General features: G+C 38.9%; 1 protein-coding gene across 2 annotated transcripts; it reads left to right on the forward strand.

The window, feature by feature from the left end:
* The first annotated feature begins 19,855 nt into the window (after nucleotides 1-19,855).
* Nucleotides 19,856-118,785, forward strand: VWA3B (von Willebrand factor A domain containing 3B). Of its 2 annotated transcripts, none has more exons than XM_087726636.1 (29): nucleotides 19,856-19,979; nucleotides 30,366-30,439; nucleotides 32,098-32,322; nucleotides 32,545-32,639; nucleotides 34,533-34,783; nucleotides 35,285-35,444; nucleotides 38,897-39,066; nucleotides 41,262-41,374; nucleotides 61,844-61,960; nucleotides 63,768-63,961; nucleotides 65,464-65,618; nucleotides 66,748-66,886; nucleotides 67,992-68,123; nucleotides 69,156-69,254; nucleotides 72,178-72,360; nucleotides 74,608-74,735; nucleotides 80,092-80,264; nucleotides 81,025-81,102; nucleotides 81,777-81,816; nucleotides 81,921-82,077; nucleotides 83,222-83,340; nucleotides 87,242-87,292; nucleotides 95,420-95,639; nucleotides 99,990-100,077; nucleotides 102,658-102,782; nucleotides 106,832-106,969; nucleotides 109,791-109,888; nucleotides 112,207-112,454; nucleotides 118,393-118,785. In XM_087726636.1, exons 2-29 carry the CDS (start codon nucleotides 30,370-30,372, stop codon nucleotides 118,686-118,688), a joined length of 4,062 nt encoding a protein of 1,353 aa, XP_087582762.1. In that variant the 5' UTR covers nucleotides 19,856-19,979; nucleotides 30,366-30,369; the 3' UTR covers nucleotides 118,689-118,785. The 2 variants fall into 2 exon arrangements, with proteins under 2 accessions (XP_087582762.1, XP_087582763.1); XM_087726637.1 differs by having other exon boundaries at nucleotides 19,862-19,979; nucleotides 63,765-63,961.
* The last annotated feature ends 17,857 nt before the right edge of the window (nucleotides 118,786-136,642 follow it).

Genomic DNA, 136,642 nt, shown 5'->3' on the forward strand with positions numbered 1-136,642 from the left:
TTGTTATGACAAATTATAAAAAGATGGAGCTTGCATTAAGAGTTAGGGGACTGCGTGAAAATGAACAGGAGAACTTGAAACAGATTTTTTCAGAGGCCTTCAGTCGTTTGGTGGGAAGTCCGGGACTCAACTTTGATTGGCAGATCCAAAAAATTTATCGCCATAATTCGTGGATGGCAAAACAGAGACAGCTTCTGAGAAATATAATTATATGTTTTGCTACAAGAGAATCCAGAAATGCGATACTACAAGAGTTTTATAATACCAGGCTGCGAATTGACGGACAGGACTTGATAGTCTTCAAAGAAATACCACCCCAAATGTTAAGAGCCAGGAGAGACTATGCTTTTCTAACCAAAGAACTTAGAAATCGTCAGATACAGTATAGATGGGATGTCCCATTTGGTATTATAGTTACATTTGATGACCAAAAATATCGTCTCAACTCTGTTTGGGAAGCCCGAGACTTTTATTATAAGATCCTAAAGGCGGGACATCCTGAATCACCTGGACTTGGAGAAAGACAAAGAGAAGGACAAGAGAAACAACAAAACACACAATTACAAGACAGGAAGTATCGCTTTCCCCTTCCGGAAGAGCAGAAGACCAGAGAACAAGGACCTAGCCGCGCTCCCAGACGAACGGAAAATAAAGTGGATCGTAGCAACATCTATGATCATCAGCCATTGATTAAGGAGATATCTATGAAACCATTATAAAAGAGAAAGCAAACATCTTGCTATATTAAACAGCCTAAAAACGAAATAATTTCTCTGCAAGAAAATTATATTAAATTAACCGATCTAAAATATTTGTTTAATTTTCAACTTGATCAATATTCTGTGACTTTTGTTTTGCATAAAATGGTATAGTTGTATACTGATGAAGAGACATTAAGGCTGAAAGAACTGATGCTGATCTCCTTGGAAGATATATTGTATGGGACTTAAAAAAGACTTGATGGATAATGCTGAATTTTTATATAAATTACTGATGACTTATTTTCCAGGGTGAGGAGGGCGGAGATCATGGTGATTTTCCTGGATCGTGGTTCAGGTTGGATGGAGTTGGGAGGTGTGGTGTAGATGGGAGGGTAGTGGAGGTCGAATTAGAGCTTATTTTGAGATAGAAAGTAAATTGATTTTTGTAAAAATTGTTATTTGAATATACTGCCTGGAAGGATACATCCAGGGAGTTTGCAGGAAGGCGGAGCACATATGAGAGGAGTACGGATGAAAATAAAATATATGTATGTGTATGTATATGTGTGTATATATACATATATATGTGTATATATATGTATATGGACACGGACAGAGGCAGGACAAGAAGAGTTGGAACAGGAAACCGAGAGAAGAATTTGAGATGTGTTTAAATTGCGTTATAGAGGAAGGAGGTATAAAAGGGACAAATCAAAGGTTTGGAAACAGACAGATATTTAGATAAAGAGATAAGGCCCCTAGCTAGAGAAGAATTCTACTTGATTAACTTACTTGGTTTTAATATAGTTTGAAATCCTGCAAGTAATTAATTAATCGAGATCAGGAATGATGTACATTGTTTAAGCTTTAATAATGATAAGAAGAGGAGCTCAATGTAGAGCGTTTATTGATTTCCCCCCCCCCCCCATTTTTTTTCTTTTTCTTTTTTCTTTTAACTTTTAATTTACTTGGTTTTAATATACTCCAGACTGTGTTTGATAAAAAGCTATGCCGGGTATGGGATCTGGGAAGTCAGAAGGGGGGTAGGGAGGGGGGATCATAGGGGGAGGGGGGAGGGGGAAACATAGTTTCAATTTTCAAAACAATAAGAAAGCACCTGTATACTGTTGCTTCCTTTTTTTTAATTTATTTTCTTTTTTTTCTTTTCTTTTAATTTTAGTATAAAATAACAAACTCAATATATTAATGAATAGTAGAAATACACCGAAGCGAGGAGTAGAGGGAAAGAAGAGGGAGGAGTAGAGAGGGAGTGAGAGGGGAATGGAAGGAGGGGGAGATGGAGGGAGGGGGAGAAAGGAACGTTAGAGGGGGAGGGGAAGTAGTAGAGGGGAATGCTGAAGGGGAGAAATGAAAGTTGGAGGGGGAGAAAGAAAGGGTGTATGGAGGGTTGAAGTGTCATGTTGGTTTTGTATTTTGGAATATAAGAAGAGTTGTGTTTATTGTTCCCTTAATCGCACAGTATATAAGTGATTGTATAAAATGAAAATGAAAATGAAATAAAACATTAAATACAAAAAAAAAAAAAAACGAAAAAAATAATAATATGAGGACTGGAAGCTACAGTGGACTATGGGGAAAACATCCCAGGTGAAGACAATGGCAATCATACTTGTAATATAGTTGTGAACATGCGTTCAGATTATTGCTACATAGACAGGTAGTCAATGGGAGTTTTTATGTGAATAAAGGATTGGGCTTTTGATCAAGTTATTTTTAATAACTTCTTGAAAGTCTCCAATATTCCTTTTCTGGAGATTTTTGCGGAAGGCAGTGAGATGTCAACCACAGTAAACTCTAGATACAGTAGTTCTTTTTAACCTTCTCAATTTATCACCTCTTCTATTCACACATTCCTTCCTTTCTATTTTTCTTCTTTCTGTAATTTCAAAAATCTTTTTCCCCCTTCTGTTCTTCTCTTTCTTTTCTTGTCTCCTTTCCAAATAAGGGAGCAACAGAAAGATGTCAAATATCTCTTGAGACTTGCAAACTAAAAAAATTAGGGGAAACCCCTTTAATGACAATTATAATTAGACTTTCAAAGAAACAACACTGTGTAGCAATATACAGGCACTGAAAAAAGCAACAGGTATCAGGAATTCTCAGATTCACTAATCTGGAAATTCATGTTAGACACTTTGTGACTGGTGATTCAATAGGAAATGCCAAAACTACATGTGCTTGAGATAGTTTCCTCATTCTTTCTTTTCATGGGTCACAAAAAAGGTGTTCAGATATTATTTGTGTCATAAAGATAATTGACAGCTGAATCCAAAAAGGATGTGTCACTGAGAGAAACACACTTGTTCCTATTTGCAACTGGATTCCCACATTATTCTAATCCATCAATCATACTTAAGTTTCCACAAGGCTCTAAGCCTCAATCAAGTCTTACAGACTACATGAATATTTATGCTGGGTTTTTTTTTTTAAAGTAACGGTACAAAACTGGTTTCTCTCCAGATTGGGCTTTTTCCCCCCAATCTAACCTATAGCTCTGGGATATTTTAATTGTCCTCCATCTAACTAGGAACTTAGTTTTTTGGAGATCAGCAAGTCCACCTGATGCCAATATCTGTTACTTCTTTACCTTTACAATGAAGGCAACATCATTTCTACTTTTAGCACTGGTCAATAATGCCTCCTACTCATACAGTGAAATTCTCAGTTTTTTTCAGCATGACAATTCAAGCAGTATCTTATCCTTTCGGAAAGCAAAGTGTGTGTGTGTGTGGGGGGGACCTCTCTGTTTCTAGAAACTGTTGAAAGATTTATGTAGTGCTCTACCCAGAGAAATGATGGTATATTTTCAAATACAAAGTAATCTTGTAGTAGTCACTTCCAACAATATACAAAGAACAAATACTTCTTTAGAGTTAAATGAATAATGATCATTATTACATTTTGATCAAGTGAGTGCCAGCTGAGTATGAGTGTTGTCAGACAATTTAGTCAAATAAGTTGTCTCGGTTAGAGGGCAACAAAATACTTTGCACCATTTTGAACTAACACATTTATTCTGCCCTTAAGCATGCACAAAGAGAAATGATGAGAGATCAAATGATAATGAAATACAAGAAGCTTCAAATCTATACAAAGATATACAAAATAGAATAACCTGTGAAAATCACCTACAGCATGAAATAGCTTAATTAGAATGATAACAATGCTTGATTCTATTTCTTTGGGCTTGAACAGCAGCATTAAATTTGATTAGTTAGGACTCTAAAATCAAAGAATCTGCATCTATGCTACTTTGTACCAATTTTACTCTTATAGTGTTAATCGAATTGGCCCTGGAAAACAAATGCATTACTATATATTCAGATACCTACTAAGAGAAATATATAAGAGAGTGGATGACTTATTTCTATGCACCTGCTTAAATGTTATTTAAATGGTTTGGTTTCTAAAGGATCCCCTTACCCAGTTTAAATTTATTGGCTGCATTAAGGTCAATCTCTTCTCCAAAAAGATCATGCCTGGCAATAAAAAATTGCTGTTATTTCACAGCACACCATCTTGGTAACTCATTCTCTAGGAAGTTGCTCTAACCTACTTTTGATTATAGGGCTGTTGATTTCAGACAACTATCCTATTATTTATATAGAAGTGTCTGAACCAAGAAGCTAAGCAAGGACAAGCGTAGAAACCTGTGGGCTGTAGGTAAGCCTGGAAAGTCAAAAAATAATTTTGGGAGAAGCCTTTAGGAATCTACTCCATGGTACAATGAAGCAAATTATAGACTGTAGACATACTGTATGTCCATGAAGTCACCAGATGATTGAAAGATGTAATCCTTTTCTTTGTGTTTGTAATAAATTATGTCTACATTCTTACATCATTCTCTTATTGCTTTAGGGTCGTCTGTACGCATTGTGCCATTTTCTATTTGCATTTTAATTCTACATAACACATTCATAATATCTTAGTGATTAAACAGCAACAGACTCACACACGATGAACACATGCCAATAAATAATGGATTGTGAAAAGGAGGAGGAGTTATATATATTTTCATAGATTTTCACGGGTGTAGGTATGCTGGTCTTTTCCCATGTAAGATTTATTTATTTATTTATTTATTTATATATATATATATATATATATATATATATATATATATATATATATATGCTCTATTTATATATATATATATTTATATATATATATGCTCTATTGTAGCTCAATGGTTAACACATCTGCCTGAGAGGCAATAGAGCACAGGTTTGATTCCCAACATAGGGTATGGCTAGCTGATGAGAGCTAAATAGCTTGAAATAGATCTATACTAGTCTCCCTTTATTTATTTATCAGCATAAATATAACATATATATATATATATATATATATATATATATATATATATATATATATATATATATATATATATATATATATATATATATATATATATATATATATATATATATATATATATATATATATATATATATATATATATATATATATATATATTCATTCTCAGATCCCAGCCTTGTGAATTCAGAGCCAGGTTGAAGCAACAATAATTTGACATCATATATAGTTTGATCTTTGCCCTCAGCAATGATAATTTCCTTGGTGATGAGAAAAGCTTTTATATTTGTTATTCCAATTTAAAAGAGAGGGGGGAAATCCTTTTCTAGTTTAAGGCTGGTAAAAGATTCAGGTGAGACCTCAGTCTTAACATGATACTTCTGCTGATAGTAGTAAATTCATGAAACAGCATTCTCCCCCAGTAACTTTTGCAATGGCCAAATAGTGTAAATTTCAGGGGGGAAATGCTGGAATGATGATCTATGTTAAGTTTCCACCAATGCAACTGGATAAAAAATTGGTTGAAGACCAATGCGACATACTCTAAATGTTATGGAACATGCTCATTCTTCCATTAGTTTTCAGTACTAGAATTTTGTTTTGCTGGGCCCTATGCAACAAAATAAAATTTAATGTAGAAAAAAACTAAGGTTTTATACTTAGGCAGGAAAAAACAAATGGGTAAGTACAGTGTAGGTGAACCTTGGCTCAAAAGCAGTAACTGGAGACGGATCTTTGAATCCTAGTGGACAATCACTTAAATATTAGCCAGCAGTGTACACTAAACAAAGGGATAGAGTCAAGATCATGTGAAGTATTAGTACTGCTATATAAAACTTTAGTAAGACCACATCTGGAATATTTCATCCAGTTTTGATCATCACATTATAAAAAAGGTGTTGAGACTGTGGAAAGAGTGCAGAGAATAACAACTAAGATAAACAAGGGCCTGGAGACTAAAACATATGAAGGTTTGAGGAATTAAGTATGGTTAGTCTGGAGAAAAGAAGGACTGGGGGTGACATGATAGCAATGTTCCAATATTTGAGGACTGCCACAAAGAAGGGGGGGGGTGTCAACCTATTTTCCAAAGCACCTGAAGGCAAGACAAGAAAAAAATGGAAACTAATCAAGGAGAGAAGCAACCTAGAACTAAGGAGAAGTCTCCTAATAGAACAATTGAGCAGCAGAATGGCTTGCCTTCAGAAATTGTGGGTGCTTCATCCCTGAAGGCTTTAAAAAAGAGACTGGATAGCCACTTCTTTGAAATGGTATAAGGACTAAGCAGGGGGTTGGGCTAGAACAGTGGTCTCCAACCTTGGCAACTTTAAGACCTGTGGACTTCAACTCCCAGAGTTGAAGTCCACAGGTCTTAAAGTTGCCAAGGTTGGAGACCACTGGGCTAGAAGACCTCCAAGGACTCTGCCAACCCTATTATTCTGTATTCTATATTTTTGTCAATCACACAAAAATGCACCTGCATTTCTTTTCTCCAGTTTAGAAGGAAGAACGAATATTCTTGTTAAACCACTGGAAGTCTGATAATCTTGATAGTTGACTGTAATGCTAAGTGGATCAACCCCCTTCCCGCCATATAATATGGACAATTAGTATATGGAAATGTCATAGGTTTGTGTAGGTGCTTTGTCACTCTGTGAGTTGAAAGATTTATTGCATTCTCCCCATGACAGATTTTGCTCTAGTCCTAATGGGAGAATGATTCAAAGGCAGGATTCCCATAGCACAGTAAAACCACAACAGAACACAATCTAGCTTACCTTGCTATAGAATCCACACCACTGTGGTTTGGATTTGACGGTGTAGGGAGGAGTAATTTATAGCCCCAAGGATTGAATTATCTTTTTGATCTTTGATCATAATGACTAATGACCCATCTTCTTGATGAGTGAGCAGATGAAAATTAGAGGATAAATAAATCTACTTCCAAACTGAGTTTCACCCACAGGTATCATGCAGTCCAGTGGTGGGTTTCAATTTTTTTAGAACCTCTTCTGTGGGTGTGGCCTGCTTTGTGGGAGTGGCTTGCTGGCCATGTGACTGAGTGGAAATAGCTTGTGGTCATGTGACCGGGTGGGAGTGGCTTGCCAGTCATATGACTGGGTGGGCATGGCCAACTTGTAAAATGTGGTGAAACTCACTTAACAACGCTCTTGCTTAGCAACCAAAATGTTGGTTCAGAAACTCTGGCATTTGAAGCACGCAAGTCTTAAAGCTGTCAAGTTACAAGACCCTTGCACCCCTAACCCTTTAGAAAAAAAAACCCAGGGGTGTTCAAACTTGACAGCTTTAAGTCTTGTGGACTTCAACTCCCAGAATTCCTCCTCTCGCTCTTCATCTTGATGATGTGCGGACGGGCAGGGGGAGGAAGCTGGAACCTGTTCTAAACGGCACTGTAGATTTGTGGAACCTCTTCTATAGAAGAGGTTAGAACTGGCAGGAACCCACCCCTGATGCAGTCCCATCTACTTTGCAGACCATGGCCTCCTTACCAAAATGTTATGTGCAGTCCTTGGTCACCAAACCATTGCCCATACTAAGTGCATTTCCTTTTTTTTAATGTAGTAACTTACAAGTTACTTGTGGAGGAGTAAGAACAGATGCTTTAAGCCCTCTCCCGCAAAATAGGAGATTTCTACTGATTAGGCTGAACCTTAGTCAGCTCTAGCCTGGCTAATTAGGAAGTTCTGTACCTTCCCAGCAAAGACCTTGCTTTGGGACAGTTTTAGGAAAAATCAAATGAAAAGAGCTTGGATCTTCATGTAGGTTCCTACTTAACTCCATTTGCTCTTCTTTTCTACATAAATACTACAATACTATTTACAAGATTAGGGATGTGGTGGCTCAGTGGTTAAGATGCTGAACTTGTTGATCAGAAAAATTGACATAACGGAGTGAGCTCCCATTACTTGTCCCAGCTTCTGCCAACTTAGCAGTTTAAAAGCAGGTAAAAATGCAAGTAGAAAAATAGGGACCATCTTTGGTGGGAAAGAAACAGCGTTCCGTGTGCCTTCAGCATTTAGTCATGCCGGCCACATGACCATGGGGACGTTTTGGGACAATGTTGGCTCTTTGGCTTTGAAATGGAGATGAGTACCACCCCCTAGAGTTGGGAACAACTAGCACATATGTGCGAGGTAGTGGTGGGTTGCAAATCCCGTTCCAACCGGTATGATTGCAATAGAGCCGGGGCATCCTCATGGACGCGTGTAGTGTGCGCATGGGTCTTAGCGCCTCCACGATGCTCCAGCTGCTCCATGGAGCATCATGCAGGCACTGTACGCACCATGCACTTGCGCGGAAGCGCAGAATCCTTTATAAACCGGTAAGGAGTGTGGGCAGAGCACCATACCGGAACGGTATCTTGTGCTCCGGGCTGGCTCCGGTATGCCTGTACCAGGGCGTACCGCCTGCAATCCACCACTGGTGCGAGGGGAACCTTTACCTTAATTACAAGACTAATACTGTGCTGCCCAGTGGAATAAAGTCTGTTATTGTTGTGTCTTGTCAATAAAGGAGAACAAAGCAAACTTCTGTGCTAGAATGACAAAATTATGAGCTAGTTTCCCCCACTTCTGCCATTATATATAAAAAATATTATATAAGGAAAGTTTTTTTGGGGGGAGCCATCTTTCCAGGCTTCTCAATATGAAGTCGGTTTACCAGGTGTTTTAATGGGCATTGTTGGTGTTATCTCCCAAAAGAGAAAGTTGTGATGAAGTATATGAAGTCAATCACCGCTCAATCCAATGAATGAACTTTAAGTTAAAATGTACTAATTCAAAAAGGCCTGAATTTTTCAAAAAACTATGTAAACTAGCATAACAGGAATGAAATGCTGGTACTCCAAAACAGTAAATAAACAAGAAGATGGTAGGCTATAACTTTACTTCTTTTCCAGATTGAAATTATTAATGCATAACATAACATAATATGGACCAGCATTTCTCAACTCCAACAGAAGTCACTAAGGGTTCTGTGCTTCCAGCATTGGAACCATGTGTCAGCTTTAGGTCTGCTACCCAATGCTAGCTGAAGATATAATCACTTTTATGCAGACTCCCTGAGTCATGAAAATTATTTTAAGGGTTCTTCCAGGATAAAAAGGTTGAGAAACCGACTTTTAGTGATCCTCAATTCAGGTTCATTCTATGCTGTACCATAGTTGTGTGTGCTACTAGAAAATCAGCATCATGGGGACATTCCAGAAGTCAGATCTGAAATAACATCCCTGATTACCAATGCCTGTACTTGCCTTAAAGAAAGGATCACAACAACTTCTTCTTTTATATACTTGATCTTTGAGTAAGGAGCCTATATTTTCTTCAGTAAAAAATGTCTCAAACACTGATGAAATACTACACTGGATGCTACGAAAAATAGAGAAGATTCCCTGAATGTACTGTTGTTTTGCTTATTACAATAAGCAATTTAGTCATTTTCAAGATTCATAGTTAAAGGAACAATATTATTACAGCTGAAATTGAGTTTTTTTTCTGTTAGGCAATGCACTTTCTCTAACTAGAGCATTTCATATATCTTGAAATTCAAACTCCCATAATCCCCAGCTATCAAAACTAAGTATTTCATGAAAGGCTACTACGTTGAGACTGCAATCCTATACACACTTGCCTATAATTAAAACTAATTAAATTTAATTAGATTTACTTCTAATTGGGCATGTATAAGCTTGTGCTGCAGATCAAAGTGTATAAAGCAAGGTTACCAATTCTCTTGGCACAGTTCTTTTGCCTCTAAAATCTGTGCGACAGACAAAGGCTCCACTAAATTTCCTGGGTGCAGAAGTTACCTTTCAAGTGGCAAGTCACCTTCTTTGAAGAGGAATAATTCTATTTGAACACTATGGAACATATTTGTTCTCTCTTTACCTCAAGCAATGTGAAAAAAACTCCAATCGTTACATTATTTAAAGCATCGCAAGCACAAATATTGAGGATGTCTGGCCAGAGCTTCATTAAAACAATCACAACCAATACATTTACACATTTTAAAAAGCAGATGGCATACGTCTTTGGTCTTCACAGAGGTCCCGAGAAGGTTAAACTGGAGGAAATGGCTAGTTCATTGAGGATGATAATCCTGATTAATCATAGTATTATTTTATCAGATATTAATTAGATTTGCATTATGGATTTTGACCAGGAATCCCAATGCAGTTTTCCTATACCTGGGCTAGTTAGCAAGTCCCATTTGGCCAATTCTACCATACAGTTTGTTTATTAAAATAAACAACAGAACTTTTTTGTTTCCTTTAATGTTCAACATTTATTACATGGAATAACAATTACAAATAGTCTTCAATTTTTCTAAAAAGGCTTTAATATAAACACAGTAGAATGCAATGTGAGGAATCTCCAAAACAAATGCCTTGTTTTGCATACCATGATGTGCCTAATTTTATATCATCAAGTTATAGAACATTCTGTTCTTGTTTTTAAAATGATACGTTGGGTAAATATTTCATACACCTTTCCTTCCTCTGTGCGGGATCCATCAATCTAAACTTTAATCATGTTGAGGCTAGTCTTTGAATACTTCAGTCTGTAAATATATGAGGAAAGAGAACATATTGTAGTTGCTAAGCATGAAACAAACACCACGTTGCACACATTTGAACTCTACAAGAGTATTTGTTTCCTCAGTTATTTGTTGAACTAGTACAATAGCAGAAAATATTCATTTCTTCCCCTTTGGAAAGCATCCAACTAGTTTGATGTACTTTATATAACACATGCCCTGTGGAACTGTCTACCACCAGAGCTGAGAACTGCTCTCCACACCCTTAATACCCTTCCAAGAAAGGTATTAAAATTAAATTTTGATTTTGCTGATTGACTTGAGGCCCTGAAGGGGTTGGCTTGGGGCCCTGGATGTAGGTTGATGGGTAACAAGACCTCATCCCTGTATGGTTTATCTCTTGGTTCCTGGTTTATTGCATTTAATTTTTTTTGTATAGTTTTAAATTTTAAACCACTTTTCTATTTATCTTTTTATGATTGGTAAGCTGCCCAGAGTCACCTTATGGGTGACATATCAATTTAATAATTAAATTAATATCATGCTTGGAAAAAGCATCCCACAACTGGATGTATCTATTATGAACTGCAGGCAGGAGAAATAATTTTCTAATCTCTGGACAGGCAGGCAGAATTAGTGAGCCATTTTGTAATAGAAAAAAAGCCCAAATGTGCTCATCACCCTAGAAACTGGAGATGCTATCCCAATCTGTATCATTTTATTTCCTCTGAAATACATCTACTGTTATATTTATCCATTAACCCATTTTGGGGGGCTCCTGCTGGAGGTTTCACCACCTGCTAGTGGATTTACCATTATGAAAAAAATGGTAGTGGTTGTTTGCAGATGTAATGTAATGTGATGTAACTCATCTGATGCCATATCAACTCTAAAATAATCCAAATCCTAGCAGGGGTGAAAACCCCCCAACAAGAGCCCCTCCTCCAAACTGGATTAACAGCAGGGCAGCAGGGCAGAAATATAATGGATCTATGGCATTGCAGTGCTAGAATATGCAGTACATTCTTTTCCAAAGTTTCCATCAAATCTCCTTTGCTCCTGGTGATTTGTGGAAAACATATATATTGTTTTCTTGGCAACAAAATGGAAGTATGGTAATTTTACTTTTGCCTTCTTAGCTTCCCAGTCTAGTTTACAGCAATGGTGTTTTTTAAAATTAGCACAGAAAGCCAGTCTGCATTGTGAATGTTTACTGAAAAGTCAACCAATGCATTCCTGCATAACAGTAAACTAGGATTATTTAAACGATGGCTTGGTGAACAAGTCAGAGAAGTCTAGTTCACATAGCATGCTAAGCCAAAACAAATGTGTTCAGACATAACAAACAAACGGTATTAGATTAGACATAAACAATGTTAATAATTGAATCCAGATTTATCCAAGATTTAGTTACTGAAATAAACTGGGCTAATCAGTGGCTAAGATGCTGAGCTTGTCGATCAGATAGGTCAGTAGTTCGAATCCCTAGGTCCACGTAACGGAGTGAGCTCCCGTTACTTCTCCCAGCTTCTGTTAACCTAGCAGTTCGAAAGCATGTAAAAATGCAAGTAGAAAAATAGGGACCACCTTTGGAGGAAAGGTAACATCGTTCTGTGCTCCTTCGGCATTTAGTCATGCTGGCCACATGATCAGGGAGACGTCTTCTGACAGCGCTGGCTCTTTGGCTTTGAAACGGAGATGAGCACTGCCCCCTGGAGTCAGAAACGACTAGCACATATGTGTGAGGGAAACCTTTATCTTTACCTTTAATATATCCTATTTATTTCCATATATTTACCAGAAATATGAGTAAGTCTGGATCATTTCATTGTTTTCAGCTGAGCATCCTGCTACACTAAATAATTGGGCTAGATTTCAATCTAGCTTCAGTTTTTACACTGATTAAATAAAGGAAGTATGACTTTGTAAAACTTAAAATGAGAGGAGTGAATCAGGATTCAAGTCATTCATGTGGCTTCCATCTGTGTTGTACAACACATCACCCAACTTATAAAAAGATAAAGCCAGCCTGGCTCTGCCCAATGACCCATCTAGTTTATTATTGTCTTCTCATAAATGGCCAAACAGATGTACTTGAAAAACTCACAATGTGGTTGTGTTGCCTATAATTCTAAGGTAAGAAAACAACCACAAAGGCTAATAACCATTGATTCTTCCATAATATTGTCCCTTTCCCCTTAAAGCGTTTAAATTGGTAGTCATTACCAGACTTAATGACTGCATCTGCTACATTGAACTATATAGAAACAAGTATTTTCTTTAATACAGTTCCACCCTAAGGATTTATAGCGTCAGCCAGATATTGTTGAAGCAATAAAAAGTCTGTCTTTATTAGTGACAGACATTAATGCCTTTGGTAGACTGCCCCAATTGTGAGATTCTGGCAGCGTAGAATGAAGTAGAAAAGAACATAGGAGCACATGAAAATATATTAATACATGAGTACCGTGATTAATGACTTTAGTCAATTAGTTAAGGCAAAAATATTGTATATTTTTGAGCAATCCTTCTATTTATGTGTTACACGAGCATGCCTCCTCAACTCCAAACGTTGCAATATTCTGTCATGGAAACACTCTATTCTTCTAGTCAGGTTTTGCACCTTTTCCATCTTTATAATCTTTTTCAGGCAGGATGATCAAAAATTATACAGTGAAATCTTATTATAGATTTATAATAAATCTAAGATTTATAATTGGCTTTCCTCCCAATTTCTTTCCTACTGAAGCTTTACATTGTGTTGACATTTTTAATGAACTGTCTACCAATAAATACATTCTCTGGATTAATGTTTTTCAAACTTTTCAAACCTAAGATGTGTACACAACTTCCATACTATTTTGACCAATTATTCCATGAATTTTTCAGAATACATTTACTATGACATTACACTAGTTATTTCAGTTACAATATTTTGCTAAAAAGTTCTATTATGTGATAAAGAATACAAATGCTTTGTATTTAGGCAATTTAGGAAAGAAACCAAAACAAAATAAAGCCCAAAACCAAAAAAACCCCAATGCTTCTTTATTTACTGTTGTTAATAATACAGAAATAATAGAAATATTAATAGAAATAATATCCCCAAATATTCCAGCCAGCATCTTAATGTTGCCATTAAAAATACTGTTCTAGAAGATTTCTAGAGGGAAGGAATGTGGTTGGTAGGATGGAAGGATTTATATTCCTTGCAGACAGCTGGTAATCTGCATCCTTTTAGAAGGTCCTTGAAGCACTTGGAGGTTTATCTATGTTTTCAGAGTCATAAGTGCTTCAAGGACCTTCTAAAACAGGGGTGTCAAACTGCATCTTCATGGGCCATCATGCTGTGGTTTAGGGAAGGGGAAAAGGGGGAACTTTTTTCCCCTTCCGTAAACTGGGGATGTGATACAACTGGCCCACAAGCTGCAGGTTTGACACTCCTGCTCTAAAAGGGTGCAGATTACTGGCTCTCTGCAAGGAATATACCGCAAATCCTTCCATTCCACACTATCCTGTCAGAGCTGAAGAAGCTTCTTGGATGAGAAGAAAAACATCTTCAAAGGAAAAAAACAAAGTCCAATCATCTCCAGAAAAAGCACCTTTGGGAAAACCATGACGTGGATGACTGAGAATCTCTGTAGACTTCTGGTAGGATGTGATTACCCATTCAGCAAAACGTCCTTCTGCAGACTGAATAATTAGAAATCTTTTTCCATTCCAGGAGAAAGTAGCAATTATTTCCTTAATTTTGCTATCAGTTAAACTAAATTTTTATCTGTTGGACAACTTTTGCAGCACTTTCTCTGCACCCGAAAAGATCTAATTTTCACCTCATCATATTACTGTCCTCTGTCTTATTTCCATTTTTACTGTCATCTCATGTCCATGAATATTAAGTCATTATTAGGTGCACCTATTTTAAAGTAAGATTTTTCACCTTCATCTAGTACTATCCTGCTTTAAGTTGAATAAATGTACAGTGCTTTGTCACCCATTATCTTTGAGGTGAGATTAGATTATCTGTTGTGGCAGTGATTACAGGGCTGGAGTATTGTGAGGCCAGTTCCCCTCTAATCACTTGCCAGCTTCAATTGCAGTATTTTCCTCCCAGTACAGGATCTCTTCATAAGCAATTGGTTTCCTGCTCCCACCCCCACCCCCACACATCAATCAACTTCTCTACTTCCTTATTTTTGATGACATCTCTTCATGCCGTCAACAAAGCTGAAGGGAGCTCACCAGGTTTCCACTATATTATTTGGGGAAGGGTATGAATGTTCTGCTTTAACAATATTCTGTAATAAAGGAAGAATATAAACAAGTATTTTCCCCCTTTTAGGTAATATTGTAAAATTCATTTTTACTGTTAGATGCAGCAATCATATTTTTAAAAAACCATGATAGCTTGCAGAAAACAAGCGTTTTTGAACTGGTTATTCTAACTTATTTGTCAGATTTCCTATATTTGTCCGTTTCAGTCATTTTCCTCTTCCTGAAGTAAGAACTGGCTTGCTAGTTACAGTAATTTCAGTTTTCACACTCTACAGAACTGAATACAGTTCATGGCAAATTCAGCCTCTCAACTCTCTAGAATAACTTTGGCCTTGTCATTTTTCTCTCTTTTTTTTAAAAAAATATGGTTTTAAATTGGAGGATGCCCAGCTGGTACATAAAAAGAGGGACAGATAAACTAATCTAAAGGAAGATTAAGAGCCCTGAATCAAACCGACCACATTTCTACTGCCCTGCTCTATTGGCAGGTGTTTGCTCACTGGCTGTTGACATGGTGAAAAGGAATGTCAATAAAGCCAGCGGGAAAAGAAAAACACTTTGCTTGTAATAGTTGGCACACTCAGAAATCAGGACAGTGCCATTCTGCAGTGGCTTGGAACAGATGCAAGACAAGCAGGTTTTGAAACAGAGACGGCAAATTTCATGACAGCATTATTTTATGCCAGCTAAAGTTTAGGTGGTTAGCCTTTACCTAATAATGGGAGCAAGCCCTAAGATCAACAAAGGCAAGGTTCATGTGCAAGACTCCCTTTTTCCTCCTAAGCTTCCTTATCTCTTTTACCATCTTGCCTGGTGAAAAGTTAATGAAATGCAAAAGCTAGCACACACTTTGTGTAAATCTGGCATGGCAATGTTGTTCAAATACGGATTTTTTTGGGGGGAGGGTTCCTCATGAGAAGATTCTAGCGTTTTTAATGGGATTAAGCTGTATTTTCCACTGCCATTTCTACTATACAATAATTAACTGCCAAGCTGGCAAGATTTAATTTATTTCTGTGTAATTTCCCATGGTTTCTGTAATTATTTAGAGTCACCCTTTTGTCTCCAGGGTTGTTACTTACGTAGCAGAACATTGACATAGTTTAATATGAATAACTTCTTAGCAAGTAAGTTTTAGTATATAAAGTTGCTCCTACAGGAAAAAGGCTCCTTCGAAAATAATTATGAAACAAAGATAGGATAGCTACTTTATACAAATACAGTATAAATATTAAGAATGGAATTTCTAGGTAGTTCCATTATTTTTCTTGGTAGTAGCAAGAAAATCACTGTCACTTTGCTCCAACCAGAATTGAAATCAGTGACTATCGTGTTTTTGTGTGTGTATGTGTGTGTGTATGTATGTATGTATACATACACATACAAACACACACACACACATACATACACACACACACATACGCACACACACACACACACACTTACACGGGAATCTCAATCTTAACAGAAAAATATCCGAATACAACAAGACGAGCATTTGCTGATTTTATCTGTGGTGTCTTTAAATCAGCAAAATTCTCCACAAACACAATATCAAGACAGCCTTCAACACTGACCAAAAAATAGCCAACATCTTAAGAAACCCCAAAGACAAAATCTAGCTAGAAAACCAAGGAGCCTACGAAATACCATGCAAAATCTGCCCTGCAACATACATAGGACAAATGAACAGGAGAATAAATGCACGCATCGCAGAACACACAGGAGAATAAATGCACGCATCGCAGAACACAAGAATGCAGTAAGAAAAAAAGAAAAAACTTCCTCCCTTTTCCAGCACCTTAAAGCTACAGGACATGAAATTAATTTTGAAGGAACCAGGTTAATCTCCAAAACTGAACACTTCAACAAGAGAATAATTATGGAAGCTATCGAAATAGAGAAACACCCCCACAATATGAATAAACGTGATGATACCTCCCACCTACCAGACATCTGGAAACCAGCCCTAATCAACAAACCCACCCACTACTCAGGCCGTTACAACATGAAACAACAATGGACACACAGCCAGCACCAATCAGCACCAATCTACCAATCATGATACAACCACACAACCAATCATTCCACTTACTGAAACAACGCCAGCATTCCACATCTCCCCACCAAGATTTATAGAAAGACAGCAGCTCCGACAACACTTTAAGCCCAAAACCCATCCTGAAGATGGTGAGTGAGACCTCGCCGAAACGTTGCCAAGACAATCTCAATCTTACATGGGAAAAGACCCAAATACAACAAGATCAGCATACATACATACATACATACGGAAGGAGGGAGGGAGGGAGGGAGGGAGGGAGAGAGAGAGACAGAGACAGAGACAGAGACAGACTATGTAGAAAAGTCAATGACTAATACTCGAGTGAACAATAGATACAAACTCAAGGTTAATCGCTCCAAACTTGATTGCAGAAAATACGATTTCAGCAACAGAGAGGTGTTTAACTTTAACCTTAAACTGTCTACTGTGGACCTCACCTCATTCCTAAGAGGTCTATAAGGGGCGTGCATAAGCACACCAGCATGCCTACCGTCACTGTCCTACTGTCCCTATTTATTTATACCCATTTCCTGTGTTCATATCCATCTTTATATTGTACATGTTATCTTGTACATATTTGACAAACTAAGTAAATAAACAAACAAACAAATAAAATCTACTTATATCTTTCCACTTTTGTGAAGTAAGTGTCCTTGGGTACGGGGACACTGTCTGTAGAAGCACCTGGGAGGATCAGATTGGCCTTCTTCCTGCCAAAGACTGAGCTTTTCCAGACAATATTGTAGTTCCCCTTGTACATCTTTTATTTTGCTGCTGTTGAAGATAATTTGGATCATCTCCTCACAATCTACATTACAAACTTGCAGGATAAAGTAAGCTGAGAAATTGGCAGTGACGTGCAGTGAAGCTTCTGCCTGGTGAGGCGAAAAGAAAGAAAGCGGCTCCCCCCCCCCCGCAGCAGGCTGGAGCGAGAGCTGCGGTCTCCCAGCCAGCAGCCCCAGGAGGAAACGGCGAAGAGGGGTGGGGTGGGTGTTCCAAGAAGCCCCCTCCCCTTTTTGGCACTCCAAGGCCTGCCGGAGCTCTGGGAGAAAGCAGCGGGAGCGGAATGCTGTCATCTATTGCCGGAAAGTCCGGCGAGGGAAGCAGGGCTTGTGGAGACTCGCTAGCAGCCAGTTTCTCTGGAGCGGAGGGGGGGGGGCGATAGAAGTGGAGTGGATCGCAGCGGCAAGAGGATCCGCTCCACTTCTATCGCCCCCCCCTCCGCTCCAGAGAAGCCGACTGCTAGCGAGTCTCCACGAGCCCCGCTTCCCTCGCCGGACTTTCCGGCAATAGATGACAGCATTCCGCTCCCACCGCTTTCTCCCAGAGCTCCGGCAGGCCTTGCGGAGTGCCAAAAAGGGGAGGGGGCTTCTTGGAACACCCCCCACCCCTCTTCGCCCTTTCCTCCTGGGGCTGCTGGCTGGGAGACGGAACCAGGGCTGCAAACACCCTCCCCACCCGTCTTCGCCTTTCGCCTCCGTGGTTCCTCCTCGCCCCCCACCTCCTCCATCCCCAAGTCTGTGTCTGCCAGGCGTCTCGCGTTTATGCCCGCCATAAACGTGAGACGCCTGGCGGACACAGTGGGGGGGACGGAGGAGGCGGAGGGGGCGAGGTGGCAGCCGGCGAAGAAAGGGGAGAGGAGGAGGAGGAAAGAAAGAGGGGAGCAGGATGGGGGGGAGAGGGCTGCCCCTCTCTTCTCAAACAAACAAGGCTCCCCTCCCTGCATCTGCTCCTTCTCTCTCTTCTCAAGCAAACTCTCTCTCAAATTGAGAGTTTGTTTGAGTGAAGTTAAGAAACACACACACACACACACACACACAGACAATAAAAACAAATGACAATTACTTAAATTACAAATAAATTGAATTCCTCCCCCCTGCCCCCTCCCTCTGACCAACATACCTTCCAGCTACGCCAAAATTCCAGATTCGGTCTAGCTAGGCTCCAGGGCCAGGCAGGCTAGGATAGTGGCTCCTAGAGCCACCACGTGCCCTCTGCAGGAAGAGGCCCGAGAATTATGGGCCTCATTTGCATAATAATTTTTTTGCTTTTAACCCTTGGTTAACCCTTAAAAGGCAAAAAAATCCTTATGCAAAGGAGGCCCCGAGTTCTCTGGCCTCCTCCTATACTTAAACACTATGTACACTTCAAATCACTGTGAGTTGAAGTCTGGTAGCAACTAGCTTGGCCTTAATTATTTTAGAAAAAAATCTTTAAAATTCCTTCCTTTTCCTGAGGAGATGGTGAGGCCCCGCCTCCCCTGCCTCTAGTGAGTGCAGTCCCTGGAAATTGGGACTAGCTCAAAATACCTTGGTAAGGTGGGGTCTGAGCAAACCACACAGTCATTAATTGATCTTAATTGCAATGCTATTAAATATTCAGAAATTGTTTATAAAAAGTAGCCCTTCCCTATACCTGTTGAACATTTTCTTTAATTCCAGCCCGTTTTCTTGTAACAAGAGCATCTCTAAATAGCTCACTCCATCATTGCAGCCAAGGACAAGGACTTCTGAGGCCTGCGTGGGAAACTACCATATGCGATTAATTCTGATTATTGCAGGCAATGTCCTTGGCACCGTCATCCTGACTCTCTGAGCCCCAGACTCTCTTTCCCAAATAAAGCAGATGGTTAACAAGAAGAGACTTGTGACTAAACTATATAGAAAAACAAAAATGTTTGTTCGGTTTTTCAGTTTTGTTTTTTTTACAATTCTTTTACAACCAGAGTCCAGGGAGTCGAAGCATAATTAATGAGTTTCCTCTTTAGGAGGAAAAACATTATATAAATAGCAGTGAGGTGCCTGGGATTAAGCCCCGCGGCGGGGAAAAAAAGGCAAACTGTAAGAGCTTAAATCCTCGCACCTTTATCCTTCGGAACGAGGCTCCGACCGCCTCTGCCAGCTGGCTCTGCCTTAGCAACCGCGCCGTCTCCACCATCAACGAAAACGGGGCGGCTGCTTTAAGCAGGACGACTCGCCGCAGCGCCCTGGAATTCGCCGCGTTTGCTCGTCACAATGGGATAGAAGCGGCCTGAGAGCCCGAACCAGGTGAGGCTACCCCCCCTCACCCTTGAGAGCCGCGCAGGGATGTTAGCAGCTTCCCTGTTGCCTTGCGCGGAGGATTCCCAGGATGGGTGGAAAGCTGGAGACCTGGCTGGCCGGGTAATGCCACCATTCGTTTCCAGTTAATGCATCTCAGGGACTGAGTTCCCCTCCTTTCATGACCAAGGAGCTTCGGGGTACGAATGTCAAGCAGCGTCTTGATATATAGATAGTAAAAAATTAATTAGAATATCTGCTTTTCTTAATTAGTTTTCATAGGGTCCACACGTTTTGATTGTGGGATCCTTTGATTTATAGGGAAAAAATGATTCGTGGGGTGGGGGGAATGCAAACATTCTGCATTGGAAGTTATGGCAATACAAGAAATGTAGCTAAGGAATTTTAGAGGTAAGAAAATAGATGGTTTTGCCCTCTCTCTCCATTGCCTTCTCACCAATCCATCCAGCATGCCACAAAGAACAAGCGTGCTAAAGGTATGACTTACAGGCACACTTTCCCTCCTGGCTGGTTTCTGACTGTAGGTAAACAAGACAATTTCTGCAAAATATACCTTTTCTCAGCCTAGTTCTACAGCTACCGGACCTTTTCTTCTAGGGGAAACTTTTTTTCACAGCAGTCTGGGTCTTTGCATCTAAATGTGAAACTTTTGCTAGGCTTTTTCCCCATGTTAATTTGCATAGACTTTCTTCGGAAAGATATTGCAATTTGGACAGGATTTTAATGTGCTGATAACAGCAGCAACAACAGCCTTCTGAGAATCTTTTCTCTCTGTCTATCCATTTATTTATAAAATTTATTGGCTGCCCAGCTTATCATAAAGTAACTCTGGGTGACTTACAGCCATTAAAATATATATCTACATTAAAACATCAATAAATTAAAACCAAAGACAAAAAACTAAGGACACATGGAGACGGCGGGGCAAAATGGGCAGGTGTGATTTGTTGTTACTTCATCAACCACCTCCACTGTGCTGTTCTGCCATTGGGGCCACAGGCCAATTGGTAGGGCCAGGTTTTTAGGCCCATATGAAAGGATAGGAGGGTTGGGGCCAACCTCACATGGGAGTGGGGGCAAGATGTTCCAGAAGGCAGGCCCAACAGCAGAGAAGGCCCACCTTCTAGACCTCAACAGCCGGAATAATTGGGCTGATGGGACCTGCAGCATGCCTCCTCTTCTGGCATAAGTGGGACAGGCCAACCCCAATGGGGTGAGACGGTCCCACAAATAACCTGGGCCCATGCCATGAAGGGCTTTAAAGATGACCACCAACACCTTGAATTGCACGGGAAGCAGACAGATAACCAAAGCAGCTTGTGGTCTTATAGGGGCCATTCTTGAGGCTCCCAAAGCTGCCCGTGCCACCACACACTGCACCAGCTGCAGCCTCCGAATGTAGCCTTAACTGTCACAGACTCAACCAGATGTATAGACGAAGTTCAGCAGCATGGTAAAAAGTAGGCGGCCCTTTTCCATTGCCCCTTTAGCTCAGCCTCCATATAGGAAGTTATGGGTTGTTTGTGAGAAGAGCTGGCTTTCAGTTTGCCCCCCCCCCCCCGCTCCCCCTGCCAGATTAGGAAAGTCTAGTAAATGCTGTTTTGTCACATCTTTTTGCCGGTCCTGTTCTAATCTCTCCAGATTGTTGGAGATGGGGGAGTTAGTTTTACTTACAGATCTCTTGCCAACAAAGAGCTCCTCAATTCTTGGCTGTTTTGCTGTCTTCACTGGAGGGAGAGACCCTGGTCTGGTGCCATGGCGTTTCTTTTTCCCATGCTTTTTTAATTCTCGGCAGCAGCAAAAGTTTTTGTTTGTATTATGTTCTATGCTGTTATCTCCACCAAAAAATGTTAATTAAATAAAAAATGATCCAATGGGAGCACTAAAAATTGATAAAATAAAATAAAACTGGGAGGCACTACTGCAAACACTCTCCAACTGCACTGGCTGCAGCTCCGCCCCCCCTCCCATTGCCCCTATTCATCACATATGAAGAAGATAGAGCAAGAATTGCACCCAGGACTACTTCAAGACATCTTAATATCTGAGCCAGAAATTGATATTCCAGAAAATAAAAATAAAAGGAAAAACCTGAAATGGAAGCAAATCTGAAAGAAGCTCCAAAGGATAAACAAGTTTAATAGTTTATGTTTATAACTTTGCTTCACAACAGAAAAATTGAGCAAAACTAAGAAAAAAATTTACAGAAGCATTTTTAAAAATAAAATTATCTAAAATCAATTAGAATACGCAAAATTACTCTTTAAAAGATCATTCGGAATTTCCATATTTTTCACATGAATATGAAAGTATGCATTAGGTGGTACCATTAAAAGTTAAAATGATCAAAATAAAGGACCACAGTGAACTTTTGAAACAAAAATCTAAAGGACAGCTTTCTTAAACAAAGGATTGTCCTTTATAATGAAAAATACATGGCCACTATACTTCTATACATGAAGGGAAGTACACACAAACATTGTATTCTTTGTTATAGTTCAATATCAGGGGCTTTTAGTCTGTTAAATGTAACAAAGGATTGATCCTGGTTCAAACTTCCTGTTCAAATTCATTCAGAATCTTTTTGCAAGAGAGAAAAAAGAAAGTTCCAATGTTTCTCTCACTTTTTGCCATTTGTACAATGCATTGCTTTAGTGTGGAGACCAGGGAATGTGATGTGCTAAACAACTTCTATCTTCGTTTCTGTTTATTCTCAAATAAGTTTTCCATGTTTAGATTTGTGCTTGCCCGCAAGAATTATAGGTAGTTCTCAAGTTACGACCACAAATGAGCCCAACATTTCTGTTGCGAAGTGAGACAATTGTTAAGTGAATTTTACCCCATTTCATGACCTTTCTAGTCACAGTTGCTAAGTGAATCACTGTGGTTGTTAAGTTAGTAGCACAGTTAAGTGAATCTTGCTTCCCCATTGACTTTGCTTGTCAGAAAGTCTCATTTTCTGTGCCATTGTAACTTTGAACGGTCACTAAATGAACTATTGTAAATCGAGGACTACCTGTAGTCATAAATTCTATGTTTTAAGCATACTGATTTTGAAATATTGCATTAAACCATGATTTGTTTAACAGGTGTGGGGAAAAGTATCCATCTGGTTCAGTGGTGGGTTACAACCGGTATGCCCCAGTACGGGCGTACTGGTGCCTGCCAGGAGCACCAGGTACCGTTCTGGTCCGGTGCTCTGAAGGGCCACCTGCCCGCCCATGCTGCTTACTGATATTTGAGATTTTTTGGGCTTCCATGCATGGTGTGTATGGCACCTGTGCGACACTTCGCCGAGCAGCTGGAGCATCGCGGAGGTGTTGCGGAGCATCACAGGTGGTAAGTACATATGCGCATGCTGTGTGTGCGCATGTGATGTGTGCGTTCATGTAGTGAACGCCCGGTGCCATTGCACTGTACTGGTTGCACTGGGATCTGGAACCCGCCACTGATCTGGTTCAGTTCCAAGCCAAGAGAAAGACACTGGAAACATGGAGTCTGATTGGAAAGAGGGTTTAATGATGAACAGAACCACCAAGCACATGGTTCTGGTGCAGATGACTAAATGGAGTTGAGAGTGAAAGGTTTTTATACCTTCTTTAAGCTTTGCACTTGAGCTTCCTGTTCCTGTGCAAGAACATGTGTTCTATTGGCTGTTGTAGGGCTTATATAGGGGTTATAGCTATAGGTTGAGCTCCCAGGTTTGGGTGAAATTTGCTGAGGGTGATACAGTGAAGGGGCTTGTGCTCTGAAAGAGTGTTGGGTAATTCCTATTTTGGCTTAATGGCATTTGCCTTTTTTGGCTTTTGGATGAGTATTTGCTTATGAATAGAGGTATCTAGATACTTGTCTTCTTTCAATAAAATATCGCTTAAGTGCTGACATCTGCTGTGGGCTATTAAGAAAGGTGGGGGTTGCTTTCTGCCTCTAAAAACATGTTTCTCCACTTCTCATTTAGGGAAGTATAATATTTTGCCTTTTTAAATACTCCTCAAAGTTTTCATTCTTCTAGGAGGGGGGCTTCCCACACAGGTTTCATGGATTAACCACAATTGGCTAGATTCCCAGAAAATTATTAAATGCAATATATTTTAACTTATAATCACATGATTATGGCTGCATGTAAGACCAATGGAAAACTCAGTTCCTCAGAATCCTGTAATATTCTAAATTATACTGAGGTCATCCATAGATAAGGAGACTCTCAACTGCAGACAGTCATGCTCTGCCCAATATTTACATGGCATGACAATAAAGGTTATCCTTATCGATATACAGCCAAATCTGTTTTAATTCATTGCTTAAATCTGTTTCGTAATACAAGTTTTCCTCAATCTATGACCATTTGTTTAATTACTTTCAAAGTTATGATGGCGCTAAAATGATTTATAACTGATCCTTTACTTGTGCTAATTGTTGTTTGTCCAGCATCAACTCAACATGTTGAATGACTCTAGTCAATTATGATTAGTTCTGTCTGTTCACGTACAACAATAGCTTAGCTAGCATTGACTACTGATAAGAGATTAATTCTTGGGCTAGTGCACGGCAGACTAGCAACTCAACCCCACATTGTGGCAGTGACTTGTTAACACAACTCTTCTGGGGATTTTGCCAGAAGCAAATTATTTGGTACTACAGCCTAAGAGTAAATGTTTGCACATGCTCTTTATTGTACACATATATCAATGTATTGACTAGTCAATCCATCAACAGCTATATTTTAAAAGGTTGTCTAGGTGACTGTTGGTGCTAGTGTTGACTATTGCGCTGTTGTGATTTGGGTCTCTGACAGAAGCCATATAATTGAAAAAGTAGAATTGAAATAAAAAGGTTGACAGGCAGAGTGATTTAGGAATTAAAAATAGGAAGTAGAAAGCCAACAAGAGTTTCTGAATTCCAATCAAAATTAATGTTCCCATTTAGGCTATTAAAATGCTGAATTTAGATATGGCATTGGAAACAAATTTCTAGGTTTGGAACGATCTGGGATACATTTCTTCTCACCCGCCTTTTAAAAACAGTATTACTTTATATCTGTCTGTGGTAGGCATTGGGTTTCTGGTGAAGCCATAATCCATGGCTGAAGTCTGCCGTCTCTGATATGGAGCAGATAAGAACAAAAGAGCAAGTAGTAGAGGGTAATCATTTCTTCTGACTAAGGCATCCTAATCCATGCCTGCAGACCTACCTTCTGATTTTCTGTGGTTGGATTTTCAAAACATACAGTAGTCCTAAAATGTGGTTTACTAATTAATGTTATGAAAATTCAGGGCCTTGGATTTAGTAAACTATAGCTCAGTCAACCACGACAATTAAATGATTAGGAAATGGTTTAGTTTACAAGAAGTTGGAATTTTGTTTGAATACAGTTGTCTGAATGTTGAATCTGAAAGAATTCTGGACTGGGTGCTGTGTGTGTGTGTGTGTGTGTGTGTGTGTGTGTATACTGTATATATCCATATCGGGTCAGCAACCCATAGCTCTGAAACCGCATGTGGTTCTTTGAGTGTTTAAGGTTGCTGACCCCTGATCTATATCTATATCCTTAGTATTTTACACATTTCAAAATCTAATAAGATTGTAAAAATCTTTTAGGAAATAATATCAACAAGATGCACTAAATCATACACACACACACACACACACACACACACACACATGCTGACCTTGTTGTATTCGGGTCTTTTCCCATGTAAGATTGAGATTGTCTTGGCAATGTTTCGGTGAGGTCTCACTCAACATCTTCAGGCTGGGTTTGGGGCTTAAAGCGTGGTTGGAAATGCCATCTTGGTGTGTGTGTGTGGGGAGTGCGGGCTTTGTTTCAGTAAGTGGAATGATTGGTTGTGTGGTTGTATTATGATTGGTAGATTGGTGCTGATTGGTGCTGGCTGTGTGTCTGTTGTTTCATGTTGTAATGGCCTGGGTGGTGGGTGGGGCTTGTTTGTTGACTAGGGCTGGTTTCCAAATGTCTGGAAAGACCAGCATACCTACACCTGTGAAAATCTATGAATATATATATTTCTGTGTGTGTGCGTGTGTGTTGACTAGGGCTGGTTTCCAGATGTCTGGTAGGTGGGAGGTACCTCCCACCTACCAGACATCTGGAAACCAGCCCAAGTCAACAAACGAGCCCCACCCACCACCCAGGCTGTTACAACACGAAACAACAATGGATACACAGCCAGCACCAATCAGCACCAATCTACCAATCATGATACAACCACACAACCAATCATTCCACTTACTGAAACAAAGCCAGCACTCCACACACACCCACCAAGATTTATAGAAAGACGGCAGCTCCGATCACACTTTAAGCCCAAAACATAGCCTGAAGATGGCGAGTGACACCTCGCTGAAACGTTGCCAAGACAATTTCAATCTTACATGGGAAAAGACCCAAATACAACATATATATATATATACCTAATTGGGGCATACCAGGGGTTGTGACCCAGTAAGGGTATGGCTAGCTGATGAGAGCTAAATAGCTTGAAATAGATCTATACTAGTCTCCCTTTATTTATTTATCAGCACAAATACTACACAAATGTAACAAAGGCAATAGTAAAATATTGGGCTTTCTGTCTGGATCGTCTCTTGTGACGAGCCGATGGACAGAGAATGGAAGCAGTTAGCTTCCTCCCATAATTGGGGCATACTAGGGGTTGTGACTTTAAATATATACCTTTCTCCCTGGCGCAGCTGATAACGGATCAGAGCCTGTGGCTTAGTGGTTAACACATCTGCCTAATATAGAGCTAAATAGCTTGAAATAGATCTATACTAGTCTCCCTTTATTTATTTATCAGCACAAATACTATATATATATATATATATATGTGTGTGTGTGTGTGTGTGTGTGTGTGTGTGTGTGTGTGTATAATATATATAAATTTTATATATGTATGTATATATGTGTATGTATGTGTGTGTGTGTATGTATGTCAGGGACGTGCAGTCACTAGAGGCAAGGGAGGCGGAGCCTCACCAGTCTCCTCAGGAAAAAGAAAGAAATTTAAATATATTTTTTAAAATAATTAAAGCCAAGATAGTTGCTACCAGATTCCAGGTCACAGTGGCTTGGTGTCTGCTTAGTGTTAACCAAAGCAGGAGGCGAGAGAACTCAGGGCCTCTTTTCCATAAGGAATTTTTCGCCTTCTAAAAGTTAAGAAAGAGTTAAAAGGCAAAGAAGTTCAGATGGAAAAGAGGCTCCGCCGCTGGAAGTCTCGGATTGCCTCTGTGGGAAGGCTGAGTGAGAAGCGGAGCGAAGCTTCTCTGCGGCCTTCCGGCGCTGCGCAGAGGCTCTGCGCAGCGCCAGGAGGCCACGGAGAAGCTTCGCTCCGCTTCTCACTCAGCTTTCCCCCAGAGGCAATCCGAGACTTCCAGCGGCAGAGTTTGGAGAAGCAGGCCGGGTCAGCGGGTGGGCGGCGGGGCACTTTGCATTGTGGGAGCCACCAAGCGCCTTTGCTGCAGACCCGGGCGCTTGGCGGCTCCCGCGATACAAAATCCCCCCCGCCTCGGCCGCAAATTCCCCCCCACCGCCGAGGCTTCGCAAAAGGATGCCCAGCTGAGCCTCACCAGGCATAAACCTCAGCGCACGTCACTGATATATATATAGTCTCCCTTTATTTATTTATCAGCATAAATATAACATATATATATATATATATATATATATATATATATATATATATATGTGTGTGTGTGTGTGTGTGTGTGTGTGTGTGTGTGTGTGTGTGTGTGTATGTATGTATGTATGTATGTATATATATATGTATATGTATATATATATATTTCAACTTGTTGATATCGTTTCCTAAACATTTTTTTTACAACCTTATTAGATTTCAAAAAAGTGTAAAATACAAAAGATTAAAAGGGAAAAAAGGGAGGGAAGCAGAGTAAAAGCAAAATTAGGGAGTGTGGAAAAAGGGAAAAGTCGCTATAAACTGTTAAAGGAAAACAATATTTGTGCAGCTAATAAATGGGTGTAAAGAATAAAGCAGATGACCTTGACAGAAATATGTGAACTCTGTTATCAAAGCAATAACATCAAAGGAAAAACATATCTCACATTCACAACAACAGAAAATATGTAGAAGAGGCTCAGGCCAACTCCCTAATTCAGATGAGTATAAGAAGGAGAAAGATATACCCACAAACAAACTGCCAATATTTTGTTGTTACAAACAAACTTAGTGAAAGTATTTTTAGCCTTTCTGTAAAATTGACGGGCGAAGGCAATCAGGAATCCAGATTCACTTAACGACTGTGGCACGTTACTATTTTAACAAGTGCAGTGATTCACTTAACTGTGGCAAGAAAGGGGTAAAACTCACTTAACAAACTCAAAGGGGTAAAACTCACTTAACAAATGTCTCACTTAGCAACAAATTTGCGGCTCAGTTGTGGTCATAAATAGAAGTCTACCTCTATTAACTTATATTAACTATTCGTTACTTCATTAGGGCAGAATGTGTACTTGGCATGCAAAAGGCACACAACTAACTTTCTGCATGCAAATTTGCACCTGAGATACTTAAAATCACTGCCATCTACAGTGAAGTAACTTAGTCATCAATCGGAGCTAACATCTCAAATTGTATATGTTATGTATTAAGTATTTTTAAAGTGTCTCCCTAAACATTTACTGCCTCTGTGGGTAGTATGATATTTTATTATTATTTTTATACCTTTCAAATCTACAAACTATATAAGGGATTACTTATTACGATTGATTTGATCGTTCCTTTTCAAGCATATATATAGCTAGATAAGCCTTTCCTAATTTAGTGCTTTTCAAATATAATGGATTTCAATTCCTAACATTCTCAAACAGGAAATACTGATTAAGATATTTATGCTATATGTAGGAGATAACCATTTGCTGCATTTGGTAGGGTGGGCATGTGTCTAGTCCAGAGGTCTTCAAATTTGGCAACTTTAAGACTTGCGGGACTTCAACTCCCAGAATTCTTCAGCCAGCTGTGCTGTGCCGGCTGGAGAATTCTGCGAGTTGAAGTCCCCAAGTCTTAAAGTTGCCAAGTTTCGGGACCCCTGGTCTAGTCCTTTCTTTTGAAGATTATCAGCTGATGGGAACTAGGAAATGAGCCTTTTCTGTGGCAGTCCCTGCCCTACAGAAAATATTTTCCCTGAACTTCTACAGATCTCTACCCTCCCAACCTTCCATAAGCCCTGACCCCCCCCCCACCCCAAGCACTGGGATAAGATGAAGTGACTACACGTTGGAAGCTTGACCTGGTGACTTAATAGTTTTAATATGGTTTTTTTGACATTTTAATTTTTGATTGGAAACTGCCCAGAGATTGTAATAAGAAAGAAGGTAAAATAATAATAAATAATTAAAATAAAATAATAATTAAATTAAAATTAAATTAAGTTGATGAAAGTTGACTTTCCAGAATTGTGAGCCCATGATAGGATAATCCTTATTTTATTTTATTTTATTTGTTATTTTTTTATTTTTTTAAACAGACGTATACAAAAAAGACATAAACCATAAAACCATCTTTCATTATATACAATGTGTTGATTGGTTACAAGGTTTTTGTGCATCCTTTCCATAGTCATTGCAATTTATATAAAGTCACGTGTTATTCCTTTATTTTCAACGAGCTATACTTAATATTGGGATCATTTATATTATAACAATTCATTGCATCATCTTCAATCTATCCAATAATAATATATATTTATATTATATTCAATGTCATTCTATTATTCTTGAATTGATAACATTCTCTAGTATCTTTCATTTCCATGTTTTTTTTATCTAACCATTGATAAAATAAATCCCGTGTCTTATAAAATTGTTTATTTTCTTGTTCTCTAATTTCAAATGTGAATTTACTCATTTCAGCACATTCCATTATAAGGATAATCCTTATTTTAGAAAACTGGCCTAAGATGTGGACTTTAAATTTAAGCAATTCAATATTGGTGCTATAGGCAGCCGAAACCATTTAACCTTCACAAGAAATGGACCTAAATCTACCTCCTTAAAATAAGGCCAAAAAGGCAGGCAATGTGATTAGCACAGAACAGAATTCAAGTGTTTACTTTCTACTTAAACAATCTTGTGGCATTTTAAAGACTATTAAAAATTCATTACAGCATAAGCTTTGATGGTCTGCAAAAGCAGATTATAATTTGTGAAAGATGAGGGCATCATAAATTTGTTAGATTTGAGGGAATCTTTCCATTTAATGTTGAAAAAGTCTCTCAACTTATTGTTATAGAAATAATTAAATATATAAATATTTTTTATATTTAAGTTTAAGTTTGCTGAGGCAGCCTTGAATGAATATAACCAATATAATTTATATTTGTTTTTATTGCTGATTTAAGAGGAATGGAAGCACAAACAAACGGTGTCCTTGGGATGACTGGCAACATGAGTAATCAGCCTGCTTGGAGTAAACGTGAGTATCTATTAAATGCTTACTTCTGAAATTCCTACTAGACATGTCTAGTATCTCTTGACAAGCTACAAAACAGCATTATATTGTCTTATGGCAATGGTGTAGCAAAGAATTTTTTTTTCAGGATGCATGTTTGGATATCCATGTAAATAAGTAATATTAATAACAGTACAGTAGGACTATTTCTCTTCCTACTATTGCTGGATTATATCCTTGGCAGAATTACTCATTCCATTCACTCTAACAGGAGGACCAAAGAATTATCTTTGGCAGCCCTTCAGGGATAATAAAGATTAAGCTTCTCACTAGTTCTTCCATCCTCCCTGCTCTGATAAGCGGGCCACTTGCAGGAATTCCCAGTTGATCTTGCTTTTTCTTTTTCTCTTTTTTTCTTTTTCTTTTCCTTCTCCTTTTTCTTTCTCTGATAGAGTGCCTTGGCCTCTGAAGACTCAGGGAGCCCTTTGCTATTTCTCAACATTGGAAGAACTTTTAGTTGTTTAGGAGCATTGTTCTGAAGGCTTGGCTTTTTGAACAAATGGCTTTACCAGAAGGAAAGCAACCAGTCATGCGGTCTACTCACCCCAAGGACTATCCTCAATGACTAGTTAGTTGATTTGTGGCAGACATTTCTTATTCTGCTTTGCTAAAGTTGGTGAGATTTTCCTTAGTTTATCTCAGGAGGTAAGGGACCAAGAGCTCAGAACAATACAGAAGGAAACTGTATTTTCCTCCTCCTTCTTAATCAAGGCAATCATTCTCCATCTGGATTTTTACCATAGGTAAGAGATGTAGTGCTTGTCAAGCCCTCCCTAAGATCACTTGCCTACATAGTATCCCAGAAAGGTCCTCCCTCTAAAGAACCTAGAGATATCAGTAGAAGTCTTCCTTGGAATTTGTACTCTTTTACCTGTGAAGGTCTAAATGTAAAAGGAGCACCAACACTTGCAGTCCGTTGAAATAGAGGATAACGTTATTTGTTCTTGCACTGTTTTTGCAGGTTGACTGCAGGTTCAAATTTGCGTGAAAATTTCAGCACTTTGCAATACTTATGTTGGAGAAATGAAGCAATCATAGTGATTGGATGTTCTAGGACCATGATGGTGAACCTATGGCATGCATGCCACATGTGGCATGCAGAGGCTTGTCTGTGGGCACGCCAGCTGTCACCCCAGCTCAGTTTCACCTGCGCATGCACACAGACCTGCTGATTTTCAGGTCTCTGCCATGCAAGCACGGGGGCAGGTGGGATACACATGGGGGGAGATGTGCTCACATGCACAGGGTGGCGAGTTGCACATGGGGGAGTCACATGAGCAGATGTGGGGTTCGTGTGCGCATGCGAGGGGGAAAGGGTGTATACAAGGATAGTGCATGCATGTGGGAGGGAAGTGCACATGTAAGGGGGGGTCACATGCACATGCACAGAGGGTTGCGGAGGGGGCACGCATTGCATTTTGGGGGCGCGCGTGCACGTTTTTGGCACTGTGGTCAAAAAGATTAGCCATCACTGTTCTCGGATCTATAGTGTGTTACAGGAATATTATTATTTTTAGTAGTGAGCAATTTATTTATTGGTAGCTTTTAAAAAAGGAAAGACAATCAGGAAGAAAGGGGACATCTAAATAATTTTGCTTTAATAAGTGTATTTCCCTTTACAGAGGTTGCTGTTAATGGAAAGACTAAAAAGGAGCACAAAACATCTCAGTCACTTGTTGCTTTTAAGAATGCCCTGGAAGCAAAAGAAAGGACAAACGATGTCCAGTTGGACTTGGATGCACAAACTCTCATTTCCTCTGCTAAATGGCTTCAACTTTATGGACTCAAGAAGAACAAGATGACTTTTTCTCAGATTTTTTCCCAAATTGGATTCCAGCACAAAGAAGGTATTCCTAAAATCTAACCGTGCAAAGAGATCTCTATTGTGTTTTAATCTGTTGCTTCTTTTGTTGTTTGGATGTCCCTTTTGTTAATAAACAGTCACATGTGTGTATGAGTTTGTAGCCTTGTCTTAGTAGGAGTTACTACTTCATGAACACGCGAGAGACAGCAATGAAGAAAGAATGCACACAATGAAAGTTATACATGAACAACACTTTCTGTTGCAGACTATGTCTCCGTCTTGGGGAAAATTGTGGCTTCACGATATGCAGATGGTCTGTATCACCAATATAGGGCTGTATCTGATGGCAAGCTCTATAATGTAAGTGTGATATATTTATATTTTATTGGAGTAACTAATTTCTTTCTTTTTTGAAGGAGAATGTGCAGCGGATAAAATGGCCTTGTGTCTAGCATGTTTGCTGCTTGTACACATCTGAGGAATCTTTAAATAATGGAGTTGGAAAAGGCCTCTCTTAAAGCAGGGAGTCAATTCTAAGGCATCGGAGTAAGGTGCAGCTTTCCAAATTTTCCCCAAAATTCTTGGTTCCCTCCAAAAGCTGTCCAGTTTTTGAATAAGAGATGTCAGATGTTTATTTATCAAACATATTTCTATGCTAGCACAGTTCAGATAAATCTTATCTGTACTGTGTTGATGATACTATCTTGATAGCCAAAAGTGCAAAAGATCTGCAAGCTCTAATAATAAAAGTTCAGGACTAAAGTGAAAAAAAATGGAGCTAAAATTATAAGGAAGATGACACTAATGACACGGGTTCAACAACCAGCCTTAGCATTGATAATGAAGATATCAAAGTGATGAATAGCTTCTGCTTTTTAGGATCAACCAGCAGTAGCAAAGAGACAAGCAGTCAAGAAATACACTACAGACCAGCAATTGGTAAAGCAGCCATGAAGGCCTTAGAATAGATATTCAAATGGCTTGACTTACAAAGATCAGAATTGTGCAAGCCATGGTATTTCTTGTGACACTCTATGGAACTGAAAGTTGCACTTTGATGAAGCCGGCTAGGAAGAATACTGACACCTCTACATTTTGGTGTGGAAGATTTTGAGAATACTACAAACAGCCAAGAAAACAAACCAGTGGATCACTGAACAAATCAACTCAGAGATCTCCCTTGAAGCACACATGAGCAGTCTTAAATTATCTTGCATCTGACATATTATGTGAAGACCTAACTGTTTGGACAAGGCTGTAATTCTGGGAAAGGTGGGAGGAAAGATAAAGAAAGGCTGACCAGCAGCAATGTGGATGGACTCAGTTATAATGGTGATGAGTACACTGTGAGAAGACCGGGAAGATGAAATTAGGAACAGATCACCATAGAGAAAATCTATTTAGAGGATTGCTAGGAACCAAAATGATGGTTGCAATCAATCAATCAATCAATGTATCAAATATAAATAAATAATAAAAATGCTTCAGAAATACTAAGAAAATAAAAATAAGGCTATATCGGATCAAATTGGGGAAAGTTCTCCAAAATAGTTTGGCCTTAGCCTCCCCTTGCCCCCAAATTCCTGAAACTGGGATTGGTAACATTTTCTTCCTGTTAGATTTAATTTGGTTGGGCTGGAACTGGACCATGAAGGTGATCCTGAAAGCATCTGGATGTCAAATACTTTGTAAGTCAAAAGCAGCATTTTTAATAGGACCTGGAGACCAATTCGAAGCTAATGCAGGATTCACAAAAGTGATGTTATATGTTCCCAGTGCCAAGAGCCCAAAAGTATTCCATATATTATTTATTGACAGTCCCATGTACAAATACATTACATTAATCTAGATCGGTGGTGCTAAGGGCATGAATTGCCAATTCCTCTTTGGCAACATCCTGGCCAACATTAGTTAGGGTTAGTGTACAATTGTGTACAATTATTCAGCAGATAATAGTGTTCCAGTACTCTTTTCTAAATGAGCTGTTCTCCTTTCAATTAAATAAATTCAAGAGATGACTGGGCTTGAAAAAAATGTCTTCAGCAAACACAGAATACATTAAGTCCATATTGAACTGTTGGGCGGGAAGTAAAATTGTAAGTAAGGAAGGAAGGGAGGGAGGGAGGGAGAAAGGAAGGAAGGAAAGAAAGAAAGAAAAAGAAAGAAAAAGGAAGGAAGGAAGGTTTCTACATTTATCAGGGTTTTTTTGGTTACTATCTTGAAATGTAGTATTCTCTTTTTATTTAAATACAGCTGACAGCCAAAAAGAGCCGCCTTCTTAATTTTGCAAATTGTCTAACTGGAATGATTGAACTGTACAAAAAAAGAATGGACTGGTTAACTTCTGAAAGTCGTCAGATTTTTGGAGTCATACAGGAACAGAATATCACCATAGTTCTGGATTTTGGAACTGCTTCTTTAAGTGAGTTCAATCTCTGCCGAGAAGCACTTTCTATGGTCTTAAAGCAGCAAGTGACCCAAATTGAGAAATTTAACTTAATCCGGTAAGTTATCTATATTTTATTACTGAGTTATGCTATTTTTTTTTTTTACCATTGCACTTCAAATGGCAACAAGCTATTTGGAAAGACATATGAAGTATAAATAACTAAGGAGAAGTATTGACATTTTTGCATGTCTTTTAAATTATTTGTGAGATGAGAAGAATTTCTTGTCTGTTAGGTGTAACAGAGGTGAGCTTTACTTGTGATAAGAAAGTGGTCGAGAAAACAAGTTGGAGTGTGTGACAGCCCCCCAAAGTTAGCCTCCTTCATTTTTACAGTGCTTTCTCAAAGACAGGTGTCAGAGCATGTGAATGAGCAGAACTTCGTCATTAATGTGCAACTCTGAGCTACTTGTGATATGTCCTGGACATTTGTCACCCCGATCATATATCTGTCTAGACATCAGAGAATATCCCTCTGCCTTCTGGTCTTAGGAATTCCTAGGCTTGTAAGAGGATAACGTAGCATTTCCTCCAAATATTTTAGTTACTTCCTTTGCAGGGTGGCTCAGGATCCTGTGAGGTGGCAAGAGAAATCTGTTTTTGTTACAAAGGACTCTATAGAAGATGCCATTGAGTGGCTCTGGAGGCTGGAAAACCTACCAGCTGTTTGTCACACTGGAGCTACAGAAGCAATCTTGGAGGCACTGTTTGCTCATACGGTAATCTATTTCCAGAAGTGTTCAGTTAGGACTAAGGATACCCCACTGAGATTTAACTGACAGTACTGCGGGAATGGATTATGAAGGGCCCAAGTACTAATAAAAGAACATGGGGTTTATTTAGAAGGAATTTCTTTCAAGTTGTTCTGCAGGCTGAAGTTTACCAATAACAGATGTACATGACAGTGTCCTGTTCTGAAGGCAGAAGTTTTCTTTCTAATTCCCCTTGGAAAGAGGGGCAGAGAAATATTTCCATGACACCAAAGAGCTTTGAAATATATAACCTTGGTTGGAATGATCCATTTTGGTATATTAGGTGGAAATATACATGAACATTTTCCTGTGCATGCAGCCTTTCATGGAAACATCATTTTTTCCAGAAAGTCTAATTAAATATAGGGTGATACTCAGAAGCTGGTGAAATCACCTAAATGTTCCATATTTAATTAGGTTCTCTTTAGGTTGTTTTAGGAATTGTGGGGAGAACAGATCACATTTTAGAATTTAGATCATATTTATGCCGAAATATTGAAAGTGCAATAGGGTTCACAAACTTTTTTGTTTCCTCTTTTAGCTTGCCAAATGGAGGCACAATAGTTGTCTTCTTCTTCTTTTTTTTTAAAGCCACACTGTACTGGCTTGTTCAGAAACAATTAGAAATTTCCTGACTAATTGTTCATAATGTACAGAGAAGTGTGAGTAGGCCACACAGTATATCCATTCAAAATATTGAATGTTGATCATGCCTTAGTAAATGAAGATATGATCATTTGAAGGTAGTCATGTACATCTGAAGCAGACATCTCTGAACTGGTAAAACAGAAATCTTTTATAATGTATATCCTAGTAAACTGTAGCAGCCCTCTTTCCTGTTAAGCATAGAGGCTACAGATTCAGCACTGGTAGGTGTTCTGACCCCCCCTCGTCCCATACCAACACACATTCCGAACCAAAGATAAGTTACGGCATTTAATTAACAGACAGGCAGGTCCTTGGCAGCAAACCGGCACAGACGAGCTTGGGGAGCAATCCAGCACAGATAAGCCATGGCAGCAATCCAGCCTTGCCAAGCTCACAATAATGTTCTCCAACATTCGTTCCTGCGTTGACTTCTGCAAAAGGGGCATGTGCACAAGCATTCCTTTTATAGTGCCTGGCATCTAGAAACAACTCCCTTGGCTCCTCCCCACTGCTGACGTCTGGATCACACTCCCTTGTCTCCACCCCACTGGTCCAAGGCTCAGGCGCCTCCTGGTGGCCAACCAGCCTCTTTGCGCCCTGCTCGGAGTCGGAACCCTGTCCAGGGTCCTCCACATCCTCCAAAGCCGACTCATAGGGTCCCTCGCTTTCAGAGTCTGGTGGCAGCTCCAATGGCTCCTGCTGGGCCACAACAGTAGGGTTAATGAATTTTAATTCATTGAACACTGGCATCATTCCTAAGCATAATGAAGCCAAAATCAGAAAGCATGCATTGTAATGTCATGATGCAAGTATATGTTTGAGTCATAACATTGCATACAAGTACGCAAGGGCTGGTTTTGCATCACAGCATTGTGACACATGTTTTCTTACTTACCCTACTTTGCCCTTCCGTGGATGTGTAGATCATAAATTGCTGACACAAAAAAATCAGGACTTACATTAAAGCTGAGGATCACACAAAACTGTATTACAGACAGAGAGATGTATTTGTGGAGACTATTTCCAACCTCAAAAAGGAAATAGCTTTCTGTACTTCTGCTACAAAAATATAAACACAGCAAGTCCAGATATTGTAAGTCATTCTGGTAACCCAGAATAAGGGAGAAATTTAAACAGTTCCCCTTTCTATAAAATGGAAGTTTTCTTTATTTATTAAATTCATCAGGTCATCCAACTTCATTGTGACCTTGATGACACGCAATATGAAAACAATTAAAAACAAACAAACCACAAAACAGACATCTGGGGGAAAAACATACTTTAAAAAGAGCCATATAATATGATTCCTCTGATATAGGCAGTGGACTCCACATCAATGAAAATGGTTTCTGAGATAGAACATGGATAAATTATCGCTATGTCTAAAGCTTAGATCCCAGCCACTCTTGCAAAACGTGTTGTTATGAATGTGCAACTTTATAGGCATAGCATTCAATTCCTGCATTGTCTGTGGTGATAGAATTTGTCACCAAACTCTTCTAGAGAGCACCAAATTGAGGAAATTGATAAAAAGACAATCCATTTTATGGAATAAGAAATAACTATTTTTATTTTTATTTGTTTTAACAAAAACTACTACTTTTATTTAAAAACAGATGATAAAACATCAGTAGTGGTGCTTTGTAAAGTGACTAAAGTCACCTTCTGAAGTTGCCGCTTGAACAGTGAAACAGATGCAGGCCCCCAAAACCCAGAAAAACCACTTCAAGATCCTTTGCAGACCTCCATAGATGCCCATAAACACTTTCACTAGGACTTCCGCTGAGGGCTTGGAAAACTGTCTGCCTTGATGCTTCAAACAGTGGCTTCAAGGGAAATATTTCAGTTGCTTGGTTAAATTTATCTTCAAATGATTTGTGCAGTTCTTGTGTGTAATATAGATGTCGTGCAGGTATCGGAGGCTCTTAATTTGTGCAATTGAATCTAGCCACTCCTAGGTTAATCCTAATTCTTTCAGGTGATCAAATTTTCAAACTGTTCACATCAGAGGTAACATGGCCATAGAATAAGTCATTCTTCATCCTTTCATTAAAGGATGAAACTTTGTCCTTGTAAAACTGATCTTAGCTATCAAAAAAGCCTGTTTCTTCCTGAGAATAGGTGTCCTGGGAATGTATAGTTTCAGGACACAATTCACTAGTTATCTGAATTCAGAATACTGGAACCCATTTTTAAAATTTTTATTACATAGTTTTAACATGTAGTAATTCAGTCCAGTGAGCCCTTACCTGCACATTGCTGTATAGTATGCCCAGCCCTCCCAATAATAATCCCTTCAAGAAAATGTATTCTAGAACTGTATATGGAGTTCTGCCACAAGACAATCCAGATATTTCAGTTAGAACTAAACACTACATCAAATAATGATGCACTAGAATCCCATTCCTTAGCTCTATACACTTTCTTTTTTTTCATTTTTAAAGGAAAATTGTGATAAATTTATCAGGGCACCCAACTTAATTGTGACCTTGATGACACACAAGGATGACATTTGACACTATTTAAAACATGTACTGTACAAGTCCACATATGAATTGAGCATGAAGGTCCATATTGTTAATGTGAAGACCTCTGTATATCTTATCTTTTGCTGATTATTCTGCATGCCATTGGCCCTTCTATCATTTTAGCAATTTTGTCAATCAAGAATAGAATGGAGGTATAGCTCTGCTATTCATATAGAGCATGTTGTGCAGAGTTTTGACCTAAGGGTCTGTAACTGTTTTTGTTGAATGACTTGTGCACTTCAGGCAGAAGCTGTATACTATTTTGTCGTGGGTGATATACCAGAATGCGCAAAGCACTTGCTCATACAGAAGATCTCAAGAAGTCTATGTCCAATCCATACCATATCTTTCAACGCTAGAGAAGAAGAAACAGTTGATTTCTTAAAGGATCTGAGTCAGCTAACCACTGGCAGGTATGAAGTAAATGGGATATCTAACATTGTCAGCTCCATAAATCCCAATTATAAGATGTACCTCTGTAGTTGCTTACACTGATGCTTTCTGGGTAGATTAAAGCACATTCTTCATGTTATTTTGGGATGATGTGAGCTATAGTCCAACATATCTCCATGGTGGAAAAAGCTGGAATGTAGAAATCCTGTAGCACTCATTTCTCCTATCTTAGTTGACTAATTGTCTAAGTCCAGCTATAAACCAGCTATAGTGTGATGACCCAGGGCGTGGCAAGAAAGCAACAGAGCCATAGAACAGGTCTAACTACGCTTTATTGCTCCAACTTTGCCTCAAGCATCCCCATGTTTACTACAAGTTCTGGAGCAAAGCTCTCATATGCACCTTCAACAGCCTCTGGCTGCGAGTAGTCCAGTAATCAAAGTGAGCAAAGCAGTAACCAGGGCCAGCAGTCCAGTAAACAAGGTTAGCAAAATAGTAACTAGAGCAAGAGGTTCAGTAAAGCAGGCTAACCAGGCAAGCCCCACAAGAATGAGCACATTAATCTCCAGGCATCAGCAAGTGCACACGAGGCTCCACAGATTCAATGCTTGTTCCCAACAAATTCCCCTCCCACTGGCATCTCCTTACATCTCAGTCCCCATTTTCCTCCTTAGCCAACAAAGCTGCCCCCTCAATTTCTGTCGGCTCAGCTTCCAGCTCGTCTTCCCCCACAGATTCAGGATCCGATAGGGGCATGACACTTAGATAAAAAATAATTATGGCAAGGAATGGCTTGGTAGTCATTTCCAAAAGTCAACAATGGTGAAGGCTGAACCTTTAGTTAGCTTTTTACTGAAGCAATAACTAAATATTTTTGAATAATCAAAAGGTTTATATAGGCCTGGTGTTCTAAGGGCATATGAATATAACTCTGGAAACTGTACTATAAAAAAACTAGAAAGACATATTTTTAAATAATTATTAACAATAAATACATACTGTATTTTTCAGAGAATAAGATGCACTCCCCCCCCAAAAAAAAGAATGAAAATCTGGGTGCGTCTTATACACTGAATATAGCATTTTTGGCCTCCCAGAACCCCACCCTGCACATCCTGTTTTTTTTTTGTTTTGTTTTTTTACAAAAATTGACATGCAGAGGATTTGGGAGGCCTGCAGAGTGCTCCTGGGGGCTGGGGAGAGTAAAAATGAGCAAAAAACGGGCCTGTTTTTCACAAAAACAGGTGTTTTGCCCTCCCCAGCCCCCAGGAGCAGTCTACAGGTCTCCCAAACCCTCTGCACACCCCATTTTTCCAAAAAACAAGCCCATTTTTCACCTCCCCAACCCCCCATGCATCGCAGTTTTCCCCTCCCCTGCCCCCAGGAGCACTTTGCAGGCTTCCCAAACTCTCTGCATGCCCCATTTTTCACAACAAATGGGGCATGCAGAGGGTTTGGGAGGCCTGCACAGTGCTCCTGGGGGCCAGGGAGGGGAAAAACATTTTTTTAAATTTACCTCTTCAAAATCTTGGTGTGTCTTATACTCTTTTATAATCCAAAAAATATGGTATATAAGGGTTTAAAAACTCATACCTTATAAAGCTGTTTTGCAGGCTCCCTGTCAAGGGATCCCCAGGCCTGGCTTTAAACTCACTTCTTAAAAGATCTCTGGAAGGACAGTAGTGTTGGTGCTAATTAAAAAAAATGCTTGTAGCAGCTGACTGAATGTGTAGTTCTACAGATGGAAAGTTTATGTCAATGAACAAGCCATAGTCCTTTTAAAAAAATCAGAAATTGTATGTTAAATACTGTGACAAATGCCCTGATTAAAGTGCACATAATAAAAAAATGAATATTGCAGAAAATATTGAGTGATGTAACTTGATTTCTTGAAAGATGTTTCAGAACAGATTTTTTTAAACTAGCTGATAAAGTCACAAGGGTATCATATTGCCCATGTCTGTTTACCAGCTGCTTTGGAATTCAAATTACGTTTTTATCTTCCCAAGGAGCTTAAATTGGCGTAGATTGCTCTCCATCCCCTCAATTATAAAAACTATGTGAGGTAGGCAATACGGGAGAAAGAAAAATCCAAGGTCATCCAGAATGACTACAGCAGCAACAGTATTGTTTCATTTATAATACTTTTCCTCCTAAAGGAGGTTACACTATGATTACAGATATATATTACAAATTAATATTGTTTACACTTCAGGTTCCATGCATTTGCTGAGAGGACAGATGAAGTGCTTGTGATGGGCCCTTCACTCAGTAAGAATCAGAAAGCTACCCTAAATTCAAGAAGGCTGAAAGGAAGACTCCCTTTAGGTAAAAGTAAACAAAATCAATGCTACCCATTGACCTTAAAATCTTCAAATGCACATTTTTATCCAAGATTGCATATCAAATGTAGAAGAATAACACAACAAACCACTACAGAAAGAAAATGCCAGGGTCATAGTTGTTTAACAAGAGAAGCTTATCATGCTAGATTAGATACGAGAGTGTTTGCACATTTGAACATGAAAAAACATACCAATGGCCTCTCATCTGTGGAATTCAACCTGTGCCATAACCATTAGGTGATCAAAGCAATTTAAAACTGATGTTGAAAAGTATGTGAAATAAAAGGCAAGGCTTAATATTAAGTAAGAGTCTCCTAGAATTATCACCAGGAGCTATGAAAACATAATTTGTCCCTCTTACAGCTTGCTCAAACTAATGCTAAAGCCGGTTCCACCACAAAACCACGAAGCCCTTATCCGCGCTGACATAAGTGCGGAGGCAAATCCGCGGCATCTGAAGCGCTAAGAAAAACACGACCCTACTGCCGTGACAACAGCGCGGCGACAGAAGGGCATTCTACATGCTTTGTTCTTTGCCTCTGTACCTCCAAAGGTAGCCCTCCTCCTCCAGCTGACAGCGGCAGCGGGCATGGGGCAAAGCAGGCTGCCCAGCAGCAGCAGCCCGCGGGAAGGGTCCAGCTCAGCCGCCCGCCCTGCCTCTTCCTTTGGGGGAGGCGCAGGCGGCGGCGGAGGATGTGGCAGTGGCGGCGACTGAGGCTGTCCCGGGGCCGGCGAAGCGGGCTTGCCCGGTGGAGGCAGGCCGCCCTCTTCTTCTTCAACAACATCTCCTTGGATGGGTGGCCGCCGCCGCCAGGCAAGCCCGCTTCGCCGGCCCCGGGAGAGCCTCAGCCACCGCCGCTGCCGCATCCTCTTCCGCCGCCGGCGCCTCCCCCGGAGGAAGAGGCAGGGCAGGCAGCGGCGGCGGCCCTGCTCGGGCCCCCCACGGGCTTCCTGCTGCCCCCCACGGCTGAGCTGCTACTGGGCAGCCCACTTTGCCCTGTGCCCGCTGTCGCTGTCAGCTGGAGGAGGAGGGCTACCTTTGGAGGTACAGAGGCAAAGAACGAAGCATGTAGAACGCCCTTCTTTTTTTTATTTTATTTTATTTTATATATATATATTTTATTATGTTTTCATTCTATACAATCACATATTCACTGTGCTTAATCAGGGCATATAACATTGAATATAGAAAATGCCCTCTACAATACAAACCCAGTATACCACCTTGACCCGCCATACACCCTCTTTCAACCCCCTCCAACTTTCATTCTTCCTTCTCACACACCCCTCTACGCCTACTTCCCCTCCCCTTCTTTTAACCTTGACCCTATCACACCCTCTCCATTCCCTCCCTCCCTTCTCCTCCTCCTCTCTCTCACCCTCTCCACCCTCCTTCTTCTTTCACTCGACTCTTTCCTTCGGTATCTATTACCTTCCAGTATATTCGGTTTGTTCTATTTTCGCACTAACATTGAAAAGCCACAGTATACAAATACAATCATGGAATTTAACACATATTGTATTTCCCCCCTCCCCCCTCCCCCTAAATCCCCACCTCCCTTCCCTCCCCCCGACTTCCCAAAGACCATACGTGGTATAACTTTTGAACAATCACAGTCTAAGATATCTCTACATTGAACTCAGCTTCTTACTGTTACCCAAATTTTAAACAATTTAAATTATTACTGATACTAAGCATAAGCTATCTGGAGTTTCTTAGTCCCATATTTACTTTTTATGTAATCAATCCATTTTTTCCAGTCTCGTTTATATCTCTCGTTTGAATGTTCTTTGAGATATGCAGAGATTTTGGCCATTTCGGCTAAGTTCATAACTTTCAAAGTCCATTCTTGAATTGTAGGTAAATCTTTCTTCTTCCAATACTGCGCCACCAAGAGTCTTGCTGCCGTTATTAAATACAGAACCAAGTTAGTCTCTGCTGCTGTAAAGTCAATACATATACCCAGTAAAAACAACTGGGGGGTAAATTTTATCCTTCTTTTAAAGATGTTTTGCAGGATCCACCATATTTTTATCCAAAATGCCTTGACATTACGACATGTCCACCATATATGAAAATATGTAGCATCACAAGAACCACATCTCCAACATTTAGGTTGAACATTTGGATACATAGAGGCAAGCTTTTTAGGATCTAGGTGCCATCTATAAAACATCTTATAAAAATTTTCTCTCAAGTTTTGTGCTTGTGTAAATTTCACATTTCTTACCCAGATTCTTTCCCATGTTTCAAGCATTATTGGTTCCTCGATATTCTGAGCCCATTTTATCATACAATCCTTAATCAGTTCCGTTTCAGAATCCATCTGTACTAATACATTATATATCCTCTTTATATGCATTGAGCTTTGATCTCTTATTTGTTTAAACAAGTTATCCTCAACTTTTACAAAGCCAATTTTTTGATCTATTTTCCACCTAGCCTGTAATTGACCATACTGAAACCACGTTTGAACTACCTTCTCTTCTTTAAGTACCTCTAAAGATTTTAGTTCCATCACCCCTCTTTCTGAGATAAGAAGTTGTCTATAGGTGGTTCTATCGTGTTTTTGTTCTACATTCATATTTTCAATTGCATGTCTAGGAATTGCCCACATGGGCACTTTATCATTTAATTTATGTTGATATTTTTTCCAAACCCTCAATAAAGCATTTCTTAAGATGTGATTTTTAAATTTCTTATCCGTTTTTTTGTTAAATAACAAGTAAGCATGCCAACCATATAACAAGTCATATCCCTCGATATTCAAAATTCTGTCATTAGTTAGATGAATCCAATCACTAATTGCAGATAATGCCACTGCGTCATAGTATAATTTTAAGTTAGGTAATTTCAATCCTCCTCTTTCACGTGCATCTTGCATTATTTTCATCTTTACCCTCGGCTTCTTTCCTGCCCACACAAATTTATTGATACCCTTCTGCCATTCTAAAAGATTCGCATCTCTTTTAAGTATTGGTAACATTTGAAAAAGAAATAAAAATTTTGGTAAAATGTTCATTTTTACTGCCGCTATTCTACCCAGCAAGGACAAATGCAGTTTTTCCCACCTTTTCAACTCCAACTGTGTACTATGCCAAAGTGATTCATAATTATACTTGTATAATTTCCCATTTGAGATTAAAATATTAACTCCAAGATATTTAACTTTTTTAACTACCTCACATCTTAGCGTCGCCCCCCGTTCTTCCTTCTGTTTGATAGTCATATTTATAGCTATTGTTTTGGTTTTTCCTAGATTTATTTTAAATCCCGAGACTTGACCATATTGATTGATCGTATTCAATAATACCCTACTAGTTTCCTGCGGTTGTTCCAATATTATAACCAGATCATCCGCAAATGCACGGACTCTATATTCTTGCTGTCTAATTTTAATCCCTTTTAGACCGCCTAGGCCCCGTATCTTATTCAACAGTATTTCCAAAGTTATAATAAACAATAATGGGGACAGAGGACAGCCTTGTCTTGTGCCTTTTTCAATTTGAAAGGAGTCTGTCAGACTTCCATTGACAATGATCTGGGCTGTTTGCTGCTGATATATTGCACCAATTGACCGTAAAAAACCATCTCCTATCTGCATTTTTTGCAATGTCTTCAGCAGGAATTGCCAATTAACTCGATCAAAGGCTTTCTCCGCATCCAGAAATATGAATGCGGCCGGAATTTGATTGTTCTTTCCTCGGTATGTATCAGTTGTTGAATTACCCCCATTAGCCTATTTGCTAATATTTTAGTAAAAATTTTATAATCTACATTGAGTAATGAAATAGGTCTGTAATTTTTTGGTTGGGTAAGGTCTTGGTCTTCTTTGGGTATCAACGATATGAACGCAGTCTTCCACGAAGGAGGCACTTTCCCTCCCGATTGAATTTTATTGAATAGTTCTCTGAGGGGTTCTACCATTTCTAACTGTAGATTTTTATAATAAACAGCTGTTAAACCATCTGTGCCTGGTGCTTTCCCTAACTTTAATTGTTTAATTGCCTGCAAAATTTCCCCAGAGGTTATAGGTTGATTCAGCTTATGCCTATGTTCTTCTCTAACTAGGGGGATTTTCTCTTTATCTAGGTATTTGTCTATATCTCCGTCCTTAATTTTATCCCCTTTATACAACTCTGTAAAAAATTCCCGAAATACCTTTTGAATCTCTTCCTGTTGAAACACTTCCTTCCCTCTGTAACACAATTTGGATACATTTCGAGCTTTCCTTTTTTTCCTAATCTGATAAGCCAACCACCTACCGGGTTTATTTGCATTGCAGAAAGTATTATGTTTAGCATATAATAAACTAGTAGCTACCTGGTCAGAGATCAGCATATCAAACTGAGATTTTAATATAGCAATTGTTTCCCTAATCTTTGTATCTCCTGGATTCAATGTTAATTCTGACTCTTTCCCTTTAATTTCCTCTTCCAATTCTTTTCGTTTTTGCCCTTGTTTGTGTCTATGTATTTTGTTTATATTCATTAATACTCCTCTCATATACGCTTTGCTTGCATCCCATACATATTCCAAAGATGTACCCTTGTTCATATTGAGAACAAAATATTCCGATAGCAATTTTTTACAATCATTAACATACTTTTCATATCTAAATAAGTTTTCATTCAACCTCCAGGACCTTCTTGGCTGGGCTACCCTTCCCAATTCCATCCAGACTGGATTATGGTCTGAAAGAACTCTCGCCATAATCTTTGTCTTCTTCACCCTGCAAAGTAAATCATTTGTAATTAGTATAAAATCAATCCTTGAAAGAGATTGATGTCTATTGGAAAAAAAGGTAAAGTCATGTTCTTCTGCATGCCTCTCGCGCCAAGCGTCTCGCAATTCAAAGTCGTCCAGCATGTCAAAAAAGGCTTTGGGTAACTTAGCTCGAAATTTGGTGTTCGGGCGAGCTGTCTTCTTATCTCTTTTGGTGTCGATCACGCCATTCCAGTCACCCAACAATATACAAGACTCAAAGTCCCACTGTACTAATTTAGCGTGAAGATTTCTATAAAATCCATCTTGTTGTTGATTAGGAGCATAAATTCCCAAAAGTAACGTCTTTTTCCCTTCTAAGATTAAATCTAATGCAATATATCTTCCAAAGGGATCTGCTTCAATTAGCTCAGCTTTAATGTCTTTTCTTAAATATACTACTATGCCATTTTTCTTTTCCATGGCTGAGGTCGCAAAATGTTGGCCCAGTTTGGGGTTAAACAAATATTTTTGATCGGTTGATTTGATATGAGTTTCTTGCAAGCAAATTATGTCATTCTTAAACTGTTTGAGATAATGAAATATTTTCTTTCTTTTCTGTGGAGAGTTCAGTCCGTTAACATTCCATGTCAAAATCTTAGTTGTCATTTTTGGTTGCCTGAAGCTTTTTTAGAGCCTCCCGCAAGGCCTGTCTCACCTTTGGTTTGGCTCCTCCCACAGCTTCTGAGCTTGTTGCAGTAGCTCCTTGATCAATGGCCAACGATTGTTGAGATTGTTGCATAGTAGCTTGTTTATCCGTTTGTCTGGTGGTCTTACGGTTGGATCTTTTTTCCTTGACTCCTTGCCCTTCCGGAAGAGGGAGATGATACATTTTATCTGATGGTTGTGTGGTTTGCTGTTTATCTTGTTCGTCTCGTGGTTTTTCACCATATCCTGAAGGTTCAGGGTATCCCATCTTCAGAATCCTATGATAGAAATCACGAGCTTTCCATACAGAGCTGAGACGATATCTTTGTTTGTCCATTGTAACTGTAATACCGAATGGGGCATCCCATCTGTACTGTATCTGACGCTTTCTGAGCTCTTCCACCAGAAAAGCATAATCTCTTCTGGCTCTTAGCATCTGAGGTGGTATTTCTTTCAAAACAATCAGGTCCTGTCCACCAATTTGAAGCTTAGTATTGTAAGACTCTTGTAGTATTATATTTCTAGATTCTCTTGTAACAAAGTATATTACCACGTCTCGGGGAAGTTGCCTTTGTTTTGCCGCCCATGAGTTAACACGAAAAATCCTGTCGATCTGCCAATCAAAATTGGATCCCGGTTTTCCCACCAGACGGTCAAAAGCTTCAGAAAACATTTGCTTTAAGTTCTCCTGCTTTTCTTCACGCAGCCCCCTCACTCTTAATGCAAGCTCCATCTGCTTATACTGTATCATAATAATTTGTTTTTCAGCATTGTCAATTTTTTGTTCCACCATTTCAGTTTTGGATATCAGGTTAGTTTTAGCTTCATTGAGAGTTTCTAAATTATCTTCCATTCCAGAAATATATTCTGTTATCACATTTACAATTCCCATCATATTATCATTCATTTTAGTGACCCTGGTATCGAATTTGTCATATAGAACTTCCATCTCACTCCTTATTTCATCTTTGAAATCTTTAATCATTTCTTGATTCTGTTCTCTGAATTCTTTAAACATTTCTAAGTTCTGTTCTCTGGATTCTTTGAACATTTCCAGAAAAAATTCTTTTGTTAGTACATCTCCACTAGGGGGCATAGATGGTGGGGGCTGCAACTTTGTACCAGGTATGGGAGACGTTTTCGGAGGTAATTTGACAGAGGTTGATTTGGATGCCATTATATTTTGGTTTTAATTATTTGTTCTAAATTACTAATCCACTGTGCTATGTGGAGAAAAAGAAATTCCTCCCCCCCCTTTTTTTCCTTCTTTTTTTTTTTTTTCAAGGGGTTTTACGGAGGATTTCAAAAGAGAAAGTCCGTTTGGAATGTTTGGAATGTCTCTTTATCAACAACAAAGCGTCTTGAAAACTTTAAGGGAGTAGCTCTAATTGAATTATAAGAAATTATTTCTTTGATTCTGTAGCAGGAAGCCGGAGATAACAAATGCAGAAGCTGTAAACGCCATTTTGAAAACAATTAAACAAAAGAGGTTTTTATAACATTGAAGCTGGTATTTCAGATAGAGAAAAGTTTTAAAGTTCACAAGTTGGTCTTTGCTCGTATTGATTTTTAATAGTCTCTTTTCTAAAGATTGTCCTAAGGGGGAGGGGTCCTGTCTAATGCTGTGAATAACAGCTGCGAAGTTCAGGTCGGAGTTGAATGACTCAGCTTTGGGTTGATCCTCCCCCTCCGTCCACAGCTCACAAAAAAAACAAACTGTGAACTTCAAAGAAGATTCTTACCAGCTGAGATTCCTCACTGCTTTTTTCTTGTCTGAAAAAAGAGTTATCTTGTTGATATTGAGCAGATAACGAACCTGAATTCTGGGGGCAGCTCTGTTAAGCTGCCGACCGGCGACAGGCCACTCCCCGGAAGTCTGTAGAACGCCCTTCTGTCACCGCGCTGTTGTTGCGGCGGTGATGACGCGCAGTGATGATGTCGTGGCTTTAGCAACGCGGTTTAATCACCGCTATTTTAACAAGTGCGGTTTTGTCGTGCCACGGCTAAAGCCATTGTATTAAACGCTGTTGAAAGAGTCTCAAAAAATTTCAAGGTCATATTCTTCTGTCTTCTAGCTGCAGTTTGACCAAGTCAGCTTCTCCGCTGAAACCAGAATTGACACACGCCCTAGTTATATTTGCATCTAAAATTATCTAGAATTACTGGCCAGTTACTTTTCTTCAACTGTTTACTCATGTATATTTGCAACCTACATTATTTTATGGTCATTTATTACCAAATGTGGGGAATATTGATAAGTATTATAAGCAAGGGTTGAACACACTATAAAAGTCCCCCTGTCTTCTGATTCTTTACCCATGTTCTTATATGATTAGAATTATGTAAGTAGAATTCATCTCATAACCTGGCCTTGAAAAGTCCCCTTAAGTAAAACAGGGATAGCTTGATGAGACTAAGAATGTCATGAAGTTAAGCAGGATATTTAATGGACAGATGAATCACTAGTACATTTCAGATCCAAGGAAGAATATCAAATTTTATTGAAAATTCTTGAACAGTGTAAAGCTATATTTTTTTCATAATATGAGAAACTTTGAAATGGTGCCAGTTAGCCAATTGGAGGGGATCAAAACCTCTTTCCTTCATTACATTTATTTTTTAAAAATGTTGTGAGGGAAGCTGACAAACTGCTCATTTCTACCTGTTCAGTTAAGAAAAAAAAAATACTAAAAACTGGAACTCCACAAGAAGTGTTCTTGTTAATGGGAAAATGGGTCACTCCAAACTCTATGGAATTCCAGCATTTCAAGTGGAAAGTTGAAGCAAGTTCTGATGCACCATAGTTGAACCAGAATAGAAAAAAAAACCCAGAATTGGCTCAGTTTCCTAACGTAGATGAGGTACAGGACCTGATGGAGCTAATATAGGAGTGATGCAAATGTTATCTGTGAAAATACCCTGAGAAAAACCACACAAGAGTCAAAAAGAGAGAACTGCAGAAAACACTGAGCGGGTTTCAGTTAATTCATTGTTGAAGACAAATGTCAGTGCATACCAAATGTTTGGATTTTTTTCTAAAGCTATAAAAATGAGAGTATAAGGAAGCAAATTAAGCAGTTGGTCCTTATTGAACAGGACAGACTCTGAATGCCTTGATGCAGTGTTCTTGCTATGGGCAAGTGGTAGGTACAGGTGGTCCTTGACTTAACAACAGTTCATTTAGTGACCATTCAAAGTTACAGCAGCACTGAAAAAAGTGACTTACGTTGAACTTTCACTCAACAGATACCAACTTGGCAGCATCTTCATAATCAAGTAATCAAAATTTAGATACTTTGCAACTAGTTCATATTTACTGTATGACCATTGCAGTGTCCCAAGGTCATGGGTACCCTTTTGAGGCCTTCTGACAAGCAAAGTCAATGGGGAAACCAGATTCACTTAACAATCAAGTTACTAACTTATCAACTCCAGTGAATCACTTACCAACTGTGGCAAGAAAGGTCATAAAATGGGGCAAAACTCACTTAACAAATGTCTCACTTTAGAACAGAAATTTTGGGCTCCATTCTGGTCGTAAGTCGAGGACTACCTATATTAGCCTTCATATTTTTAAGGACTGCTTTGCTCAGTGAATCCAGTAGCAGGAACTTTTCAGATTCAGGTGCCTGTATCTATAATGTGTGTGCACTCAGTAAATGGAATATGATGGTTTAAGCTCCTACTAATTCACATAAAATACAGGTAATCCCAGACTTATTACCATACCACAATTGAGCCCAAAATTGAGGCAGCCACAGTTGTAACTTGTGAAATGTAGAGATCCCTGTCTTGATGGAGCTACTGCTGTGTATATTTTAAAATCACCATGGGCTTGTTTTCATACTTATTGGTACTTTCCAAGAGAGAAATAAAAAAAAAATATTAGAAAAGATTGCAGCAAGTTATGATCCCTGCTGCTTCTGATGGGCATTTTATAAAATATAGATAGTGTCATTAAACAAGACAGAGCTAAAATGCTAAATAATAATGTAAAGGAACGTTTTTATAACTCGTATGGGGGGAAAAAGATGTTATTTCACTACGATTTTCAGTTATTTCAGCAAAACGCCCCCTATTTCCTGTGTTTTAGGGAAGAGTGAAATTAATTTTTCCTGAGAAAGTGATTGGGGAAGATCACCTGTTTCAAAATAGAGATCATTTGTATATTCTCTAAGTCTGTTTTAAGTGAATGTGTAGAAGTTTCCAGAAGGGGAAAGAATTGCTTGCCAAATTGTGTATGTTAATAAAAAAAAATATCTGAAGAGAACTAAGCAATTCCTGTTATGAACACTGTGATTTCACATAGATAATTTGCAAATGCCACTTATTTAACAACAGTCCAGGCAACCGCATTAAGATTGCATGTTCTTCAAACTTTTTTTCAGAAGAAGCAATCTGGAACTTCTGCAAACACAATATTTTTCTAAAATTCACCAGCAGCTCATTTTCTTTGAGCTGTCCAAGGGATCCTGAATAAAAATGACAGCTGCTTTAAAAATCCTACTAACTTTAAGAGGGGATCTACTTACAGAGTAGCATCTTTTTTTCAGGCTTCTGCATTGATGTTGTAGCTTCTCATGAAAAAAAGCTGCTTTATTTGCTAATTATTTTGCTTTTCTGTTTTTATAACATTTCCATCCCTACCATATCATTTTGTGGGGTATTTGGGACCAGACGTTTTATTACAGATACCTCAGGGAACTATGGTGCTTTATTCTTGGCTCTTTAACCGTTCTAAGCATGACATTTGCTTTGTAAGTTTTTTGGTAATGGCTTGAAACAGATGCAATAGAAGTTGGACAGGACCTGGCAGTGGGGACAGCAAATTTTGTGCCATAGTTTCCCCATGACCCAGGGATGAATTGGTTGCGGTAATGGGGAAAGGCCCTAAAAAGGTGAGTGGGTGGAATTACATGACAAATTGAACATGCAGTGGGAAAGGTTGAGTGCTCCCCTGATTGATTTACAGGTAGTCCTCAATTTACAATAGTTCATTTAGTGACTGTTCAAAGATGCAACCACACTGAAAAGGTACCTTCTGACCGTTTTTCACACATGACTGTTGCAGTATCCCCATATTCGTATGATCAAATTTCAGATGCTTGGAAACTGGTTCATATTTGTGATGTTTGCAGTGTCCTGGGGTCAGGAGATCAACTTTTACAACCTTCTGACAAGCAAAGTCAATGGGGAAGCCAGATTCACTTAACAACCATGTTACTAACTTAACACCTGCAGTGATTCACTTGGCAAACAAGGTCATAAAATGGGGCAAAATTCACTTAACAATTGTCTTGTTTAGCAACAGAAATTTTGGGCTCAATTGTGGTTGTAAGTCGAGGACTACCTGTATTAGATTTGTAAGGCTGCCCAATCCTCAAATCTCTCTGAGCAGTTGGCATAAATAAAGTGGGGGAAAGGGGAAAATATTTAATGAGAAAAGGGATAAATATATTATTCTTTCTTTCCAAAAGGCCTTTATATAGGGTCAAGGAGTCATTTCAAATTCTGGTCTGATTCTAACATCTAAGATGTAGTAGGTGGTGTGGTGTGGTGTGGTGTGGTGTGGTGTGGTGGTGGTGTGTGTGTGTGTGTGTGAGAGAGAGAGAGAGAGAGAGCCCTTGACTTCTGGCAACTGCTTGGAACAGTCTCTACAGTTCTTCTCGGCATGATTTTAGAATTAGATTACCATTATGTGCTTCCTAGGACTGAGAGAGAGTAACTGGTCCATGATCTCCCAGCTAGTTTTATGTCCTAGGTAGAACTAGATCTCACTTGACTCCTGGTTTCTAGCTTTTGTCAGTTCAGTACACCAAACTCGCTCTCATAATGCAGTAACTTTTGGGAGGCATTTTTTTTTGTAACCCAAGAAACATTTACTTTCCACAGTTGGCCCAAAGAGGAAGCATTATTTCTGATTGTTTAGAAATCATCAACATGGGAAAATTCCAGATGATTTGAAACAGAGTCAAGAAGCTTTGAACAAAATGAATTGGATGTGCAGTTAAGATTGCAATTCTTTAGGAGAAAGCTTTTTAAACCAGATGTTCTATTCCCCCCCCCCCCAAACATGGATATACAGTATCTAGGTCAGAACAATCGTCCTTTTCACAGAAAAATTGGGTGCGGGTTGGGAGGTTATTACCTTATTATTTTTCTTTTTATTTCTTTTATACAATGTTTGTATATCCTTGTCAGCTGGCTTGAGTCATCACGTGCAAGTAGTTGGCAATATAAATTTTCTAAATAAAAATAAATAAAATGGGTAATTAAGGATCAAATTCTATGGGCTGTTTGAACATATCCTGCCCCACTTGATTCTGAGTAGCTGAAACGGCTGTTTTTATGTATTGCAGTATGATAGAGGTAGAAAAACACTCTTCCACTTTTGTGCCATTGTTTCCCTTTGATGATGTGGACTTCAAGTGATCCCCAATGATCTTTTCTTTTAAAAAATAATCCTCCAAATATTTTTTGATTTATTGCTAACTCCTAGGTTGATGCTATTTTTACTGCTTGCATTCATCCTTGTTCTCCCTTTTATCATCAGCTGTCTTGTGAGGGCTCATGCTCAAAGGTTTATCAAAATCTATTCGATAAATAAGCTAATTAAAGCTTTCCCACACAGGTAGGGAGAAATTAACTCTGCATGCTTGGTTGATTTTCTCCAGCCCCCAGATCACAAGAGTAAATTGCAGAACTTGGAAAGGTGAAAACAAAGGAAAATTGCATACAGTTGACATAAGAAAAAAGGATATGAATGTCTTGTTCTTTTTCTTCAAAATCGTTCAGGACTGTGAAGCTCTTCACAGAAATACTTTCCTAATTCCCCTTAATTTTGATTCAGCAGCTGTTTAATAATTTCCTGCATCTAACTATGTTTCTCTACTGACTTTGGCTGTTTGAGGGAAGCTTTCCATCTGCTTCTCTCTAGGTATTCGGTTTATATTTCAATAGGTGGGCTGAGAAATCTTAAAATTATTCCTCTGCCTTTCTTTTTATGAGTGAATTGTGGCGTGGTTTCAATCAGCCACAAAGTATAGTAATCTTCTAGAAACACTCCGTATGCTGCATCTTATTAACACATTAAATGGGAATACAAATAATCCTGGGCATTTAGCTGGCATTATTGCTGTAGTTATGACATAATTCCTAGTTATTAACTATGTGAGACCTTTTCACCAGCAGAAAAGAGATCAGAACAACACTTCTGTCTTAATTTTACTTTTCTCCCTCCAGTGTGCTTAAAAAGAACAGCATTTGCATTTTAACATACTTTGTTTAAAGTGTGGAAAATAAAAGTTGGTATAAAATATTTATGGGATGTGGTGGCTCAGTGGCTAAGATGCTGAGCTTGTCAATCAGAAAGGTCGGCAGTTCAGCAGTTCGAATCCCTAGTGCCATGTAACAAAGTGAGCTCCTGTTACTTGTCCCAGCTTCTGCCAACCTAGCAGTTCGAAAGCATGTAAAAATGCAAGTAGAAAAACAGGGACCACCTTTGGTGAGGAAAGGTAACAGCGTTCCATGCGCCTTCGGCGTTTAATCATGCTGGTCACATGACCATGGAGACATCTTTGGACAGGGCTGGCTCTTTGGCTTTGAAACGTAGATGAGCACTGCCCCCTAGAATAGGGAATGACTAGCACATATGTGCAAGGGGAAACCTTTACCTTTACTTATAAAATATTTAAATTGAAAGAGTGAGTACATAGCAGGTTTAGTGTGATGATGCTAATAGAAGATAGAATATTGTAGTTTGTTCTACAAAGTTTATGATGGTATAAATCAAACATTTAATAGAACCTTAGATGACTAAATATTAATTACTAAAGTTATTTGCCACCTATCTTGCAGTTTAAACATCTTAACACAGAAATTTGACTTACACATTCTGAACATTTTATCTGACAACATAGAACAGAACAGAATATTCTTTATTGGCCAAGTGTGATTGGACACAAGGAATTTGTCTTCAAGGTGAAAGCTCTCAGTATACATACAAGCAACAAAGTGCTAAATCATAAATCATAAGACACAATCATAAATTATAAGATACAACCAACAAAGTGATAGTCATAAGATACCAATAAGAGTAGGTAATAGGAAAGATGAGAAGTATTATAGTAATACAGTTCTATTACATGATTAGATATCCTTAAGCATAAAACAGTGATGTGGTAATTATGTGTTTAGCGGAGTGATGGCATGAGGGGAAAAATTGTCTGTGTGTCTAATTGTTTTGGCGTGCAATGCTTTATAGTGGTGTCCTTAGGGGAGGAGTTGAAACAGTTTATGTTCAGGATGTGAGGGCTAATATGTTATTTAATATAGTTGATTAAATAAACACTGTAGTTTTGTACATAAAAGTGACCCTGAGCTGCTTCATTTATTTATTGCTGAATTTCTGATTTTCAAAGGACACAGTAATTTTCTTTTCCAGGTATTCTTGATATAATTTTGTAACTTTCAATAATTCCATGATGGGCAGCAAGGGAAAAGACAGCTTGCTAAATTCTAGCAACCATCAGTTGAAACAGTTTGGATCAGTCTTCAGGGATGGCTACAGCTCATATGACTATATAGTGAGCAAGCAAAATATCTAAGGAAGCAGATTTCACAGAAGTTGTTTTCAAAGTAAAAATGCTTTCAGGATTGGGTGTGAGCATACTGGTGGCAATATGATGTGAAGGGCCCTTGCTATCCATTTAATGTATGGGAATTGGTTCCTATATCAAGGCAGATATGGGAATCAAACAAACATTTCCAGAGGTTTGGTGTCATTCCAATACATAGAAACTTTAGATGTACAATATACAGTATACAAGTTAAATGTTGAATAGATAACTTCTAAAGTGAAAGAAACTAATTAAAATGACTATTGAAAAGGTTCTGGTTTTATTTATTTGGAATAATCAGGAATTACCACTTTCAATACAATTCTATACCATACCATACCATACCATACCATACCATACCATACCATACCATACCATACCATACCATACCATACCATACCATACCATACCATACCATACCATACAATACAATACAATACAATATAATAGCAGAGTTAGAAGGGACCTTGGAGGTCTTCTAGTCCAACCCCCTGCCTAGGCAGGAAACCCTATACCATTTCAGACAAATGGCTATCCAACATCTTCCTAAAGACTTCCAGTGTTGGGGCATTCACAGCTTCTGGAGGCAAGCTGTTCCACTGATTAATTGTTCTAACTGTCAGGGAATTTCTCCTCAGTTCTAAATTGCTTCTCTCCTTGATTAGTTTCCACCCATTGCTTCTTGTTCTGCCCTCAGGTGCTTTGGAGAATAGTTTGACTCTCTCTTCTTTGTAGCAACTCCTGAGATATTGGAACACTGCTATCATGTCTCCCCCTAGTCCTTCTTTTCATTAAACTAGACATACTCAGTTTCTGCAACCATTCCTCATATGTTTTAGTCTCCAGTCCCCCAATCATCTTTGCTGCTCTTCTCTGCACTCTTTCTAGAGTCTCCACATCTTTTCTACATCGTGGCGACCAAAACTGAATGCAGTATTCCAAGTGTAGCCTTACCAAGGCATTATAAAGTGATATTAACACTTCATGTGATCTTGATTCTATCCCTCTGTTGATGCAGCCTAGAACTGTGTTGGGTTTTTTAGAAGCTGCTGCATACTGTTGGCTCATATTTAAATGATTGTCCACTAGGATTCCAAGATCCCTCTCACAGTTACTACAGTTTTCATTTTTAATGCATATTAATTACACATCCTTATATTTAAAAATGTAGTACAGGTGGTAGGTGTTGGTGGTGGTTTGTTCTCTGAGCTTGTTGTTCAGTTTCCGAACTTTTCGTCACCAGGCTAGGTAACATCACTCATTCAATCCAACTGACCACATAAGACCTACAAAAGCAGGAGAGAACTGAAACAAGAAACTTCAACCAAAGTTCCACTGATGATGTTACCTACCCTGATGACAAAACATTTGGAAACTGAACAACAAGCTCGGAGAACAAACCACCACCAATATCCTTAGATTTGTGCTGTCCAAGTGTTTCAAAGACAACCTTTATACTGAGTGTATCCCCTTGTCTTCCCCTCTCTTTAAAAACCCAGTTCCTAGTTTACTGCCATCGATATAAATTATCCTAACTGTTAATTCTTGGCCCTTACTGCATTGTTGGAGAGCGAATCCCATTAATTAAGTATGCATTGTGAGAGAAAATAGTTTATATTGTTATATTTGCCATTGAGACAATTCTGTGTTCTGTCATTGGGATGGTGATAAAAATATCTTTTTCTTCAATAGAACTCTGGGTAGATCTCAGAAGCAGTTAAGCTGTAAGCAGTAATGGTGATAAAGACAGCTAGCAGTGCTCATTTCCCACAATTGTAACAGCTGTTGCTGGTACTTATTGGACGAAATCCATACCCTTGATGACTTATTATGAAGTATAGATTTCCTGAGATAAGATTACAGAGAGGATCAAAACTTGGGAAAGTGTTAATGAGAGGAACGATGATCCAAGTCTCTTGGGAGATTATGTGTTTAGGTGGTAAATATTAGTATTTGAGGATTTGTTTTCTATGATAGAAATGACCTGCAAATGAAATTGGCTTTGACATGTTCTAACCTTTCCTTTCTGGAAAATATATATGTCAAGATTGTTGAACTTGAGTTTAAAATAGGGAAATGTATATGATCAGGAGATTGGGAAATTTGGACAGGAAACTTTTGCACAATTCATTCAGTTTTAATAAAGAAATATATGTCTTGGGAATGTAATATTTGCTGTATGAAAGCTATGATAGCTTATGCAATTTAGCTTTCAATTACTGTTTTCACCCTTGCTCAATATCAGATTTATCTTACTTGAAAAATGCAATTCTTTTCAGTCCTATCCAATTCCCAAAACTATTTATAAAAACATTAATCATTGATGCATCACAGACAATCATACAGCATTAACAGCCAGAAACGCAATGATCATAGCCATTGGCAGAAAGCTATGATGATAAAATATGCACCATGACACCACTTTGTAAATACTGTCCTATTTGCAACCCAATGTCAGGTGCAGATATGTGAATTGTGAGGCTCTGATATCATAGTTCGTGTTTTGTCACTTGCCTCTTCCCAGTGCAATGGCAGTGATGCTATTTAAATTGGATTTAATATTAAACAGTACCTAGGGTATGAGATCTATTAACCTATCAATCCATAAAATCTGATTTAAATCAAATATCATGTGTAGTTGCTTTATAGCATTTTGTACAGACTGATATGTTTCTCACACACTGAAAAACACAGAAAACACTGGCTTAAAAAAACAGGAGTGGAAATTAAACCACTTGTTATTTGAAAAGAGGAGACAGAGCTCATGAGACTGGGACTTGTGTCAACTTCTACTCATAATAGAAAACCATGCCTTATTATGTCAGAACCGGGTAGGCATTTGCAATGAATCCAATATTGCAGTCCTTTGTCTCTGCTCCTGATAATTAAGTCCACCCCACCCAAAAGGGAAGAACAATGCTTCTACAAAAGATAATTTAAACATTTTAATAGGCATTAACATTGTTACTTGTTTGCAGCCCAAACTAATCTGTAGCCTTTTGGTTAAGACAATTAATTTTTTTTTAAAAAATGTTGCTTAAGAAACCAGGCAGGAGAATTGCTCTTGAATATTGGCTTTAAGCATAATTATCCTCCTTGAAACTTGGTATTCTGCCTTCTGTGATAATTATATATTCTCCCATGGGTAGCTTTGTTTCTCTAGAAGTGCTTTGCATAAAGGAACAAGTGTGGGCAGTGATTTCTTTCTTTCTTTCGTGGTTGTAAGACAAATTAAGGACCACTTCAACTTGCCTGAACAATACAATTTTTCTCTTGGGCCTTCTAAGTCCCACTCTCTGAAATACAGGTAGCAATTAAGGAAGAGTCTTTTCTGGTTTGTATCCTGCACATGTTTCTTCTCCCCTCACCAGATTACTCAAGAGATCACCCTTTGCGCACCCCCCCTGAAACAATATTATCTTGTTGGGCATTAGGTCTTCTCAGAGGCAACATCTTCCCCAGACAGGTGGATGGCTCTGGCTTGCTAGCCTTTCATAACCTCTAAAGTTCTGGCTATTTCCCAAGACATTTGAGATGTTGTGTTTTGCTGTTGATGTGGTTTTATAGTTGAGATGCATTGGATGCCATGGATTACTGTTCATAACTCTTGATTTGTAATCTTTATATATCACCCAGACTCAATGTTTTGAGATGGGTGGCCATAGGCATGTAACACACTCACACAAACACATTCACACACACTGATCCATACAGTGGGATCAGCTTATTTCTTTGGAATATGAGTTGCATTCTTGTGTATTGTGTAATCTCACCCCAATTTTTTCGGCATCATATGTTGATTTCTGTGGATTTTATCCTAGCTCAGATGATATAAGACTACAGGCAAAGTGATTCTAATTGCTTTGCCTTTTTCTTTTAAACATGAGATTTTTTTTTAAAAAAACCTGGTACTTGTAAATTATCTTTGGCATTCAGAATTGAAAAATGTGTTAATAGTTTGATAGCAATAGCAATAGCAGTAGACTTATATACCGCTTCATAGGGCTTTCAGCCCTCTCTAAGCGGTTTACAGAGAGTCAGCATATTGCCCCCAACAATCTGGGTCCTCATTTTACCCACCTCGGAAGGATGGAAGGCTGAGTCAACCCTGAGCCGGTGAGATTTGAACCGCTGAACTGCTGATCTAGCAGTAGCCTGCAGTGCTGCATTTAATCACTGCACCACCTTGGCTCGTGTACTGATCATTGTACTTAATTTCATTTATTGTTACTAATAAAAAAAAACATAATAAATGAAATGGATGAGGTCCTTCCACTTGTTAAAAAAATATACAGTTGGTTTATGCTCATTTCAGTGTTTTTTCATTCAAATGAAGGAAATATAGGAAAGTCCCAGGAGATGGCAGTATATAATAACACATAAAAATGCACAATGAAAAGTGAAAATGAAAGACTGAGAAAAGCGTTAACCTCTCAGAATAGTTCTGAGGTTTATGAAAATTATGCATGCATTATTTCTATTCAGTTATATTAATGACAGCAGGAACCCATTGCTGCCAAATCTCTGGCATATGGCCCCCTTGGAAATCTGCTGTGCTAGCAAATCAGTTCATGACGTGTTCACACCAACTGCAGCGCCACTGCAGCATCATAAAACTTGACATTATTCTGGCACTGACGAGAACAAAATGATTACTGCACCACATAAGGCTGGTGCTGATATTTAATCTGATAAAGCCAATAGCGTAGCATATTATTCGGGTATATTTAATTGAACATTGGATCTGCTTTCCAAACAATGTTCTTTTCATAGCTTACCTATTCATATTAGTGAAACACTCTTTTTCAAGAGAGAGAGAGAGGGGGGGGGGAGAGGGAGAACATTATATAAGACTGGCAGACTTAACGGCACAAGTGTTTGTGGACTATCATTCATCTGCATTATATGAACATAATTATATTGCATTATCAGTTCCTTAATTACATTGCATTCATGATTCCTGCACTTTTGGCACTTTTCTGTGCTTTGTATATTGATGAGGGTTAATTGTTCATTTACTGTAGTAATACTCACGTGTTTGGGAGTCTTTGAGGCTTGAAGCATTGGAATGAATGGTAGTGATACATTTACATTTAAGAGAGAGCAAAAGTGGTCTCTAGGGCAGTGGTCACCAACCGTTGGTCCATAGACCACTGGTGGTCTGCAAGAAAATTGTGGTGGTCTGCAGAAAAATTATTTGCATTTTTGATATTGCACTAAATATTATTTATCTTTTTAAAAATCCGTACTAATGGTCCGCGGGATTTAAAATTATGAATGTAGTGGTCCCTGAGGTCTGAAAGATTGACAACCCCTCTTCTAGGAGACACCATAGAGGTGGAAGTACAAGGTGGCAATTCTTAATTCCCAATAAGTCTGGATATTTAAGAATTGATTTAAAGAGACTCATTTTCTCCATAGAAAGGACTTCTTTGTTGGAAGCTGTGAGAGAGAATCTTGGAGAGGACGGTTTCTATTTATTTCTCTTCATGGAACACACAATCCATACTGTCTTGAACTGCATAGCCTATTAACACCACTTTTCCCAGCTTACATGGGGCTGCACAGGAAAAGAAAAACAACAACAGTGATACTCCTCCTTTCCCCTCATTTGGTTCTAATCCCAGTTTCATTCTTTTAAGAGAATATGCTTGAACAATCTGGATGTCTGGGTGGTTTCACCAACTTTGATTGTGATTATGTGACATTAAATCAGTGTCAACTGTTAGTGGGCACATAGGCTTTCTCCATGACAATCGGACCCTCAAAAGGTCCTTCAGACCTTCCAATGTTAGACTTTCCAGACCAGTGGTGGGTTATGGATCCCATCACAACCAGTACGCTGCGATGCGGCCGCACATCCACCATGTGCACACGTGCGCACCTGTGATACATGTACATGTGGAAATGGCCCGGTTGGGTCAAATACAGGTAAGGAGGGTGGGCAGGCGGGTGGGTCCTCCAGAGCACCGTACCGCAATGGTACCTGGTACCCCCCAGCAGGCATCAGTATGCACATACCAGGGTGTACCGGCCATAACCCACCACTGTTCCAGACGTTTCCACTTCCATGAGTTCATCCACCTTGCTGCTGGTCCTCCTCCCCCTCTCTTTCCTTCCACCTTTCCAAGCAATAAAGCCTTATCCAGGGAGCTAGGTCTTTGCATAATATGCTAAAGTCTGATAATCCTGAAATTAATAGGTTTTATTTATTTTCATGAAATACAAATCCAGCATAGAATTGGCTCCCCAGAATTATATAGCCATGAATAGGCTCTTTAAAAAGGGGTAATGATTTGTTGTAGCTGCCCTGGGCTTACCAAATGCAACAATATTTAAAGATTATGCAAGGCTAGAGAAACTATTTCCTTAGTTTTATCTAATATTTTCTCTATGTCTTTATACCTTCCCTCAAATGCAGGAACCGGTGTTAGAGAAGATGTCTACCTGATTTGGAAGGAACTAGAGGAAGCCAAGAATATCCTAACCCAGATAGAGAAAATTCTCATAGAATTTGAGAAATCTGAAATAGTGGCAGGTATTTTATGAATGCATAATTGCAAAGGACTTGATTTATGAACAGTTTGATGGAAAGTATTTTCAATACGTGCCCATCCATTAGTGATCAATCTACAAATTGTAAATCTGCAGAAACAGTCTAAATACTAGAAAAAAACTCTCTATGACTTGGCTGGTTTTACTTGCAATCTACTTCTGAATATGAGAACAAATAGCAGAGCTAAATTGGGGAAGTTAAGAAGATATACTGTAGTTCCTCGGCATGCATACATATATATTCATTTACTGATTCAATAACTACTTATTTGTTGAAATTATGCTTTTTCACCTTCACTTGTTCTTTTGCTACAGCTTGCCTCAGTAGATCTGGGTTCAACATAAGATCTCTCATTTATGGGAAGAATTTGTTACAAAAAGTTACACTAGCAGACTTAGTTCCTTTGCTAAAGGACATTGTTGGTTAAGGAAGGAATGAACTGGACTGCGTTCAACGTTATTGGACTTTCTTCAGCTCAGCCAAAACACCTGCTCTGTGTAGGGGGAAAAACCTTTCTCAGGGTATTCTGCCAAATTTCCCCCCAAAGCAAAGGTTTCTGTAGTGGTAGCCAATCCCCTCAGTTCCCTTTAAGTCTGGGTGAAGCTGTCACCTGCAACCATGTGGCTTCTTCCCAGCCTTCCAGAATCTTCAGTGGAACTCATTCCTTTGGGTCTTTGCTTCCTATCTTCTAGAGAAGCCCTGGACCATTCTTCTCTCCCCTAAAGACACTTTGCCCTGCACACTTCACTCTCCAATTTCTCTCCAGCTTCTCTATTCACAACAGGTGGCATACTTTTAGTCTCCTATTCCCATTTCCTGAAGCTACTGTAGAAATTAGTGTTCTCCCAGAGACCCCAACACTGATATACCTTGCTGCATCAATGGAACTGCTTACTCAAAATCTCCCCACAGCAGCTCTGAATAGCAGTCAACTCAACCCATCAGTCTCACAACACAGCTGTCCATGAAGGACACAAGTGAGCTGCTTTCTCTTCTTATCTCATTCCAGTGTCCAGTAGAGCAGCAGTCCTACCCAGTCACAAAATCTCTACAGCGTGTCATAATCCCAGGAGAAGGCAGTTGCAAAATATTGCAAGCTGTTACCTAAGAAAATTACATAGACCTGCAAAAGACTATAGTGACTAAGAATTGACTCAGATGAGAGGAGACTTACTGATAAAGTAGTAATATTTCTAAGGAAAGAAGAATGTATTGGTTCCACCACAAAACCGCGTTCGACTAAAGCGCGTTCGACGAAACCGCGTAGCTGATGTCATCACAGGGCAACAACAGCGCGGAGACAGAAGCACGCTGTAAACGCTAAACCTAAAATTAACACCTAAACCTAAACCTAACCCCCCTAAACCTAATCCTAATCCTAATCCTAAACCTAACCCTAAACCTAACCCTTAACCTAACCCTAAACCTAACCCTAAACCTAACCCTTAACCTAACCCTAAACCTAATCCTAACTCTTAACCTAACCCTAACCCTAACCCTAACCCTAACCCTAACCCTTACCTTAAGTTGAATCGGCTTGCTTTCAAAGCGCTATTTAAAGCGCCCTTCTTTCTCCGCGCTCGCTGTTGTTGCCCTGTTGATGACGTCAGTGACGCGGTTTAATCGGGCGCGCTTTAGTCGAGCACAGTTTTGTCGTGCCACGGAATGTATTAGTCATGTACCATAAATAAATATGTGTATGCAAATATATCCATTTAAAATTAAGTCATATAATATCTTCAAGCTGATATTGGCACGTACTTATTTATTAATATTTTCATATCAACAGGAGAAATGGATAAAACGGAATATGAACCAGAAGTAAAAGATTTTGAGAATTCCAGAGAGTGGCTTCAGAAGAATGGCTTGGAAGCCCAGAGTCTGACCATATCAACAGCTTTTCCTGATTTTGCTTTTCGTCATATAAATGGAATTGTTGATATAAAAACCAAGCCAGAAAATGAATCTCTTCAGACAAATGCTGTAAGAAACCTTCCCATTGTGGCATTATAATTTTCTACCTTTTTTGTGGAGTTTGGGAGGAGGGGATTAATGAGGAGATCAAATAGAGTTCCAGGTTTTGTTAGTTGTATAATAGAAAGCTTCATTTGCACTTCTGATCACTTACAGGATCCCATTGTTTGCCTAGCAATATTTCCTGCAGTTATGAAAACTGATTAGGAATTGTGACTGAATGAGGTAAAGAGTACGGCTTCTGTTTTCTTAATCATCTAGAAACTATTCACATGTTTAGCCAAACTGATTCTGGATTTTTCAAAGAAAAAGCATCACAAGCATCATATCTGGAATAACTTCTGTTGTCAAGAAATGCATTGGGTTCAATCTAACCATAATAGCTAAATTTAATGTTTCATTGAAGTAAAGGAATCTAAGTTAAGCACTGAGACAGATAGTCCTCATGCAGCAACTGCTTCATTTAGTGACTGTTCAGTTACAACTGAGATGAAAAGTAACTTTGTGACCAATCCTCACATTTACAGGTCTGTAAAGCAAAGGAAAGTTGAAGTAAGATCATTAAGTATAGTCATGGTTTCACTAGTCCCAATTGTGGATATCAAATAAGGACTGCTTGTATACATTAATAAGTTGATATGAATCCCCCAATATGTTATTGAAATGCACTAGGAGAAAATGTTTATTTGCTTCCTGCATGCCTGTGCATACAGATAGCCTCACTGAGTAACCCTAATGGGGACCAGCAACTCCGCCACTAAGAAAAGTGGTGACTAAATGGGAAATCATATGGCTGTGCTTTCTGAGTGGAAAGAGACAAGACTACTCAGTTTCTTACCTTTGGCTTTTATTTGCCTCCTAATCACTCCACACCCTTTGGAATGCTTGAATGTTGACTTATTATCTTGAATACATGGAGACCAGTGTGATTGTGTCACAGCCTGGGGCTGAGAGCTATGGGTACACTATGCAAAACATCTTGCTCTCTTGAAATCCCTTTCTCTCTATGGAGAAGGGGTTAAAAAACTAATAATTTCTATAGGCAATCTCTCCTTTGCCTAACCTTCCCCTCCACCTGACCAGAGAATGGAGATGAATTTCAAGAGAGTACGTTTGTTTGGTCTTCTATACATTGAAAGCAATTCAATTGCAGAAAAGGCAAATGAGAGATTGCCTACAGAATTTGCTTTTTCCTTTCCCTCCATCTCCTTTGCACAGTAAAGAGAACTATATTTCACATTTGTTGATCGATGTGGGCTTGTCTCCAGTATGCTAGATTATAATTCACAACATCCCAGTCTCTGGAGAGGATTAAACTTCAGTGTATTTAAATTGCATTGCCTGAGTCAAGGCTGATCAAAAGTTTACGAGGCCTCTGATTCTCTTGTCCTGTTGCACATCACTTAACTGAATTCATTTCAAACCCATTTAGACCTACTGATTTTAAAGCTTGAGCAGATTTAGGGAAACTAAAGAAATCATACTCACAGAGGAAATCTTTGTTCTTTTAGGAGACAAATAAAAAGGTAATCCATGCCAAATACTGCAACAATTTTATACATACAGTCTTGGAAGATGGGTCTATAATTCATTTACATTTGAATAAAGAAAGATGCAAGGAGTTTGAAAATAAGGTGAAGAATTCTCTTCATCAAATGGAAGAAAGGTAAGTTTGCATCCTGATATTAACTTTTCTAAAGACAGATCTTATGATGAAAAAAGGACTGATGTATCCTATTAAAAAGATTTTGAAGTGCCCAAGTACTCTAATATTTAATGTTAGGTACTCTGTTTATTTAAAAATTGAGCATGGGCAACACTAAGGATTCCTAACTGCAACATCAAATGTGGGTAGATATTTATGAATATTTATGAATATTCCTTTGAGTAGCATAATTACATTCCATGACCTTCAAACTTAATATCTTATTTTTAAAGAAATTCAGCTGTAAAAACATCACTTTTATTCTGTAATGCTGCATATTCTACATATATTTTACTAAATTAAATAATGGCTAAGTTTCTAGAAGCACTGATCCCAATGTAGTCATAAATCTCTTTTAAGACATTTATATCATGTTGAAATAATGACTATTCGAGTCCTACTTTATTTTTTTAATCTATGAGATTTTGAATACCATTTGAAGTAAATCATTCATTAGAGTTAGTAGGGAGCTTCTAAAACCAAGTGTTATTTCTTTAATATTGAATATTTATTCAATATTTATGGGATGTATTTTAATATAGTAATAATAATGAAACACTGAATAGTGCCTCGTTAAAACTGCCAGTGTGAGTTTTGATCTGCATTTATTTGTGTTGTTTATATTTGTTCAAAGCCAATGGAAAGAGAAGTCCAATTGAAATTTACCCTTGCAATAACCCCATAAAATAGATTAGGTTAAGGGATGGCACAGTTACATGGTAATATGAAGCCTACAATCTGATTGAAACCTAATTCTCATCCGATGCTTTAAATCTTGTTTGTTGAGAATAGTGGGAATTGTAATCCCAATTCAGTGATTGACAGCTGCTTTAACTCACTAACACATAAATGCTATATAGCCTTGAAATTATATTCCTTCTTATAAATTATCCAATAATCTTTGTTTATCTGCCAATTTAAAATGTATTTTACTTAGCAATATTTATTTTGTCTTCCTTAAAGTGATTTACTTGGCATTCTTTTGTCCTTTATATTACATTAACAATAAAAATAAAAATTATGTACGTGAGCATTTCAGAATCATTCTTGCTGTGCCTTTCATTTCATGTAAAAAAGTATTCTTGTGTAGAATTCAGGACCTTAAGAAAGGAAGCCGAGCCCTTTTTGGAGATATCACACAAGACCACATCTGTATCCTCATTGATGTATCTCAGTCTATGATATACAAACTGCCTGTGGTGAAGGAGAAAATATATCAGCTGATAAGAGTGAGTGAACGGCTGTTTTGGTGAAGAGAAGTGCCTAATGTAGAATGACTGGCTTTTTCTGAAAGGGATCTAGGAAGTTGCCTTTTACAGATTGCCCTAAACTTACAACAGTTCGTTTAGTGACCATTCAAAGTTACAACGACACTGAAAAAAGTGACTTACAATCGTTCACATTTAACAACCATAGCAGATCCCCATGGTCATATGATCAAAATTTGTATGCTTGACAACTGGTTCATATTTATGACAGTTGCCATGTCCATGGGTCGTGATCCATTTTGTGAGGGATAAATAGGGAAGCCAGATTCACTTAACTGACTGATCCATTCCTGGCAAGAAAGGTCATAAAATGGGATAAAATTCATTTAACAACTGTCTCATTTAGCATTAAAAATGTTGGCTCGACTTTGGTGATAAGTTGAGGGCTACCTGTATTGTTGGTCTCTTTAACTGAAAATGTGCTGCCTGGAATTAGTTCTGAGTGGAATCTTTTCCAATCTTCCCTGGATTTGTTAGAGCAGGACTAGAACTTTATTCTTCCACGTTAATGTTCTACTAGTTCCCGCCAAGTGGAAGAGATTTTCTAAGTCTATTTTCTCAGATAGAATGGTGGACAATAAATTAGGACATTCCCCATATCATTGTTCTCTAGTGATCATGTCATCATTTGGTATGTTGACACTGTTATTATAATGGATGATTTTAATGTTTTCAGTGTTTTACTGTTGCAAGCCACCCAGAATTGTTGGATACAAGTTGGGTGGCTAAATAAGTAAGTAAGTACTGTAAATAAGTAGTAAGTAAGTAAGTAATGTAAGTAAGTAAGTACATTCACTATGCTGGGTGGGAATTCTGGCAATGCTGAGCTGCCAAATATTTTGTGAGTACCTTGTAGAGAAAATTAGATTATAGGTAGACAATATTTTAAAGAGATAGCAGAATTACAAATTCCAAAATATTTAATACATATTTGCTAGGCAAATGAAAAAAATTATCCCCATAACTGACTGCTTCTCAATATGATGACAAGGAGGAATGGTGGGTGGGCAAAGGGAATATGATTTTTCTCTTTCAGAGAAATCATTCAACAGATGATTTCTTACAGGAACAGTTTCAAAACAAAACCAGGTTTAATTTTGTTAAATTTGATGCTGAAGCAATAGCCTGGAAAGACAGACTTGCCGAAGTTAATGAAGAAAATATAGAAGATGCTATACTTTGGATAAAACAACTTCAGGTAACTATAGAGAAAACTTTAAGCAAATGGAAGTGAGCTAAACTATTGTTGGGCTTCTCCTTCCCTTCTTCCATGCTCTGGGTCAATATATTTGGGTTAAAGTCAAACTTCATATGAAGGAAATCCTTCCAAGTAGATAATTATAATTTAGGTTATCTCTCCCATTAATATGGTAATTGGTGTTTTTATAAATATACTTCTATTATGTTAATTTCTATTAATGTTGTAACCATGCTTACTAGAATACAGATTTGATTTAAAATAACTCAACTTTATTTTCTATAGTAACATTTCTAATGAGCAAAAAGATTGGTTCAGAAAGACATTCCTGCTCCAGGAAGGAATATTGAGAATTATTGGGAGTGTTCAATTCTTTGCAACAGGAAACAAATGACCAGTGTTTCTCAGCCTAACAATTTTAAGATGTATGGACTTCAGTTCCCAGAATTCTCCATATGGCATGCTCACTGGTGTAGATATGCCTGGTAATCTAAAGCAGGACAAGGACAAGGCCCAGGAAGAATTATTAATTGGATCAAGTGGCTAGTATCTACTGTACATGTAATTCAAATTCCCTACAACTTATCTAAAGGAAGAGGGAGAACTCAGTAAGCCACCCAGAGTCTCTTGATTGTGAGATGGGTGGCATATAAATTTAAATATTAATACATAAAGAAGTTAATCTTCTCTGGCAAAAGTCATTTCTGAAGCTATCTTCAGGATAATGTACTCCCTCATTTAATCCAAATAGCTAGCTGGTTTACATTTAAACAGTTCTCTTTCAGCAAACTACAGAAATATATTTTTGTAGTTTTTAATTACTTTCAGCTATTGAGCATATCAGTGTTTAAAAGAATAATGGGATTTTAAATACAGAATACCACATATATTATCTGCAATGTGAATTAGATCATGTAAAGTGTTTAAACTATGCCTTGCCGGCATACCTGAGAAATAAATTTTATAACCCATCCCATAAATCTGCCCACATTAGCATCTTAATTTTTCTCTGTTCCTCCACTGACTGCCTAGGTTGGGACTACTACAAATGTACTGAAAGCACTTCAGATTGCCTTTGCTGATCGTGACACTCAAGCCATTTATCTTCTTACTGATGGGAGACCTGATCAGGTATCTATGAAGAAGAAAATCATGTCAGGACAATATGATGATGTAACACTGGCCAGATGACAAAGCATCACATTGATGTAGACCAAGGATGGTCAAACTGACTACAAGGTGACAGATGAAGGAAGGCATACATGCCTGTGTCTCCTCCTGATCTTTATTCCATCGACACATTGGAAACATGAGAGATTGGGAGGAGGATATGGTGACAGAGGACAGCAAAGAAGCATTTCTGTGTCTAAAGTAGGACATTCCAAAATGGGATTAGGGAAAAAATGGGATTAGGTTTGGGCGGGGAAAACAAGAGTTTTGGAGGCTACTAACTAAATTGGAGTCTTTCGCAGTGGTTAAATTCATTTTTTTTTTACTATCGGTTCTGTGGGCGTGGCTTGGTGAGTGTGGCAGGGGAAGGATATTGCAAAATCTCCATTCCCCCCCTCCACTCCTGGGGAAAGGATATTGCAAAATCTCCATTCCCACCCCACTCTGGGGCCAGTTAGAGGTGGCATTTGCCGGTTCTCTGAACTACTTAAAATTTCCACTACCAGTTCTACAGAACCTGACAGAACCTGCTGAATTTCACCCCTGGTTTTTGGGTATGAAAGACTGAAAAGGGAAAAGAAGTGGCAATATTCATGGAGGATAAAGCTGCAGTGGAAACATAGCCAGTGTAACCCTGTGAAAGGAGTGTTTAGCTGTACTGAATAGAGATGATTTTAATGGGGTGTAAGAGACAGAAACATGATGATGGCAAAAATGGAAATGTTCAGTTTAAGCATAGAATAGAGAAGTGATTCAGAAAGGGCAGCTGTACATTTAGTGTTGTTTCTCTTTTAACGTCTGGTAAACCTGATGCCCTGTTGCTATGCCATGGTGTTGGTTATTTTTTGCATGTACCATGAGCAGTCAGTGGTGTGCATAAGAAACATACACTAACAGAATCTGAGCTTCACATGAACAATGATGTTGGAACTTTTGGTATTGCTTATTCTGTGCAGTTTGGGTTTCCTCACTATCCTGCAGAGTAATGCTATTGTAAATCAAGATTAGAAAAGATTCAGCCAGTAAATAAGTTGTGGACCTCTAATCTAATCTTCTCCCCAAATCATACTCCTCCTTCAAAGGGCCAGCTCATTGGACTTGTTTTGATATAAAACTGAGGGACAAGATGGAAGAGACTCTTTAAATACATTTTTTGATTTGATTCTTTTTAGTTACATATTCCATAGAAACAAGGAATGTATCAGTAAATCTGACAACCTGTGGTCAAGAACTTTCACATTGAGCATAGCTACTATTGAATAGCGAATCTCAACAGAATTTTTGACTGAGTTCTAGCTTCAGAAGTATGGACAACCACTGGATGGCAGTAAAGATTTGTACATCTATTTGTTGCCATCTAGATTTGTGGTCATCTGGATTTTTGTGGTCAAATCTGTTAGGTTGAGGTACTTTCCAAATCATCAAGAGGAAACAGGTTTCTAGCCATGTCTACGTGCAAATAGCAAACAACAAAAAGCAAATTTGACATTGTTTAACCCTCTGTTTAAAAAAAAGGCTTAAAATATTGACTACTTTGGGGGAAATAAGAGGGTTCTATAGGAGATAGAAGAACAACATATTAAATGTAGTATCATAGAATCTGATATAGTGTAAATATGGATTTTATGCGTATAGTTACAGGAATGCAAAAAATAGTTGACCTAAAGTTTGATTTTTTTTAATGGCGGCTGGAGGTGTGTGTTTGCAAATACTGGTATTTTCCTACATTTCATGCAAGTAGCTCCTATTTTTGGCATAAGGGTGAAAGGTTTCAGAGTGTAGTAGAGAGCATAAACTCTCTCCAAAATGCCACTGGAGACAGAGGTTAATGTGCTCTTGTGGGAAGAAATAACAGTAGATAAGGGAAGCCTGTAGTGAACATTGCAGTGCTTAGATTGGTTTTGTCAATGTAGACCAAGTGAAGTCAGGTAAATCTGAAGCCCCTCAGTTTATTTATTTATACCCCATCTTTATTCTTTCTAAAAATAACTCAGGGAAGAGAACACACATAGTATTCCTTCCTCCTATCTTTCCCACAACAACAGCCATATGAAATGGGTTACGCTGTGTGAGATAGAATGACCCAAGCTCACCCAGCTGGCTATCATGCCTAAAGTAGGACTAGCAGGTCTCCTAATTTCTGGTTGGTGCCTTATGCAGTAGACCAGGGGTGTCAAGCTCAAGGCCCGCGGACTGGAACTGGCCTGCAGGGTGCTTAGATCTGGCTTGGGAGGCCACCCTGAAAACAGTGAAGGACTGGCCCATAATGCCCCAGGCCAGCCCAGGTGCTGATCTACAATCTGGTGGAGGCTGGCAGCATGCTAGAGGCTGCTGTGGCAGTCGAAAACAGAGTTCAGGAGGGCTACACATCTGGCTCCCCGAGGTCAAACACACCCCTGATGTGGCTCTCAATGAAATCGAGTTTGAAACCTCTGCACTAAACTGGCCAACCAATAAATTATTGTCCAGAAATACTGCAACATAGAAATTGGAGCCTTTTGGACCAGAGCTTTTAAGTTAGATTGTAAAGCTCATTCAGTGGAATTTGGCTTCTGATTTAAGAAATCCCAGCCATTGATTGCTATGGTAATAATGATTAAAGGCTTCTACACTACTTGATTTATTGTTAAAGGCTAAGTGATCATTTAAGTGTTTTCTATTTGGATCAGAGGTGGGTTGCTGCCTTTTGGTCTGGATCAGGCGAACCAATAATAGCGGTGGCAGGAGGTTCCATGCACCCACCCACCCGGACGCTTCTGCGCATACACAGAGCATTGCACGAGCATGTGAGCATGCCCGAACCAGTAGTAAAAAAATTAGCAACCCACCTCTGATTTGGATATCTTTAAATTTACACATTTTTCCTTCCTTTCTTTTTGCACAGCACCCCAATAAAATTTTAGATGAACTCAAACTTTGGCGGAATATTCCAATTCACACTATATCATTTAACTGTGATGATACTGGAGCTAATCAATTTTTGCATGAACTGGCCAGCAGCACAGGTGGACGATTTCATTACTACCATATTATTCTGACAGATCCTGATTCCCCCAAACCTTTTGAGGTAAGTCTTTAAAAATGGTCCAAGTCCAAATTAAAGGATAGAACTGTAATAGGATAATATCATTATTGGCACCTGATTTTGAGCAAGATATCCTTCATGTACCTACCATCCTGATTGGGTCTATTAAGGAAAAGCTGAAGCAGGATTGGACTTGCTTAGGACCTGGATGAGAAACCTACACGGAAGCTCAGTGCTCATGGTTATCTATGGAATATTGGGTTTGTACATTAGATTGAGAAATAGGAAAACCTCCCAGAAGAAAATAGCAAGAAATATCAATTTTTTTCCAAGTAAACTACATGGATAGTTCTGAAATGACTAGAGGTTGCACTCAACCTGCAGGAGACTGCATAAAAAATAATAATAGGTACTTTAGCTGTATCCCAGAGTTACTGTAAACTATAACTCCACTATTCTTCACCATAGTTGGATGACCAGAATAATAGCTTTAATGAAGATAAATGTCATATGAATTTAATACGAATTTCTTAAACAATTGAAAACTAATCTTTGAGAAAGACACTCAAAAGTATAAGTAAAATACAGAAAAGTTTAGGTATAAAGAGAAAAGAAAAGGTGGGGGAGCAAAAGAGCAAGTATTTTGGCTATTGGGTAGTTTAAAAAAACAAGCAAAAATATTGCCACAAACCGATATTAAGAATCAAGATTTATTAACTGATTCAACACTAGATCAGTTCAATGAAGCAACATTTAAGTGACTTGTACATTTTCTTTTTGATATCATTTTAATTTCTGGATCAAATCATTTTATTTTCTCCACTGAATATAATCTAAGGGGCACTTGAGGAAATTGCTGCTCTATGCATGGCAAAATAGTAAGAAAAAAATTACACTAGATTTTTGGTTTGCCCTGAAGTTTGATGTTTTGGGGATTGATGAAAGCCAAGGGGGTTGCTTAATTAACACATGGAAAGTGTTGATATCAAAACCAAAGTAATATGGTGATAATTAAAATAGTTATTTATTTTAGGGACCGATCCATTATAGCAAGCCAGACTTTCATTTGCATAGTTTTGGGCTATATGGTGCAGTGGTGGGTTCCGGATCCCGGTGCAACTGGTAAGGTGCATCGGGGCCCGATGTCCACCACACGAACATGTGGCACATCTGCACACATGTGCGCACATGTGAACATGTGTCCTTATCTTCTGTGACGCTCTGTGACGTCTCCGCGACGCTCCAACTGTTCGGCGGAGTGTCACGCAGATGCCGTACACTCTGTGCGTGTGCACAGAAGCACCGAAGAGCTCAAATACTGGTAAGGAGTATGGGCGGGAGGGTGGGTCCTCTGGAGCACCGTACCAGAATGGTACCTGGTGCTCCTGGCAGGCACCGGTACGCCCATACTGGGGCGTACTGGTCATAACTCACCACTGATATGGTGCCTACAAAAGGAATTGGTAACTCATGGGCGATTGTGAAAATAACATTATAAAAACCTCTTGCTAAAACATATTCTTTGTGCTCCCGGAATTTGGCTGTTTTTTTGGCAGAAATTTTAATACCTGACCAAGTAACATCATCAGCGCTAGTCGGGTGTCAGTTGTTGAAGTAATGAAATGTTCGCAAGAAATCAATGAAGCTCAGAGGGAATCCACAGTTCAACCCTGAGCTATGTAAATTCTTTTCTGTTGGGGTTACATTTTTATAGTTAAAGAGAGGAAAAAGGCTAAGAAATACCAGGGATCAAGGTTAAGGTTTTTGCTTTCTAGATCCTTTCTCACCTTTAAAAATTATGGAGGAATCTAAAAGAACTTTTAGTTCTATGGGATATATTTATCAATATTTACTGCATTAAAAATTAAAATCCATGCATTCATCAAAAAATTATTGAATCATAACAAATATTAAACCCACTAGATATTAACTAAAATATTTTGCATTCAAAAACCCATATTTTTGAACAAATAAACATGAGGGAGATTATTTTAAAATTTTCAAATATCTTCAATGTCTGGCAAATAATGTTGATGTTGTGGACTCCTCAGAGACCCCCAAGGACCAAGGACCATACTTTAAGAAACACTATAGAAATTTCTCCTTGGGAAATCAGTGCTCAGAAAGAATAGGGGAAGCAATAAAATATTACTTCAAAGCCCGCTTAAAACATAAAGCAGCTGTACCATATATAGATGGTGCCTTGTAATTATTTGCTATTTTTTTTAAAGAAGTTCCCTAGTCTTTGTTTTGCTCAACAATCATAACAAACGTCTTACTTTTTGGCAGTGTGAGGATATATATTTGGTTAGAAGAGAGATAGAACGAGGAGAAAAACAACTGAGCAAAGTACAATCCTTTTACCCTGGTAGCCATTTGATGGATTTGTTTAATGGAGCAAAAAACATTCAAGATAAGTATGTGCTTCTTCTGCCTTTCTTTGTTTCTTCATTCTTCAGCTATGTATTTCATGATTTAACTTGACTAAAATATGCATAGGACAATTTTTGCCACAGTGGTTTCTATTTTGAACAGACAAGGGTAAGGAAGGGGAAAAAAACATTGATGTCAATAAAATCAAGCACTCTGGGAGAAGAAAGAAACAACTAGAAAAAATCAGTGCTTTTATTGTTCAAAACGATAATGAACTGGAAAATATAATACTCCTCTGTAAAACCTCTGGGCATCTTTACTGCTAGTCCTTGACTTACAACAGTTCATTTCGTGACCAATGTTAAAATGGCACTGAAGAAAGTGACTTATGTCCATTTTTCACACTTACAATCGTTGCAGCCATCCCCATGTTGTCAAAATTCAGAAGCTTGGCAACTGACTCATTGATGACGGCTGTGATCCCCTTTTGCAACCTTCTGACAAGCCAAGTCGATAGGGAAGACAGATTCACTTAACAACCATGTTACTAACTTGAACTGCAGTGATTCGCTTAACAACAGTGGCAAGAAAGGTCGTAAAATGGGCCAAACTAACTTAACAACGGCCTCGCTTAGCAATATTGGGCTCTATTGTGGTTATAAGTCGAGGACTACCAATATTGTAGGACAGTCTGATGTGGAGTAAATGTACCTCTATGGGCTTGTCAGTTTCACTCCTTGGAGTTGTTTCTGCTCCTCTGATAGAAACATAGGCTTTCCCTCCGTTTTGCTCTCAGTGTTTTTCCAAGTTGGCAACTTTAAGATGTGTGAGCTTCAACTCTCTGAATTCCCCAGCCAACTCACACTTGTGATGTATGGTGGTTTCCCCCCTGCTCATTATTTGGTAACTTGCTTTGGTTTGCTTCTCTGTCTAAATATCAAGCAATCAGGGATGTATTTGACTCATTGGTCTCCCAGTGACCTAGACACTTCTTTGGGATTAGTATTTATTGTTCATTGCTCTATTATTTGTCTTGTTTATCTTTTTTATTTCAATTTTCAGAGAGAGGGTAATATTTCCAAGATGTTTTATTACCACTTTTTTATTTACATTGTTTGCTATCTCCAAACTGTCTTTTTCCTCCTCTGCAAATGCAGCTGGATTCTCAACGTAACAGAGAATGTACACGTGCCTTCTATTTTTACCTCTTGTATATAAATGTGGATCAGCTTTTTTCAGTTCAAGGCCCAGGCATGGGATATGTCGTCTGGTGGCTGCTTGCTTTAGTCCATATATTGAGTTTTCAGTTCATGTACCAATTTTTCTTTCCCTGGATCTTCAAAACTTTGTTGACCCATGTAGAATAACTGTATTAATACCTAAGTGCTCCACATGCAGTTTTATAAATGTGATTAAATGGAATTCTGAGTCTTGCAAGTTTAACTACTGATGCAAAAACCTCATTGTAATTTTTCCATATTTATAAGTTTAGCCCTTTGTTAGTAACCTAGTACTACAGCATTAAACATTTTTATTAGTGGCATAGCTGATTTTGGCACCACTTCCCCTTTCAGCCTATGTTTCCTTTGCCCTTTCTTTTGTAAGAATCCATGTTTCTATGCATTTTTGTGCAAGATTCCCATTTTTTATGGGAAAAATGATTTAAACTGTTGATAGTTCCTGTATATTTCCCCATTGGCTTCACCACATCCCTTGCTCTAGCCATGCAACACATTCTTGCAATTCCTTTATTAAATCCGTGAGAACTCCATAATTCGAATGCTGAGTCTGTTTCAGACTGTTTGTCAGTAGCCCCTTCTGAATCTGATACTATTTCAGATTCTTCTGACTTACTTTCAGTAACCGCTTCTGAGTGTGCCATGTTATCATTAGCTGTTTTCTCTTGTGTACTTTCTGGGTAGACTCAGATGTTACTAGTAAAATCAGGTTGGTGTGTCTGTGTAGCTATTACATATAGATATTGTAGTTTATCTGAGATTATCCTTCATTAAAATAAATAATGCTGCCTGGATTTACTTTTCCAGTTTTAAAAGTCTAAAATCCTGTAGCCTTTGATATCCCAGCATTATTTCTAATTGGCTTTTATAATTTACTCCTCCCCCCCGCACTCTAGGGATATATGCATAAGGTTGACATCCAAATATCTTTAGATGTGACACGTTTGGTTTGTCCCCCCTCTATAACTCATACGGGTTTTACCTGCACTTTTTGGATGCAGATAAGTAACTGTGTTAAGTGCTTCTCTGCAGAAATCATTGGGTAACCAAGCAAAAGGTGTCTTATCGTGGTTAGCTGGCTTTGATTTTTTGTTTCTGCAACCATATTGTGCTCAGGAATATTAGGCATACATCCTGCTACTCCTCTGATTGCTCTAGGCTGCATAAATTTCCCACTGTATTTTCTTTACATCATGTGCATTTTTAAGGACAATCTCACATTTACACTGCATAGCATAAGCCTTATGTAATCTGCATCCAATTCAGGCATGTATGTGCTTTCTGGAATATTATACACCTTTTGTCATTGTTAGGAATGTAAGCTAACAGTTGGGTTAGCAATATATAAACCATGATGATAGTGCTGTACCTTTAAGTACTGCTGTAAATGTGATTGGTTGCTGTTTCCTCAAGTGGCCATAAGATGGAGCCAGAATGACTATTAGCTCTCTCTGTTAGATGCCGAGCGTTGGATACTGGTTGTAGATGTGGCGTGAATTACTGAGAGTTTTACTACTGTTAGTGACTTTGTGTGCTGAACTGATTATATGATAGTGGACTGTGTTTGTTGGATCACCCCTTAACTGAGAACGTTGATGACTGACTGTCTTAACCGCGTATGACTTGGACTCTGCATACATCTATTTCCACAGAAGTAAAACACTATCTGTTTTTACAATTAAGTGTCTCCGTATGCTGGTTTATGCGTTCTTCCACACCACTCTCACTACGCTTCTCTGCATGCACTCGTTCTCCTAACGGGGAGCTTACCTAACAGTCATTATAATTTATTAGGCATTACTACCTTTTTCACGTTCACCAAAATTCCATTAGCTAAATTAACTTTTTCTTGGTGACATTAATCAAGGCTTTTAAATATAAATGTGTTGCAGGTATATTGAACATGCATTATTCACAGGCAGAAGTCAGTTTTTCTTTTCAAACTATAATCATGATCAATTTCAAATAAACAAGTATTTGCTAACATACATTCTTTGTCTATAGCTTTTTTTTTTTTACAGTCCCTATGCAGGTTCAATTTTTCTTTTAGGATATTTGATCTTGCTATTTCTTTCCATTATGTGAATTTTAGTTCTTTAAAGTCTCTATCACTTTAATATATTCATTACCATTACAATAATGTATGAGTAACATTTCCTTTTTTATTTTGTTTTGAGAAATGCCTTCAACTATGACACTAAGGCATGCTGGTATAGCTCTGATTGCCAAACATTCTAAAAAGAAACTTTACCATGAATTTGGATTAATCTACAATGTATCAACATACAAAATGTATCAACAATATATTTACAATTTTCTGATAACAATCTTATTTCAACAATTTGTTGATTATATCATCAGAAAAGTTCATGCTGTTTCACTTCAATTTTTTTTAAATGGAATGATACTACTATGTTCCCCCAAAATAAGACAGGGTCTTATTTTCTTTCCCTGAAATAAACATTTGGCCTTAGTTTTGGGGAGGTCTTATTATTTTTGAGGTGCAGGAGGAGGCGAGCGTAGTCACCTCATGGCTCCTGCTGTGTTGCAATATTTTCAGGGAGGGCTTATTTTAGTGCATGTGCTCAACAGCCCGATTGGGCTTTTTATCTGGGAGGTCTTATTTTCAGGGAAACAGGGTAATAGCCACTAAACATTTAATCCCTGATAGTTCAAGAGTTATAATTTTTTAAATGTTAAAGTATTATTGTTCATTTCATAGAGTGCCCAAATCTATTGTAACTTAGATTTCCTTTCCTAAAGTACAATGTTGACTCTACCATATGTCATGCTCAACTTCAGGATTATTTTAAATTTAAGTACTATGTTGTCTATCCTCTAAGTAAGTTACCCTGGTTTGGACTTTTTCTGAACATAGCATCTCTAAAATGTCAAAGAGGTCCTATTTTTCAATCAGTGCCTCCATCTTTGTGTTCCAGATGTTGTACTCCTTCCCATCTGTATGAAATGTTCTGGTTCCAGTGTAATAATTTTAAAAAGGTTACTCGCTTTATAAGAGATAAAAAATGTGCCTCAATTAGGACATTCTAAGTTTTAATATCCATAATTTGTGGGCTCTAAAAGCTGGTTCAGCCATATATTTGACCAATGGCCTAAATTGGGATAATTATTTTTAAATAACTGGACTCATCTCAGTGCTCAATATTTAGATATGGTCCATAGCCTTTGGTTGGAAAATGACTTTGGACAGTTTCCAGATTTCCATTTACATCAAGCACACTCCCCATTAATCCTATAACCCAATCAGAACACACATATAAGTTCAGCTAGCAAAAATATAGGTTGAAGCTTATTTTTTAAACATCAACAAATATCAAAATTGTTAATTGGCCAAATGGGACAAAAGGGAGACAAAATTGGGTGAGGGAGACATGAACAACAGGCAAGAAGTACTAAAGGCAGAGAAGACTTAATTCCAGCAATCAATATTAGCAATATTTCTATTTCTGTTTATTTCAGAAGGCATAGAACTTTCCAGAGCACTGAAGGCATTATTGGGAATAAATAGCACAGACAGTCCAAACAGGAAGAATTTTGGGTTATTCCAACTCTAAATCCTTTTATATACCATATTTTTTTGATTATAAAATGCACCAGAGTATAAGATGCACCAAGATTTTGAATAGGCAAATTAAAAGAAAAGTTTTTTCACTCTGCAGACCTCCCCAAAACAGCCCATTTGTCAAAAAAGGGGCATGCATAGCCTTTAGGAGGTTTGTAGACTGCTCCTAGGGGCTGGGGGGCAAAAACGAGCAAAAAACAGCCTGATTTTTGCTCTCCCCAACCCCTAGGAGGACTCTGGAAGCCTCTGAAAGGCTATGCACAGCCATTTTTGCAAAGGGGGCGGGGTTTCAGGAGGCCAAACATGCTGTATTCAGTCTATAAGACAAACCCAGATTTTCACCCTTTTTTTTTGAGGGAAAAAGGTTCATCTTATACTCTTGAAAAATACCGTACATAGCAGTAGCAGAAGAGACCCCACTATTCTATGCTATGAAAAAAACAATACGGTGGATGGGGATGTTGTATTCAACAAAATCTTGATCTGTTTGATTGCAGTTCACTTTTCTGAGAACTTTCACCCAAATATATGTATGTGTGCACTGTGGCCTAGGCAGTGACTTGTCTGTTTCTTAAACAGACAACCCAGACAGACTTTTGCTACAATCCCAGTATCCATACAAGTTGAGGGACTGAACCCCTCACCTCGAGCTAGGCCCTATTCTGCCTTTGAAGAACCTGCATCAGCTTCATCAGAAACCGATATGGCATTCTCTGAGAGTCCAACCACAAAGAAGAGAGTTTTATATGCAGGTAAAGGAAATTACAGGGATTATTCAGTTAAAACATCTCATCTTTTGAGATTTTGAGCATAGATTTTGTCCTACATCACATGTTTCACATGGATGCTCATTGTAACAGTACTTAAGATTCCCAGACTCATGCAATCTATATTAACCAGACAAATCAGGGATCTGAAAAATGACCATTGTGTAAGTGATTTAATAATATCAGAGCTACTGCTTGTGGCCAAGTAGTTTTAGATAGCTCTTTCCTCCTTTGTAGTATGAAGTCTAGAAGAGAAAGTGTTTGCAGATGGAAAGAGTCCCACTTGTAAACATTTTTTCTGATGTTTCTTTATATATTTCTTGTGCATGCACACAACTCTCCCTACAACTTCTCAAGAAAGAAAAAATTAATAGTCACATATTGTAGTGTTCTGTGGGAGATAATGGCAAAAGCCATCTATTTAGAAGCATTTTAGGACTTGTGTCTTAAGATCTATTGTCCTTGGTTATAAAAGAAGAAGAATTATCTCTTAACTTGAAATTTAAAGTACAAATTGAGGAACTGTTGAGGAACTGAGAGCTATTCCGATTCCAGAGTCATTTTCTCATTAACTGGGTTCTTTACTGAATGTTAATATTTACCAATAGCTAAAATAATTGAAAAGTACAGAATAAGTGATAGAAAAACATTTGACTGGGGAAAAAATATTGCCTAAAAATATTAATTATTGGTCATTGTGAGACTCCTTTCCTTATATATGCATATGTGTTAATGTCTTTTGTAGAGCCAACAAAGAGTAGCATGCTTAGAACTCAACGCTATGCAGCCAAGCCTTCTGAACAAAGTCAAGGTGGAAAAAAAGGTAAGTTTTCCAGTTTAGCTTTCTCTCCTATCCACCTAGCCACTCTGCATCAACATATTTAGCAGTTAACCTTCCATGCATATTGTGTCCCTCCTGTGCTCATTTCCCCATGATTTGAGGCAACTATTTGCTTCATAGAGATAGGTTGACTTAATTGGATAACAAATAGCATTTGGTGCTTATTGCTGGATGGATTTTTTTTAATCGACTGCATTTTTATTCAATCTTTCTTCCATTGAGAACTGAGCATGCTCATTTCTATTCATTTTATCCTGGAAACATTGCTATGAGTGATTTAAGGTGAGAGATGGCTGATCAAGGGCACCATTGAATGAATATTTGAATCTGTTTTAAGCCAGGACAATGTCACATTTTAATCCTATATTTATTCTGTTTCAATGTTGATGTCTTATTGTGTGATATCTTTGTACACTCCAATAGTTGACTTACTTCCTTTAACCTGAAATGCATCTGGGTTTCTCTTAGTTTGTTCCCCTGAACATTGTTGGTGAAGCTGCCTAAATGGTAGTACTGCTTTCACACACTGTAGCTTTCTCTCATATTAAACTTATTTCATCTCCTAGCCCAGATTTTATTCTGCTGAACTCGAATGTTTGATCATCCAAGTAAACAACATTGACACTATAAAACATTTTTTAAAATTTCCCCTACAGAACAGAAGAGCCCAAAAGTTGAACAAAAGATAAAGGATGAGTAAGTATATATGCAATAAAAAAGAAGAGGTTCCTTCTTTTGAGAATAAACCATCATTATTGGGGTGGTCACGATGTGTTTCTTTCATTCTCTCTTTTAAAAAGCTCTTTGGATATCCCTTCAGCTGAATGGCTAAAGACTCACGGTTTGGTTGCTAAGAGACTTACCCTAATGGATGCCTTATCCCCAACAGCAGTTTCTCGTACAACAACTTATGTTCCAATTTTAGATAAACATGTCGTTTCCAAAGTATTTGATGATGTAAGTCTTTGTGCTTTTTTTGTGCTGCTTTTAAAACATTACATTCTCTACTATTCTAGTCACAGACTGCAATCAGATCTACCATGTCTATTCTTTCATTTTAATTGTGGCAGAATGTAGCACACGTAAGAGTATCTAGGAATATTTTCTTATAAATGTTGCCTATGTTGTGCGGTTATTATGTTTTGGACCACCTTTTTGGTTTCTCCAGATTAATGGTATGCCTTTCCAAAGAAGATGGTAATACAGTGGCTTATTGACAAGAGTAGCAATAGCAATAGCACTTAGACTTACATATTGTTTCAAGTGGTTTACAGATCAGCATATTGCCCCCAATAATCTGGGCCCTCATTTTATCAACCTCAAAGGATGGAAGGCTAAGTCAACCTTGAGCCAGTCAGGATTGAACTGCTGGCAGTCGGCAGAATTAACCTGCAATACTACGTTCTAACCACTGTGCCACCACAGAGTAAGAAGTTAATTGGTGAAGTTGTGTTCAGAAGAATGCAACAGGGAAAGGTTGGTGCCTGCATTATGTGGGTAACAGTGTACAGCACTGAATGTTAAAAATGGTGGCCACAAATAGCATTCTGCCTTTGCATGTAATAAGCTCGCTAGAATATGGTTCATTAAATGTGTAATGATCTTTGAGAGCAATAATAGCAACCACACATTGTCTCAATTTAAGCTAACAATAAAACTAGTAAATGCTGTTATGAGATTTGCAACAGTTCTATTACATTCTTTCTTTCTTTTTGCAATATTTTTAAAGTGCTCCATAATTTGAGATAGTAATTTATATTTTATTGTTACTCCAATTAAGCTACTGCTTACATCAACTTACCTGATGCTCATTTAGTTGCTACATGAATACCAAGCAAATGTGTGTTGCCTTTTTTTTGTTAAATAAAATGGATCTTTTCCTTTATGGTGCTTGGTCAGTTTTATTAGTTATTAATATGAATTACTTTTAGTTGTTGTCAGGCTTTTAATGTCATTTTAAACTGTACTAAGGATTTTGTTAAACAGGAGTGTGTAATATCCGTAAGAGTCTAATAAACGTTAGATTACATGGGAAAGCAGCGAGATTCGATTCCAAGGTCATTAGATATAGGAATAAATATTTTGTTGTATTCCGCTACAGATATTCCCTTTCGCCCATGTGAGCAGTGATAAGAAATGTGTCACCCTGCTTAATCCTCAAGCAGTAGATCTTCATGTCTATAGAAAGAAGGTGCAAGAAGCAATAAAAATATATGAAAGGCAAGTCTAATTATAGGATTTAACCTACTGGATATTTTTCTGGCATGAGAACTCAAGATTGATGGGCCTTTATGAATAAATGATTATTATTGAAGAATAGTTTATGTTAATGTTCTGTTCTACACTGACCAGAATCTTTTGACTGGATGCGGGATGTTGTTGTTGTTTGTAAATATTGATTGATCAGGATGATTCCCACACCCAGAAAGAGGAAGTACCTACATCTAATGTCCTCATTTGTGACAGATATCTTGATATTGGCTCAATATTTGTTGTGGCTGTGTTGTACTATTATGAATCTAGTGGGGTTTTCTTTAAGCAAAATATTTTTGAGAGAGGCAGCTTTGTGAGCTGTTTAGCAAAACCAAAAGAGTTTTGTGATTTCTGGAGGTGGGGCTTGACATTGCTATGACACGACATGCAATCTTGGAGCTCCAGGATTTCTGTCGATATCTCTGCTGCTGGACGGTCCTTTTGGACCTAAAACGTCCCGGTGTTAGAAAAGGGCATGTCCTGCTGATCTCAGGGGCATTGCAAAGCCCCTGATCAATCCAGGAGAAGCTCTTTTTTCCAGCTACAAGAGAAGCAGCCATTGAGGCTGCACAAGGTTGGAACAGCCCCTGAACGGAAAGAAAGCAGGAGAGAGGGAGTGTTGAAATGGTGAGATAAATTTTACTATTAGAAAAGAGAACACCCAAAAAAACTTTAAATTGAAGACAGAAGAGAGTAAGCGGCAGATTAAGCCTGTATTAAAATTAGTGTGTTATCTATCTTTCTTTAACTTCGTTTTTTTTAATGGATGGAATTCTTACAAATGCCTCACACTTTTTAAATTGTACTGGTCTCTTTTTTCCTTCTTCTTCTATTTTTCCTCATTTTTTGTATCTGTGGATAAAGAATCTCTTTCTTTTCAATGTTCAGTTCGATTTTACCCTTTAACATTTTTTTTCTCAAGTCCGGAACAAAGAAAGGGGTAAAAGCAGAGGAAAAAGAAATAACACTGCCGCCTAGAGGCTGGAGGCTTGGAAGCACTACTTTCTTTGAACATTTGATATAAAATCCTTGATTTTGTTTATTGAAAGGGACAATGGGAAGAGCATGATTTGTTTATACAGGTGCTCTTTTGGAGTACTATCAGTAGCTGGACTGGAGTAAAGAGAAAGCCTTGACTTGAAAGATTACAGTGAATTTGTTTGAAACCCATCAATAAGCCTTGGATGTTTTAGTGGCAGTGCTTACAACCTGGAAAAATGGCACAACATGAAGAAGAAAAGGAATTAACATTACAAATAATTGTGTTAGAAATTCAAAAAGTACTAATAAGTACAGAGAACACTGAAAAGAGATGAGATTATAGAACAAAGAATAGAAAGAATGGAGGGAAGAGTTGAGAATACTTACAAAACGATGATGAAATTTGAGGATACTCAAAAAATTGCAGAAAAATATGAACAAAGTGATAAGAAAATTCAAACTCAGACTTCAAAACATGGAAGAGAAAAGGGAGAAAATCTGGCAGAAATAATGAGAGTTTGGCTGAAGCACCAGTGATAACTAAAGACAAGCTGATGGAAGGAACAGATGGAGGGTTTCGAGTCTTTACAAAATATGCAATGAGCAACAAGTTGCCAAGAGAAGTCCACATAAGACTTATTAAGAAAACAATTAGAATTCAGATTTTACAAATGGCAAGAGATATTGGACTGAACTACTACTGGAAGGATACAGGATAATGAAATGAAATGTCACAAATAAAAATTAAGTTGAACTTAGTTACATTTTGAGTATTATGTATGACAAAGTAATAATAATTATAGTCAAATAAATGATTAACAATGATAATAATGCATTTATATACGCTAGATTGATAATATGAAATTTTATATAAACTGTAAGTGAGGACTATGGAGATGTTGTTGAAAAGCTTTGTTACAAAAGAATAACAATTCTATATAGAATAGAATATAAAGATGTATTACCATTGGATGATTTCAGGATGTTAAAATACCATAATATAAATTACTTTACTTTAAATTTAGCATACTTCACATAAAAGGATGTAATAATAACTATACTCAATGAATGCTTAATAATAATAATTGTATACATATATATTAGAATGATGATATGAATGATGGAATGTGCTGTAATGAGTAAGTTGACATATGAAATTAGGGAACAAGAAGATAAACAATTTTAGAGGATATGGGATTTATTTTATCAGTGGTCAGATAAAAAAACACATGGAATTGAAAATTACTAGATAATGTTACCAATACCAAAATAATAGAATGATTTAGAGCAGGATATAAAAATACTTTATTATTGGATATATTGAAGATGATGTAATGAATTATTATAATAAATGAACCCATATTTAGAATACCTCATTTAAAATGAAGAAATAATAGTGATAGTCAAATATATTAGATATATTAGATTTTACAACCCCCGGTATGCCCAAATATGGGAGGAAGATCACTACTTCCATTCTCTGTCCTTCGGCTCGTCACAAGAGACCATCCAGGCAGAAACCCAATATTTTTACTGTTACAAATACAACAAAACACACACACACACACACACACACACACACACACACATGTTGTATTTGTGCTGATAAATAAATAAATAAAAATAAATAAAATTTGTGCTTATTTATCAGGGGGACTTTAAATATATATATATTGGGGGATGTATGTATGTATGTATGTATGTATGTATGTATGTATGTATGTACGTACGTACGTACGTACGTAGGTACATACGTACGTGTGTGTGTGTTTGTGCTGATTAAATATATATATATTTAAGTCACAACCCCTGGTATGCCCAAATATGGGAGGAAGGTCACACTTCCACTCTCTGTCTTCGGCTCGTCACAAGAGACCATCCAGACAGAAACCCAATATTTTTTACTGTTGCCTTTTTATTACATTTGTTATATTAGATTTATTTATTTATCAGCATAAATATAACATATATATATATATATATATATATATGATTGACAATACGTGACTTTATATAAAGTTTAAGTGATGACTATGGAAAGGATGCACAAAAACCTTGTAACCAATTGACACACTGTACGCAATGGAAGATATTTTTTATGTAAAAAAAAAGAGTTTTGTGATTTCTGAAAGACCAATGTTTTTATTTTCCTGTGAGTTTTTGAAGACCACAGTCCACATCAAATGTGAATTTTCTTGAGGTAGATTTCTCTAGGACAGGCCTAAGAGTCAGAAAGGTTATCCTTGACACCAGTGGTGGGATTCAATACTTTTTACTACCAGTTCTGTGGGTGTGGCTTAGTGGGCATGACTTGGTGGGCATGGCTTGGTGGGCATGGCAGAGGAAGTTTACTGCAAATTCTCCATTTCCCCCCAATCAGCTGGCACTTGGGAGGCAGAGAATAGATGGCGGCAGGGCCAGTCAGAGGTGGTATTTACTGGTTCAGAAAGGTTATCCTTGACACCAGTGGTGGGATTCAATTTTTTTTACTACCAGTTCTGTGGGTGTGGCTTGGTGGACATGACTTGGTGGGCATGGCTTGGTGGGCATGGCAGGGGAAGTTTACTGCAAATTCTCCATTTCCCCTCAATCAGTTGGGACTTGGGAGGCAAAGAATAGATGGGGGCAGGGCCAGTCAGAGGTGGTATTTACTGGTTCTCCAAACTACTCAAAATTTCCACTACCAGTTCTCCAGAACTGGTCAGAACCTGCTGAATACCACCTCTGCTTGACATCTCCTGTTAAACTGTTGGGTGATGGAAGACCTCAGTCAATGGAAAGCCATTGCCGGGCACAAAGAGAATTCATGAGCTCATTCTTTTAGTTTATTCATTGCCTTGGAACAAGTGGGTTGCCCTCTGAAAGATTGTCTCATTTATCTTTATAGGCGCCTTGACCAAATTGTTTGGAAAGCATTACCACAGAAGGAAAAAGAGAAGTAAGATACCACATTTTGTTTCCTTTACCAGATGTTAATAGTCAAAAGTGTTAATGGGGTGAATGTACCTAACAGTTACCTTATTTAGAACACACCCTAGGTATTAAGAACATTTGTATATCTTCAGCACTTCCCACATTCATATCGGATTGGGGGATGAAAATTATATGGAAATTCTGTCTCTGCTGCTTTATGAATTATTGTTGTTTTCATGCATCAAAACCATCACTTGATGCTTCTCCAGAACTGGGAAAAAAACTTTTTTTCTAACTCATCTCAATAGAAGTGCATTCAACCTGTCTTGAAAACATAATAGGTTCATAGTAGATACTTAATAAATTAACCTTAAGTGCCATTAATTATAATGTAAAGTAAAAAGCAGGAGTTTGTCACTCTGTGCGCTCACACAATGAATTCTCATACTGAAAACTACTCAATGATAGCAAGTTAATGGGATCAAATGGAACCTCACTGATTGCTTATGTCATTCTAGTTGCCGTAGTTCTGTATGACAATTTGCAGTGAATCAACAGATTTCTATGCAGGACAAAGCAAGAAAATGCATTTGGCCTTGGGCTTTCATGCCATGACTTTAATTTTTTAATGATTGAGTTCTACATGGTCATCTTTGCAGTACTGTGTATCTGTTTTCCATGCTCTTTTAAGGCCAATAGATTTTTATTCAAAGTGTTGCTGCATCAGCTGCATGGTATAGGACAGTGATGGGCAACCTTTTTGGCGTGGTGTGTCAAAAATCGGCAAAAAATCGAGCATAACTCGCGTTGTGTGTCACTTCGACAAAAACATAATTTTGTGCAATTTATAGTTTAAACTACAAAAATGTATAATTGCAATATATAATTGTATTTAATAAACCAAAAACAAATTATTTAATATACCTGCTTAGTAACTTCTTTGTTCATCAGTCGATTTCGTATGTTGCCCTTGATATTATTGAACTTGTTTGGGGTGCCGTGAACCAGGGCTGTGGAGTCGGCTGCTTCCAGCTCCACGTCCTCATCAACATGCCGCTCCAGCCCGCCCCTGCTATGAATATTCCTAGTGACGCGAGGGCGAAGAATATGAATATTCATAGCGGGGGCGGGCCGGAGCAGCATGTTGATGAGGACATGGAGCTGGAAGCAGCAGACTCCACAGCCCTGCCGTGAACTGAGATAAGTGTGGTGCGGTCGTAACCGACAGTCCCAGGAGTAGACTCTCTGTGCCGGCCTGACTGGAGAGAGGCGCGCACTGTTCCCACGCTCCTCTCCTGCGGGTCCTCCCTTGCCGCGCTGATGACGTGTGTGCGCACGGCACGCACGCCTTACCAGCAGCCCCTGCGCTCAGAAAGGGGCGGCGGCGATACAGTAAGTGAGTGTGGGCGGGGGAGATCACACGTCCCGCCCCCCCCGTTCCTCCAGCACAGATTCTTTCATCCTCGGCGGCCGTGCAGGAGCCGAGGATGAATCGCATGAAATCCTGTGCGTGTCACCCCAAATGGCTACGCGTGTCAGCACTGACACGTGTGTCATAGGTTCGCCATCACTGGTATAGGATGCAGTAAGGTTTGGAGAGTGAATGTTTGAGTTGTGGAGATGGTCCATTATGGGGTTAATATAGACTTTGAAAAAGAGCGGCCAGTATGCATCCTTCTTTGATGCCTTTCTCAGTTTTAATGGCACTAGTGAGAGTCCCTGGATGGTTAGCTGTTATTTAATTCTTGAGTGAGGTCCCTTCAAACATCTTATGTTTTAAAGTAGATTTTAGTCATTCAAGGTAGCCTCCAGTTTTTCCACAATTTAGCTGAGGATATGGAATCAAATAATACCTTGAACACTATGAAAAGGGTATAAAGGGAGATTGTGTTGCAGGAAAAATATTTTTTCAATGAACTTATGGAGTACTAGGCATTTTTCAGTGGTGGATCAGCCTTCCCTAAAGCCCAACTTGCTTCTCTACAATTATGTTTTCTTGTTTCAGCCAGCCTGGGAATTTCCATTACAGGTGTCTTCCACAGAATTTGCTGACTGCCTTGAGGAGGTTGATTGGTTTATAATTAGGAGGATCATCCTCTCTCCCTTTTTTAATATGTAGGGACAATCGCAAGCCCCTAGTTCTTGAGGATATGCCCATAGATGTCAACGCAAATAAATAGTGAGGCCAGAGTGGGTCCTCAGAAGTCCACATTGTTTTTAATGGCCTTTGGACTCTTTGAAGCATCACAGTCCAAACCAAGAACTCAAAGGTACTTTCTCAAAATAAAATGGTAGAGGGAGGTGGGGTGTCTGTTCATACCAACAGCTGCTTTCTCTGCAAACTTCTTGTTGTCCTTTGCTATCTGCTGTCTCACACTACCTTTATTTGTAACACCCCCCACCTGCCCTTTCAACAGAGCAATCTTTAGCTTTGCTTAGCTCAGCTTAGTCCCGAGTCTGCATGTAGCTTACTTACAAAGAAGGTGGTGTTTTTTCTTCATCACAATGAGAGAGACTGAAATTGTTCAGGAAGGTCTGTCTCTTCTGTTGGTCCCTGAATCTGGCATCTGCTGAACAGGCCAGTCTTGACTGTGAGAAGGCTAGAATCTCAGTATCCATAGTCATTTCCCTTTCTGTCTTTTTAAAGGCTAATATAAGTGGAGACTGTGAAGCCCTGAAGTTGAGCAGCCCTGGAAGAATATGACTCTCATTAAGTTTCCATTACTCATTAGGGAATTCTGTCTTCAGTGTCTCCTCATCAGTTCTTCTTCTCAGGGCAGGTCCAGCGTACATGTAACCTGATGCAGATACAGCTTTGACATTTTTATTTCTATTCTTTTGACTGATCAGAGCTGTGTATCTGGTGTAACAACAGAATCCTTAAAGTGATTTCTCAGATTCCAGTTTGTAAAGACATGTCTAGGGGCTACACTCAGCTGCATAAATTTGGAGAACTTAGAGATGGAACTCACATTGTAACTTTTCATTGCCACCTGGTGGTGGATAAGTCAACTGGTCAATAAGTCAGTAATCATTTTGGAGAAAATACAGTAATGCAGTGAATTCCAACCTTGGCAACTTTAAGACTTGTGGACTTCAACTCCCAGAGTTCCTCAGCCAGCAAAGCTGGCTGAGGAACTCTGGGAGTTGAAGTCCACAGGTCTTAAAGTTGCCAATGTTGGAGACCACTGCAGTAATGCACTTGAGAGGTCCACATTATGTGTGTTTCAGACATCAAAAATCCTTTCTTGAACTCAAAAACACTTAGGCAGTAGCTGCATTAGGGATGCACAAATCTAAGTAGCCATAACAGAGATGAATTATTAGGTTCTCATCTAGTGATTATTAGGTCAGCAGTCCTTGAAAAAGAGTAAGAAAAGAAAAGGATTGGCTTGGAGAGCTTGGGCGTTACAATCACCACTCTGCCACACATTTGGTGTTTGGCAGTTGGTGCAGGTTCTTACATTGTTGATGATCTCACTTAAATCAGGAAAGGCCCTCAATAATTGTTCTTACATGGAGGAGCTATATGAACAGCAGAATAGCATGCTAGAATCAAAATTATATAAAGTGTTAATACCATTCTATGATGCTTTGGTAAAACCATACTTGGAATACTGCATCCAGTTTTGATCACCAGGATGTAAAAAAGATGTTGAGACTCTAGAAAGAGCACAGAAAAGAGCAACAAAGATGATTAGTTTTTTTAGTTTTAGTTTTATTGCAGATTTATATGCCGCCCTTTTCCCTGAGGGGACTCAGGGCGGCTTACAACAATGAAGGGAAGGGAGTGCAAGACAAGACTTAAAAAGAAAAGAAACGTGATTAAAGGAAATTGGTCATAAAAACACAACATTCACTCAACATTCGGGCGGGGTGAGAGTAATCCTATCCCCAGGCCTGACGGGATAGCCAGTTCTTGAGGGCTGTGCGGAAGGCCTGGACTGTGGTGAGGGTACGGATCTCCACGGGGAGGTTGTTCCATAATGTCGGAGCTGCAACTGAGAAGGCTCTCCTCCGCGTAGTCGCCAGTCGGCACTGACTGGCGGATGGAATTCGGAGGAGGCCTACTCTGTGCGATCTGATGGGACGCAGGGAGGTAATTGGCAGGAGGCGGTCTCTCAAATAGTCAGATCCACTACCATGGAGCGCTTTATAGGTGGTAAGTAAGACCTTGAAGTGCACCCGACGATCAACAGGTAGCCAGCGCAGCTCACGGAGGATTGGTGTTATATGGGCGAACCGTGGTGCGCCCATGATCACTCGCGCGGCCGCGTTCTGGACTAGCTGAAGTCGCCGGATGCTCTTCAAGGGCAGCCCCATGTAGAGCACATTGCAGTATTCCAGCCTAGAGATCACAAGGGCTCGAGTGACTGTTGTGAGAGCCTCCCGGTTCAGGTAGGGCCGCAACTGGCGCACCAGGCGAACCTGGGCAAATGCCCCCCTGGTCACAGCCGACAAATGGTGGTCAAAGCTCAGCTGTGGGTCCAGGAGGACTCCCAAGTTGCGGACCCTATCTGAGGGGGATAAATTTTGCCCCCCCAGCCTGATTGATGGAACGTTAACCAAATTTTTGGGAGGGAAACACAACAGCCATTCGGTCTTTTCCGGGTTGAGTACCAGTTTGTTAGCTCTCATCCAGTCTTTAACAGCCTCAAGGCCCCGGTTCATCACGTCCACCGCTTCATTGAGTTGGCACGGGGCGGACAGATACAACTGCGTATCGTCCGCATATTGATGGTACTTAATCCCGTGCCTCCGAATGATCTCGCCCAGCGGTTTCATGTATATGTTAAATAGTAGGGGGGACAGAACCGAGCCCTGCGGCACCCCATAGGTTAGGGGCCTCGGGGACGATCTCTCCCTCCCCACCAACACCGACTGCGACCTGTCCGAGAGGTAGGAGGAGAACCACTGTAAGACAGTGCCGCCCACCCCCACCTCCCGCAGTCGTCGCAGAAGGATACCATGGTCGATGGTATCGAAAGCCGCTGAGAGGTCAAGGAGAACCAGGATGGACGCATAGCCTCCATCTCTGGCTCTCCAGAGATCATCGGTCAATGCGACCAAAGCGGTTTCAGTGCTGTAACCGGGCCTGAAGCCAGACTGGAAGGGGTCAAGATAGTTAGCTTCCTCCAAGGTACGCTGAAGCTGTAAGGCCACCACCTTCTCAACAACCTTCCCCAGAAAGGGGAGGTTGGAGACTGGACGATAGTTGTTAAGAACTGCTGGATCCAAGGACGGTTTCTTCAGGAGGGGCCTCACCACCGCCGCCTTAAGTGCGGTGGGGAGGTGTCCCTCCCGAAGAGAGGCGGTAACAACCGCCTGGATCCAGCCTCGTGTCACCTCTCTGCTGTTGGCAGTCAGCCAAGAGGGACACGGGTCCAGTATGCAGGTGGAGGAACTCACAGCTCGCATAGCCTTGTCCACATCCCCAGAGGCAACATCCTGAAACTCAACCCAGAGATGGTCTACCAAGTTATTCCCCTGTGTCCCGGCTGGATCTGCAGGGGTGGAGTCCAGTTCCGATCGAAACCGAGCAATTTTGTCCGCCAAGAACTGACTATATTCCTCAGCCTTTCCCTGTATGGGGTTCCCCGTCTCCCTCCTATTTAGGAGGGAGCGGGTTATCCTAAACAGGGCGGCTGGGCGAGACTCGGCGGACGCTACCAAGGAGGCAATGTGTGATCTTTTGGCAGTTCTCAATGCCCAAATATACTCCTTGGTGCAGGCTGTCAACAATGCTCGGTTCGATACGGACCTATCGGATCTCCACCGGTGCTCTAGGCGTCTCCTCCGGCGCTTTATCTCGCGGAGCTCCTCGGTGAACCAAGGGGGTCTCCGCGAGCTGCTGACCCGGAGGGGCCGTAGTGGCGCAATTCGGTCTAGAGACTCCGATGCCGCCGAGTGCCAGGCGGCAGCAATAGTCTCCGCCGAACTGTGGGCGAGAGCATCTGGAATGACCCCGAGCTCCGTCTGGAACCTAACAGGGTCCATCAGTCGCCTGGGGCGGAACCACCTGGTCGGTTCCTCCTCCCTACGGTGGGGGTTTGGCCTCCGGAAGTCTAGCCTCAGTAGGTAGTGGTCTGACCACGACAGGGGAATGATCTCATTTCCCCTCAGACCAAGATCATAACTCCACTGCTCCGAGAGGAATACGAGGTCGAGTGTATGTCCTGCCAAGTGGGTAGGGCCTCGAATTACCTGGGTCAGGCCCATGGCTGTCATGGAGGCCATGAACTCCTGCGCTCCATCAGAGTGTTCACCGAGCGAAGGCAAATTGAAGTCCCCCAGAACCATTAGTCTAGGGAACTCAATTGCTAGCTCGGCTATTGACTCGAGGAGCGCAGGGAGGGCCGCTGCAACGCAGTTGGGAGGCAGGTACGTTAGCAGCAAACCCGCTTGACCCTTGAGGTCCAACTTCACTAGCAGGGACTCACACCCGACAAGCTCCGGAGCAGGGATCCTACGAGGAGCTAAAGACTCCCGGACTACAATAGCCACACCGCCACCCCTTCCCTGGGCTCTCGGCTGATGAAGCACCTGAAACCCGTCTGGGCACAGCTCTACGAGGGGGACTCCTCCCTCCGTGCCCAGCCATGTTTCAGTAATACATGCCAGGTCTGCCCCCTCGTCTACAATCAAGTCCCGGACGAGGGGAGCCTTATGGATAACAGACCTGGCATTTAGCGACAGCAGCCTGAGACCAGGGTCCTGATCGCTCACGCCATCTGACCTTGGAGTGGGACTCATAGGGCCGGAAGGAGGGATCTCTGCAATATAGCGAACCCTCCTTCCCCTATAATGGCCAGCCCTAAAGTCCCCGCCATATCTGCCTCTCCCTGTTATGACCGCAATGCTCCGACTCTCTCCCGTGGGCATAATTCCCCCAACCACCCCAATGGCCCCCGCTTGGCCCGCCAGGTCCTCCGAATCAGGCATACTCAGACACTCACACAGGCAATCCCCACAGTATAATTAAAACACAAAAGAATACAGCAATAATAGTACTAAAAGTGGGTCTTTCATACTAACTCATTCAGTCCCACGCACTCAACATACCCATTTAAAATTGCGCAACACAGAATTTAAAATTATAAGATTAGGGGACTGGAGGCTAAAACATATAAAGAACAATTGCTGAAATTGGTTAGGTCTAGTTTAATGAAAAGAAGGACTAGGAGTAACATGCTAGCATTGTTCCAATATCTAAATAGGAGCCGAGGTGGCGCAGTGGTTAAATGCAGCACTGCAGGCTACTTCAGCTGACTGCAGTTCAGCAGTTCGGCTGTTCAAATCCCACCAGGCTCAAGGTTGACTCAGCCTTCCATCCTTCCGAGGTGGGTAAAATGACGACCCGGATTGTTGTTGGGGGCAATATGCTGACTCTGTAAACCGCTTAGAGAGGGCTGAAAGCCCTATGAAGCGGTATATAAGTCTAACTATTGCTAAATATTTTGCCATAAAGAAGAGGGAGTCAAGCTATTAGGTACCTGAAAGCAGGATAAGAAGCAATGGATGGAAACTAATCAAGAAGAGAAGCAACCTAAAACTAAGGAGAAATTTCCTGACAGTTAGGACAATTAATCAGTGGAATGACTTGCCTCCAGAAGGTGGGTGCTCCAATACTGGAAGCTTTTAAGAAGAGATTGAACAACCATTTGTCTGAAACGGTATAGGGCAGGGATGTCAAACTCATGTTGTCATGGTGGTGTCACGTGATGTATCAGAACTTTCTACACCTTCGCTAAACTTGGCATTTGACATCCCTGGTGTAGGGCTTCCTTCCTGAGCAGGAGGTTGGACTAGAAGATCTTGAAGGTCCCTTCCAACTCTGTTACTCTGCTCCCATTCCAAATGCATACTGACAGCACTTTGTGGGGCAGCATGATTTATGCCATGGTGATTTCTTCCCAATTTTTAGTTGGAAAGGAAACATAGTGATGGAGCTATGGGGGAGAGCCCTAGAATGTTCCAAGTTATCTGGAGCAAATGCAAGAAAAGGTGAGCATGGAAACAATAGGAATCTTTTAACTAACAGATACTCTCCTCTAGGAAAAATACACACTTGATACAGTTAATATATATAATTGATTTTGGAATGCTGGTAGCATAAATCATATAAATAATAATACATAACCTTTGTTACTAGATTTCAACAGGATCATCCAGTTTCCTACGTGGACTGTAAAGAATCTTTACTCGAAGCCTTAGCCAATGCAAAGTGGCCAATTGCCAACCAGGAGCTTGTGATGTTGGAAGATGAGATTCTAACAGCATTAACATATCTACAACAGGCTTCTGATCTTGAAATAGCATCCAAAGAAGAACCCCAGAGAATTTGTCCACTCCATATCTGTCCCACTAAAGAGGTTGGTAGCTGCTGCTATTTATGTTTTTTGAAGAAATTTCCAAGGCAGCTTCTGTAAAAGAAAGTAGAATGAAGAAATAGAAACAAGACTTCATAAACAAAAACAGTTTACAATAGCAACCAATGTTTCTTAACCTTGGAAGCTTGAGGATGTGTGGACTTCAATTCCCAGAATTCCCATGCTGGAAGGGGAATTCTGGGAGTTGGTCCACACATCTACAAATTGCCAAGTTTGAAAAACACTGCAATAGTGCAACACTGCAATAAGAGCCAAGGTGGCGCAGTGGTTAAATGCAGCACTGCAGGCTACTGCTAGATCAGCAGGTCAGCGGTTCAAATCTCACCGGCTCAGGGTTGACTCAGCCTTCCATCCTTCCCGAGGTGGGTAAAATGAGGACCCAGATTGTTGGGGGCAATATGCTGACTCTCTGTAAACCGCTTAGAGAGGCCTGAAAGGCCTATGAAGCGGTATATAAGTCTACTGCTATTGCTATTGCTATTGCTATTGCTAGTGGCAAATATGCAGAAGGTGTGATTTTGAACTTTACTTTTCAAGTATTTCTAACATGTTGCAGTATGGAACAGTCAAAATGGATTTATTTTTTGAATTGTGTGTGTACTGAAATGATGCATTTTGTTATGAAACTTCCTAGTTTTTGAGGAACTTGAACTAATTCTATAAAGCTTCTGAGGGCACTTTGAAAGAGCCCTGGTGTTAGCATTGCAATGCTTTCTTAAAACATGGCTGCAACGTAATGTGTAGTTATTGGTTTTTTTTTTAGTCTGGAGATGTAGTCTCCCTGTTTCCTTCTCCTACCTACAGTTCAATTCATTAAAGAAGGAAAGGAGGCACCATTACAATTTTTGTATCAGAAATTGCCTTTTAAACAAGCAGGCCTACATAGAGATGGTTTCTTGATCACAGCAAATAAAAAAAGAATGAAAGAACCAATTAATGAGTGAGTGATTGATTGAGAAATATTGAAAATAGCTGTTAAGGTTGCCTGATGTAATTTTAGCATGGTCTTTGACCAAGTCTCCAAAATCTGCTTTAGTAGTTTTGAGAATGCATTATGGGCTATGTTGATATTTCCCTGAGAAAACAAGGCCAAATAATGTGAATGTACTATTTGGAGTACAATTAACATTACTTCATATTTGAATAATGCTTTTCCTATACTTTAGTATGCATGTGTATATACAAACACTGAGTATCGGGCAAGCTTTTTATTCAGAAGGTACCTGCTAAGGTAAGGATTTGAGAAACTAATTCCCCCAGAGATAGTTTGATTAGAGAGGCCTAGAAGCCCTGTCAATGAATGAACAACTGAATAAATTTGTTGAATCCTTAACCTTTGTTAAAATGGTAAAATTGCTGATTTTATCTGCATAATGGAAGTACTCTGGAGTTTTTCCAAATAAAATAGAGATCTGTTGATTTTCCAAATCATTACATTTGGGGTGCAAGGGACATGAAACATCTTTATTTAGCTATGAGATTACTTTAAATATTCATTTCAAGGAAATGGGCACGTTTTACTTGGCTAGGAACAGATGTAATCTGTAATTGAAATATACAGATGATAAATGAAAACTCTTGCCTTTCAAGGATTACATTCAGTCAGAGAAATGGGAATTATTGACAGGGAAGGTTATTAAAATGCTAATAAAGACTTTTTAATAAGGTCTTTGGCAAGCATAATATAGAAAGCTTATCAGCAGGAAAAAGCCAGACTTCTGGAGATTTCTAATGGTGTGTTTCTTCTATCTTTAAAAAGAAAACATCTGAAAAGCTTTCTTTTCACTTGCTTGGGCTTTATTTTTTGGTGTTATTCAATTAGCTTTTTCTGTTCCAGTTGGAAGCTTTATGTTAATCTACCATAATCTGTTCTAAAGATTACATAAGATTTCAATGTTAATAGTTATGTACAGAAATGACCAACCTGTAAACAGCCCAAAAACTAGATAGTAGCATTTGGGTATCTTTGAATTTTTGTTTAAGTCTTGTGTGTAGGCACAATCAACATAAACTCTTCTGCCTCCTCCTCTCCTGCAATGAATAGCCAAGAAGTTCAGTCCTGCATGTCCTTCTAGCCTTACATCTATAATTGGTGGAAGAAAAGGTTGCAAATATGATTCCAAAAGCAAGCAAGTACATCTTGGCTCTTGGAAGCAGGATGATGCAAATAGGACAATTGTAGCAGACAGATAAGGCATAGGCGGAAACCTCCCATATAGTCCTTCTGCTCTGCCTGGACAAACACTTGTTCAAGCAGGAGGAAATGATACCTGGCAGCAGCTCAGTTTTGATAAAAGAGAATATTTGTAGCTCAGAGTTGAACTGAGGGGTCCTTTGTTATCTCTCAGCTTGGTGCACTGATAATGTTACCTAGTTTGGTAATGAAATATCTGCAAGAAAACCATCAAGCTCAGAAAGCACCAAGGACCTCGCAGTCTTGCTTTACCTGGATAAGCTTCCCAAATTGAATTATCCTCCTCAAAATCTGGAAGGTTCCTGATCTGCCCTTTTGAGAATCCCTGCATTAAGGTTATTGTTCTCGGAACTTTCTTAAAGATTTGATCTATACTTCTTCTCAAACACATCAGATTGATAAATTAGGTAATGATAATTTTGCTGTGACCTTGATTTGTACCAACTCATCAATTTCCTTAATTCATAGGCTTATTCTGGTTCTCTCCCCCACCACAACTGCCAACATATGCTGTAGACACGATGTGATTAACACAGAGCAATCACTTATCCTGAGACAACCTTTTTTAGCAGCCCAGTCAGAACATCATCCTTAGTAACTGTTAATCTGCATCTTTAAAGCCTTAAGAACTGAAGGGCAGAAATGTAGGTAGCATTCAAGATTTCATTTTCACTTCAAGAAAATAAAAAGCTTTAGCTTTTTCAATTACATCCTCCTAAGTAAACAATTATAAAAATGTGACTAACAGACATTAACAATTTTCATGAAATAATTAAAATCTATTTTTAATGAGAGAATAACTTTCTTAAGAACCCCTAACTTCATTAGCTATCAAAGAGAAATAGAAGTATTTTTATTGATGGCCTTCTGTGACCAACTCTTTGCTTATTGCTTTATTCATGTGGATTATTAAATAGATTAAAGAATTGCATAAATAAATCTGTAAGTGAGGCTGTATTATCACCATTATAGTACAGAAGTAGATTATTGTGAAAGATTTGTATTGCTTTACAAATCTGGATTTTGAAAGCTCTTAAGATGACTACATGTAATTCAGTTTTGAACAAAATTCAGTGAAAGATCTATTTGAGTAATTAAAATCAGTTTATTTGGGGAAAATGAAGCATACAGCAATTGCCAAATCTTTGGATCAAAAACAGGAAAGAGAGAAACAGAAAGAAAGAGAGAAAATACTTTCTATTTTATATAGTACATACAAAATGTTTTGTATACTTTATCATTACCTCAGAAAGAAGACATGTTTTATACTACATAAATTTTTTAAAAGATTTTTTTATCCCACCTTTATTATTTTCATAAGTAACCCAAAACAGCAAACATACAGTACCTAATATTCCTTCTCCCTTCTATTTTCTCCAGAACAACAACCCTGTGAGGTGGGTTAGGCTGAGAGAGAATGACTGGCCCAAAGTCACCCAACTGGCTTTCATATCTAAGGCAGCATTAGAACTCACAATTTCCTGGTTAGAGCAAGTGTTAGACTTTAGAGCCTAAATGGCCCCTTCCAATATTATGATTCTGTCATGTTAATCATATTGTATGATCTAGTTGGCAAAGACAATCTGAGGCCAAAATTGGAAATTTCTTTTCCAGCTTTATGACCTGACATCTTTAGGAACTGAAAATGCAAATATCTTATGTGTCTATTCCAAAGTCTGTGAAGAACTATGGCTTTATATTGCTGAAGATACAATGATCAGACAATGAGATTCTTTATAGCTTTAGTTCAACTTATTTTTCAAAATTTGATTGACACATTTTCTAGAAAGCCCATTTTATTATTTTTTGATACTGTAGAAAAGTACAGAAATTTAAATTGTCGATTTTATTGTATTTTGTTTTCTTTTAAAAAAAATTACCTTGGAATTCAGTTGCTGTAATTTGTACTGTTCAAAAAAAAAACATCAGTAACAATTATACTATTGAGTCAAACATTTCGGTTCACTACAAATATTGTTATTATATAGGGCCATATTTTTGACAAGTTTATTCTGCTTAAGTCTTAAATGTGTTGTGTATATCTGTACTTTGTTTTCTGTTGATTCTGCTATGATAACATTAGAAAGAGCAAATATCTGGTGTTCCCTATATAATACAGGCATTTTTATTAACCACAGGCAAAGAAACCAAAAACAAAAGTATTTGATTATCTCAAAGGCCAAAATGTCATCGCAAGATCAGAAACCACAGGATTTTATTACCCAGGTAAATATTGTCTACAGGAATATATTTGGGATAGAATTTTATTTACAATTAATAGCACAGAGATGATTTTAAGAAGTGTTCCAACATTCAGCTAACTAATACTTCTGAAACCAGTTATGCATAACAGAATTTACTGCAACTCTTTAAGATATAAATACAAAAGAGAATATTGGGAGCGAAAGTAAAGATTTGAAAGAACAGGCTTGGATGATTATACATTTGCCTGCTTTGAACACAATTTCAGAAGATGTGCTTCCCATTTGACACAAGTGCAGCATTTCTTAGACATGTATCAAGGCAGCCTGTTTTTTCTGACTTTTCCTGTAAATGTGACAAAATGTGCCACTGCTTCTATTACCTTTCATAAGTGGGTTCTTTAATGTAATGGCAACTTTTTTCAGACTTGCAGCTTTAATGACTAACAGAGTGTGTTTGATGTATGCTTGTGGCCTAAACTATTTTTAAAACATCCACAATGCAAGAGTTTGTTCTCACATAGGTAGCAATGACAAAGAGCAAATCTGATCACTTCAAAAACAAAGGAAAACAGGCCAGCCCATTCAAATGAGATAAATACAGGTAGTCCTCAGTTTTCAACCATTCACTTAAAGACTGTTCAAAGTTATAGTGGTACTGTAAAAAATGATTTACGGTGAAACTGATCCTGACAACTTGCACCTGTTGTAACATCCCCATGGTCACATGATAGAAATCCAGGTACTTGGCAACCAGCATCTATTTATAACTATTGCAGCATCCCATAGTCATGTGACCTTCCCATCTGGCTTCTGACAAGCAAAGTCACTTAACAATCACATTAACAACTGCAGTGATTTGCTTAATAATTGTGGCAAAAAAAAGATATTAGTTTCCATTACTTAGCAGTAGAAATTCTAGTCTCAATTGTGGTTGTAAATTGAGGACTATCTGTAGTCAAGTGGCAGGTAAGACAATAGAAAGGTGTTTGATAACTGTCTTTACACAGGGCTAGTCTTGAACTACGATAGTTGGTTATGCTTCCTGGCTTACTTCAATAAATGCTCCTGTGTTCATAGAAGTCTAGTGAAGTTATCCAAGTGGTTTACATTTTTGCTTGGTTGAATAAAGCTTAATATCCAGATGTGGTTTTCAGAACCGAAGGAACAAAAAATGATGTATAGCAGAAAAAAGAGTGGGAATATGTATATTATTATGATAGTTGGGAGTTGTGCCAACCTTAAAACTTTCCTTTTTATAGTTGGCATCACTAGTGAGATTATCTTTGGTTCCCAGATCTTAATATAGTTCTTGTCTTTCAATTCATAGCTCAATTTTCCATAATGTTTCCAAAAGCAAGAATCACTTAAACAGGCTTTTTTCAAAGTTGATGGGTTTCCATAAGACTAGGGAGGGGGATAGAAAGAAAGCAAACGTTCAAACACAGTCAGTTTTCTCCCCGCAGAGATTCGGACCCTCACCTCTCTCCAGGCTTTCTGCAAAGCCGTTAAAACCTGGCTGTGCCGGCAGGCCTGGGGTTGACGAGTTCCCTTCCCCTCTCGAATCGTGTGACTGTTGACTGTCTTTTTAAATTCTCTTTGTACCTTGTTTGTTGTATTTCCTTCTTGTTTACCCCCCCCCCCTGGGTTTGTTAGCCGCCCTGAGTCCCTCCGGGAATAGGGCGGCATATAAATACAATAAACCTTATAACCTTAACCTTATTGCTAAAAAATTTGCCTCTTGATCAGAGATTCCTAGAATGTATTATTTTGCTTAACAGGTTTCAGGGCCTGAAAAAGTTTTAAAATCCCTGTTTTAAAAGATCCAGTACAATTTGTTTAATGTGCAAATACATACTGGTATATTTTCAATTATTTGCCATTGATAAATTGTGGATATGAAATTGGAAGTAGGGCCAGGCAAACATCTATTACATGTTAGGCATGAAGATGAAAACAGGTTGCAAGGGTGTTTCAGATGAGGGAATGTATGTATTTATATAGATTTAAAAACACCCAACTCCAAACAAGAAGTTTCGCTGCCATCCTGGAGAAATATGCATATAGATACATGCATACAACCCTTTTACAGATATGTGGTTGAAGGGGGAACTTGCTCCCTCAGTCCAGCTCCTTAATTCCTCAAACAGTCACGCTACTATGGAAACCCTGATCTCATCTGATTTTGGAAGCTAAGCAGGATCAGGCTTGGTTAGTATTAAGATGTGGGGACTGCCTGGTACTACTGGATGCCGTGGGCTTTTATTTGGATTCAGACCCGAATGGGAGGGAGATAGACAATTTCTAAATTTGATTGATGAACAAACAAACATACATCTTAAAATCTTCATCTCAGCCCTCTTCAAAATCCAATTGATAGTGGGTCCAGAAAAATAATTTATCACATTGAATAAACTGAATTACAAATTGCATTGTTTAATCCCACATTATTTTTTCTTGATAATGTGGGATTATCTTCAAGAGCAGTAGTTTTCTTGCTTTTTCTTCAGGTGGGAACTTTTACAATTCTGTTACTTAAATTCCTTTTAAAATATGCATCTGAACATTGTGCATGTAAATTGAATTTTGGGGTTTTTTGTTTCAGGAACAGTGGTGAAGAGCATCACATCATTTTATGCACTTGTTGATTTTGTTAATGGACAGAGTGAGATTGTCCCCTTGAAGTTCATTTTGTTTATTGGAGGTGCGACGTCTTGTCCACCCTTACACGTGAGTAGCATGCTATTTCTCAAGATAAGTTTAGGTTTAGGCTGCATGGTGCTTTTTAAAGGCAATATGCTTTTTATTTGAATATATTTGGAAGTTCTCTGTGAACACAAGATCAGATCAGAACAGCTGGTTTACTGTAGCTTTATGCTAAAAGTCCAATTTGATCCTGTAAAAATGACTAGAGCAGAGGTGTCCAAATCAATTTCATTGAGGGCTGTGTCAGGGTTGTGTTTGACCTTGGGGGGCTGGAGTGCGTGGGTGGGGTGGTCATGGCCAGCATGATGTCACTTGTCAAGGCTCTGGTTTTGGTGCTGATGGTCTCCTGCAGCCTTCTGCCTGCAGAAATAGAGCTCATGGGGGCCACTTGAGGCCTGCCTGGACTCCTTTTTCACTGGCAAATGGCTGCAGGAGAACTGCACAGCCAAAAACAGAGCCTGAGAGGGCCACACATGGCCCTCTGTTTTCGCTGGCAAAGGCACCATGGGCTGGTCCTTTCCTGTTTCCAGGGCAGCCACATGGGCCAGATCTAAGTACCCCAAGGGCCAGATCTGGCCCTGAGGCAGAGATGGGTTGCTACCGGTTCCGGTGAACCAGTAGTGGAAATTGTGACTGGGTTGCCGAACCAGTAGGGATGGCAGGCTTGCCACACCCTCAAACCGGTTTCCCATTTGCTGCGGCATGTTTTTTAAAAACATTTTTAACATTCTGCGCATGCGCAGACCTATTTACAGGCAACTGCACACACATGCAGAGTGTGCGCAAATCACGAGCAAATCATGTATGCGCTGGACTGGTAGTAACACCAGCAGAAATTCCCCCCTGCCCTGAGGGTCTTGAGTTTGACACCCCTGGAGTAGAGTAACAGAATAACAGAGTTGGAAGGGACTTGGAGGTCTTCTAATCCAATCCATGCTCAAGCAGGAAACCCTAAACCAATCCAGACAAGTGGCTGTCTAGTCTCTTTTTTCGATGGAGCACCCACAACTTCTGGAGGCAAACAGTTCCAGTGGTTTATTGTTCTCACTATTAAGACATTTTCCCTTAGTTCTAGGTTTGTTCTCTCCTTGATTAGTTTTCATCCATTATTTCTTGTCTTGCTTCCTGGTGCTTTGGGAAATAGGTTGACCCCCTCTTTGTGGCAGCCCCTCAAATATTGGAATATTACTATCATGTCATTCCTTGTCTTTCTTTTAGCCTTTTTTACTAGATCTAGACAAATCAGCTACCTTTCCTAAAAAGAAACATTTCTCCATAATTTGCTGAGTGAAAGGTATATCTATTATGTAGGTATAATTTTCCATTAATTGTTCTACACAGTAATAAATCGTAATGACTATATAAGTCATATGTGAAAAGGGTAAATGTCTTTAGAGTAGACAGGGATCAAGATTTGGGCTGTGAGGGATGGGAAAGGGATTTATCCTATTTTTCTCCCATGCTACAGTCTTGATCAACTTGATCAAATCTACTCTGCCTTGCTGATCATCTTGGAAAAGGAATTGCTATAGACCTCATTGCAATTTTCATCCTGGAACTAAAAATAGTTTTTGTTTGGGTTGCTGTAATGCACCATTTTTTGATAAAAAATATTATAGAGTTGAAAGGGAAATAGCTTTTCTGGAACAGCAATTCCATGCAAATTGAAATAGATTATTCTTTTAAAAAAATGGCTAGTGTTGATCAGCAGTTTTTATCTGTGATTTGATGTGGTTCATTTTCAATTTGTACACATAACTGTTTGCAAAATGCACCTCACCGTATCAAATTGGAAGTGAACCGTATTAAATTCATTTTTATTTTCAGATAAGTATCAGAGCAATGTGCTATGGAAAAACATGATCTGGCACATCTGGCATTGTATGTTTATAAAGTAAATTGACCCTTGATTTTTTTTTCTTTTTGTTTTTTCCCCCCAAAATAAAAACATCAAAACTAGTTTGGGTCCCATGTAGAATTATAAACATCTTTTTTAAAATGGAGGTGATAGTCTAATAAATACCTGGGCTTATTTCTTCTTTCCATATTTTATAAATGAAGGTATTAACTCTACATTCCAATGTCATTCATTCATTCATTCATTCATTCATTCATTCATTCATTCATTCATTCAATCTTTATGCAAAATCTTAGGTGGCTTATGAAAATGAAAGGTTACAAAACTCATAAAACTACCCAGTTGTAAAAACCACAAACCATTGCACCCACTTATTTATATGTAGCAGCATCAAAAGGTACCAGAAGTGTAAAGATGCATGTTAAAAATAGTTGATAAGATTGAACTTCCATAATGTTTAATACACCTCAAAATCAATGAACTTTGTAGTGAAAGAACCACAATAACAATAAAGCTAGTGCTACCATTAGACAGAAATTAGGAGGAGCAGGAAAAAAAGCATATTTGCTGCCATTTAGTGGCCATCTGGACTTTTGCAACTTAGAACTGTTTGTCCTAGAATAACTATGTCAGTGCATTTCCCATCAAGGACACCTAAAGAAAGTGCTGAAGATCAGCTTTAATGACCAGCATAGTATATACCTTTGATGCGAAACTATGGCATGTGTGCTAGAGGTGGCACGCAGAGCCCTCTCTGCTGGCACGCGCGTCGTTGCCCCAGGTCAGATCTCCGTGGCGTTTTTTTTGTGAACTTCTGTTTCCCTCCAAACAATGAAACAGAAGTTCACGAAAGAAGATTGTGATTGTAAGCCGCCCTGAGTCCCCTCAGGGAAAAGGGCGGCCTATAAATCTTAATAAATGAACTAAATGAAAATGAAAAGATCTTACCTCTTGCTGTGCTGCTGGTGTTGGGATGCCCTGCCTCCTCCCAGCCAGCTGGTCTTTGGATCTCTGCTGACATGTGTGTGCATGGTCATGCATGTTCACACATGTCCATGCACATGCAAACATTTTAGTTTGGGCATGTGCGTGCACAGTTTAGGCACTTGGTGTCTAAAAGGTTTACCATCGCTGGTATATACAGTACTGGGGAGGGAGTATCATGACCTTGATATGGGTTCGGAAGAGAATTAACATCCAGTGCAGGTAACCTCAGTACAGTTCACAGAATAGATGTGGGTGCCATTTGCTGATTGAGTTTTAGCATTTTGTATCAGTTGAGGCCTGTGTCTTCAAAGGTAGAATCCTGTAAAGTACATTATGGTAAACAAATGGTTATTGGAACATGATCATTGTAGCTAAGCTGTCCTAGTTCAGAACATATGTAATTAACAAATCAAATGGAGCTGCAACTGAACATATTCTGCCCTTTCAAGCTTGCACCAAAGGCTATATATCTAGTTTTTTACTTTTTAGTGGATAAAGCATAGGTTCATTTATGTTACGTTTTGGGGAGTGGAATGGAATTTAAGAGCCATAGTGGTACAGTGGTTAGAATGCATATTGCAGACTAGCTTTGCCCACTGCCAGGAGTTCAGTTCTGACTGGCTCAAGGTTGACTCAGCCTTCCATCCTTCTGAGATCGGTAAAATGAGGAATCAGATTGTTGGGCGAAATATGCTGACTCTGTAAAACCACTTAGTGAGGGACTGTAAAGTACTCTGCGAGAAGCCAGAGGTGGTATTCAGCCAGTTCTGCCAGGTTCTGGGGAACCAGTAGCGGAAATTTTGAGTTGTTCAGAGAACTGGCAAATAGGATGACCACACACCTGTTGCCTCCCAGCTGATCTTCTTTGTTGCCCTGAACAGGAGAACAGAGCTGGTTAGTGGGGTAAGGAGAGAATGGGGATTTTGCAGTAACCTTCCCCTGCCATGCTGACAAAGCAACGCCATGCCCACCAAGCAAAACCCACAGAACCGGTAGTAAAATTTTTCGAATTCCATCACTATGTGAAGCGGTATATAAGTCTAAGTACTATTGCTATTTAACTGCAGAGAAGAGTCAGGTATGGGTTGAAATTTTTAATTAAAAATCTGTATATATCTTTGTATATTCTTACTGGGTTCTCACCTTTCTTCAGATTCAAACTTTAAAACTTTAGGATATTTACATTTAAGATAGGTGTGTTCAACTCACATTTATTATTATTCAACAGATTGGAGATTATGTATTCACCAGAATAAGGAAGCCATCAGGTGAAGAGTATTACGTCCCTGGTGTTGTCATAGCAATACCAAATAAAGCTGATTTAGATGATAAACTCTACACAGTTTTGAAATACAACAATAAAAAGGTAAGCAATCAATGAGCAACCCACATCTGGCTGGAATTGCAATGCGCTGAATGTACCAATTCAAGGCTCTGCCAGGATAGGAATTATTTCCTCATCTTTTGACTGGTTAACTCAGTGTACCTCAACCTCAGCAGTCTAAGATATGGTTGAGGAATTCTGAAAGCACACACGTCTTAAAGTTGTCAGAGCTGAGGAACAATTGATTAACTGATGAAATGGTAAGCATAGAACTTCTTTTGTCTTTTCCAAATTTAAATTCCTGCAATGTGTTACCTAGAAAGTGCTGCAAGCACTTTATTGATACCTGAATCTTTCCTTCAATAATATGCTTTGTTCCTGATAATTAAGTATTTCAGTAATTAATCAGATAGACAAGTAGATCCTATTCAGTGGTGAAATTCAGCCGGTTCTATCCGGTCTGGGCAAACCAGTAGTGCTGGCAGCGGGAGGCTCCGCCCACCCGCCCAGATGTCATCACGTCCCTTTTTGATGCTCTGCCCATACGCAGAGGTGGGGCATGTGAGCACACTCACATTTTTGAACCAGTAGTGAAGGTAAGTTGATTAAACCCCTGATCCTATTGTAATACTCTGTTATATCCCAAAAATAATGAAAAGCAGAATGAGCAGAATAAAACCTTACTATTTTATCCAAGTGATTTTTTAAAATATCATTATAAACTAAAGCTTTTGTAAAAGACATGAAAATTATTTAGAAGAATTCCTCTTTTTCATGGTTATATAAATGCAAATCTTTTACTAAAAAAATTAAAATTTATAAACAAGAAAAAGAGGAAAATAAAAACTTCTAATTACATATTCAGTACAACCTATGCTAAAATTATATAAAATGTTTATATCTCCTACATGGGGCCTTAATTCATCCTCGGCTCTTAATACAGATATCTTGTCAGGGTTCCAAATAGCATCCAAAATTAAATCAGAGTTGAAGACAAAGTATTGCTCAAAGTTCCAATTTATTAAGAGATAATGTTGGCACATCTAGGAAAACCCGAATCTGAAAGCTTCCCCATTTTCCCCACCCAACTGAAAGTTCACAAACTTGCCCCACACTCACCAGCCCATCACATGGTCCAATCTTCCACTGCCATGCTGGCAGTTTCACCCATCCAATTCCAGTCAGGTGCAGAGGTGCAGAGACAAAGGATGACCTTGGCTTTCTAGAAAGGAATTTTGTTTGGGCTACATAGCTTCTAACTCTGTACAATCCCCCCTCCCATTTTCTCACAATAGAAAAAGCATACAAGAATAATAGAAAGTGTGGCAGGCCAAAGATCCAAAAAGAATATGGCTGCAGGCCTGACATTTAATTTACTTCCAAGAATATTGGAACAAGGGAAAGTTGGTTAAATTCGTGTCCTCTCAACTAACCAGCTACTACAAAGTAATATTTCTGTTACTAAGAATGCTCAGAGCAGAAAGTAATACATTTAGATAGTGTTCAACTTTATAAAGCAAAAGATTACCAAGAATTTTTAAAAATATATTTTTAAAAATTATATAGTTCCTCCATAATATTTTTAAATGGGTTTCTCCCCCCAAAAGCTACATATAACAAAGCCTTTTGTTTAGCTGCACTTTTCCAGAAATATTATATACTATTAAATCTATGAAAATAGTTGTACTTCAGATTTATAATCCTGGATATTTTTTTTGAATATGTATATAAAGATATATTTATTCCCTGTTTATAACCAGCTCTTTGTTGGTGCAATGAAAAAATAATAAACAAGATTTAATGATGTGTTAAAAACCTGAGTTTTTCAATATGCACAATGTTTTTGAAGACTAGAAGTCCTCCAAGGTCACTTCCAACTCTGTTATTCTGGGTTTTCCTCTTCTTTTCAATATCTTTATTTCTTAGCAAGAAAACAAGTGGCATGATGGCCTAGAGGTGGAGGCACTCACCTACCACTCAGAAGGTTGAGAGTTCAATCCTAGGTAGCAACAGATGTCCCTCCCTATTAGGGTGCAAAGAGAAGATATTTGCTGTGAACTCCATGTAGGTGTCAGGGAGCCAGTAAATCTCAGCTCCATTCAGTCAACCTAGCTCTACACCAAATTAAGGGATAACAGGGTTATAAAAAGAAAAAAAAATCTTAGCAATAAAAACAGTAGACAATTATAAAGTGGTGTCATATTTTTTTTTTGACACCAATTTGGCCCTAAAACAAAGAAGTTAAGGTGGTTGTTTCTACTTCAATTAGCAGTAGCAATAGCAATAGCAGTTAAACTTATATACCGCTTCATAGGGCTTTCAGCCCTCTCTAAGCGGTGTACAGAGTCAGCATATTGCCCCCACAGTCTGGGTCCTCATTTTACCCACCTCGGAAGGTTGGAAGGCTGAGTCAACCTTGAGCCGGTGAGATTTGAACCGCCGAACTGCAGTTTAGCAGTCAGCTGAAGGGGCTGCAGTACTGCACTCTAACCACTGCACCACCTCGGCTCTGTATTAGTTCCCTAAATAGGTAAAATAAGTATCTAGCATAAGATACATAATTAATAACAGAGTAATTATTCAATATTTTGTTTAAACAATCTTATTTTTGACATTATTTTGAAGATGTCTACTATAGTAATCAATCTTTGTTATGGAAGATTGAAGAATAGTCAACTATTTTTTAGTAAATAACACTTGCCTTTTAAAATATTCTGAGAAATTGAGTTCCAGAACATTGTGCTCTATAGTTAATCAACTCACCACCTTTTCTTGTTGTTTAACACATTTCTTTAATTTGAATTATTTATAACTCGTTATATTAAAAATCAAAGTTTAATCTTTTAAAAATGTTTTGTTGTAGGATCATTGTGTACGAAATGGGCTTTTTAAAATTAGTCATAGAAGGTACACTTGTTCCTGCTGCTACATCAACATGACGAAGATGATGGATTACCTCATGTGAGCATGAATAAATGCTTTTCGTTGTATAATTTAAATGCATGTAATGCATATAGGGATGTGGTAGCTCAGTGGCTAAGATACTGAACTTGTCAATCAGAAAGGTTGACAATTCAGCAGTTTGAATCCCTAGTGCTGTGTAACAGAATGAGCTCCTGTTACTTGTCCCAGCTTCTGCCAACTTAGCAGTTTGAAAGCACATAAAAATGGAAGTAGAAAAATAGGAACCACTTTGGTGGGAAGTTAACAGCATTCCGTGTGCCTTTGGCGTTTAGTCATGCTGGCCACATGACCACGGAGACATTTTCGGACAACACTGGCTCTTTGGCTTTGAAACAGAGATGAGCACTCCTCCCCCTAGTGTCAGGAACGACTAGCACGTATGTATGAGGGGAACATTTACCTTTAATTCATATAGTCAGATATCTGTTAAACCAGGTTCCTGCTACAACTGCTCATGTAACTATCAATATTTCTGACAGATTCTTCATTTCAGAAACTTTGAACACTATTTCCAGTGATTTCTGTCTTTTGTGGATACTCTTTGCATTGGAAACTAAATCCTTACTCGTTCTGAGAAAAAAACATCTGCCTGTTGCAAATAACTGAGGATGATAGTTATTGGAAATAAAATAGGGGGAAAAATAAATTTCCCTCCCCACTCATATGAACTCAGGGCTACATAAGTATCCATGCTCCCGTATAATAAATTATGAAATTTGCCAATGTAAATTAAACTTTTAATGTAGCAATACATACAAGCCTTTGTAATCAAGACCTGTTAAAATTTAGTTTTGTTATAGGGAAATGGAAGAAATTCAAGCAGTGACACTGGATTTTATGTTATTTTTCAAGAGCTGTCAGGAACTATCATGTAATGCTCTGCACCATCAAAGCTATACCTTTCCATTTCAGTTCTATTTTATTGAGCAATAACTTGTATTCCCAGAAGGGCATCTCTAGTTAATGTAGTATGGCTGGCATCCAATTTAATTGAAAAAAACAATTGTACTATTTAATAATTGAACCCTTTCAAAGCTATTATCTGGAAGAGCTCTTTATCAAAACGAGCCACCATTATTTTCTGAATTGCAGTGAACTCAGGAGAATATATTTGCTAAAATTTAGCTAATTGCCGTAAGCATCTGCAGCAAGCCATAATGATCAGAACATAACACATGTGCAGTGATACACCTAAGGAATGTCAGAAATCATATCATGATGTCACAATACAGGTTTCATCAGATGCTTCCTTCCACTCCTGTAGACATCTATCCATACAACAAAAGAGACCCAGAATAGGATTGTATGAAATAGTAGGACGGAGAATTATGACAGCATTATTACAGCAAAGACTGTTAGGTTAGTTTCTGTATGAAGTATCCAAGGATGATCTGATGATGACATTTATCACTCTGTTGATCATGAGGTTTAATTCAGCTTATCTGGCTGGCTAGGTGGTTAGCCCATAGTTCCATCACTGTGCTACATGTGCCCCTCCTGTGTGGTTAGCGGAAGGGGAAGAACAGAGTGCATTGTTCTTTGGTCATAAATATACAAGGGCTAATACGTGATTTGCACAGTGATATTTAACCATAAATGGAAAGTATGTAGGATGGGGATTATCAGTAATGCATTGGAGTATAGATATAATAATGAACAGAATAAAGAAAAAAAAAACCATCATCACATGCAGCATGTCGTTTGATTACAGTTGTTTTAACATCTACATCTTCAAATAATGTTTACCATCTCAGATATTTCCTCTAATGTAATGTTTTTTTTCTTTGTTTCCCCCCCCCCCTTCCTTCTTGGACCTTTTTTTTGTCCTTTTTGGCTTCCCCCCTCCCCCCACCCTTTTCCCCCCCCCTTTCCTTCTTGGACCTTTTTTTGTTCTTTTTGGCCTCCCCCCCGCCCCCACCCTTTTTTTTCTCTCTCCCTTATTTTGTTGTTTTTTGTTTTTTAAACCCTAGCTTATTGTGGCGCTTATTAAATATACAAAAGAGAGATACGGGATGTATAAACTTAGTAGGGATGCACCTGTGATTAAACGACATATTGTATGTGAAGATGGGTTTCCCCTCCCCCCCTTTTTTCTTTCCATCCTCTCCCTTTCCCATTGTTGTCTTTGTAACAAAAAATAAAAATAATTAAAAAAAATAATAATGAACAGAATAGATATAGAAGACAGGTATAAATATATTGACAACTGCTATCGTTCCCTCCTTGTCATTCTATACATAAAATAAATAAAATGTTGGCAGAAATTTGGAGTCCACCATGCCTACCTTCATTCTGTTTCCTCCTTTGTATTCTAGACCAAATGTAACAGTCCCAAAGCACATCCATAGAGCAGTCGCAGAGGCCGAGAAACAGAAAAATTCTATATCTGTAGGAGGGGATTGGAAGAAGAAGAAGAAGAAGAAGGACAGAGGAAGAGTTAACAGCAAAAAGGAGCGTTGTAAAGAATGGACCTCATCTGTCGGTGATGAGATGTTTTCCTCTAGAACTAAACGAAGAGCAAATAGCTTGTCACCTACTTTTCATCGCAAAAAAGAAAGTACAGGTACAGAAAGTAAACAGGAAAAAAAAGTAAGACAGGTTATAAGATCAAATGTAGCTAAAGTGGATCTGCTCCATTAGTCCTTTTTATCCATTACCTACTTGATATTTCTGATCTTAGTATATTTATGTTTGGAATTTTGCCATTTATTTTATAGATTCTTACATAGCCCAAAAGGTAGACCATCCAGATGCTACTTCATGCATATGTATACATCCATATACATTCTACATGCACATAGACCCAAATAACTCAACTACTGTTCCAATGATAAGATGGCTGTTCTCTTACAACAGAGACCTTCCAATAATTCCTTTTATCATTTCCATCTTCCATTATCTGTTTCTTTTCTCTTCCTCACTAAAATTTACTAAATGGAATAATTTGTTCTAGTCCATCATCTCCTCAATTAACATGCCCACAGTGTGTTATTTTCTGCTTCATGAACAGCCAGTTTCATCTGGTTCAGAACTGACTGATTAGTTCTTTTTCCGTTTCATGGCATTCTTGGTAAATTCAGAGGTTCTGTCCTTGGTCAGAAACATATCTGCCCCACACATTAATACATTCCATATTCAGGCACTATTTATACATTCAAAGGACAGGTTGGAATCAATGAAGCAAAGATAGAGCTTATTATATACACTTTTCCTCTCCGTTATCTCTTTTTTATTGGCTGTTTGATCTTGTGTTTCTCTTTAAATTATCTGTTCCTTTGGCATTTCTCTCTACCTGCAGCTCTTTTTCTTTGTAATATTTTAGGAAAACATGGCTTGTGTGAAGAATCAGTAGAATGGTTCACTAATTTGAGCATTCTTTTGCATCTCCTTTTTCCAATAGAGGTGTACACCATGTTCTTTGCCAATCTTTGCTCTCACGCTTCCTGTTCGGTCTCTTAACTCATCCCATTGGTATTTTATCTTTACCTGATTAATAGCTGACCTGTTGTCTCTTGTACCTTACTTTCTCTTGGAATTGATTTTTAAATTTAATCCCATTATACAAATCTTTTGCCTATAATAGTCTCTAATTCTGTCTGAAAAATATTTCAGTGACAGGCATCCATAGAGGATGTGTACACACAAATGACAAAACTTATACTTATAAGCTCTGCCCTTTTCATGTAACACACAAGTACATCATTATTTTAATGAAATATTGACTTACCACATTTTTCGGAGTATAAGACACACTGGAGTATAACCAAGATTTTGAAGAGGCAAATTTTTTAAAAAAAGTTTTTGCACTCCGCAGACCTCCCAAAAGAGGCCAATTTTTCACGAAAATGGACCCGTTTTATTCCAAAAAAAGGGCATGAATAGCCTTTAGGAGGCTTGTAGAATGCTCCTCGGTGCCCCCCCCTGAGCAAAAAACTGTCCATTTTTCATGAAAACAGGCCAATTTTTGTCAAAAAAGGGCATTCATAGCCTTTAGGAGGCTTATAGAGTGTTCCTGGGGGCTGGGGGGGACACGACAAAATTGAGCAAAAAATAGTCTGTTTTTTGCTTATTTCTGCCCTTCCCAGCCCAGGAGCATTTTGAAAGTCTCCTAAAGGCTATATGCATAGCCATTTTGGTGAAAGGTGCAGGGTTTCAGGGGGCAAAAAAATGCACCCTTTGTATAAGATGCACCCAGATTTTCAGCCTCTTTTTTGAGGGAAAAGAGTACATCTTATACTCCGAAAAATATGGTACTATGAATGCTCCTGATGTCAGTATAGTATTTCCATCTTTTTTTCATCTCATTTGTATTAGATATTAGCCTTATTCTTGAATATTAGTATCCTAAGCACAAATTGTGATTGGCTCAGTCTTTATAAAAATATATTTTCTTGTTATATTCCTCCATTGGTTGAAGTAACTTTCCTTGTTCTTGCTTAATACAGATAGTCCTCGGGTTGTGACCTCAATTGAACCTAAAACCTCTGTTGCTAACCGAGAAATTTGTTGTCCATTTTGCCCCATTTTACAATCTTCCTTGCCATATATCACATTTCAATTTTACTAATTTCATATTTCCTTGATTCATATTTCTCACAGTCCATGTTACACTGGTTTGTGCCCTGTTAAATGAGAAACTTTTATTTCAATACTGGCTCCATCAGTGATCTAATGCATTCTGGCTTTGCCTTGAACATTTCATGATCTCGAAATCTATTTGTTTGATGCTTTTCTTCAGTAATTAAATGAGTGACCTTTAAGTTGATATCATTATCTGGCACCCAAGCCTAAATGTTAATCTCAATGTTAGATTTATGCTCCTGCCAGCATCACTCTCGAGGTCATTGATCTGATAGGAGGGCTCAGAAATCCCAAAGTATAGGTAGTTCTCAACTTACGACCACAATTGAACCCAAAATTTCTGTTGCTAAGTGAGGCATTTGTTAAGTGAGTTTTGTCCCATTTTACGACTTTTCTTGTCAAACTAAATGACTTAGTTTGTACACAATTCCCCCCCCCCCAAATTAAATCAAGATGTATAGAACAAGCTGTAGCCATCATTATGTCTGGGTTCATTTTTCACCCTACACCAAAATGCACTTACCACATTAGCAGTGCAGTGTAGAAATCAACCGATCATAAACTATAGATAATGATTTATGTCTTGCATGAAGAATGAACCCAGTCTTTTGCAATGTATTCTGTTTGAAGTAAACAAGTTATTGTTAACAGTTGTGTGGTTTAATTTAGGAACTACTCAGAGTTATTATACTGCAGAATGATAGCACCTGACTCATAATAAATATTCATTTTTAGTTTTGCATGTATTGTAGAATTGCAGAAGATGAATTCTAAATAGTAAATTCTGAAATGAAGGAGTTAGTATTGAAATTTGCTGTCTTGATGGAATGTGTGTACCTTCCATTTACTAGAATCTATCCATCTCTTGTCTAAATTATAATCTTGTTGACTTCGTATTATATTACTATATTTTTCTTGGTCTTTAGTTTCATTAACTTTACTTCCCTTTATTGATACAATGTTTTCTTGAGTCTTTTATTATATATTGTACACAAAAATAATAACCCATGACAACAATAAAACACAATGTGTTTATAAAACATTCTTAACCATGGTTTTCTCTTTTCAATCATTCCACAATTTTGTGAATTTGCATGACACACTGAATGAACCACACTGAACCACAATGTGAACATGTGAATTTGTGCATCATAGAAAACTAAAATAATGTCAGTTTGTGATTCAGTGTGTTGTATGATTATTTGGAATGGGGGATGGGTGGTTTGTAAGATTCAGTAAGGTTTCTGCAAAACATTAGTAGAATAAATAGTAATAGTAAGCCAACATTTATGCTAAACATTATAATAACTGAATTTACGCACTGTATTAAGTCAAATTCAAAGACACTACATATTGAACAAGTTCACACAGTACACTAGATTAGAATAAAATGGGGCTGAGCAATTTATGGAAATTCAAAAAATTGTCCCAGCCTGTTGGGAGGATCAGTCGTTACATGGTATGTTTCTTAAATAGTTGTACATTTTGTAAAAATAGGTTTAGGATCTCAAATTGATCTTATCGTGATCGGTGAATCTTATTAAGGCTCAAGAGAAATATGATAGTTACTTTCAAAAAGTATGTTTAAAAACATTTGAAGTCAGGCCTGATAATCTTGAAAAGTCTGAAAGGCGCTTTTCAAAAGGCAACTAGATTGTTTTTTTCCCCTTGAAAATGTTTTGCTCCTCATCCAAGAAGCGTCTTCAGTTCTGACTTCTCATCCAAGAAGTCAATGCAAATATGTGGATATATTTAGAAACAAACCAGGATATTGCTCAGTAAAACAAATGGTTAATTGCCAAGAAGCGTACAAGTTCTGATGATCAAGTCATAGATTCTCTTGTAGTCTAATCTTCACACTAGTAGCACCTTTATCCTTAATACATTAACAAAAATATTATTAAAAACAATGATGCCCATTGATTCAAGAATCGGGAAATTATGTCCGAAGTTGGGGAGCAATTTTCTCAGTGGTCCTCATCATTAGCTATGGATTTGGATTTGGATTTTATTTGGATTTTATTGAGGATTTATATGCCGCCCTTTTCCCTGAGGGGACTCAGGGCGGCTTACAACAATATATTGTTGTAATCTAACATCCGAGACCTATTTGGCTTCCCATCCATGGTTGAAGCACTTTGGTTAGTGCTTAAAAGTGAACAAAAACCATGAAGCCTCCCCTCCCCCTCTACATTTCTATATATCCATCCATCACATTGCCACACATGACAGCAGAGTTCCACCCATGCATTCTTTGGCCCCTAACAACATGCTTACTGTTTTACCATTTCAGAAGTTATTGCTGATGGAGGAACTCCGTACAGCTAGTCCTCGACTTACGACCACAATTCAGCTCAAAATTGCTGTTGCTAAGTGAAGTAGCTGTCAATTTAGTAACATGGTTGTTAAGTAAATTTGGCTTCCCCATTGACATCGGTTATCAGAAGGTTGCAAATGTGACTCTGGGACACTGCAATCATCATAAATATGAGTCAGTTGCCAAGAGTCTGAATTTTGACCACGTGATCATGAGGATGCTGCAATGGTCTTAAGTGTGAAAAATGGTCATAATTTTTCAGTGCTATTGTAACTTTGAAAAGTCACTAAACTGTATTTATTTCAGTAACATTTATTCATTTAATGCCTTTATTTTCTCCATTATAGAATAGTTTGCATTACAGGTAGTCCTCGCCTTATGGTCACAACTGAGCCCAACATTTCTGTTGCAAAGCAAGACAGTTAAATGAGTTTTGCCCAGTTTTACGACCTTTCCTGCCACAGTTGTTATGTGAATCACTGCAGTTGTTAAATTATCGTATTTTTGGAGTATAAGACGCATCTTTCTCCCCTTAAAAGAGCTTGGAAATGTTGGTGCATCTTATACACTGAATACAGCGATTTTTGGGCTCCCAAAGCCATACCCCCGCATCCCATTTTTGTGAAAAATGGGCAAAAAATGGGCATTTTTTTGCCAAAATGAGGACGTTTTTGCCTTCCCCCATTCCCCAGAAGCACTCTGCAGGCTTCAGCAGGGCTGGGGCAAGGCAAAAATGCCCTCGATTTTGTGAAAAATGGGAGATTTTTCACTTGCCTTGCCCCAGCCCTGCTCAAGCCTGCAGAGTGCTGCTGGGGGCTGAAGGAACGCAACAACTTTTTTTTTCTTACTTACCTCTTCGAAATCTTGGTGCGTCTTTTACACCGGTGTGTCTTATAGTCCAAAAGATACAGTAGTAACATGGTTGTTGAATGAATGTGACTTTTCCATTGAGTTTGCTCGTCAGAAGGTTGCAAATGGTGATCACATGACCCCGAGATGCCGCAACCATCACAAATAAATGCCAGTTGCCAAGCATCTGAATTTTCATCATGTGACCATGGGGATGCTTCAATGGTCATAAGTATAGAAAGCAGTCATAAGTCACTTCTATCAGTGCTGTTGTAACTTTAAACAGTCACCAGTGGTGGGTTGCAGGCAGTACGCCCCGGTATGGGCGTACCGGAGCCAACCCAGAGCACCAGATACCATTCTAGTATGGTGCTCTGGAGGGCCCACCCACCCACCCGTGCTCCTTACCGGTGTTTAAAGGCTTCTGCGCTTCTGCGCAGGCGCATGGTGCGTACAGCACCTGCGCGACGCTCCACGGAGTAGCTGGAGCATCACGGAGCATCGCAGAGGCGCTAGGATGCATGCGTGCACTGCACACATCCATGAGGTCGCCACCAGCCCCATTTCAACTGTACCAGTTTGAACGGGATTTGCAACCCACCACTGACTGTCACCATAAAAATAGTTCTAAGTTGAAGAATACCTGCATTGCTAATGATATGTCCTGTTGTTTCTGGCTGAGTCAGCAGATCACTTTCCACAGTTCTCACTCAATTCTTTCTCCCTTAATAATAATCTTCTTTTGTGCCGACAGCTGCTTGCAAAACCTTCCCGCCTGGTTTTTCCTCCAGCGCTGACAAGATCTGTCTGTCTTCAAGGGCTTCTGAGTATAGGCCCCACAAGGATCTTTGGAGCTCTCTCTATACTTCTGGGTACCATCAGAGCACTTCTGATCAGCCTAGCAGTTATAGCAGCAGCAGTAGCAGCAGCAGCAGCAGCAGCAGCAGCAATGCCTCCTTTTCCAGCATTGAGAAAGTGGAAGAATTGGCAAGACGGCTTCAGCAGTATCACATAGCTCAAAGGAAGGACAATTCCACCAGTTGCAATTAGACAGCACGCAGAATGAAAAACGAGGAAAGGGGATTAGTTGCCGCTTTTGAAGCTGTACTATATCAATCCTGAATAAACCATTTAATTTGATATTAAACTTTTTATATATTAAAATTATATAGCATTACAAGATCTTTGTAAGGAGATCTTTTCAAATGTGGCCATCCAGTTGCCTGATATATTGGCACAGAATAAAGCATCTCTACTTGATGTATGACCAATGGGTCATGATGCCCATTGTAGGGTCGTGGCTGTCCTACACACCTCAAAGCTGCTAGCAACAAATTTCACACTGTGTTTCAGTGATAAGCCCTCCCTCTGCCTTTTCCTACCATATTCCTCCATGAAGGAGACTTGTGTGTAGGTGTAAATGGGAGAGTCTGCCAAACAACTTTGAGAAGGGTTCAGACAGCAGAAGAGAGTATAATGGAAATGTTCAATGACTTAGCAACACACCGTATTTTTCAGAGTGTAAAGCGCACTTCCCCCCAAAAAAAAAGAAGTTGAAAATTTGGGTGCAGTTTATACACCAAATGTAGCCCCCACACCAGAGGCCAAAAACGTGAGGCATGGAGGCAGCGATGGTCTGTGGCAATCCCTGCAGCCTGGAACAGCTGATTAGAGGTATGCCGCTAGTCCAATCCACCCGCCCATCAGCTGTACTGAATCAGATTGTAATAACTGACCTGGCTGGTCAGCGTTTGCAGCAACAATCACATTCAGACGGCACAGCAACTGATTCAGCAGGATTCAAAATAATGATAATACACAATACATTACCAAAAGCAGGTATTTCAAGGTAGCAGTAAATACAAGTCAAACACAAGCAGTTTTACTTTCAGTTTTTGGCTAAGCTAGGCTCCTTCCTGTCTCCTTGTTGCTCACACAGCAAATTTCAGAGTCCAAATAGCCCTCATTGGCTAATTTAGTTGCTATGCCTATTCATTAGCTGACCTTGTTACCATGTGTCCGCTGAATCATTGGTGGGTTCCGGATCCCGTCGCAAACGGTACGCTGTGATGGGGCCAGGCATCCACCTCAGGCACATGAGCTGTACACACATGTGCACCCACCGCCCTGCAACGCTCCAGCTGCTCGGCGGAGGTCACGCAGATGCTGTACACTGCGCACATGTGCGCAAATGGCCCAGTTGACTTAAATACAGTTAAGGAACGCAGGCAGGTGGGTGGGGCCTCCAAAACACTGTTCCAGTACAGTGGCCACTGTTTCCAGCTGCTACCGGTATGTCCCACCACTGATCTGAATACCATGGATGCTAGTAGGCAGATTTTTTTTTCATATTTTCCTCCCCCAAAACTAAGGTGCGTGTTATACTTTGGAGTGTCTAATACTCCGAAAAATATGGTAAGTCCCATACAAGTGGTCCTCAACTTACAACCACAATTGAGCTCAAAATTTATGTTGCTAAGTGAAACATTTGTTAAGTGAGTTTTGCCTCATTATGCAACCTTTCTTGCCATAACTGTTAAGTGAATCACTAGCTGCTAAGTTAGTAAGAAGATTGTTAAGGGAATTTGCCTTTCCCTATTGAGTTTGCTTATCAGAAGGTTACAAAAACTGATCATCATAAATATGAGTCAGTGTCTGAAGTTAATCACGTGACCATCAGGATGCTACAATGATAGTGAGTGTGAAAACAGGCATGTTACTTTTTTCAGTGCTGTTGTAACTTTGAACAGTTACTAAATGAACTGTTGCAAGTCGAGGACTACCTGTAAAGAGAGATTGAAGGAACTGAATATGTTCATCCTGGACAAGAGACAATGAAGTGCAACTATGACACAGTCTTCAAATACCTAAAAACACATTCCATAGAACAGTGATGGCAAACCTTTTAGGCACCCAATGCCAAAAAGGGAGTGCTCATCTGGGCCACAACCCCAAAGAGGAGCTGTCCAGGGGGCATGCGCACAGCGGAAAATGAACTTCCAGTTCAGTTCTAGTCTTTTGGTTACTAGTGCACATGATCAGCTGGCCAGAAGACCAGATCTTCCAGTTTCTGGCATTGTTGCATGCATGAAGGCCAGCTGATCAACGCATGCACATGTGTGCCAGAAACCTGGAAGAGGAACGGCAGAGGTGGTATTTAGCAGATTCTGATCAGTTCTGGAGAACCGGTAGCAAAAATTTTGAGTAATTTGGAGAACCGGTAAATACCACCTCTGGCTGGCCCCACCCCCCCCAGCTGCCTCCCGAGTCCCAGCTGATTGGAAGGAAATGGGGATTCCCCATGCCATGCTCACCAAGCCACACACACAGAACCAGTAGTAAAAAAATGAGAATCCCACCACTGAGGAACGCATAACAATGCACATGCCAGGCGACCTGGCTCCACATGCCACTTCGGTCATGTGTGCCAAGGGTTCACCATCACGGCCATAGAAGGTCAAGTATTGCTCTCTATTGAGTGCAGGGCATAGAAGAAGGGATTTGTGTTGTGAAAAAACAGAGTCCAATCGAATTTTAGAAAAATCTTATTAGTGGGAGCAATTAGATAATGAAACCTGATAGAGGTGGTGGGATTCCTAATACTGAAGTGCAACTAGGGAGATGGACCACATAGTCTATGTAACATCTTTTAAGTCTGTGCTTCTTTTAATTGAGATGGGGTGGGAATCACTATATATTTAAATTTTGATCTCTATCACTTTTAAAACATTCACCATTAAAAAAAACCCCACAATGTAGTAAGATACATTAATACTTCTATTATGCAGCTTGAAACTCTAAAGAATGCTGTTTGGCTCCAGTCAAATTCAATTTACCATATGCAGTCCATCAGGTTCTCAATTGCTTATTCTCTGTCCAGAGTAACAAATATCTACCCATACCAAACTGGCACAGAGCAGTTCTCTTTTTACTTTTTCTGTCTCTGTTGGCACCAAAAGGGCCATGGTACTAAAAGTTGATCTATGAAGATTGTGAACTGTGTGCCATGTATTTATGAACTGTGGTCCTTGAAACCTTTATAGCATAATACATCTTTAGATGGTCATAAAACTTATGGGCTGACTGGAATCTGGAATATTTTAGCAATACTACAGACTCCTACCCTGAAGCAATCTAGTCAGGGTTAACTAAATGAGCCAGAGCTAGATTTGCATTCTTATTTCATGTGCTAGCTTCACTTTATTTCTTGGAAAGGTTATCAGCTGTACAAAGTACAACTCTTGAGCTGCAATTTGTTTCCTCTAATGGCAGCTGCATTGCTATCTCTCACTGAACTGCCGATTGGTAGCCGTCCCATGGCAGAATGCTAAATTAAACACTAAGGGGACAAAAGGCAAGGAGTGGAAAAGTGTTGGCTACCTGCTTATTCCATACTTCCTTGAACAAGGGAATTTCTTTGAATGAGAAAACTAGGAGCCCGGTTTTGATAAGGAAGAAGAAAACTCTGGACATTGTAGTCTCTAAAACAAGCCTGGTCCTTTTAAGAATTTAAAAACTGCCCCTTAGTGAAAGTGAATTTCACTATGCTGTACATAAAAAGGCTGAGATAAATATAGTATTTAAATAACTTACAGAATTAGCATACAGTGACATTGAGATGGGAAAATTGTACCAAGGTAAGTATAAAATAATTTAAAATGCTGAAATTTAGCAATGCCAACAAAGAGAAAATGGCTAAGCATATCTCCTTTAGGAGGGCATTTCAAGATTGGAGCACTTCTCCCAATAAGCTATGTCTTGCATACATATATAATTAGCTTCTCTGTAGAGTCTACTATAGAGAAACTCTAATGAACATAAAGCTCTGGTAGTTTATGTAGTAGGAAGTGCTCCTTCACTTATGTGGACCCCAAACCCTTTAGAACTTTTAATACATACTTTGAACAGGCAATTTTCAATCTAGGTTCTTTGGAATGCATGTCATATACTCTGTTAAGACCAGATGTATAGGCCTTTATGGGCTGTAGGATAAATCCTTCATATCCCTAAGAATAGGCAGGTATGATGATAGAACAGCAAAGAATGAAGCAATCCATGCACATAGGGGCATACACATACTGTAACATCTATATCTCTCTGCTATAAGAGTTTAAGGAAAAGATGACTATGTACCATTCAAATATCCCTTTCTGAAACCATGAGTTTAATTTCCAGTAGGGGAATTTGTCCCCATAAAATATGACTATCCACATCTGGTGAAAGATTAAACTAGTCTCCCAACCACTTCTGGTGGTCAATGTACAGTAGCTAATCTCTCTTTCTCTGAATTCCTAGACCCGGTAACCATTAAACCACAGTGTCTCCATCATGTATGATTCAGCTACTTTATATATACTGGCTTCTTGGTCCAAATCCCAAAGACTTGATTCAGTTGTTTTATATTTATTTATAGATTACTAAAATTCTAATTGTATTTAACTGTTAGTTTATTTGTACCCTCAAGTTAGCCCAAACAGTACATTATGCCACATCAATTTTTGAAACAAAGTACCATATTTTTCAGAGTATAAGACGCACCTTTTTCCATCAAAAAAGAGGATGAAAATCTGGGTGCGTCTTATACACTGAATACAGCATTTTTTTGCCTCCTAAAGCCCCATCCCCTTTGTAAAAATGGCCATGCATAGCCTTTGGGAGGCTTCCAGAGTGCTCCTGGCAATTGGGGAGGGCAGAAATGAGTGAAAAATGGGACATTTTTCTATAAGCCTCCTAAAGACTATGCAGGAGGAGCCGAGGTGGCGCAGTGGTTTTTTTTTTTTTTTTTTTTTTTTTAATAAAATATTTTATTCAATTTTCAATTTTCACATTCCATTTGCAATCATTTATACACAGGGTATTTACTATAAGAAAAGAAGAAAAAAAAAGAAAAAAGGAATAAAACGAACAAATAAAAAGGAAACACAACTCATCATTCACAACCCCACCTAACCCTTGCATCCTCCATACACCCCATCTACCCCCTCCAACTTTCCTTTCTCCCTCTAACACTCCCCTCCTACTTCCCTTTCCCCTCAAACCTTCCTTCTCCCCTTACTCCCCAGACACCCTCCTTACATTCCCCTTACTCCTTACATTCCCCTTACTCCTTCCTTACTCCTCCCTCTTCCTTCCCTCTACCTCCCTCCTTGGTGTATGCCTTTATTCGAGTGTTGTTTGATCTAATAAAAGTAAAAGTAAAATGAACCAAGGGAAAAAAAAAGATAATAATAATAATAAAAAAAAAGGAACCACCGTATATAAATACATTCTTGTTCTTATTAAGACTATGTTAACCCCCCCCACCCCACCCCCCACAATCCCCATCCCTAATCCTCCCGGCTTCCCAGGTCCCACACCTGGCACTACCTTCTATCTAAAATATCTTGTATGTGTTGATCTCAGCCCCCCATCTTTATCTATGCTTAAATAGTATAAATCATTCTATCTATATTTTATTCTCGTCTCTTACTTCTTTGCTATTTACCCCGATCTTCTGTAGACTCTCCCGTTCCCTTCCTAAACCTCATGATCCCTTCCAATAAGATTTAAGCAGCATAGTTCCTGCCATATATTCAAATATAACTTTACAGACAAGTAATCAAACTTTCCCTTCTAGTAAAATTTAAACAACGTAAATGATCTTTCTTTACCCCTTTTTCAAACCGTAATTCAAAATGATCTAACCAGATTTCCCCTTCTTAGTAAAGTTAAGCAGCATAGATCAGATATTACTTTACACAGGAATCAATTTCTATCTTAAGATAATTCCAACCGACTTCCCCTTCTAATAGAATTTAAATAACTTAGTTCATTCCACATGCATTTTACCCTCATCCCCCACTTGTCTGATATTTACCACTATCAAATTTATACTAACATTTGTTTAAAATATAGCTCAGAGCGATTTGTAGCATGAATCATTCCACATATTCCAATAATACTTTCAGCAAGAGTCAGTTAACCTTCTATTTTAAGGTAGTCCCTTCTAACAAAGTTTAAACAACATAAATCATTCCACATTCTTTTTACAGTTATCTTAAGATAATCCCAAGCGGCTTCCTGTTCTAATAAGCTTTAAACAACGTAAATTTTGCCCTCTTCCCTTGCTTGTCTGGTATTTACCACAAATAACGTAGTTCATTCCACATGCATTTTACCCTCATCTCTTGCTTGTCTAATATTTACCACTATCAAATTTATACTAGCGTTTATTTAAAAAGTAACTCAGAACTATAACAACCAACTTTCCCTTCAAATAAAAGTTAAATAGCATGGATCATTTTCAAATAATACTTTCAGCAAGAGTCAGTTAACCTTCTATTTTAAAATAATCCCATCTAACAAAGTTTAAACAACATAAATCATTCCGCATTCTTTTAACCACTATCAAATTTATGCTAACGTTACTTTAGAATCTAGCTCAAAGTAGTTTCACCCAGCTTTCCCTTCTGATAAAAATTAGTCCACTTTTTCTACCGGAGAGAGGTCTCAAACCCCCATTCAGTCCTCAACTTTAGGAAGTCTTTTGAAGTATCTAAATTCTCGATCTACGTTCTTCTGTTTCTCCGAAGGAGGAGGGGCTGCCCCCTCCATCTTGCAGCCGCATGGCCAGCCGTTTGCTTTCTCCTTCCGCTTGTCTCTCCTCTCTTCCAAGCGCGTCAGGAAGTCCCGCCTTCAGAATCCTACAATAGAAATCTTGAGCCTCCGAAACAGAGTTAAGACGAAATCTTTGATTCTCAAATGTAACCGTGATGCCGGCAGGGGCCTCCCATCTGTATCGAATCTGTTGACTCCTAAGCTCTTTAGTTAAAAAGGCGTAGTCCCTTCTTGCTCTCAACATCTGGAAAGGAATATCTTTGAAGACAATCAGGTCCTGGTCATCAATTCGGAGACTGTTGTTATGAAAATTTTGCACAATCGCGTTTCTAGATTCTTTTGTAGAGAAATGTATAATTATGTCCCTCGGGAGCTGTCGCTGTTCCGCTATCAATGAGTTCTGGCGATAGATTTTCCGAATCTGCCAGTCAAAGTTAAGTCCCGGGCTTCCCAGCGCATGGCTGAAGGCTTCAGCAAAGGTCTGTTTTAAATTCTCTTGCTCCTTTTCCCGGAATCCTCTGACTCTAATTGCAAATGCCTTCCTATTAAAATTTAGCATCATAAGCTGTTCTTCGTTATTTCTAATTTTTTCTTGTAAAATTTGAATATTGGTAGTCAAATTAAAATTAGCCTTCTCCAGACTTTCCAATTTGTTTTCTATTTCAGCAGAGTAATCTGACAGGGCAGACACAGCTGCAAAAGTATTCGCCTTCATTTGATTAACTTTAGATTTTAAATCATCATATAATTCCAATACAAATTCCCTGATTTCTTTCTTAAAAGCGTTAAGCATTTTAAGGAGATATTCCTGTGTTAAAAGTTCCCCAGCAGAAGGCATAGGAGACAAAGGCTGTGTTTCTAATGAAGATTCTTTAAATTCTTTTGTAGCAAGACGCTTCTTTGATTTGGGTGGCATAATAAATAAGCAAGTAAGCAGAGCTTCGCTCCCCTCTATTTCCAAAGAGGAAAAATTTATTTTGTTAAGGAGCAGTCTGCAGGAAGATAACACCGGCTAAGTATATCAATCATCCACGGAGAGAAATCGCCATTTTGAGGTCTATTTAGACAAAGAAGTCTCTAAGACGAATGGTGCTGGTATTTACGATAGTACTGAAAACATAAATCTCACAGGGGTGGGACCCGCCCGTATCAATTCTAGCTTGAAAAAACTTTGTCTTGTCCTGGGGGGGCTAGCCTGTCTGGGGCTGCCAAAAAAAAAGGCAGCTGAGAAGGCTGGAGATAAGAGCTCCGCTTCGGCCGGAACTAATCTCTTTCCACAGCCAAAAAAGAAAAAAGGCTGTGGTTTACGATTAGATCCTAACCTACAGGGCTATCCTCCCTGCCCCTTTCTTAGCCAAAAAGGGGTGCTATCTATGATCTTATTTAGATATACAGACCAGATCTCTGAGGAGCTCGGTGGAGCCCTCCTCGGCAACAGGCCACGCCCCCCGGAAGTCCGTGGCGCAGTGGTTAAATGCAGCACTGCAGGCTATTTCAGCTGACTGCTGTTCTGCAGTTCAGCGGTTCAAATCTCACCGGCTCAGGGTTGACTCAGCCTTCCATCCTTCCGAGGTGGGTAAAATGAGGACCCAGATTGTTGTTGGGGGCAATAAGCTGACTCTGTAAACCGCTTAGAGAGGGCTGAAAGCCCTATGAAGCGGTATATAAGTCTAACTAGCATGCCCTTTTTGTGACAAAAATGACCTGTTTTTTGCTCATTTTTGGCCCCAGGAGCCTAGAAGGAGCCTAGCCCCCAGGAGCACTCTACAACCCTCCTAAAGGCTATGTATGCCCTTTTTTGACAAAAAACGGGCCCCTTTTTTGCGAGGTCTGCAGAGTACAAAAACTTTTTTTTTAATTTGCCTCTTCAAAATCTTGGTGCATCTTATACTCTGGAGTGTCTTACTTATACTCTGAAAAATATAGTACCTAAAATCTGTTAATCGAAAGAATGTGTAAAAAATCCAGGGCCATTCCTATGAATTGAAATGTTCATGATATTCAAACCTATTTTATTCGCAAAACAGTGCCTTTACAGTATCCCTGTGATCACATGGTACCATTATTTCCAATGCTTCCTGCCAGCCTCTTACAAGCTATCAAGAAGTCAAAATTGTTCTTGCTTCCACTTCATTTTTGTTCACCCACAGTTATTCTGTTTACCTATTTAGGTAAGTAAATATTGACTATAGAACTATATTTGCCATTAAAATTAGAGTCGTAGTCCTGTGGTGGTTAGAATGGAGTATTACAGGCTAATTCTGCTGATTGCCAACTGCCAGCAATTCGGCAATTCGATTCTCACTGGCTCAAGATTGACTCAGACTTCCATTCTTCCGAGGTCGGTAAAATAAGGACCCAGATTGTTGGGGGCAATATGCTGACTCTGTAAACCACTTAGACAGGGCTATAAAGCACTATGAAGTGGTATATAAGTCTAAGTGCTATTGCTATTGCTATTTTCCTACTTGTCCCAAAGGTGCTTTTTTCAAGAGGCAACTGGTCTTTCTTATTTTTCTTTGAGGACATTTTGCTTCTCATCTGAAGCTTCTTGGATGAGAAGTGAAATGTCTTTGAAGAAAAACTAGGAAGTCCAGTTGCCTCTTGAAAAAAGCACCTTTGGAAACAGCCATGACCTGGATGATTGAGAAACTGCATAGATATTTTCCTACTTATGATATATAATCTTCTTAGATAATCATAGCTCGTCAGTAGGGAGAACAAGATGAAATAAGATGAAACCTCCAGTTCAAATATTACCAAAATCTCCAAGTGCTCTATTGATAATTTTTTCAGTGTTAAATCTTAGCCTGAATCTTAACAGAAATGAACATAACCAATTCATTTAAACATGACCACTTGTAATTGTTCCACTATCACTCACTCAAGCTTTCTCCTAAAACTGGCCAATAAATTGTTACAGTAATCCATATGATTGAGTGAGGATTACTTAAAACCCAATTTGGCATCCAACTACTTCAAAGCAGATGGGGCTATTGGGAAAGCTTAAGGCATTGCAAAAGCTTCATTGAGGAAGTAATGGTTCCAGCTGCTTTGAAGTCAATCTCTTTTGGGTTGATTGGAGAATCCAGTATTAGAATGGAACAAGGTTAGCAGAATCTCTCCACACAATTTAACCATATTGCCAGATAAAAAGTGAAAATAATTCTATGTAATCAGACTAAACAGTAATAGTTTTCTCTGGAGCAGCATCCATATTGGTATTTTAGAGAAATTATCTCCAAAAGTGTGTCACAAATTCTCTTCTCATACTACATCTATTAATGAAAGTGTTACCTGTTACTTTCTTCACAGGAGTTTTAAAAGGCTTGTTGGAGACTGTGAGACGATAGAAAAAATGTGGTTTTTTTTGTTTACAATTGGGTCACCTGGTAAAACTGATGAACAGAAAAACCTCAAGGTGCTTCTGGTATGTGCTGCCATTTGGTAGGCAACCTGGAGCAATATCTGGAAATCAGAGACTAAAAAAACACAGTGCTTGGAAATTGTATAGAAAAACAATCAGAAACCAGGTGAGGGCAGTGCAAGCCTACAATAGAAGTAAATGTGGTACATTACCAAATTGCCCAGTAAGTTGTGTTCACTGACAGAATTTTTAAAATATATATGGTGGATTAATTTAATCAGTTCTTAATTATGTAGAGAAGAATTCAGGCTCATTCTAAGGGTGAATACAGTTATTACATTACCATCTTGTGCATATTTACTCTGAAGATCTTACCTGAATGCATAAGGCTACAATCTTAATCAAAAGAGGTTCAGACTAAAAAGTTATTTTTCCACATGGAAAATGCAAGTGGGGAGGAGAAATGTATTTTTTTCTGCAGTCACGATTCAGGTCAATGTATTGTATTGTGCAGGATTGATTCCTGAGAAGCAGTGAGCAATTGTTTTCCCACAGAAAGCATTAGTTGAATAAGAAGTCTTTCCCACCTCTTTTCTATTTTCACAGAACATAAAAGTTGAAGATCTATGGGTGGTATTCCATCTAGTTTCCGCTTTCATCCAAAATCATATTATAGTTTTAGCTGTTATCCCTGAATTAGTCATATTTGGAAAGCACCCATTTTCTATTGCCTTTTGCAAAAGAATAGAGTCCAACAATTATTATGGTTATTTCATGTGGTTAGAAATGAATATGAAAAGCTCCTTCTAATGAGTTGCTTTTAAATATCCCATAGAGTTCTTCATGGGGTATTTTTACATGAAAATTGCAATGTATTATTTCTGAACTTTTTTATTCAATAAGCAATTTCTTAGAAAAAGTAATTTAAAAAAATTGAACTGGAGAAAAACATTTCTATACATTGCATACATACTGATCCTTAGTTACAGTTATTAATGAACAACAAAGAAGAATATTATATGGTAGATGCATAGTTCTTATAGTTCAGCATCCAAGGTCCTGATAGAGAAAAACATATGTGTAAGAGATGCCTAATAGAGATTTCATCCTGTTTGCGGTAGCTTAACAGATACAGTAGCAGGGGAATAGAAGTTAAGAGCTTTATTGTGTTATATAACACTTTGTCATTAAATCTGCCAGGATATAGGAGGCTACTCTGATCACGATCTTGATCCGCTTTGATCATGATCAAGATTAACTCTTGGTCCACATGGAACTGGGTTCAGAATGGATCTTTTATCAGAAACTCCTAAACTCTGCCTTTCCAACATATCCACACAATGAATATGGATCATCTATCAAGCAAACATTTATATCCCACGAGATATATGATCTTTCTGTTTTTAACCTGATGCCTTAATCACTACACTCAACTGGCTCTTTATTTTTTTTGTCAAAGTGAAATAGATTATAGATAAGTAGATAGATGGATTCCTGTTTATCTTAAACTATTTTGAAATATAATTCCCAAAACCAGGTCATATAAATTTAGCTTGATCAATGCAAAACAAAAGTACTATTTTCTATGATTTTGAAACTATACTTCTATTGATCTAAAACAGAGTTTGCCTTTTTAGCAATTACTTCACATTCCAAACTCATTGATTGAGTTTGCAATCAGGTACAGTTTCAAATTCCTATTACCCATCAGTTGTCACCCATCCTATGCTTGGGATTACAGTTGTAAGCAAAACTATATGACTGATGGGTTTTTGAGGAGTGATGGATCATATTGTTGTATATATTTGAACTGGAAAGCCAGCCTTCTTCTAAGACACATTTTTCCCTATGTAGCTGTATATAAAAAACTATTTTATTTTTCCACCATAAAAGAAAGCATCCTATTCCAGAATCTATAAAAGTCAGTAACCCCAATCTGGAGAATATCTATTGAAAGTCGTGGTTGTTAGAATGCAGTATTGCAGGCTAATTCTGCTGACTGCCAATTGCCAGCAGTTCAGCAGTTCGAATCTCACCGGCTCAGACTTCCATCCTTCCAAGGTCAGTAAAATGAGAACCCAGTTTTGGGGGGCAATATACTGACTCTGTAAACTGTTTAGAGAGGGCTGTAAAGTGCTGTGAAGCAGTATATAAGTCTAAGTGCTAATGCTATTGCTAGTGTCAGTGGTTCTAGTATTCTACCTATTCTCCTGTCATTCAAGAGAATGTGTAAGGGACTTTTATTTCTTCTTTCTACAGACAGACACTGAAATTAAAGAATCTAAAACTAACTGCATATTTTTAAAAAACAGTATTTGGCAATAAGCATGGGAAATAAACAACAAAGCATTTTGTTCACTGGGAGTGCTGGAAGCAGAGGTGTCAGAACATTTATCCTTGAAAAGAAACCATTGTTCTGTCCTAAGAGAATTTCCTTCAGAATTTTGTCAGCAGCAATTTTTTAAAAAACACTCTTTGCCTATCAAATACAAACACGTGTCTTTTGAAGTAAAGATTTTTGCCATTATACATCCAGTTCTAAGTTAAAGGTAAATGTTCCCCTTGCACATATGTGCTAGTCGTTCCAAACTCTAGGGGGCGGTGCTCATTTCCATTTCAAAGCCGAAGAGCCAGCACTGTCTGGAGACGTCTCCATGGTCATGTAGCCGGCATGACTAAACGCCAAAGGCGCACAGAACACTGTTACCTTCCCATCAAAGATGGTCCTTATTTTTCTACTTGCATTTTTTACGTGCTTTCGAACTACTAGGTTGGCAGAAGCTGGAACAAGTAACGGGAGCTCACTCCATTACCCAGCACTAGGGATTTGAACCGCCGAACTGCTGACCTTTTGATTGATAAGCTCAGCGTCTTAGCCACTGAGCCACCATGTCCCTTTAGTAGTAGAACATCCAGTTCTACTACTACTAATAATAATAATATGCCTTGTAATATAGCTAGTACGTGACTTACAATAGTTCACTTAGTGACCGTTCAATATTAATATTTGTTATGACCATTTTTCATACGGATGACTGTCGCAGCATCCCCTTGGTCATGTGATCAAAATTCTGTCACTTGGGAATTGACTCATATTTATGACGGTTGCAATGTCATGCGATCCTCTTTTGTGACTTTCTGACAAGCAAAGTCAATGGGGAAGGCAGAGTCATTTAACTGTCGTGTTACTAACTTAACAACTGCAGTGATTCACTTAACAAATGGTGTGTGTGTGTGTGTTTGTGTGTGTGTGTGATTTTATTACATTAATTTTTTTTTTAGTTTTACTGTTTTTAGATGTGCTTTTTGTATTCTGTAAGCCGCCTTGAGTCACCATGGGCGAATAGGCAGCAATATAAATTTAATAATAAAATAAATAAATAAAATAAATGTGGCAAGAAAGATCGTAAAATGGGGGAAAACTCACTTGGCAAATGTCTGATTTAGCAACAGAAATTTTGAGCTCAATTGTGGTCGTAAGTCATGGACTATATATTTTTTAATGATGGTGTATTGCATATGAATGTCTGTTCCTGAAACATATTTATGTTAAACTGCTGGTCAGCTGCATTCCTCAGCTCATGATATTTCCTTTTAACCTAAGAGATCTGTGCATTTGACCTGCAAGTAGCTTGTCAAGTAGGGGTATGTATATATGTATTTTGCTGCAAAGAAGATAATTAACTCTTGCCATTGCAAATAGTATATTTGGGGGAGCAGAGTATAGTTTTCCTGTACTGTTTTCAGCCATTGCATTAAGCAGCCATGCTTTAGGATAACCAATGAGCAAAATATGATTTTCAATGAGGTCTATTAACTGAACGAAAGCAAATTTATAGAGGAAGAGTAAAGATAATTGCATCAAAATGCATTCAAGAATCCTATGTGGCAAGGCTTGCATAATTTGTTATTTATCACGTTTACACCTTAATGTGTGATGAGCTATATTGAAGCCCAGACCCCCGCCTCGTTCTGCCTCAGATAAGTCCCCCCTACACCCTATTTCTTGCAAATTGCCACACTTTTTGCACATCTTCTCCTTGTTTGGAACTTGTGCTCTTTTCTGCCCCTTGAAAAACATACCAGAATTGCTTTCTTATGCATGTTTATTCTTTGAGTTCAGTGGGGCTTGCCTCTGGGAAATATCCATAGGATTTATTTTGGAAATTCCTCCCTCCCTTCTTCCCTCCCTCCCTTCCTATCAGTGGTGAGTTCCAGATTCCGTTCCAACTGGTATAGTTGGAACGGCCCCAGTGTCACCCACATGCACATACGTGGCATGCGCATGTGTTGTAGCTGGAAATGACGCTTCTGCAAGCCTCTGCAATGCTCCAGCTGCTCGGCGGAGTGTCGCACAGGCGCTGTATGCACCATGCATGTGCCTGGAAGCGCTGACAGCTTTAAAACACGGTAAGGTGGTCGGGCCCTTTGGAGCACTGTACCGGGACTGTACCCCGTGCTCCTGGCAGGCTCCGGTACGCCCGTACCGGGGCGTACCACCTGCAACCCACCACTGCTTCCTATCCTTCCTTCTTTTCTTCTCTTCCCCTCTCTTTTACAGATCTCTTTCAATGCAGCTTTATTTATTGTGGTTATAGATTAGCTTTTTCTCACATGTAGTTATGTCCAGTGAGAAACTTCATTATTCTATATAATTAATTTCTTCATTTATGTTAATAAGTTAAAACTGTTATTTAGACTCAGGAATGAATAGCCATGAGGCTTTAGAGGTAATCACATAACTTGAGCTATATTGATTTTTACATAGTTAGTAGCTTCCAAGGTTCTAATAGTGTTGAATATAGAATCAGTTTACATTTGTAGAAAAACTTGCTAGTTTCAAAGACATTTCATTTGGCAAAAATCATATTTTGCTGCTGGATCCTATATATGTTTATCCAGAGATAAGCATCAACAAGTCTGATGTGTCTAATTCCCTATTTAATATGCTTTCAGCTGTGATCCTAGTAAATAAAAAGTGTGCAGTAAATAGGAGAATTATTTTAAAAAGGAGATACATCTAGTAGGTTTAGGGGATAAACGAGGATCTTTCTAAGAAAAGAAGCTCAAGACCCAGTCTGCCTATTCAGTTCTCTTCTCTTCCATTTCCCTAATAATCATGATGAATTTGGAGAAAACAAAAAATTGCAACTTGTGGTTCCAAAAATGACTCTAATAATATTCTTGTGTGAGTATCAATATTCTGATTTTCAGAAATTCTGCTATAAACCAGTGGCAACAATAGTTCTTAGGATGAATGCTATGATCTCAATAGTATGTACACAGCAGCTATGCCTGGATTTGAATAACAAAAATTGGCTATGCAACCAGATTGCCAAGCTCGGAGATCAAACCAACAGCCTAAAAATTCTATAAGCCTAGGTGGATCTACTTCAAAACCCAACTACGGTAAGCCATTGGCCAATGCTCAAGTCTTGGAGAACTGAGAAGACTTGTATATCATAATATCTAATTTTTATTATCAAGATGCTGATTGCAAGAAGGGAGTGAGGAATCAGATAGGAAGATGTTTGCCTTCCTCTCTGAAAATATTAAGACCAGGGATCATCCAATGAAGTTGATGGGACAGAAATTTAAAACAGAAAAAAGAAAACACTTTTTTAAAAAAATAATCTTTGGAATTCATTATCGTAGCACATAGCATTGGCTGTTAAACTGGATAGCTTTCAAGGGGAATAAATTCATGCAGGACAAGTTCAGAAGCATCAGAAGAACCTCTGGTTTGAGGACAGCAAGCAGGGGAAGAACAATAAGCACTCCAGGGGTATCTGTGATTACAGTATTCTATGCTTCTTAAGAGGATAAATATTGTAGGCATAGCACAGAAAAGTGCTGGAATCTACAGGCCAGAAATAACTTACCAGCATAACTTTATTGCTTCCATTTTTCCATTTTCTCGGGCTCAATTTATGATAAGTCTGAGACAGCTGTTCCCAATATAAAAAGTGAAGGAGGAGAAATTTTGGAGGGAAAATTATTGTGCTGCTTGGAGCCCTTAGAGTACAGGGATAGAAAAACTCCTGCAGCAGGATTGTAAAAGTGGTAGCGTCATCCTAATTGCTTCAGCAAGAAAAGTAAACGCACCTCAGGTAGTAAATCAATTCCCTGAAAGACTAGATTGCATTCCTTGCAACAAAAAAGATAAGTAGCTGGGGATTATTCCTTTTTCCCTCCCAACAATAGGCTATGGTTTTTCCCTGATTACATCCTCTATTCCTCAGGAACTGCTGAGTTGTTTGCCAGAAGGCAAGATGAAGCAATGTGAAAGCTAGGATTGAAGCATTGGTGAAAAGTATCTATCACTGTAGGTGCTTCTTAGATTAGAGAGAAAGCTCTTGACTATTCCTAGCATGCTACAGCTTTTCCTGACATGAAAGGCCAGCATTATCAGGTTATTATTGCTGGACTAACAAGAGACGTGAATAGGTTTTCCTCCAAGGAACACTACGTTCTGTGGTGCAAACTCAAAGGCTGAAAATAACAGCTTCGACTGAAGGGTTCAAGCAACTATTTTAGGCCCATCATTATGACTTTTTGACCCCTTCCCCCTTTAGACCCTCCTGACTGTGAATGTTTTAGTGTTAATTTACTGTGGACCTTTTATTTGTACATGCCATGTATGTATATAATGTTGCTAATCTTGGGAATCTTACGGGATTTGGTAATATACAGGTGGTCTTCAAAGAGACAAGTAGTCAAACCAGGCTGTTTTTTTTAACCATTTCCAGTTCACTAGGGAGGGAGGGAGATCCACTAAAGTTACATAGTATTAATAGGATGCAAACTCCATTCAGTTCAGAAGTTTAAGGGAGAGAAAAAAAGGTGAAGCCAGCCCCCACCCTAACAGTTCCCAGGGTACATGCTTTATGTAGTCTGTTTAAGTTTGGCTAGATTCTGTCTATAGGTGTGGAACAATAAAGAAATCTGATTGGAAGAATCATCACTTGCCTTTCTTGATTTTGAGAGCCTGACAGGCACATATTCAGAAGGCATGTCAAATAAATATCCAGTCCCATTTTTCTCCATTTTAACTTCTTCAGCCAACTTATTTTTGTGGAAGCTATTTATACATTGCTATTGTTAAATAAATGGGAGTTAAAACAAATTTGTGCATCTACTGATGATATTTAAATTAGACCCTAATATATCTTTTACCCAATCTTTGTATCCAGTGCTAGTTGTTCAAATGGCAATTCGCCCGTCTACCCCATTCAGCACCCTGAATGAAAAGGGTCAAACCTTTTGCAGAAAGTGACTTGGCCAGCTGGTTCACTCACCCCTGGAAGCTTCAGCTCTGCCCTCCGGGAAGTGGCCACAAAGAGACCTGATGCTGAGCAAGGGGGCAGAGTTGTGCTGTTTGAAGGTGGGAGATTTTGCTGAGCTCTCAGCTATGAGCATATCCGCTGGACTCCTGAAACAATCGGAGGAAGAGGAAGGAAGGAAGGCTTAAAGAACCGGAGAGAGATAAAGAGAGGGAAGGAAGCCTCTGCGATTCCCCCTTGTTCCGCCTTGCGCTTCCGTTGGATGCTGTCCGTGGCCACTGGTGCTGAACCGCTTCGGAGCCGAGCCCCCAAACTGGAACAAGAGACCGGCCGTTTGCTCCCTTTTGCTGCTAAAAGATAGCAGGGAGGAGCGAGTTTCCAGAACAGCAAATTGAAGCTTTGCTCTTAAAAGGAATTACCTGAAAGGGGAGAGGAGCAGGCGTGGAGGATTGTGAGTCTGGAAAGATTCGCCTCGGGATAGATCCAGGGTTGCGCTTTAGGGCGAGTCTGAAGGCTGCCCTCGGATTATCGCTGGCTTTTTCCTGCTTTTCCTTTTGTTTCGTTTTCCGTCTTACCTCCATTGTTGCGAGAGGGTAAGCCATGCTGTGCCTGCAGTTAGCATCCATTGGATCAGAGCAGGTAGGAAACTTGCTGACAACTCCAGCAAAGTATTTACATTTACGAATGAGAATCCAAGAAATGGGACGTACCCAACCTACAGGGGCTTTAAAAAAATCAAAACAAGGTCTCTCAGCTGC

Source organism: Thamnophis sirtalis, unplaced genomic scaffold, assembly GCF_051295495.1.
Source record: "Thamnophis sirtalis isolate CommonGarterSnake01/CBP01778 unplaced genomic scaffold, rThaSir2_p1.2 scaffold_12, whole genome shotgun sequence".
NCBI lineage: Eukaryota > Metazoa > Chordata > Lepidosauria > Squamata > Natricidae > Thamnophis > Thamnophis sirtalis.

Excerpts from the sequence above, each read along its gene's own strand:
- VWA3B (XM_087726637.1), top strand. The coding sequence starts at position 30,370 with ATGGAAGCACAAACAAACGGTGTCCTTGGGATGACTGGCAACATGAGT. Across the intron at positions 74,736-80,091 it reads GCAAAAAACATTCAAGATAA|ACAACCCAGACAGACTTTTG; the intron begins GTATGTGCTTCT and ends TTTCTTAAACAG. Across the intron at positions 102,783-106,831 it reads CGTCTTGTCCACCCTTACAC|ATTGGAGATTATGTATTCAC; the intron begins GTGAGTAGCATG and ends ATTATTCAACAG.